Source organism: Mytilus trossulus, chromosome 3 (genome assembly GCF_036588685.1).
Source record: "Mytilus trossulus isolate FHL-02 chromosome 3, PNRI_Mtr1.1.1.hap1, whole genome shotgun sequence".
Classification (NCBI taxonomy): Eukaryota; Metazoa; Mollusca; class Bivalvia; order Mytilida; family Mytilidae; genus Mytilus; species Mytilus trossulus.
The window spans coordinates 56,642,027-56,779,501 of record NC_086375.1 but is presented as its reverse complement, the minus strand read 5'-3'; the positions used below and the strand labels follow the sequence as shown (position 1 = coordinate 56,779,501).

Here is a 137,475-nt window from a genome sequence, read left to right as displayed (position 1 = left end):
CAATATTTTTTGTGTAAAGAAAAATTGTTAATTACCCACAAAATTTTTGGTCTGTACAAAGTCAGGCGATTTGGACAATGTGGTGTTCATTGTTTTTTGTCCTTTTTTGTAAGTCTATTTTTAAGCAAACAAAGGATTGGTTGAAGTGTTTTGTTGTTGTGTCCAATGTTTTATTATTTCTATATGACTGTTTTATGTAGTATTTGCCTGATGGAAGTAAGAACCTTACCTTTTAAGTTGAATTCCATTTTTTTTAGAAGTGAAAGAAATTGAAAGTGGGAATGGTTGGATGAAGCATTTTATCAAGTTCTGCACAATGTTTTTAGCAGTATATAACCTATTTTTTATAGATACCAGGATAAAAATTAGAACATCAGAGGCCCTTTTCCTGTTCAAATCATTATCACTGATGCTAAAAATGGCAAACGAAGTGTGAAGTTGAGCATTTAGGACCTTACATTCCGAAATGTTTTGCCAGATACATCTAATGTATTATATTCGTTGGGTAGAAAACCACAAGTATCTTGATTGTTATGTGTCGTATATGTTGGTCATTTCATAACTACTTATTTATGGTACTCTTATTTTTATTGTCAATATTTTTTTTCAAAAGAAAATAAGAACAACAACTGAAAATTTAAACACTGTAATAACCTATATTTGAATATGAATTACGTCAATACTTAATACCTGGCTACTGAGTGGGTTATATCCTTAGAGACTGATAGTCCACCAGAAGCTGAAGAGCTCCTATAGTAACACAATTTAACTGTTTAATATTGTTTCTGTATGCCAACTCATCTCGTGTTTGAAATGCATATAGGTTGCTTCGAATTATGATTTTGTATCACACATTCTCTTTCAAATGAACTATACAATAAACTCATCATAGATACCAGGATTGGAATTTCATATTTGCGCCAGTTTAGTTGATTTGTTATGTAATTTTGTAATTTTATTAATTACAATGTATACATGAGAGTATCCTTGCTATCTAAGAACAGAAAGACAATGCTTCTTTCTGCCCTTTCTGTTTTCCACATTACCATTTTCTATGTCCACTATGCTCTTTCCGTGCACCCTCTCCATATTATGCTCTCTTCTGTCCTTTACGTCATGCCCTTTGCATATTTGTGTTCTGAGGCAAAATAGATACCTTTCAATGCAAAACAAATCAATTTAACTTCTGCCATTAAATTTAGAGATAGAAGACTTTCAATTCTCTGAAATCCTATACGGCTGGCTTTAAGAAAACTATATCATTGAAACGTTTTAGGAGTGTTACCGTATCACTATCTGTGCTTTACAATTGTATAACTTCCAATAGACACATCAGTGACGCTCGAATAAAAAAAAGTAAAAAGGCCAAATAAAGTACAGAGTTGAAGAGCTTCATAAAATTCCGTACAAACAACGGTATATTGCTGGATCATCTTCATGTTCCACTAAATAATTGTCCATTAGATTGACTAAAATTCTGTCCGCAATTTATGTTGCATTTAGAACCATTTTGCAAACACTCTATTCATTGAAAGTTAAATTACTCTTACTTACAGAGTGGTTTAGTTGTCTCTATGCCGAATTGAAGTTCTTCAAGTACAATCGAAATAAATTAAAAATTGTGGGAATGTTTAGCATCTCAACCAATTTATTTGTATCACTTTTAGTTATTATCATAAATTGAAACCAGGCAAACGAATTCGAAAATTTTAATTTTTCAGTTAAATCTGTTTTGGTTGATGCGTGTGCAAGTATATATATTTTTTTTTATTTGAAGGACACATTATGGATCATTATGAAAGCAATATTGGCATAGAGCTGGTTGGGTTAATGAGGTCTGCTTTGATTATAACTCAAGTAAACCGTTAATGTATCTGATATAAAATTTAGTCCTGGTATCTGTGATGAGTTTATTTAGCACCCCCTAGAGCTATCAGCAATTTGATTTATCTGTAAACATGATATTAAGGTCTCCCTTTGAGACAAATACTGATACAAATTACCGATAAACTTGCAATACTATTCCAATATTATGCCGTATTAGTTACATAATGTTTATATTCATACTATTTCATTTGATTGTTTATCGGAATGAAATAGTACAAACGAAGTAAACCAATAAAGGGCAAACGTTGTATAGTCAATGCTGAGCCAATACAGTATGGATTTATTAAGTATTTAATTAACAATGGACTAAAAGTTAAAATTTCCTTACTGAAATATGAGATAGCAGTTCAATTTAAGGTAGAAGAGGAAGTTCTACCACAAACTGCTTTTTATTTCTTAGTATAAGTAGAAGACAATACATGTTTAACCCCGCTGCATTTTTGTGCCTGTCCCAAGTCAGGAGCCTCTGAATTTTTGTTAGTCTTGTATTATTTTTAATTTTAGTTTCTTGTGTACAATTTGGAGTTTAGTATGGCGTTCATTATCACTGAACTAGTATATATATTTGTTACGGGGCCAGCTGAAGGACGCCTCCGGGTGCGCGAATTTCCCGCTGCATTGAAGACCTTTTGGTGACCTTCTGCTGTTGTCTTATCTATGGGTTGTTGTCTCTCTGACACATTCCCCATTTCCATTCTCAATTTTAAGAATGCCAAAACCGAAAGAAAGGGATATTTAACTGAAAAGTGCCGTGGGAAAAAAAGTATGCCCAGAAAAAGGAAAATAAAAAAAATAAATAAATATAATTATTAAAGAAAGTAAATTTAGAAGAACTTTAATATATACAACACAGGCAGGTTTAGTGTACGTCTTTTCCCAGGATCAAATAAAAATAAAATATCATAGGAGAGTTCATAAACGTTTGTTGTGATTATCTGCAATTTTATCATTGATTTGGTTATATTTATAAATTAACTGTTTACAAAATTTGTAATTAGATGTTTTTGAAATACTAATGCTTTTCTACCTCAGGCATAGATTAGCTTAGCTGTATTTTGGCAAAACTTTAAGGAATTTTGGTCCTCAATGATATCCAACTTCGTACTTTATTTGACCTTTTTAACTTTTTTGGATTCTAGCGTCACTGATGAGTCTTTGGTAGATGAAACGCGCGTCTGGTGTATATTCAAAATTTAGGGCTGGTATATTTGATGATTTTATTTACAACAACTGGGTCGATGCCACTGCTGGTGGAGATTTATTTCTCCGAGGGTATCACAAGCCAAGTAGAATCGCTGAGATATAGCTCAATCAATATTTTTGACATTGTTACTATTGTATACATTGTTATACATTCTATAAGGTGGATTTTTCCCAAAACAAAACTCTGCATGGATCCCAGTGCCGTCACTTGTTAATAACACATTTCACCTCTTTAAAATACATGTAGTATGTTTATCGACAACATGTAGCCTTGTTGTGCTAATGCGGCACAAAGCAACCAACAATCAATACAAAAATGTTAAAATTGATCTGTACTAAATACAATTTACTATTAAAGAATATCCATAATATACAAATAACTTGTTCCAGCTTGGTATTAAACCATTTAGCACTTACAGCAAGACATTGTGTTCCTTAGTTTGTTGTGATATCCTGATGCTGTCTCGTTTACTTTCATTATACATTTATGATATGAGGGACTATTTGTCAATAGTTTCGCGGAGTATTCAGTATATGATCAACAGAATTGTTAATGAGCAATATTGGTCACTGTCTAATGTTTAATGGCATATAAATCATTGTCACGAAATATGATAAATGCTTTATTTTTGTCGATTTTGATAACGACGAATTGAAATTGTCTAGGAAAAAGTGAAATGAAAGAAACTCCAAGGAAAAATGTATTGACTCTCACCTATATATTGACAATGCGGGTTGGTTGGGGAAAAAAATTGTGCCTGAATGAAAATCATTTGATCCAGGTCCTCAACGATATTTGTATACAAACGTAACTTTTCCAATCTTTGATTTAATTATGTTTTGAAAAGAATCTCAAAAGAAGTTATCCCAATAAATAATGGTAACAATAGTTTACCAGTTATTAAAGTCACAGTTACAAACCAAACCCGGGGAAACTATAAGAGAAAAACAAAGGGACAACAGGTACACAGAAGTGCAACACAAACAAACGTCAACACACATATAATCGAACTAATTGATAACAACTGCCATGTTCCTGACTTGGTACCGGACATTTTAAGAATAAAATGATGGGTTGCACCTGGTTTAATGGCATGTTAAACCTACCGCATTATGACAAAGTTAAAAAAAAGAAATCGCCAAAACACTACGTGACAGAAATACGGCACAAACAGATGCAAGATCGTTCATAATAGAGAAACGCACACAAACATTATATAAATAACACATAGCTGAGAGGGTGATAGAGCAGATTGGTACCCCGAGAAAACATTGTCAACTGAGGCGAAGCCAAGGTTGACAATGTCTTTTCGAGGGGTGACAATCTGCTCTATCACCCTCTCAGATATGTGTTATTTAATTTATTATACTGAACGTCCTACCGTTTTTGTCTTTTACAGATTAATTTTATTTCAAAAGGATTTTCTATGACGTCACGTACATAACAACGTTACGAGTATTAGACATAAACAACAAGATGTTTTTTATTTTTTTTTTACAGTTAAATAATAAAATTTGATCCAAAACGTAAAACTTAAGCATTGTATTGAACTACTTGATGTAAATTCAATCCATTGTCCTTTAAATTGTCGATTTTTGATTGGTTTAGACGAGAGGGTAACATTCAAAAAAATTGTCACTCTATCAGCTATGTGATAAATTAAATTGACACCCTCGTCTAAGCCAATCAAAATATGTCATTTTAACGTGAAGTATAATAAAATATATCCTTTTGAAATAAAATTAATCTGTAAAAGACAAAAACGGTAGGACGTTCAGTATAATAAATTAAATAACACATATCTGAGAGGGTGATAGAGCAGATTGTTACCCCTCGAAAAGACATTGTCAACCTTGGCTTCGCCTCAGTTGACAATGTTTTCTCGGGGTACCAGTCTGCTCTATCACCCTCTCAGCTATGTGTTATTTATATATTATTATACTTCACGTTAAAATGCCATATTTTGATTGGCTAATACGAGGGTGCCATTTTACTCTATCACATAGCTGAGAGGGTGACAATTTTTTTGAATGTTACCCTCTCGTCTAATCCAATCAAAAATCGACAATTTAAAGGACAATGGATTGAATTTACATCAAGTAGATGAATACAATGCTTAAGTTTTACGTTTTGGATCAAATTTTATTATTTTAAATAAAACTGTCAAAATAAAAATAAAAAACATCTTGTTGTTTATTTCTAATACTCGTGACGTGACGTCATAGAAAATCCTTTTGATATAAAATTAATCTGTAAAAGACAAAAATGGTAGGACGTTCAGTATAATAAATTAAATAACACATAGCTGAGAGGGTGATAGAGCAGATTGGTACCCCTTGAAAAAGCAATGTCAACCTTGGCTTCGCCGCGGTTGACAATGTTTTCTCGGGGTACCAATCTGCTCTATCACCCTCTCAGCTATGTGTTATTTATATAATAGTCGACGCAACATGCAAACCACAGAACAACAATATAGAAATTAAAAAAAAAAACATAAAAAAGGTAAGTTATTTAATTTAAATTATTTTATTTACCATTAGCAATGCTATTTATGTTCACAAATGCATTTTTGATTGATATATGGTAACACAATCTGTTTTGTTAAACTGCTACACATTCAGGACTAAAACGTTCCATTGCGCATTTTTGTATAATTGTTTTATAGATATAGGAAGATGTGGTGTGAGTGCCAATGAGACAACTCTCCATCCAAATAACAATTTAAAAAGTAAACCATTATAGGTTAAAGTACGGCCTTCAACGCGGAGCCTTGGCTCACACCGAACAACAAGCTATAAAGGGCCCCAAAATTACTAGTGTAAAACCATCCAAACGGGAAAACCAACGGTCTAATCTATATAAACAAAACGAGAAACGAGAAACACGTAAATTACATAAACAAACGACAACTACTGTACATCAGATTCCTGACTTTTATGTCCTACTTAGGGGCATTATGTGCTCAACTTTGTACTTGTTTGGCTTTATAAATATTTTGATATGATCGTCACTGATGAGTCTAATGTAGACGAAACGCGCGTCTGGCGTACTAAATTATAATCATGGTATATTTGATCTGTGCGTTCGTTAGTTTGTTCATTCGTTCGTTCGTCCGTTCGTTCGTGCGTCCGTTCCTTCGAGCGTCCGTTCATTCGTCTGGTGGAAGTTTTTTGTTTATATTTTTTGGTCAAGGTAGTTTTGGATGACGTATCAGTCCAAACAACTTGAAACTTCATGTTCCCAATGGCATGGTCTTTCTAATTTTAATGCAACACTAGGGTTTGGATCCCATTTTCATGGTCCACTGAACATAGAAAACGATAATACCGGTTCATGTTAAAGTTACGGTTAAGGAAATTGAAGTCCAATATACGTGAAACTTAGTACACATGTTCCCTATGATATGACCTTTCTAATTATATGCAAAATTAGAGTTTTGACCCCAATTTCACGGTCCACTGAACATAAGTGTACTATGAACACATTTTTGTTTATATCTAAGACCAATCCATGAAAAAGTTCTTAATGAAAATAAGCTTTTTGTAAATATTCGTTATTCATTTTTATCATTTTTTGTTTCATCGAATAAACTTATTTTTCTGAAAATGAATTAAAAAGTAAAATAACAAAAATACCGAACTAAAACATTCAAAACGGAGAACTCATAAACAACTAGCAAAATCAAAACGAAGCGAAAACAACTGTCATATTCTTGACTTTATATAGGCATTTTCTAATGTTTGAAATTGTTGATTAAACTTGGTTTTATAGCTAGCAAAAACAAAATGAAGATAACACAAATACTATAATGTTATATCTCCTTATTTTGATTTCATGTAATACTAACAAAGAAGATAAACTTAACTTTGATACTAATTTTACACCTTTGCAATCAGTTATGTTTGCTTATTTGTTAGATTTTTTAACATGACAGATGTGTCGTGGATGTAATGTAAAGGATGGAGTATACGCAAAACAAAAAAATGAATATTTTAAGGAATCTTCTGCCGCAATTACTGGAAGCAGTCGTAATTTGTTGCTGTCTTTTTTTATTGCGATTACGTGTAAAGTGTTATGAAACGTAGAATATGTATTTTCTTTGCACTTTTATTGTTCTATGGCTGATAAAGAACTCGTATAATTTCAAAAAGGGTAACACTCAAATAATTATAATTATTAAAGGGAAATACCGAACAACGTTTGACAACATTAATTTAAAAGATATGATATATAAAAAACGAATTATTCTTTAAAATAATGCTATTAAGAAAATGTTATGTGCAAAAAAAATGTCCTTATATTAAGTTGGAATATTCATAAAAGTACTTAAGTGTTTATAAAAGCTCATTCGATGTATTTTCTGTGTATAGCTTTAGTTTTACAAAAACAAATCTCATTCCGTATCTTTTACGCTATCATTTATATTATTTAGAAATTTGATCTATTCTCTGTGAACTTCCACATTTTCTTACGGTTTCACTTCATTGAAATTATATGACATGCCTGTACTAAGGTCTTTCATACAAAAGCAATTAAAGTACTACCAGTCTATTTCGAGGTATACATACAATGAAACTGTAACTTATTTTTTTTCCAGAAATTAGAAATAGTCTCCAAAATTCATATTAGACAATCATTTTTATAAGCAAGATATCAAATAAAAAATTAACATATAAGTTACAATGTTCCTTTCAAAATTGAAATGCAGTGATCAAACTTGAGATTGACAATTTACTAATTTGAAAGTTCTATCAAACCAGAGAACTTTTCAAATATATATAAAAAGGACAACAACGATAAACTTACTATAGAACATTCTACCTAACTCACTTTTTGGCATTGAACATTTGACTTACTTTTGAAAACCATAAATGATATAACCATTCTTTACTGCAAGTAGCTAAATGGTTTTCAAATGATGATCAGGACATTCTTTCCGACCACTTTCATTTTTATTTATTATGCAAAACACCTGCCACTGCTGATGGAAGTTTCTTTCAAGTGGGTATCACGGGCACAGTAGTCTGCACTTCTGTGGTGAAATACATTAATCAGTCATATGGACATACTTATAAATCAACAGTTAATAAAACTTAAATGTTTTTTGAAAAAGTAAAGATTTTCTATCCTATCTATAATACTAAAATTACGAGGTCCAATTTGTCAGCCGTCATCACGTAAAAACGGCGAATCAAAGAATTCAACTGTATATATAACTAATATAGTACAAAGGTGTAGATAAAAAATTACACCACTCCAACCCCTTTTGTTTTCCACGTAACTAATATTGCCAATAATTAAGAAGTTCCGGGTCGAGTCCGATACCGATACCAATAGTATATTCATCTGTTACCTATTACCTTATCTGTACGTTCTGCATTTGACAGGCGCACCACCAAACGGTGTATTCAGGATATGCTATATACACGGGTCATAATCACAGGGTTGACACTACTAAATTGTCAAATTGTTACCTATCGTAGTATTTTAATCAGTAAGACTTTATAAGATTAGCGGGCATGACGTAAAACAGCGAATCAAAGAATTCAACTTTATTTATAACTAATATAGGACAATGCTGTTGATTAAAAAAATACTCCACCCCAGGACCTTTTGTTTTCCAAATAATTAATATTACCAATAATTGATAAGTTCCAGTTAGACGGGTTCAAACAGAAAGATTTGAAAGCAGAAAAAACTGTGATAACTATCTTATAATCTGCACGACTTTATCAGATGACAATACTAATACAAAAATAAGTCTTGCGCATAGTTATATACTTGAATTCAGTTCTGGATCGGACCCGCGATATCACGGGTGTGTTCTAGTAGAGCTAAATTATTTAAGCTGTGTTTGGAAAAACATTTCAGAATTTTGGGTCGTCAACGCTCTTCAGCGTCGTAGATTATTTGGGCCTTTTTATTTTATTTATTCGAGCGTCACTGACGAGTCTTTTGTAGAAAAAACGTGCGTTTAGCTTACAAAATTTTAATCATGGTATCAATGACATTGTGAATTATTGCGTGTTCATTTAGACATTTTTAGAAATTAACCGGATAATATCAACGTCACAAAATAACGCTACTGTTTATGACTTTCATCTATTCATGTAACGTGCAATTTACAATTTTGTATGTAAATAGTGTCCTGGTGTCCTATCGTTAATTCATAGGTTTTATAGATGTTGTAATGTTCAATTGTATTATATATTTATTTCTCTGTACTCAATGTTCATGCCTTTTTGTGTACTGTACTCCTTTCACGTCGTATTGTCTTTAGCGGTGTAACATTGCAATATAAGAGGGAGGTTTGGTAGCTGTTTAATCAGGTCCAACCGACCATTTTTTCTTAAACCGTCATGTTCCAAGTTAGAATATGGCCCTTGTTATCTGCAATCCTTTTTTTATGTTTGTTGTCGGTTGCTTTTGTTGTAGTTCAGTGTTTATATCGTTCTGTTGTTTCCTGTTATAGTTGATGTGTTTCACTCAATTTAAGTTTGTTAACCGGATTTGGAACAGACGCAACGTCAGATATTGCTACCATTTAGTGTAACAGAAAAATGACGTTAAATTGAAAACGCAGTACACTATATAATTCGTCCTGCTTTCCTTTTGTGATACATGCAAAGTATAACACACAAGTGCAAATATTAACAAAAAATATGCAATTTTTTGCTAGTAATATGTTTTTGGAGGAATATTGCTGCATTACATATTTAACCCGAGTACGATTTTATTCAAGCAACAACATACAATAGCTTATAGTTATGATACTGAAGTTTTCTTACTTTTTGATCGTCTTATAGATACGTATTTTTGTAATATGTGCATCATTTCGTTTTGTTCAAAGCAGGACATTTATATTTAGTGGAACAAGGAACAAGCAAATGCAGTTTATGCCATCCCAATAGCTAGCATAACGCCTCTGGCGACGTCAAATGATGATAACGGACAAACTTGCAAGACATTTTCGTTAATCCGTATTTTTTATAGATAAACCTGTAATCTTAATGCTATTTGGTGTACCAACTTCAACTTTAAAAGTACTTTTTATTGGTATGGTTTTCAAAGCCGAAAAATAATCTTCACAAAATCAAATATCTGTTTTTTTGGCCGTAAAAGTTTTGTGAAGACATGAAAGTTTAACTCGGACATTTCCGCAAGACATTGCAAATCTATTGTTTTTAATTGAATATGTAGCTCAATTTATTTTTCAATTCGAATTTTGGAAGATTACACTTAGTACAAAACGATCGTGCTTACAGTTAAATGAATTATCTGTCAAAATTTTATTTTTGAACCGAAAAGTTTCAAGTTTCAAAATTAAATTTCCGATGGGACATTTCCGTACATCATATTCTTTTCAAAATATGTATGCAAATTTTAAATGGAGACAGCCATGTTAACCAATACTGAAATATATCACGTCATAGTATGTTCATGCAAAATTTCGAAGAGTTGCGTGAACATTTCGCGAATTGTTCGAGTTTTATGTCCGGCGTTTGTTACATGGGACAACGCTAAGTAAACGTTTTTTCAGATAATCTGTGTCTTCCTAAGCCTATGAATATTATATTTTTATTCTTTCTCTATTATAATGTGAAAATTTAAGAATCAATCTTTATTTTCATGTATAATTTGAAATATTTATTTCAGCATTTTTATTAAAATTTTCCCTTCAAATATTTACTTAACGCTATTTTTCGTGGTAGTAGCAATATCTAACGTTGCGTCAACAGCAGTATGCAACTGTTGCCTGTATGTACCTAACTACGGAAAATAACCCAAGTTCGCTTGCGAAATGTACACTTTATATGATGATATTCTAAAGGATAATAGGAAAAATACAAATCTGCAAGCCTTTCAAAGTTGTGTTTTACAAATATATCCATTATATGATATAATCTGAAAATCCTGTTACATCATTGTCATTTATAAGTCATTATCTTGCAAAAACCTGTTGAAATCGGCATATCTGACAAATAAGGGCAATTTTAAACAAAGTTTTATAAACAGTAATGCCACTGCTGGTTTACATTTTGCCCCAAAGGTATCACCAGCCCATAACATATCGTTGATATGTTAATTTTTCTGTGAATTTACTGTGTATAAAAGGTTAAATTATCTTAAATACTAACACTTTTCGGACCCAAGGTTAGATTGCAGGAAATGTTGGCATATTTTTTTGGGTCGGTAATTTAATTTTTAATGCTCTTCAATTTTGTATTTGACCTAACCTTCCATCTGATTCATTCGAATGCCATGGAAGAGGTTTATATCGGATAGAGATGCCACGAATAAGTAACATAGACATCTCAGTTCGAGTGGTAACGTGCATAGGTCGGACAATACGCAGGCTATTGAAGAAATGGCTCGATCCCATCATGAATGTGCAATCGTTTTTAGAGTTAACAATCTAAGAAAAGTTCAAATAGAGATTGTAAGTTAACTTCAGTTAACAGTGGTGTTTAATAATCTTTAGTTAGAACAGTAAACTAACATCAGAGAAAGTGGTTAAATGCAAACATAAGGACGATTCTGTCCATATAAGAGAAACCAATTAGTTGAAATAATCTTTTTCATACGAAAGGTGTTTGTTTGTTTTGTACAAAAATATGCTATTTTATTGATGAATTACCCAGTTTAAATTATATTACGCCCCAAACCAACCCTCTATTAAAACGTAACTCAACTGCGTATTTTGTAATTTTTCATACTTTAGAAATTGTGAATGACAAATCAAGATTATGAAAGATATTTGTCATAGTGACCATAACTAATCAATTTTATTCAAATAGCAGCTTCATAAAAATGATAAAATGACAGATTTGAGAAAATCAATACAGTTCGAAAATTTAACATCTTGCACGGAATGAAATGTTCAATCCCCTGCCCACTCATGAGTGCTATAATATGAAAAAAGTAAAATCACAAAAATACTGAAAATCAATTCGGAAAGTCCATAATCACATGGCAAAATCAAATAACAAAACGCATAAAAAACGAATGGTCAAGAACTGTCATATTCCTGACTTGATACAGACATTTTGAAATGTAGAAAATGGTGGATTAAACCTGGTTTTAAAGCGCTAACCCTCTCACTTTGATGACAGTCTCATCAAATTCCGTTATATTTACATTGATGCGTTCACTAAACAGACACAATAAATAGAATAGTCAAAATATGGGTACACCAGTCATCTTCGTATAACAATTTTAAAAGGAACGATTTAATAGAACACAAAAACATCTATCTACAAACACATTCATTGATTTGTGTGTCTGACGTCAGAAAATTGTATACGTCCCATAGATTCGTCGTTCAATGTGCATACAAACAATTTTAAAATTTACATAGGCAATGTTAGCATGAAAATATCATATGTATTGTTTTTGCAGGCTTTTCCCACCATTTTTTTAAATGCCCTGTACCAAGTAAAGAATATGACAGTTGTTATCACACATGACACTTTTATCTTTGTTTTCTCACTATAGTCGACGTGTTTCCCTAGTTTATAACCCGGATTTTTTTCTTATACAAAATAGAAGAAGTGGTATGATCGCCAATGAGACAACTATCTTAAAATGACCAAATGAACCATGACTTTTGAACAACAGTATCCTATTTATTTCGGACATTTGAGCATACGTTTTATTTACGTTTTATTGGCTAGTTATTATGGAGTTATTTTTCAGGTAGTTTGCTAGATGAAAAAATCAGTGGCGTGTAAGATTTTATCTAAACTATCAGTCCTAAACAAAATTATATACGTATGAGTCTTATTATGACAGAATGTTTCATTTTACAATATGTATATGTAAATCTTTTTCAGACATAACCTTAAACCTAAAAACGTTTTACAGATATCGGATATGTTCCTGACGTCGTTACTTCAATCCCCTTCCCTTTTCATGAATGTGACCCATCAAATTATACTATTTAATGGGTTTGTAATAATATGAGCAACAAGACGGGTGCAACATGTGAAGCAGGATCTGCTTACCCTTCCGGAGCAACTGATATCACCCCCAGTTTTTGGTGGGATTCGTGTTGCCTAGTCTTTAGTTTTCTATGTTGTGGCTTGTGTACAATTATTTGTCTGTTTGTCCTTTGCATTTTAAGCCACGGCGTTGTCGATTTATTTCGATCTATAAATTGACTATCCCTATGGTATCTTTCGCCTCTCTTTAAATGTAATATCTTTACCGAAATGTATCTGATTTTATATCTATCCTTGCTTATCACATTATAATGTATAATCGCAACATTGTCAAAAACATCTTTAATAAAGTAATGTAAGTTTCTGAAATGACACGCATGATTATATAACTTTGGATCATGGAAATAACATACAAGCAAGACAATGTTCCAGATAAAAGATACTCCGTGCCTTTCTATGTATACAAATATCAACTAAACACAACGCTATAGAAATATGACCAAAGATATAAATAACAGAAATAAGATTTATATAAATCAGAAGAATTCCTACAAAGATTAACAGATACTCTAGCATCAATTCTATCTTTTTTGTATGGTTTCGTGAGAATTGATAGCTCCTGTTTTGTAAGATATCACACGTCTGAATTAGTTATTATTCAATTACAATAGAACATTTCAGCAAACAAGAAATCGTACAAAATAAAATAAGAACGTATTCTGTTTAACACAATTTTAGCAAAATGAATGTAAGACGCCATTTACAGCCTTTGAAACTTAAAATAAAGCTATATCGGTTAGTCACACGAACACACTGAATGAAGAAAAACAATAATTTGTTTTTCACTTATTGTTTTGTATACAAATCAGGCCAATAGTTTTCTCGTTTGAGTTGTTTTACATTTGTTATTTTGGGTGGGGGGTGGGATGTTTATATAGCGTATTGCTATGCGATATGGGTGTTCTCATTATTATAGGTTGTACAGCGACTCTTAGTTGCCAACCTTCGATGTTATTTGGTCTCTTGTGGTGAACTGTCTCTTCATACTTCATATTCTTATTTTTATACTAAAAAGTAAAATCACAAATATACCGAACTCTTAAGAAAATTCAAAACGGAAAGTCCAAAATCAAATGGCAAAACTTAAAAAAAAAAAAAATGAAAATGGTGGATTAAACCTGGTTGTATAGCTAAGACTTAACCTCTCCCTTGTATGGAAGTTGCATAAAATTCCATTATATTGAAAACAAAGTGTAAACAAAAAGAAACAGAAATGTCAAAATCGGGGTACAAAGTCAACATTGTGTTGCATGCTTAAACATTATAAAAACAAACAAATCTGTAACGAAGAAACTCAAAATGGTATATAAACAAGCATTTAAGCAAAAATGAAAGACAAGAATACAAAAAATTACTATGGCACAATAACACGATAACGGGATGTATAAGTACCGAGACCAATCAAATCAATATCACAAAAAATTTACAAAACAGTAAAAGTTAACTTATAAATAATTTACAAATAAAACAATACTATTACACAATATTAAGATAATAAGAAACGTCAGTAATGAGAATCTAAACTATCGTGCATTATTTGTGAATTTGATACGGGATATTTATAAACACGTTTTTGGTACCTTCCGATTAACTGTTTTTTTAGAAAAGGGACGAGACGTTCTTTAACATACCCCATTGTACTTTCTGCTCAAACACTTGTGACATTTTGCAAAGTCTGAGAAGCAGCTGCAAGCTCCTGAATACCAGATAATGTGCCTAATATTTGTCCCATATCCAGGTGAAATTGATATATTGATACTTGAAAGGGGATTGATAATTTCAAAGTTAAAATCGTCTCGTTTGTCAGAGATTCTGGTACTAAGATGACTGTGTTTGTCAAATTCGAGGTATAAGTCTGAATATGAAGTGAACCGTGTCTGTTGTTTAATTTCTAGTTTTGGGAGTATGTTAATAACCCAATCAGAAACGTTTGAATTATTAATGGAAAGAAAATCATCAATAATCTGAATGTGAAAATAAATGACCTGGTTTATTTGCTCTTTTTGTTTTTGATAAGTGCCCGAAGGAACTCCGACTAAGGAGAGGCGCAGAGTTGGTTCCCATAGGAATGCCGACAACTTGTTGTCTAAGTTTATAAAATCTGAAAAGCTACTAAATCAATATGATGTGTTACGTTTAATACATTAATGGAGCTGTTTGGTTTTTTTTATTATTAAAAAATGAAGTCTTAAGTCTTTATAAAAAAACAATACGTATTACATTTGTTTCAAAGTTCTCCATTTAAAGCAAAACTGCAATAAATTGTACAGTGAATGGCGTTAAGACGTCTGTACCATTTAGATATTAGTCAAGGGCTTTTCAAAAACAGTGATTTGCTACAAAGAAGTTTGTATTTCTGGGATTTGGAATTTACTCATCATTATGATTTAAACAAAGAGTATTTGTAAAATGGGCCGTTTTTGTTGAATTTGCCAATTTACTATGTTTTGACAAGACTGTGACATCACAAATGTATTTCTGCAACACAAATTCCAGATTATATCATAAAATTGATTAATCTATCAAAAATAATTTTTAAAAGGCTTGCAAAAATGTTTTCAATATAGAAATTAAAATTATGAACTGGTGTCGTGTTTCATTCTTTAAAGTTTTGTTTTTACACTGAAAAAAATGGACAAAGTGACTTTCTTTTACGAAACCTAACATTGTTCGGACGTACCAAATTTAAAAAGTGTTATTTCCGTTTTCTAGTTTTAGGTCAATAATGCTGCTGGTCGACAACTAGGGCCTAAGTGAATTATCAGTTCAGTATTCAATGCTTATTTAATATCATGTCGTATATGGGTCCCCGTGTATTCAAGAACTTATACGTCTTGGATTTTAAATTTGTAAGTTTCAGCGATCCTTATTTTGAGAAATCTATAAAAGATTATATTGAAAATAAGGTTTCAACCCCCTCTGGCAAAGTTGGCCGTAGAAGGATTTAGCTATTATTAAAGATACTTAATTACAATCCTGGTACTTTTGATATCTTTTGACAGTGGGTTACTTGTCATTCTAACATGACGTCCTTCAAACGCTTTGACTACACACCCGTGGTAAAATATGAATATATTGCATTGGCTGTTCCGATCGTACTCCCACGTCATATGTTTTTTTATGAATGAAGTACCCGACGTCATAGAATGATGACGTTATAATTTAAGCATTTTACGGGATAATAGATATAGGAAGATGTGGTGTGAGTGCCAATGAGACAACTCTCCATCCAAATAACAATTTAAAAAGTAAACCATTATAGGTTAAAGTACGGCCTTCAACACGGAGCCTTGGCTCACACCGAACAACAAGCTATAAAGGGCCCCAAAATTACTAGTGTAAAACCATCCAAACGGGAAAACCAACGGTCTAATCTATATAAACAAAACGAGAAACGAGAAACACGTAAATTACATAAACAAACGACAACTACTGTACATCAGATTCCTGACTTTTATGTCCTACTTAGGGGCATTATGTGCTCAACTTTGTACTTGTTTGGCTTTATAAATATTTTGATATGATCGTCACTGATGAGTCTAATGTAGACGAAACGCGCGTCTGGCGTACTAAATTATAATCATGGTATATTTGATCTGTGCGTTCGTTAGTTTGTTCATTCGTTCGTTCGTCCGTTCGTTCGTCCGTTCGTTCGTGCGTCCGTTCCTTCGAGCGTCCGTTCATTCGTCTGGTGGAAGTTTTTTGTTTATATTTTTTGGTCAAGGTAGTTTTGGATGACGTATCAGTCCAAACAACTTGAAACTTCATGTTCCCAATGGCATGATCTTTCTAATTTTAATGCAACACTACGGTTTGGATCCCATTTTCATGGTCCACTGAACATAGAAAACGATAATACCGGTTCATGTTAAAGTTACGGTTAAGGAAATTGAAGTCCAATATACGTGAAACTTAGTACACATGTTCCCTATGATATGACCTTTCTAATTATATGCAAAATTAGAGTTTTGACCCCAATTTCACGGTCCACTGAACATCCGTGTACTATGAACACATTTTTGTTTATATCTAAGACCAATCCATGAAAAAGTTCTTAATGAAAATAAGCTTTTTGTAAATATTCGTTATTCATTTTTATCATTTTTTGTTTCCTCGAATAAACTTATTTTTCTGAAAATGAATTAAAAACTAAAATAACAAAAATACCGAACTAAAACATTCAAAACGGAGAACTCATAAACAACAAGCAAAATCAAAACGAAGCGAAAACAACTGTCATATTCTTGACTTTATATAGGCATTTTCTAATGTTTGAAATTGTTGATTAAACTTGGTTTTATAGCTAACTAAAACAAAATGAAGATAACACAAATACTATAATGTTATATCTCCTTATTTTGATTTCATGTAATACTAACAAAGAAGATAAACTTAACTTTGATACTAATTTTACACCTTTGCAATCAGTTATGTTTGCTTATTTAGTAGATTTTTTAGCATGACAGATGTGTCTTGGGTGTAATGTAAAGGATGGAGTATACGCAAAACAACAAAATGAATATTTTAAGGAATCTTCTGCCGCAATTACTGGAAGCAGTCGTAATTTGTTGCTGTCTTTTTTTATTGCGATTACGTGTAAAGTGTTATGAAACGTAGAATATGTATTTTCTATGCACTTTTATTGTCCTATGGCTGATAAAGAACTCGTATAATTTCAAAAAGGGTAACACTCAAATAATTATAATTATTAAAGGGAAATACCGAACAACGTTTGACAACATTAATTTAAAAGATATGATATATAAAAAACGAATTATTCTTTAAAATAATGCTATTAAGAAAATGTTATGTGCAAAAAAAATGTCCTTATATTAAATTGGAATATTCATAAAAGTACTTAAGTGTTTATAAAAGCTCATTCGATGTATTTTCTGTGTATAGCTTTAGTTTTACAAAAACAAATCTCATTCCGTATCTTTTACGCTATCATTTATATTATTTAGAAATTTTATCTATTCTCTGTGAACTTCCACATTTTCTTACGGTTTCACTTCATTGAAATTATATGACATGCCTGTACTAAGGTCTTTCATACAAAAACAATTAAAGTACTACCAGTCTATTTCGAGGTATACATACAATGAAACTGTGACTTATTTTTTTTCCAGAATTTAGAAATAGTCTCCAAAATTCATATTAGACAATCATCTTTATAAGCAAGATATCAAATAAAAAATTAACATATAAGTTACAATGTTCCTTTCAAAATTGAAATGCAGTGATCAAACTTGAGAGTGACAAATTGCTAATTTGAAAGTTCTATCAAACCAGAGAACTTTTCAAATATATATAAAAAGGACAACAACGATAAACTTACTATAGAACATTCTACCTAACTCACTTTTTGGCATTGAACATTTGACTTACTTTTGAAAACCATAAATGATATAACCATTCTTTACTGCAAGTAGCTAAATGGTTTTCAAATGATGATCAGGACATTCTTTCCGACCACTTTCATTTTTATTTATTATGTAAAACACCTGCCACTGCTGATGGAAGTTTCTTTCAAGTGGGTATCACGGGCACAGTAGTCAGCACTTCTGTGGTGAAATACATTAATCAGTAATATGGACATACTTATAAATCAACAGTTAATAAAACTTAAATGTTTTTTGAAAAAGTAAAGATTTTCTATCCTATAGAGCTAAATTATTTAAGCTGTGTTTGGAAAAACATTTCAGAATTTTGGGTCGTCAACGCTCTTCAGCGTCGTAGATTATTTGGGCCTTTTTATTTTATTTATTCGAGCGTCACTGACGAGTCTTTTGTAGAAAAAACGTGCGTTTAGCTTACAAAATTTTAATCATGGTATCAATGACATTGTGAATTATTGCGTGTTCATTTAGACATTTTTAGAAATTAACCGGATAATATCAACGTCACAAAATAACGCCACTTTTTATGACTTTCATCTATTCATGTAACGTGCAATTTACAATTTTGTATGTAAATAGTGTCCTGGTGTCCTATCGTTAATTCATAGGTTTTATAGATGTTGTAATGTTCAATTGTATTATATATTTATTTCTCTGTACTCAATGTTCATGCCTTTTTGTGTACTGTACTCCTTTCACGTCGTATTGTCTTTAGCGGTGTAACATTGCAATATAAGAGGGAGATTTGGTAGCTGTTCAATCAGGTCCAACCGACCATTTTTTCTTAAACCGTCATGTTCCAAGTTAGAATATGGCCCTTGTTATCTGCAATCCTTTTTTTATGTTTGTTGTCGGTTGCTTTTGTTGTAGTTCAGTGTTTATATCGTTCTGTTGTTTCCTGTTATAGTTGATGTGGTTCACTCAGTTTAAGTTTGTTAACCGGATTTGGAACAGCAGTATGCAACTGTTGCCTGTATGTACCTAACTACGGAAAATAACTCAAGTTCGCTTGCGAAATGTACACTTTATATGATGATATCCTAAAGGCCAATAGGAAAAATACAAATCTGCAAGCCTTTCAAAGTTGTGTTTTACAAATATATCCATTATATGATATAATCTGAAAATCCTGTTACATCATTGTCATTTATAAGTCATTATCTTGCAAAAACCTGTTGAAATCGGCATATCTGACAAAGAAGGGCAATTTTAAACGCAGTTTTATAAACAGTAATGTCACTGCTGGTTTACATTTTGCCCCAAAGGTATCACCAGCCCATAACATATCGTTAATATGTTAATTTTTCTGTGAATTTACTGTGTATAAAAGGTTAAATTATTTTAAATACTAACACTTTTCGGACCCAAGGTTAGATTGCAGGAAATGTTGGCATATTTTTTTGGGTCGGTAATTTAATTTTTAATGCTCTTCAATCTTGTATTTGACCTAACCTTCCATCTGATTCATTCGAATGCCATGGAAGAGGTTTATATCGGATAGAGATGCCACGAATAAGTAACATAGACATCTCTCAGAATTATTTTTGGATTGGCAGTTCGAGTGGTAACGTGCATAGGTCGGACAATACGCAGGCTATCGAAGAAATGGCTCGATCCCATCATGAATGTGCAATCGTTTTTAGAGTTAACAATCTAAGAAAAGTTCAAATAGAGATTGTAAGTTAACTTCAGTTAACAGTGGTGTTTAATAATCTTTAGTTAGAACAGTACACTAACATCAGAGAAAGTGGTTAAATGCAAACATAAGGACGATTCTGTCCATATAAGAGAAACCAATTAGTTGAAATAATCTTTTTCATACGAAAGGTGTTTGTTTGTTTTGTACAAAAATATGCTATTTTATTGATGAATTACCCAGTTTAAATTATATTACGCCCCAAACCAACCCTCTATTAAAACTCAACTGCGTATTTTTTAATTTTTCATACTTTAGAAATTGTGAATGACAAATCAAGATTATGAAAGATATTTGTCATAGTGACCATAACTAATCAATTTTATTCAAATAGCAGCTTCATAAAAATGATAAAATGACAGATTTGAGAAAATCAATACAGTTCGAAAATTTAACATCTTGCACGGAATGAAATGTTCAATCCCCTGCCCACTCATGAGTGCTATAATATGAAAAAAGTAAAATCACAAAAATACTGAAAATCAATTCGGAAAGTCCATAATCACATGGCAAAATCAAATAACAAAACGCATAAAAAACGAATGGTCAAGAACTGTCATATTCCTGACTTGATACAGACATTTTGAAATGTAGAAAATGGTGGATTAAACCTGGTTTTAAAGCGCTAACACTCTCACTTTGATGACAGTCTCATCAAATTCCGTTATATTTACATTGATGCGTTCACTAAACAGACACAATAAATAGAATAGTCAAAATACGGGTACACCAGTCATCTTCGTATAACAATTTTAAAAGGAACGATTTAATAGAACACAAAAACATCTATCTACAAACACATTCATTGATTTGTGTGTCTGACGTCAGAAAATTGTATACGTCCCATAGATTCGTCGTTCAATGTGCATACAAACAATTTTAAAATTTACATAGGCAATCACGGTCGGTATGGTTGTCCTGCGAGAGAACGTACTGTGCTGGTGATTCGGTCCTGACGGGTGCTGGTGATCAATGAAAAATTGTAAACAAAGACGAAAATGATGATTTTTGACGTTTTCACTCATAAAAAGTGGAAGAAAACAGTTGAGATTTTTCAATTTCGATTCTTATGGGTTCATATATAAACCATTAAAAAAACGACCCTCTTAACTGTTTCAGTAAGCGTAACACAAACATGCTCATTTTCAGAAAATCTCGAACTGAAAAAATAAAACAAAAATGCTCATAGAGTCCGCTTTCTATACCACAATCCACACGACAAAACAATTTTGTGAAAAAACATTGCAATTTATAAGATTTTAGCATTTTCTCAATTTATTCATGTCCTGATACTGTGCTGGTGGGTCCTGTCATTGTGCTGGTGGTTCCTGATACGGTGCTGGTGATTTTGGATAAGACGTTGGTCATATTTGAAACAAATGTAACAAAATCGATAAAATTAGCCAGATAATTGTTGCCAACAGGATCTATGTCTCCTATTTGAGCTCTTGTGCATCCATTTGGCTGTTTAATATGTGTTTTCAAATGATCTGAACTTGTATTACATAATAACATAAAAGGGCAACATCTTTCGTCCAATATCAGATAACAATGTATAGTACCTAAAATAAGTTAAAAATTCCACAATACTATATAATTCATTTTATGTGTCAACTTGTTCGAAAAAAGTCGAAAAGAAGAGACTTTTTTTAATATCATGATTATATGTCGCTTTCTAGATCTATGCTTAGCATTTATTTCAGATGACATGGACTCCTCACCCTGATGACCCTGCTGCCTTTCATAACTTTATCCGTATACATATATTAATAGATAAACAAAAGGCTGCATGAAACACGTATTTTTGTATTTAAAATTATTCGTTGTAACGAGAATATTTGTGGTGAATGGAAACTGTGTGTGAGGGTCACAATCTTAAATTGCTTATAAATGTTGCTGGAACCAGTTTCGTTATCTGATCTGAATTTTCTGAAATGTGCAAGGTAGATAGACATTTTGATTTGTTTTACTCGGTAATGAACCATTGTGTTGATCCCATGCTAAACATAACAAAAATCTCTGTACAATACAAAGGTCTGTGAATTTTCTACAAAAATAGTGATTTTATTTTCACTAAATTCTCTTTTTCTACTAAATACAATAAAGAACTATAAATAATAATGCTTTGCAAGAAGTTTCCCCTTGATATATGTACAAAATTATATCTCTATTATTCATTGTCTGTGCTGTTTTGATACTATTGCAGTTTGCACATTTCGGAATTGACAGGCCACAGGAGGGGTCATAAACCGTACACGAAAAGATAAAATATTGATATAAGTACTTAATTTGCATCTTTGAACCTTCCCCGGCTTGTTTTTTTAGGAGCCTGGAGTGTCTAAAATGGTCGATTACAGACAGCAGAGTACGCATTTTACTTTCCAGGCGTGTTATTGTTGATTGTTAAAGTCCTGAAAACGGATAAATGGAAACAAAAATGTTTGATATAAATGGCTTTAGATTGAGTTTTTTTAAATATAAATTAAGGCTACTTTTTTTATATAATAATTCTATGAATTCACAATATAAAAAAATGTAGAAAAAAAATGAATGAAGTGAAATATCTTAGTAAGGAGTCATTACTACAGAGATGGTGTGTTTGACACACACAACTTAAAAGCTTAGTGATATTACCAATATTAAAATAAAAGTGTATTTTAGTTGGGTATTTTTTCCATTTACTCATTTTCAATTATAATCAAGGCACATTTTATTTTTATTCATGAAAAATATTTATATATAGAAAAGAAGGACACATTGTTCACTTCCACTCCCGTTATTCTTTATCAAAAATATTTATTTTGAAATGAAAAAAGCTAAGAAATCTTAATTTTATTAGTGTTCTCTAGGTTATCTCGTCTTCATTCTCTGACATATTCTAGCCTGCCCTTTCATAAAATAGTGATTTTTTTTTAGTGTTCTATCGAAAAAAAAAATAAAATTACCTGATAACCGTTTAGACAAAAAAAAATTGTTGGAAAAATCTTATAGCAAGTGATTCTTAATAGCTATAAGATACATTTTTCTTTTACAATACAACTTTTAAATCTTACGGGAAACTATTCCGAGCTTTCACGGTAACCTCGCTCTAACTTATCACCATCCCCCCTCCCCCCCAAAAAAAACCCACACCAAACAAACAAACCCGCAATACCATTGTCATTCTTATAGTCAGCACTCAATTGTTCACAAACAAATGTGTTTTAAGCTGTAAAGGACATGATTCAAACGCTCAGAAAGTCCTTTGTTCTATACACATGGAAAAAAGTATTGCAACACCTTGATTTTTTAAAATTTGAAAAATCAGCCTCTTTTTTTGGATGAAATATAATAAAATATGTGTATAATATTATTGAAACATAGTTTATGATAACATTGGCATTGAAACGAACAAAAACATGTTTGAAAAAAAATAATTTATATAACCACAATTTTAATACCAAAATGGAGTGTTTTTTGTACAAAAATATACATTTTACAACTTTTACTGTAGTCGAACTTTACAATGTCAGACATTTCAAAATTAATCCTTAGATGACTGTTCACATCATGGTTGATCGTTATACGCAAAAGAATTAGTACTTTGTGCGCAGCCTCCTTTCAAACGGATAACCGCATCTTAACGTCTTCTGATTCCTGCCATAAATCGACTAATTTGTTGCTAAGGTAGCAGCAACCATTTCTGATGAAGGGCATTGTTTATTTCATGATGTGTTTGAACTGGGGTGTCCTTTCGCGCACTTTCCGCCCAATAGTGTCCCAAGTATGCTCGATATGGTTGAAATCCTGGCTACGATCGTGCGAAGGAAGATGAACCGAATTCCATTGGAACATTGAATCTTCCTCCACGATGCTAATTTCCAACTTTGGCGAGCTCTGCACTACATTGGATACGGAAAACTGTGTGTCTGTTCGTTAGCAAAGGTCTCCGAAATGGTCTTATTGCACGATCACCAGTAGCGATGAGTCGATCTCGAACAGTTCTTGTAAAAAAGCTCCTTTATGGCCACCACTCTCATTTAAGGATTGTCTTATATGCAATGGGTTTCCTTCTGACCAACCTTCATAATGCTTGATTTTTCTTAGCAAATGGTATAGGGGGTCTTCATTATCTCGGAATGTCTTTAACAGCGTTTATTGCCTGATTTATTCTCAAAACGACTTATAGTGAAATGGTGATGACCAACAATACGTGCAGTTTTTACATCGACATCCCTGCTTCCCTTATGCTGATAATCTGCCATCTGACTGCAGTTAAGAGTTGGCAAGGACCCATTGTAAGGTGTCAATCACATAACTTTAAAAATTTTGTTATTTAAAGGGTTGAAAACAAAGAGGATAAAAACAACTGTTTCGCTGTTTACGGGTACAGTAGCTGCATGTGCAGATAAAAAAATTATCGAGTCGATATTTATTGATTAAACTCAGGTGATACTTAAATAATGTTTAGCTAGTTCTATTTTACCAAATTATATCCCAAAAAAATGAAAAGGGCTTTTTTAATTTCAATTTCATTTTGGTGTTGCAATACGTTTTTCCATGTGTAATATTTTTGCTCTCCATTTTTATGCAAAACCTTTTACATTTTTATTTTATGGGTTTTTGTTGAAGGTCGTACGATGACGTATGGTTGTTAACACATACTTCCTTTGTTTTTTTATGGAAATTTGTCCATTGACAACAAACATACCACATCATCTACTTTATATAAGTATTGTGTAAATTACAACGTATTTTGGTGATCTTGCAAAAGGATCGTAATCCCGAAAATCGTAAACATATTTTCTTATCTTAAAAGGGGGCAAGAAGGGTTCCATTAACAGGCCAATAAATAAGATTACAGTTAGTTTAAAAATAAAATTTAAAAATAGGGGTATTTTTTCTCTCATAATAACAGTAAACAGATTCACAACAATTTCAATTTCAAGAAAGCAGTCAACAGCTAATAAGTCAATAACAGTACAGCATCAATGATCTTGAATATATGCCACTTTTAACTAAAATATAAAAGCACAGAACCAGGACATAGGAGCACAGAACCAGGACCGTTTTTCTTATCACCAGCACAGCGTCAGGACAATTCCGTTTAACGAACTTGCACGACTTTTGCAATATAATATTGTTGTAATATACTTTGCATGGTACTTATGACACATCAGAGGAAAATTAAGCAACAAAACAGTCGTTTTATTGCCGTTCTGATACAATGTAAACAAACCCACCGGCACAGAATCAGGACCCACCAGCACCCGTCAGGACCAAATCACCAGCACAGTACGTTCTCTCGCAGGACAACCATACCCACCGTGCAATGTTAGCATGAAAATATCATATGTATTGTTTTTGCAGGCTTTACCCACCATTTTTTTTTAAATGCCCTGTACCAAGTAAAGAATATGACAGTTGTTATCACACATGACACTTTTATCTTTGTTTTCTCCCTATAGTCGACGTGTTTCCCTAGTTTATAACCCGGATTTTTTTCTCATACAAAATAGAAGAAGTGGTATGATTGCCAATGAGACAACTATCTAAAAATGACCAAATGAACCATGACTTTTGAACAACAGTATCCTATTTATTTTTAACATTTGAGCATACGTTTTATTTACGTTTTATTGGCTAGTTATTATGGAGTTATAATTCAGGTAGTTTGCTAGATGAAAAAATCAGTGGCGTGTAAGATTTTATCTAAACTATCACACTGTGTCTAAACCACACCGGCAGAAATTGATCGGACTCGATGGTATCTAACGTCCGGCACGATGACGGAACATCAATAGACAGAAGAAAGATAGGTTTCTCCTTATTTTCTTTTTTTTTTTATGATATCGAAGAATATATATACATATACAACTATTTTCTATTGTGAGATGCAATATTTTCTACAACCGTTCTATATTAACGGAGAAATAAGTCAAAATGCATGTCAAAATGACGAATTGAGTGAACCTTGCCTCGAAATTGTTTAATTTCTCTTTAAATTGTTCCCATTGTACGGAAAGAAAGGTACGGGAAGATAGATATTGACACGGAGATTGCAAATTTAGTGATTATGAGCATCTCAATAATTGTAACTCTGTGTATGGAACGAAAGAAATGGGTCATGTCAAAATGGAACTGGCCGGTTTCGTCAATGTATACAACCCGGTTTCGTCATAGATTTCCAAATGCATAACCCGGTTTGGTCAAATAAAAAAAATCATAATCGCATTACATTATAATTGATTATTTAATTTCAGAGTTCAAAAGGAGTTTTGTGGGTCGTTCGAAAACAAGTTCGTTCACCAGACAGCGGCTAATTATTTATATGAGTCTCAGATTCAAATAAATAATAAGCAAATTCCTACTCTTATAGAACTCAAATATTTTAATTTTACTTTGCATTCCGAACTTTTTTAACAGCATATTGAGATTAAAGCTCTTTAAATATGCGTTTTCTATATGAGTTATGGGAAAATATGTTGAACATGTTTAAACTTGAAATTAAAGTTTACGGTCTTAAAAATCGAAACACACAATTGATATGTGATTTTCTCGCACAAAAGAATGGACACCTTTATAAGTAATCTAATCATTCCATGTATGTAATCTTTTCTACCATCGTTAAAAATAAATCTTCTTAAGGATAAACGTTGATGATAAGACAAATGTATAGACATAGAATGTAGGATTACAACTACCATGCATTAAAATAAAATTTATTTATCACTAATTGTAACTATACTGCTATGTACAAATTAGTATAATAGTCTCAGGTCATCGATAAAATTCAATAATAATTATTTTGTTAACATTATTAAAAAAAACCGAGTCTGTACTGTCGCCATTGTGTTATGATGATCGTACACTGACGTTGGTCAATATATTTTGACAATATATACGGACAGACGGATTCAGTTTATTTCAAAGTGGGCGTGTTTCGAACAACTTGTACATACCGCCGACAGTAGCGAGTCGAACAATATTTTGATTATTTTTTGCTTTATAAAATCGTTAAATACAGGAATCAATATAGTTTTGGCAACCGAAGGTGGGGTCGGGGCGTGCAACCTATACGTCATCTAGATTCGCCACTTTTCTTATAAAGTGTATAACGAATTAAAATATTGTAAGAAATGAGAAAACAGGGACACCCGGGAAATCGGATTATGTGAGTTGGATTATGTTTATTATAATACTGCCAAATATCAAGTTCTTTTTATCGATTTCTATACATTTTTCTCAAATATATATAAAAGTTATATAGGAAAATGATAAGGCAGACAAATATACAAATAAATCGACTTGGCCGATATCCTAATAAAACTTATTGACCTTAAATTACGATTTTTTTTTCATTTCTTTGCGTTTTTACACGCCCATCCCAATTTTGACAGGACGTATTATTGTATACACCCGTCTGTCCATCCGTCCTTCCATCCGTCCGTTCCTTCATCTATCAGTCATTCGGTCCGTCCGTCCGTCCGTCCGTCTAGCTATCCGTCTATCTTTCTGTCCAGGGTAAACATGTCGCACCGTAACTTGAGAACAGCTTATCTAGTTTTCATGAAACTTAACAAAGTTATTTCTTGAAATGGTCAAACGATTTGTAAACCTTTTAGTGAAAATCAAATTAAATCTTTTTGAGTTACAGAACTTTGTAAGTAAAACAGGAGTGTGTTTTATTTAACATGTCGCGCCATATCTCAAAATGGTTAATCATTATTGCATCAAACTTTACACACTTCTTAGTAATATAAATCTTAACCTCTGCATACTTTAAGGTGATGTTTTAAATTTTGTTTTTTAAGCGTTAATTAGGTTTTCTTTTTAAAAAAAAGGGGGGGGGGGGTCACATACTGCGATGTATCTCAAAACCTATATAAAAAAATATCATAATGTTAATGTTAAAAAAATATTTAGATATCAGTGTTTGCTATTGAGTATTTATATTCCATTTAAAATTAGTTTGAAGATCAGTGAAATAACGGATACGACTTTCATTATGAAAATGTGTAGTACTATAATTACCTATGTAAATAAATGTAAACACGCCAAGTTTACTTTATAATACATATATATTTAAATTCTTTCGAAAGACAATGTTCTGTTCCGTGTTAACGTTGCTTTTCATAAATTGTTGGTTTTAAAAAAATATAAAAAACCGGGTGATATATAGAGACGAAACCGGGTGTTGTGTAGTAAACAACAATGACGAAACCGGTGTATTTTTATTTGACATGACCCATTTCTTTCGTTCCATACACATAAATACAAGTATTGAGATGCTCATAATGACTAGTTTTGCAATCTCTGTGTCAGTATCTATCTTCCCGTACCTTTCTTTCCGTACAATGTGAACAATTTAAAGAGAAATTAAACAATTTCGAGGCAAGGTTCACTCAATTCGTCATTTTGACATGCATTTTGACTTATTTCTCCGTTAATATAGAACGGTTGTAGAAAATATTGCATCTCACAATAGAAAATAGTTGTATATGTATATATATTCTTCGATATCATTAAAAAAATAAGAAAATAAGGAGAAACCTATCTTTCTTCTGTCTATTGATGTTCCGTCATTGTGCCGGACGTTAGATACCATCGAGTCCGATCAAATTCTGCCGGTGTGGTTTAGACACAGTGTATCAGTCCTAAACAAAATTATATACGTATGAGTCTTATTATCACAGAATGTTTCATTTTACAATATGTATATGTAAATATTTTTCAGACATAACCTTAAACCTAAAAACGTTTTACAGATATCAGATATGTTCCTGACGTCGTTACTTCAATCCCCTTCCCTTTTCATGAATGTGACCCATCAAATTATACTATTTAATGGGTTTGTAATAATATGAGCAACAAGACGGGTGCAACATGTGAAGCAGGATCTGCTTACCCTTCCGGAGCAACTGATATCACCCCCAGTTTTTGGTGGGATTCGTGTTGCCTAGTCTTTAGTTTCTATGTTGTGGCTTGTGTACAATTATTTGTCTGTTTGTCCTTTTCATTTTAAGCCACGGCGTTGTCGATTTATTTCGATCTATAAATTGACTGTCCCTATGGTATCTTTCGCCTCTCTTTAAATGTAATATCTTTACCGAAGTGTATCTGATTTTATATCTATCCTTGCTTATCACATTATAATGTATAATCGCAACATTGTCAAAAACATCTTTAATAAAGTAATGTAAGTTTCTGAAATGACACGCATGATTATATAACTTTGGATCATGGAAATAACATACAAGCAAGACAATGTTCCAGATAAAAGATACTCCGTGCCTTTCTATGTATACAAATATCAACTAAACACAACGCTATAGAAATATGACCAAAGATATAAATAACAGAAATAAGATTTATATAAATCAGAAGAATTCCTACAAAGATTAACAGATACTCTAGCATCAATTCTATCTTTTTTGTATGGTTTCGTGAGAATTGATAGCTCCTGTTTTGTAAGATATCACACGTCTGAATTAGTTATTATTCAATTACAATAGAACATTTCAGCAAACAAGAAATCGTACAAAATAAAATAAGAACGTATTCTGTTTAACACAATTTTAGCAAAATGAATGTAAGACGCCATTTACAGCCTTTGAAACTTAAAATAAAGCTATATCGGTTAGTCACACGAACACACTGAATGAAGAAAAACAATAATTTGTTTTTCACTTATTGTTTTGTATACAAATCAGGCCAATAGTTTTCTCGTTTGAGTTGTTTTACATTTGTTATTTTGGGTGGGGGATGGGATGTTTATATAGCGTATTGCTATGCGATATGGGTGTTCTCATTATTATAGGTTGTACAGCGACTCTTAGTTGCCAACCTTCGAGGTTATTTGGTCTCTTGTGGAGAACTGTCTCTTCATACTTCATATTCTTATTTTTATACTAAAAAGTAAAATCACAAATATACCGAACTCTTAAGAAAATTCAAAACGGAAAGTCCAAAATCAAATGGCAAAACTTAAAAAAAAAAAAATAAATGAAAATGGTGGATTAAACCTGGTTGTATAGCTAAGACTAAACCTCTCACTTGTATGGAAGTTGCATAAAATTCCATTATATTGAAAACAAAGTGTAAACAAAAAGAAACAGAAATGTCAAAATCAGGGTACAAAGTCAACATTGTGTTGCATGCTTAAACATTATAAAAACAAACAAATCTGTAACGAAGAAACTCAAAATGGTATATAAACAAGCATTTAAGGAAAAATGAAAGACAAGAATACAAAAAATTACTATGGCACAATAACACGATAACGGGATGTATAAGTACCGAGACCAATCAAATCAATATCACAAAAAATTGACAAAACAGTAAAAGTTAACTTATAAATAAATTACAAATAAAACAATACTATTACACAATATTAAGATAATAAGAAACGTCAGTAATGAGAATCTAAACTATCGTGTATTATTTGTGAAATTGATACGGGATATTTATAAACACGTTTTTGATACCTTCCGATTAACTGTTTTTTAGAAAAGGGACGAGACGTTCTTTAACATACCCCTATGTACTTTCTGCTCAAACACTTGTGACATTTTGCAAAGTCTGAGAAGCAGCTGCAAGCTCCTGAATACCAGATAATGTGCCTAATATTTGTCCCATATCCAGGTGAAATTGGTATATTGATACTTGAAAGGGGATTGATAATTTCAAAGTTAAAATCGTCTCGTTTGTCAGAGATTCTGGTACTAAGATGACTGTGTTTGTCAAATTCGAGGTATAAGTCTGAATATGAAGTGAACCGTGTCTGTTGTTTAATTTCTGGTTTTGGGAGTATGTTAATAGAACCCAATCAGAAACGTTTGAATTATTAATGGAAAGAAAATCATCAATAATCTGAATGTGAAAATAAATGAACCTGGTTTATTTGCTCTTTTTGTTTTTGATAAGTGCCCGAAGGAACTCCGACTAAGGAGAGGCGCAGAGTTCGTTCCCATAGGAATGCCGACAACTTGTTGTCTAAGTTTATAAAATCTGAAAAGCTACTAAATCAATATGATGTGTTACGTTTAATACATTAATGGAGCTGTTTGTTTGGTTTTTTTTTTTTATTAAAAAATGAAGTCTTAAGTCTTTATAAAAAAAAAAATACGTATTACATTTGTTTCAAAGTTCTCCATTTAAAGCAAAACTGCAATAAATTGTACAATGAATGACGTTAAGACGTCTGTACCATTTAGATATTAGTCAAGGGCTTTTCAAAAACAGTGATTTGCTACAAAGAAGTTTGTATATCTGGGATTTGGAATTTACTCATCATTATGATTTAAACAAATTTGTAAAATGGGCCGTTTTTGTTGAATTTGCCAATTTACTATGTTTTGACAAGACTGTGACATCACAAATGTATTTCTGCAACACAAATTCCAGATTATATCATATAATTGATTAATCTATCAAACATAATTTTTAAAAGGCTTGCAAAAATGTTTTCAATATAGAAATTAAAATTATGAACTGGTGTCGTGTTTCATTCTTTAAAGTTTTGTTTTTACACTGAAAATAATGCACAAAGTGACTTTTCTTTACGAAACCTAACATTGTTCGGACGTACCAAATTTAAAAAGTGTTATTTCCGTTTTCTAGTTTTAGGTCAATAATGCTGCTGGTCGACAACTAGGGCCTAAGTGAATTATCAGTTCAGTATTCAATGCTTATTTAATATCATGTCGTATATGGGTCCCCGTGTATTCAAGAACTTATACGTCTTGGATTTTAAATTTGTAAGTTTCAGCGATCCTTATTTTGAGAAATCTATAAAAGATTATATTGAAAATAAGGTTTCAACCCCCTCTGGCAAAGTTGGCCGTAGAAGGATTTAGCTATTATTAAAGATACTTAATTACAATCTTGGTACTTTTGATATCTTTTGACAGTGGGTTACTTGTCATTCTAACATGACGTCCTTCAAACGCTTTGACTACACACCCGTGGTAAAATATGAATATATTGCATTGGCTGTTCCGATCGTACTCCCACGTCATATGTTTTTTTATGAATGAAGTACCCGACGTCATAGAATGATGACGTTATAATTTAAGCATTTTACGGGATAATAGATATAGGAAGATGTGGTGTGAGTGCCAATGAGACAACTCTCCATCCAAATAACAATTTAAAAAGTAAACCATTATAGGTTAAAGTACGGCCTTCAACACGGAGCCTTGGCTCACACCGAACAACAAGCTATAAAGGGCCCCAAAATTACTAGTGTAAAACCATTCAAACGGGAAAACCAACAGTCTAATCTATATAAACAAAACGAGAAACTAGAAACACGTATATATTACATAAACAAACGACAACTACTGTACATCAGATTCCTGACTTAGGACAGGTGCAAACATTTGTAGCGGGATTAAACGTTTTAATGGATTCAAACCTTCTCCCTTTTTCTGAAACAATAGCATAACATCACAACAAAGAAAAACATACGATAAAATATCAATTGGCAGACTTAACTCAATTAAAAAACGTATGATTATAATACACGCTTCTGATACCGAAAATCATCACAACAAGGAAACGTCAACAAACGATGCTAAAATGTGGTATAAGCCCATTTTATTTTATACATAGAAGACATATAAGTTAATTATCATTAAAATTCATCCAAATCTATCTAAATAAGTTTTGTGAATAGTTTGAGCATGTCACTTTTTTGTTTGCTCCGTTCTTTTACGCCAATCTAAAAGTGCGTTATTTTACGAGAACGGCAAATAATGGCCTCCACCTAGAGCGCTTCGATCCAAAACAATTGCCGTATTTGTCCTATTAGAATCGAAATAATTCATGGGGGCTTGAATATATCTAGATTTTACCACGGGTTGTCCCTTTATGCCGATATTTTACCCCTCGCTATCGCTCAGGGTAAAATATTTGCCATAAAGGGCCAACCCGTGGTAAAATAACGATATATTCAAGCCCCCATGAATTATTTCTTAATTAATTTTCATACCCCCTCCAAATTTATTTCTCCATGTTTAATGCCTCAAATGGCAAGTAGGGGGGGGGTGAAATTACACTGTAAAAAAAAATTGGGTCCAGAATTTTAAAGGAAAGAAGTGATTTGGTCCAGCTGGAAAAGGTTTAAAATTAGCACTTCGGAAGCTGTCAAAAGATTTCAAGACGCCCTAAACATAAAATTGTCCATATTTTGAGTAAGAGACGATGAAGTTTTCTATAATCTTGATATAATTTGTCCCAAAAGTAGTACAACACACTGTAATCGTTTCTTTGAGAAAGCGCAGGTGGGATTTTTTTTTATTTTCATTTTTGTTCTAAAAGAAATGCACTACGAAATAATTGTGGTCTCGGACCGTTTCCGTTTTATACATCCTTGGCTCTCAAATATTCGGATTTGAGCCTTCTTGATTAGTTTAAATTTAGAAAAGTGATTCGGACGTATTGTTTTCATTGTACATTTGTTTTTAGATTACTTTAATTAAATCTCTTAGTTAAAACACGTGTAAAATTACAAATGAAGTAAGAAATGTGTATGATGAAGACACAATTAATCAAAATAAAGTAAGGTTTTCGGGAAGTTCTATCGTCCATGATCAATATTTGACATCCATTGCGCTTCCAGTAGTAAAACATGGAAATATGAAAGAGCGTCAAGAACTTTTAAATTGTAGCTCTGTTTGTGACAGTATAAAGTATATTTCAGTTTATTCTCACTTAACCTTCAAATTTGAATTGAAAGTACGTTAACTCTTCTGTTAGAAAGAACAAAGTTTCAAGCATGTTAAAATATTTCAAATCTAATGAAACCGTATAAAAAATTAAAAAGTTCACGAAGAAAATATCTAATTTCTAAATAATATAGATGATAACGTAATAGAGACTTTTTAGAAAATTTTGACTGCATTCAAGGACAGTTTGTGCATAGCATTTCATAAACCAACTTTGTATCTCATTTAAATAAACATTTTCTTAATTTGATATTGAAATCAGAATAATTTATATGCAATATCTTGTTAAATAATGTTGCCAAATGTTGCGCGGAGTTCCTCTTTTTATAATCATTATACTGTTGACATTTTTGACAATAAACGTAGAAAGGAAATTAATTTTTAACGTTTTATAACACTGAACGTGTAAACATGATAAAACAACATCATTACATTACAAATGCTACCAGCAAATGCAGCAGAAGATGCCATGCAACTTTAATTTTGCTATTTCTTGTAAACAAAATAATTATGTTGCACACACAGGCATCTTTATTCTCTTGTAAATTCACATAAAACGAAATGTTGAAAATAGTTCTTTTCTATGTATGTTGCATCGTCGTTCTTTTTATTTGTTGCACTTCAGTGTTTCTGTTGTTTCGTTGTTTTCCTCTTAAAGTTGATGTGTTCCCCTTTGGTTTAGTTTGTAACTTTTTCTCTCAATCGATTTATGATTTTTGAACAGCGTTATATACTACTGTTGCCTTTATTTATTCCTTTTTTCAATGATCAATGATATTGTTTTAAATGTCCATTTTCGTTATTTTAACATTCGAATAATGTTGAATATATGCTTATTAAAAGAGAGGCGAAATATATGTAAGAAACATTTAAACTAATAAGTCGAAAATAAACTGACGACGCCATGGCTAAAATGAAAAGACCAACAGACAAACAACAGTTTGTTTACAAAACACAACATAAGAAATAAAACAAACCTTACCAAAAACTAGGTGTAATATCAGGTGTCACGGATTGGTGAGAATATTCTGCTTCACATGTAACGCTTGTCGTGTTGATCATGTTAGTCGAGAAAGGTCGAGGAAGACAATTTGATTCACTATTCGATGACGACCTTGAGAATAAGGCTTTACCAGTATACGTTTAATAAAGTATCATTTGTTCACAAATTTCATGATCAACATTATAACATTTATTAAACAATTAACACAACATTTCAAGCACCACAATATATTCATTAAAGAGAAATTGAAAACAACTCTATGTCAAAAAATGTCAAGTCTTAAAAATGTCTCGTTCCATGGATGAAGTGTATATCTCACCGTGTAGAACGCCACATGCGGGGTGTCGGCTATGTTTGACACGGGGTGGCAATTTCGAAGCGAAGAAAAACTATCAAAGTAAAAAGTTCAAGTATCAAAATTTCTTTATTTAGAATTCTTAGTACCATATTTAATGTACTGCACGGAAGGAACTGAAACACAATCTATTTCCTGCAAGCAAAATCAGTCGTTTTTAGTGGTCTGTATTCTCAAACACATCTCCCTAGTTTTTCGTGTTGCAGATTTTGAGGTTTCATATGCAAATTTCTGAATAAAAAAACTACTTTAGACGACTTCCCTCTGCAATATTTATATAGAATTGAATTCCAATGATGGAATTTAATCAAATACAAGCTTCATACTTAAAATTGATTGGTTATAAAACTAGTTTTTCATCAAAATATAAAGTGTCGCTCGGGGTGTCAGATTTTGCATCGCAAGGGGTAGAGGCTTTCAATAAAATATGAATAGATTTGCATATGAATCATTAAATCGGTCTTTTCCTGATACTTTTAATTCAAAGACATCTGCTATATGACAATAACATATTAAAAACTAAAAGTACTTTATTTTGTCTGTTTTTTAGTCACATAGGACATGTGCTTTTGATTTCATAAATAGTAAAAAATAACTCAAAATATATTTTTTTACCGCTGGAAAATGATTTCATTTCCTTTTAAGTTACAAGCTTGGTCAGGAAAAAGTCACGAATGTGGTTCAATGCACCGAAACATGGAGGAAAATCACAGAGCAGACCATTATATAAGATTTTGCCGAAGCCACTAACAGTTAAACTCCATCAAAGTTCATCATCAGGCTCCTCCCGAATGCGCTCGTGCAAACCGCAAAAAATACTCACTCAAAACGAATTCGGTTACTCTCGTCAATGAAACACTCACCGGAATCTTTCGCATGAAATGACAATACAGCTCCAGGGAAACGTAAAGACAACGACACTACTATTCTTAACTATTTCAAAACAGCGATTCCAAATCTTGAAAAAAATAATTTGGCTTCTGATTTCCTAACTTTTATCCAAATGGTAAATTTAATAGGTGGACCAAAAAATAATGAACATATTACAGAAAGCTTAGGTTAGCGCAGAATGGCCGAAATAAGTTTTGCAGTTCCAAGTCAAAAGATACTATTACACTTCATCGCCATGGACCTTGATACTTTAATAGTATCCCAAAGTCTGACCTCTGTTTAAGATATATTGGTTCTAACATTAAAACATTTCATAATGTTCCATGAGGCTGACATGGTTTCTTTAATACAAGATGTCTACTGTGCTTTCAATAACATTATGTGATTGTGTTCCAAATATGTCACTGGCACTAGAAAGAACCGAGTTGAAGAAAGGCAATTTCCCCCAAGTTCCATTATATGAAACAATGACGCCTGTAATCCACCGATCACGAACACAGATATCGATTGATGCCAATTGTCAACCGCCATTCCTTCAAGCTTTTAAAGACCAAAATTTTGGCGGATGGCAAGCTCTTTATGACCTTTCATTCGTAGACCTAAAGTTTTAAGACCCTCATGTGCTCTTTTACAAAGAAAAAGTTTCAAAAACTTGTCTATACCCAATAATTGTTTGATTTGTTTTTATTTGGTCTTCTAGTAGGATGTTAAAAAGTTTGTAGCAAGTTTTCCAAAATCTCTTAGTTGTTTCCCGATACCATATTTCCGATGTTATTCTTCTTGTCATGAATCTGACCCTCCCAAAGAAAAGACGAAAAATAATATATTGTCTAACGGAAATTTATTTGCTTTTACTATTCGGACAAAAGATAAAAAATCAACAGCCATAGAAAGTTTTTTAAGATTTTGAATCGCTTTTTGAAATTGTTGAGAATAGTAGTGCCACCGTCTTCAGATCTCCTTGAAGCTGTATTGTCAATTGATGATAAAGATGCCGGTGAGTGTTTTATTTGAGAGAGTTATCGATTTCGTTTCGGAGTGAGTGGGTATTTTTTTTTTGCAGCATGCACACGCGCTTTTGTGAGGAACCTGATGAAGAACTTTGATGCCAATGATAGAGTTTGACTGTTAGTGACTTTGGCAATATCTTATATGGAGATCTGCTCTATGATTTTTCACCATGTTTCGGTGCATTGAGCCACATCAGTGAATTTTAATCTGAGCATGATAGTGACTGTAAAGGAAAAGAAATTATTTTCCAGCTTCACACAAAAACAAATTATGTCATTTTTGATTATTTATGAAATCAAAAGCACATGTCTTATATGACGTTAAAAACAAGAAATTGAAGTACTTTCAATTTTTTATTTGTTATCATAATATAGTAGATGTGTTTGAATTAAAAAAGTATCAGATAAAGACCGATATACATGATTCATATGCAAATCTATTCATTATTTATTGGAAGCCTCTACCTCTTCAGATGCAAAATCTGACACCCCGATCGACACTATATATTTTGATGAAAAACTAGTTTTATAACCAATTAATTTTAAGTATGAAGGTGGTATTTGATTAAATTCTACAATAGGATTTCAATTCTATATAAATGTGCCAGAGGGAAGTCGTCAAAAGTAGTTTTTTATTCAGAAATTTGCATACGAAGCCTCAAAATCTGAAACACGGAAAACTAGGGAGAGGTGTTTGAGAAAACAAAGCACTGAATACGACTGATTTTGCTTGCAGGAAAAATATTGTGTTTCAGTTCCTTCCGTGTATATGGTACCAATAATTCTAAATAAAGAAAGTTTGATACCTAAACTTACTTTGATAGTTCTTCCTCGCTTCGAAATTGCCGCCCCGTATCAAACATAGCCGACACTCCGCATGTGGCGTTCTACACGGTGATATTTGATCTATCTTAATTTAAGTTAGATTTTATAGAAAATGTATATCTTTCCTTTAAATATTTTTATTTTTCAATTTTAAAATTTACTGAATTTGAAATAAATAGACAGAGACTGTTTACTCAGATAAATGTAAATGGGCAATTAAAAAGTTGATACAAGCTTTTTACTCAAGGTTATATATTGACTTGTTTCATTTTTAAATTAACAAATTATCGTATCGCAATACTATTTCATGATCCATTCATTCAAATATAACGCGTCTGTCATCAAGTTCATCCAAAACCGGACTACTTTTTGATGGACTTGTAACCATGTTGTTGAGTTCAAAATTATAATCTCTAGCAATATCAGATAATATAGAATCACTGGGACATTTTCTATCCATCCCCGGAACAGGAGATTCTCTTAGGGTACAATGTTTCAATAATGTCTGTTGAATACTATCTTCGTCACCTTCATTGTCTGTTGTGTCACCTCTAGATTTATTTTTAATATTGTCATTTCCAGTTACTTCAGTCAATATTAGAACATCTGCTAACTTTGTTGTCTCGTATTCTTCTAATATTTCTTCGTCTATAGGGTTTATAACATGTTGTTGTTCGGAATCTTCCAAAAAGATACGCTTCTGAAGAACCCTTGGATTATCGTCGCTCAAAGAACCGTTTGCAGTGTCCGTGAAATTACCATTTAAGCTCGTATCTACAGTTATGTGCCTAGCGCTCTGGTATTTGTATTTTGGATAGCTGTCTCTTCTAGGCGGAGGAAAAAACACAACATACTCACTAGCGCTCCGAATATAAGGAGGAGGAGAACGTAAACGCCTTTCTGTTTGTCCATCGGAAGATTCATTTAGTTCTTTGTCAACTGCTTTGCAATCCGGCAGGCTTATTCGTATAGATGGTTGTTTAACAGTATTGTGGAGAAAAGTTGACGTAGAACAGTTTGATTCACTATTCGATGGCGACCTTGAGAATAAAGGTTTACCTGTAGAAGAAGTACATTTAGTTTTTATTCCATTTCTGTTTGCTAAGCTGTTCCTTGAATTGCTTGTGAAAGTTACTCTGTATCGGTTAGCTCTTTCTGTGCAAATACCGTATTTTCCGAGCAATATGTATAAATCTTTTCGAAATTGCTTCGTTATAATGACATACAAATAAGGATTTGCAAAAGAATTAAGTGGATAGAAAAACACTAATAAAATTTTGGAATTGGTTATGTCAATCAATGGGAGTCCTGCAGACGCGGTAAGACCGAAAAAAGCAATGGGAGCCCAACAAGCAAAGTTTGTAAAGACGAGCATTGCCATACGTTTGGCAATAGAAGCATCGTTGTTACGAACATTTGCATGACTTCCTCTCACCTTGCAATACATGTTAATGTAACAACCAGCGATACATAAGAAAGCAACTCCATTTACTACAAGGAGAGAAACGACATAAGCAATGTCAATAGCGTCCTCAACTTTCATTGGAAGGCAAATGCTTACATGACCGTAACTGCTTATGCCTACTAAAGGTAAGTGCGCCATAAATAAAGCATATAGCCAACCAAATGCCATGAACATCATTGCCTGTCTAATACGCAAACGTTTAGTAAGATGAATAGCGTGACTAATGGCATACCATCTTTCAAGAGTAATTATGGTCAGTGTAAATATTGACAGTTCACATGAAAATACGGTTAGAAATCCTGCTGCTTGGCATCCTCCTTCGTTTTGCCAAATAACGGCATAATTAAAGTACTCATTCAGAGTATGTGCATCAATTGAGGCAAGAAGTAACAAATAGACGCCCATCATTAAATCTGCAAACGCTAAATTACACATCAGAAATTTCGTTACATTGAATTTGCTCCTACTTTTTATCAAGACAATCAGAACAACAGAATTTCCAAATAAAGAAGCAAGAACAATTATCCACACAAATATTCGTAACCAATCATAACCCATTAGATCTTCACAAGGGTTAAATGCATCTGGTTCTGGAGTACAGATGACTTGACGATAATCCTTTACAACTTGCCCGCAGAATGCATGAGGATGGGATACATTAGACGGTATATCATCAAAATATCCGATGTTTCCTTCCGTTTCAAAATGCGACGAATGGTATTTTGATTTATTGACAAAAGCAGGATTGCCAAAACCAAGATTATCATTCCATACCTCGTCATAAGTATCATTATATATGAACCGACTAGAAAACATATCTCTTTTTAATCTTTTTTTGTGCAAAGATTCATACGTAGATGACTCTACAACGCTTTTATCGGACATAACGGGTGTCTCTGTGGAACTGAATGATGGAATTGAACATTCTTGTTGGATACGTCTTTGAAACTCTATGTAAGCTCTCCATTCAGTAGGATTTTGCTTTTCTGGATTTTTGAAGAAGCAGCAATGGTGAGGATAATAGAGTTGTGCTGTTTGAATTCTGCTAAAATGTATAACAGGAGGAAACTGCCTCAACGATTTAGTACCTATCAAACGTAGCTTAACTATACTCGCTAATCCTTTCCTTGGTAAGCTTTCAATAGAAGTCCTTGAAAGATCTCTGTAAATTAAAGAAAAGAAACAAGATTAGTTATCATGAAAAGGTCGTTCAACTCCAATATAGGTATAACGTAAGCAAAGTTAATAAAAAAAAGATTTGCTATATATTTAGTAAAAAGTAAATCATTACATCAGGAAATATTTCATTCGTTTATTAACATTCGATATGAACTTTACTAAATTTCACGCATTCAAAACATGTCATTTCCACATTAAGACAGAAAAAGGCGAAAGAATTTTGTACAGAAATTTCTGAGGGAAATAATATATGCGTTTTGAATGCAACCGAATCTTAGTTTATATGAGAATATATAACTGTTTTATTGAAAAATTAAATTAATAGAAAATATTAATAAAGTACGAATTCGATAACCAACATTACTGTACATGTTTGGAGCCCATTTACACTTTGTACGCAACTATTGTCCTACTCTTTTCCGACGATGACGAGGTTTATGACAACCCTAGCTTGTTAACAGCCCTCGCACGGTCGGTGATATGAGTTGTCTTTTATATATCATTTTTACCTTACTGTAGGTTAATGACCATTTACTGCGATTTTTTACCTTTTTATCATTGATAAGGAATCGTAACATCAGACAACCGCGATTTTCCTACTTTAAACCATAGCATATTACTATTCTTTTTTTTAAATGTTACGTATTTCTTGGTTCTCGATCGTCGCTTTTGAATAATACTTTGCAGGTGCTTGTGATGTGACGTCAGCGATAAATGGGCGCATTCTAATTTCCAAAAGTGTGACATTTAATACTAAGCAATATCTAAGTTTATTAATTAGAATAACAATAATGAAATAACCTAAGTAAGTTGACGTCTGTATTTTGACCTCACACTTACGTGTTGTTGGGATGCAACACCAACGTCTTCATTTATTCATGTAATTTTATTTTCACTGAAATCCCATTCCAATTTTGACAATATTCATTTTATACATAAGTGAATATTGATAATTTAAAGTTATATTATCTTCCTAAAGTCATACATATCAATGAGAAAATATCATCCAAATTAACTTATCTGACAGAATCGTGTTAAATTAATTCAGTTTGACACGTTTTCTTATCTTCTTCTAGCTTTACAAAATGCCTCGCAATAGATTATTCTTTGGTTATATAAGATGGTTAAACATATAATAAAATATAATTACAGATCTTTCGTACTCTTGATTTTAATTTCCTTACATACTTATAGAAAATTCTCGGTTAGTACTACCGGACCACTAGGGTATAAAGATGAAATACAGCAACAATAGAACTTCATTAGCTTAACGTGGCTTATTCTTAAATTTGACTCAGTCAGCTAGTCTTAATTTATAAAGAACAATTTAAAGGCACACATTGTACTCGATTGTTAAGTTTTGTCATTTGCTAGCGATGGATCGATACTGCCAGTAATTTTTCGTCAATGACATAATTAAAAAGATACCTTAACTTTACGTTTATAAATTTTGTAATAATGGTTTCAACTCCGTGAGTAAAAATTGACTTAAGATTCAGCTTTTCTTTTTCTGTAACTTTGGTTATATACATCTTCACTTTTTTAGTATTTACATGACAACGTTTTTACACCCCAATGAAGTTACCAAAAGAAGCATTCAATTTTTCATTAATGAAATAAGTATGTCATGTATAAACCATTAATTTGACATATGACTAATCTATTGAAAATACATATCTATCCCAAAATCGAAATTCTACTGCCGCCAAAACAAGTGCCTTGAATTTAACACAGTTGAAACTTACTGGATAAATGTTGACTTTTGTTGATTTTTTTATTACAAGATGTTCATCGTCGGTTATTATTACCAGTTGTGTTGTGTTTATGAATGTCTTCAACTCTATAGGATTAATAGATGGCTGAAATTGCAGAGGATACTAATACTCCTATCGAACATGGTCACTGTATACAATCTTTAACAATAATATATTGGTATAATTTTACTATACTAATATTATGCGAGAGGACATTGGTATAGCGTTTCACAAATCATTCTTTGATCCATGTGTTGTTTAAAAGACAAATATCTTATCAAAATTTAAAAAGAGTTCATAGTCTGTTTTAAAATTTCTCAATACTTACAAATTTTCCAGGATCTCTATTGAATCGAAAGCGTTTTCTCCAATTTCAGTTAAAGTTGGATTATTTTGTAGTTGTCTGCAATTAAAAAAGATCTATTAAGTCAAATTAACCAGAAAACGGTCCATGTTATCAGATTTAGAAGAATTAACGAAACTCAAAATGTAATGGGTTACAGAATAAAAATTGAGCGGCGGAGCCTAGTAAACACGATATTATACGCCTTCTATCATCAAATCAAAAAAAGCAAAATACAATTTGCATATTGAAAATACAGTTTTCCGCACATGATATAGTGCTTAAAATTATTAGCAGCAATTGTGGTAGTTGTAACAAATCAATAATAAAATCTGAACAGTCTAATGTTTTTTTGGAAAAAGGGCCAAAGTTAAATGCATCTGCTTCAAAAAAAAGTTTGTTGTGCTAGAAAGATATTTTTCAGATGGATTTTAATTTCTATTGACTGGATGAATGAAACGTATATAAATGAAAACAAATATGGCAAAGAAAGATAACATTTGATTTTGAATTCATTACACAAGTGAAACGTTTGTAGAAAAATAGACCTTCGATTTGCCTTGTTTGATTGGAAGTTATATAGATGAAAGTCATAGGAAAGTGACGGACGCATATAGATTCGGATTCAATATATCCAATTTCGATGTCACTCTTACTATCAATTGTTTATTTCGGGAAAAGCTTGTTTACATGAAATGTGAGCTTATTTTTAATGTTTGCCATACCCCACACACCCCTATCCAATTTGTTAACAGAAGATCCTGTATATTAGGACTCAGGGGAAAGTATTGATTTCTGTTTGTATATATTTGACTTTTTGTACTTCCAGTAGCATACAAATCTTTCTTAGTCATGATTTAGAAAATATGAGTCGAGTACCCCATTATGGATGAAGGTGACTGATAGAAAATACTAGTACATGTTTTATATGGTCCGAGTGAAGTGGTGTTTTGATGCAAAAACATATTTAAGCTTTTGTATCGGTTTGCAAATGCATTCGCACATATTGCCTGTTTTTGTTGTAATGTCCTTTTTGGCTATTGTATGCTTTTTTTGTTTGATTTTACCATAACATCATTTTAGGCTAGTATCTTTGATGCAAAAGAGGGACGAAAGATATCAGAAGGACAGTCAAACTCATAAATCGAAAATAAACTGACAACGCCATGGCTAAAAATGAAAAAGACAAACATACACACAATAGTGCACATGACACAACATAGAAAACTTAAGAATAAGCAACCCGTCGTGTTGCTCATGTTATAACAAATCAGGTAAGTAGGTCACATTCATGAAAGGGAAGGGGATTGTAGTTATGACGTAAGGAATATATTCAATATCATCTGTGAAACGGTTCCATAACGGTCAACCAACTCGGGATGGCGTCCGTAAAATTTACGAAGGGATGATTTCAACTGCACCATTCCGAACTCTTGGTTTAAAAGCTTCCTTGTGAGCAGCAACCCTCTATCAAGAAAATCATGATAGGAAATACAAGCACGGGAATATCGTATCAATTGGGAGATATATACCCCGTATGCAGGTGCTGCTGGAATGTTGCTACTTAGAAATTGAAAGTTCACAATTGGAAAGCTAAAATCATCTCTTTTGTCGTAATGTTTTGTTTTCAATCGTCTCATTGTCAATTTCTAGATGTAAGTCAAGATATGAGGCCGATTTAACTGTATCTGTAGTATCCTTTATCTCTAGTTCGATGAGATAGATGCATTCAACATAGTCACCACATATTGAATTAATTAATTTACGGTTACTTGCTAGATGTCTCTGTTGGTGGATGTTTCTTCCTTATATGTTTCTTAAGTCCATTGGTGACCAATATTTGACATGAATATGGGTAATTTTCTCAATTCACTGTTTTATAAAATGATGATAAATTGTGTATGAATTTGCATTTTTTATTATCGAGCGACATTGATGAGTCGTATGTGCATGGACAAAACGCACGTCTGTCGCATCAAATTATATGCTTGTGTACCTTTCGTGAGTTTTATATTCACAATTGCAATAAAAATATTAATTAATGAAGTTGAGAATGGAAATGGGGAACATATCAAAGAGTATAACGCATAACCAGTTAGAGAATGCTTCTGATATTTAGTCCGATAAAGCCTAAAGTTAATAGCTTATTCTTGTCATTTTTGGGGTTAAAACAGTTGTTTGCAAGAAATTCAACAATATGTTTTCCATTCTGTTTCTTAATTGCATTAAGAATAATAAATTAGAAATATTATCTTACTTACAGGGTTTTTACCTGCGATTTAAAGAATGCGCCGTCGTAGATCTTTCTCAACTTGTTGTTATCTAGTGTCCTGCAATCAAGAAGAATAATGATTATGCCATGAAAAAATTAACAAAGTGTTACCTCTAGAAATTGAAAAAAAAGACTATGTATAATTTATAGGTACCAGTTTTGTAGATTACATATATTTGAAATGCATGTGTGAGGTATTAACCGTATTGTTTGATCTTGCTAGCATTTTTGATCATGATAAAGCAGAACTTATCCAAAGCCTTCTTAGAAACAAACATGAACAACGAAAATATCTTTTACATAGTAAAATGTCCTTCGCCCCTTAAATAATTACAGAGTGAACTTTATGAATAGATATTTTTCTTGAAATAGAAATTCGTGTCACAATTATGGCGTTTACGTTATTCAGCAATTGCAATATAACAGAGCAAATATTAACAGCTTAACACCTGAATTCAAGACAAGCGGGATAAATATTTGATTCTCTTAGTCAACTTCCCACTCTCGATTAACAACTTTAAATCTTCAGCAGCAAATTGTATTAACATATCTCAGTAAATACGATATTTAAGAGCAGATTTCGCAAAAATAAAATGTAATTTCAAAAATCTAAAACTACGTCATCAATGCTGTAATTCAGTGGTTGTCAAGTGTTGATATGATATCATCTTTTATTATTTATTTTGAATATTAGACTGTAAGTTTTCTTGATCGATTTTTTTACATTTGTAATTTCGGAACGTTTAAATGTGGACTATGCAGTATGAGCTTTGCTCATTGTTGAAGGCTGTTCGGTTAATTTCTATGTTTTTTTTTATCTGTTGTCGATAGTTGTCTTATTGGCAATCATACCGGATCTTTTTTATTTTATAGGATGCCCAACAAGGACTTATAGTTGTTTGTTCCTCGTCTTTCGACCTCTTTGGCTATCATACCGCATCTTATTGGTGTAGATTAAGATCACATTTATCATTTAATTGAATCGATTCTGGTTCTTATAATAAATTTGCAAGTACGTCCAAGAAGGGCAACTAATAAACAGATTTTTAGTATATAAGTATTGAAAAACAAATCCGATACGAAAATATCAGTAGAGACGTAACTTAGGTCGTCAATTCACACGAATTAATTCCCCAAGGGACATCTTCAAATTATAAGATACATTCGTATAAATAAGAACAAACATATTTACATCTATTTTTGGCAAAAGTGTGACGTTAAGATCCCGTCTACTTAGTATATGATGTACATATTTTATTTTGTATACATTTGTCCATCAATACGCATTAGAGTAACCAGTATAGGGACTTTTTTCCATCCTAGAAACATTATCTGATAATAGCAAATGGTGTTTGTATGGTAAAGGTTTGAGATGATTTGTTTGTTTTCTTTTTATAGGACTTGATTTCGATTTAAGTAGAGTGTGATTCATAATTATAGTGGACACTTTTACAAAGTACTACCAGAACGAACGATTGAAATTCGAAATGGTTAAAGAATGTAAAAATTAAAAAAAAAAGATACTCACAGTATATTCACCTTCACACTCAGAAAAGCATGTTCTTTTATTTCTTCTATTCTATTATTAGACAAGTCACTTAAAAGATAACAAAATAGTTATTTTTTTCTATGGAACACCCATTGAAACAAAAGAAAAAAGTGTAACATCCAATTCTGTCAGACGCATATATTTTGTCACTTGTATTTTCGATGTTTAGAAAATGTAACCAATTGATCAGATGTCCACATCGGTTTTCAACTTAAAACGCAACTGATCATTAAAGTACTCGTGTTTGCCAATTGTTTACATATAAAGTGACATATAACTGTGTAAGAATTTCTTACAAGACTAGGGTGCTTAAATTATGGTCGGTCTAATAAGCAATCGTATCACTACTAATATTTTTTTTTATATAAATGATGACCACGTGAGGTAAAACAGCTACAATGCTTAACCTCACTCATCTTTTGCTGGTCGAAATCTGTCCCTGAATATCATTAATGGCGTTCATTCCAGAGAAACAAAGCAACAATTAGGTATGTTTCTCCTTAATTTACTTACATTTCATCTATTAAACCATTCTGATCTTTATTGACAGTAACAAAATTCTCAAAATTTGGCACACTTGTCAAACCGCTGTGAAGTATGTGTCTAAACAAAAAAGTGCATAATTATACCATCTTTTAACTCTAATATTATGTCAACGTGATCTGTGGTTGTTTTTTTTAATACGAATCTGTCATGATTTAAAACAAACTGGAGTTATAAAGTACAGTACAAATATTGTCGATCTGGGTTTTTTTTAACAAAAATTACGTAATGCGAACAGTATTTTAAATTTTCTATCTAGACGTTGATATAAGTATTGTAATAATCATGCAGTGTTCTTAATGAATGAATCTCGCAAACCGGAAATCCATCCATCTGCCAATGCCATTTTGTGTGTTTGTTAAGTGACAGGAAATGGCATATATTTTTTTTATTAGATAACTATATGAAATAAAGAATGTCCGTGATATTCATGTTTTGTTGCGTTGGCTTAACTTATACAGTATGTTTCTACAACATCTATATTCCAAGAAAGAAATGGACACAAACATTGGTTCGTGTGACGTCAACAAGTTTGACTGTAAATAAATATATTATATATATTAGGGCATAGATGTTGTATTCTTTATGAATATGTTTGGTTTGTCGATTGTGTTATTGGTGATGGTGTTATTGGTGATGGTGTTATTGGTGATGGTGGATGTAATAACTGTGCAGTCGATGAAGTCAAGGCATGATGTTTTACGATACTGTACGTACGTCCTGATAATCTCTTTTTAAAACCAAAATGAATAAAATTGTAATTGTAAAATTATAATTTCATTTTTTATACTTAAACTGCTTACATTCTGTTCAAGACTTGGAATCTGCCAAACACGCCGGGTTCAATTGTATGCAGTCGATGACAACCAGTTATTCCTCTGCAACATGACAAAAACAATTCATAAAATCTACAGTAATTCTCAGTATTTTTTCGAAGATTATGACAGAAACTTTAATCTACCAACACCAGTATAAATGCTTAAAAAACCTGTCTTTGTCCTAAAAAGGAGTTATGAATCTTATGGGGAGAGACCAAAATATGATATCTTTGTTGATGAACATGATTAAAAACAACAACTCATCAGAATTTCAAATCATAGAACATCAACTTGCAATTAAAAATAAAAAAGCGCGATATATTTATAGTTATAGCACATGAAGCTCTGGCAAAGCGGTTGATAGTCTTATGTAACACTTAAAATCAAAGGAAAAATAGAAAAGGATAGTAAGATATCATTAAAATATGATAGTTGTTATTCATTCGTTTGATGTATTTGAGCTTTAGATTTTGCCATTTGATTAGGGATTTCTGTTTTGATTTTTCCTCGGAGTTAAGTATTTTTGTGATTGCACTTTTTATATATACTGGCATGAAATATGCCTAGATGACCAGTTCAATAAAAAGACATTGGAAAACTTTCTAATACAGGAACAACTATAGTTTATTCTTTATGACATCTGGTAGTGTATAGGAAACAACTCGATTGATGTAAAAAAGAAATACGGAGAGTTTTACAATATGGTTCGTAAAAACTTCCCTCGAAGGCTTGTCTTGATATCAAATTGATAAATTGTGACAATACATCCTTTTTTCGATAGTTACAAAGTTGACAAAATGAACTAAAAACTGTACACAGGATACATAGATCTGGAAAGAGACATTATCCACGTTTCAAAAGAGCTATTAGCTGTTTATACATATGTCGCTTTTAATTACATGCTTATAAAAAAAAATATTTATCGAGATTTGACTAGAAATCATATATCGTATAAGGAGCAATTTAACCCAAAAAAAAAATGATTTACAAGGAGAATTTCATACGGAAATCCAATACATTTTCAAAATCAAAAGCTCCAACCATCTAACAAATGGAAGCAACTGTCACATTTCTGACATGGTACAGGCATTTCTGTATGTTGAAAATGGTGGATTAAAACTAGTTTGAAGCTACATAAACCTCTCACTTGTATGACAGTTGCATACAAATTCCATTACCACTAATTTTAAACACTATATAAACAAACAAATATGTCAACAACAAAAATGAAAGGCAAAATGGCTTATAGACAAATCACATAAGCAGAAATTGCAGACACAAATATCAAAATGACCATAGCACAATTACATAATGGCGATATAAGTACCAAGCCAATCAAAACGATATTATCAAAAATGAAATAAACGGTAAAGCTTAATAATTTACAAAGAAACATAGTACTCTATAACACGTTATCAAGATGACAAACAAATCTATATTTGAAGACAATCATGTGACATTTGTGAAGTTGATATGGAATATTTATCAGCAATAGATTGGTATCTTCAAATGAATTTTGTTTTTTCGAAAAAGGTTGAGACGTTCTTTGACATAACATTAGTTCATCGGCCTTCTCCTCAGACACTGGTGACGTTTTTATAGTATGAGTAGCAGATGTAAGCTCTTGAATATCTAATAAGTTTAGTAATGTACATTCCATATGCAGGTTGAAAATGTTCTCGGTATTAATCATTGCAATTAGAAAAATATATTGGATGGGTGTGCTTTAAAATCAAATATATTGGCATAAACATTAGATTTCATTAAAGAAGAAGCCTTAAGTGCTTGATTTTACGTTCTGTTGAACATGTCACATACTTGAATAAACTAATCTTCTTAATGACATTTTATGTAGTCTAGAATATATCTTTTTTCACAAATTTTAGATGTAAAAGATAAGTGAAACGCTAAGATGCAGAAATTAGAACGTATGTTCTAATAGATATGGATTCTATAAAATTTACAAGGACTAAAAATAAATTTACATGTTAATTACTGTATTTCTGTTGTAAATGACATCAATTATGCTAACGGATGTTCTCCAAAAGCAATGCAAATTGACGTATATGATCATCCATTCATAATATAACCTGATTTAATACGGTTATCCATCAATTGAAATTAATAAACTAGAATATCATTCGCCAACAAGAGTCATTATGAAATATTATGAAATAATTTTTAATACATGTAATGCGCCGTCAAACTGTTTAGCATTGAGATTCATATTTTTACATTTTTTTCTGACATTAGTAGCAACATTTTATTTTCTAGGCGTGAATCATTTTGAATACACTGCAGTTAATCCATATAAATGCTTAAGCGTTTCTTAACAACAGCCTATTTTACTTGGATGGGTTCACGCGCCTGATGAGGCTAACTGTAAAAGCTAGATATTGCGTGAATATATAAATTATAACAACTATTTCCATAAAACTTATCATTAGCTTGTTACAATTACATTCGTAGTAATTTATAATATATATATATATCTATATGATCACACATCTACTGGCATATTTATGTACATTAATAACTCTTCGCGTGTTCGGGTACTGATTGATTTTTCCTTTGTTCGAGTTAACACATTCATAATGAAGACAGCCCATGAAATGCAGATCGGACAAACATCATTTATAAAGTGCTACTAAGTATTTCCTTGTTTTATATTCATTATTATAATAAAAGAGATTATTGTTAATTCTTTGGGAATGTTACAATTTAACATAAATGCATTCACAATAAATTCGTAAACAACTAAATAAAATTTAAAGAATCAATCAAATGAGATTTTACGGTTATTTATAACGGGTCCAACTTGTAGTAATACTCATAACATCACAGAAAATTAATTCTAATTTTTGAAAGAGTTAATATTCAGATATGTACTTGAGTATAAAACTAATCGTACTATTTACGTCAGTTCAATTTGAATTAAAGTTTTGAAAAAGCTAGATGAAGTTGACCCTAGATATAAAAATGAATGAACTAAACAATATGAAACTCATGAATTCTAAACTGCTTGCGACAATGTCAAGGTCCGAAGTCCCAGCTAAACGAACATCTACATTTTACAATCATTCCATGCACCAAAACAGTAAACAATTGCTTAAAGTATCTGATAAACCGTATTAAAGCTAATCAAGTTTGAAGGCTAGCCTGTTGTCAAAGTTTCTTGTCCAAGTTGTCTTTGTCAACGATTTTTATAGATATTTGTAAAGTAACAACCGTCAAAGTAAACTTTGATGGAATAGAATCTCGCCCTATTTTTCTTGAAACATAGATGGACTTGGACGGCAATCATGCAATCACAGTGCAGATTTGTCTTTGACAAAGTTTCTGATGAAAAACTTTGATAGTGACAACCCATGTCTGGATCAAGTTCACCTGGAAAAAAAATCACTGATCATCAAAAACCTTGAAAGTGACAGCGAAGGATTTTGATCAAGTTTAAATAGTTATAACAGGACTTTATTATGATAATGAATATCGAGTTGTCCTTGTGCAAATTGAATAACATAAATATCAGAAGGACATGTTTATCTTACTGAGTAACTGTACGAAAAAAATAATATATTTTAACCCCGCCGCATTTTTGCGACTGTCCCAAGTCAGGAGCCTCTGTTCTTTGTTAGTCTTGTATTATTTTAGTTTTAGTTTCTATTGTACTATTTGGAAATTAGTACGGCGTTCATTATCACTGAACTAGTATATATTTGTTTAGGGGCAAGCTGAAGGACGCCTCCGGGTGCGGGAATTTCTCGTTACATTGAAGACCTGTTGCTGACCTACTGCTGTTGTATTTTCTATGGACGGGTTATTGTCTCTTTGATACATTTCACATTTCCATTCTCAATTTTATTGTTTAAAATTTTCCGAAAAAGTAAACCCAAGATGTTGTATCAGGACTGTGAATGAACGCACAAAAAGGTGTGCCCTTCATCGAAAATCATCCACCTTTACCACATGTTTGGCCACAATTATATCCCGGTGGGCCTCTGTCTATGTAATGAGGAAAAGGGATTAGCCGCTATAACATGACACATTTCAAAGCTTCATGATAAAGGATAAGGGCGAGAAATAAAGATGAAATACATGACAAAGTTGCTGATCGAATAAAACGTATCCTAATCTAATCAGATGTCGATTTATGGTACGATGCGATTTAAACTAAAGTCGTAAATGTATCTCATGTTTATCAAATCTGTCCATTAAATAGCATAAGCATGATAGTAATAGGTACATGTTTTGTAAAAATACATGATAATGTATTCAGAATACTAGTATATGAAAAGCGTTACGTTGGATACATAGTCACTCAGCTGTTCATCCCTACTTCGAAAGGGTCGAAGTGAACATGTTATTTCTATTTTATGGGCAGTTTTAATTAGCTTAATCCAATTATTAATTGTCATAATTAAAATATTGGTAAAGTATGCCATTTGAACACAAACTGTCAACTCAAAGATGCAATCTGTATTCATTCTGCCCCAAAATTATCAACACAAAGCAAAACATTCTGACTATTCATACAAAATCTCCTGTCGATATTTAGGTATATTCCAAGATTGCCTAAAATCACTGATACTGCTTCTCGATGAAGAAAACAAGAATATTTACCAATTCAGACATTAAAAATGCATAAAACCACTGCCGTAAATCGTGCTTGTTGCTGAATGAGCTGGATTATGTCACTTTGGAAACTGCCTTTATAAAACAGTCCTTATCAGAATAAAAATGGTAAGGTGTATGTTTTCTGTTACCAAAAAAGATTTTTTTTAAATTAAAATGAAGCGTGTAATGTTTTCTGCATGAACTGCCATTTAGTCGAACAACTCTATAGACAGAGAAAAGTATAAATTATATCTTAATTCAGCTGAAATTGTGCTTTTGTTATTCAAAAGTGAACCCTCAACAACTTAAATGCATTAATTTTACTAAAACGGCACATGCTTCATGAGCAGAACAAACTAACCAGAAATTATTCAAGGTTAAGATTTTAGCTCAGAAATGTATTGTTTTTATTTAAATTCAAGTAACTATTATTGGATTTCTGGTATAAGGTGTGTGTCAATACTTATTCATTTTGCCTCAACATGATGACTCGACACTTTTGTCATCCCTGCATTAGTCTGAAATCAGACAGATATTAATTTGTTTTTATTATACCTCAGTTATAATTTTTTTATATAAAATAAGTACGCAATATCTTCACTATTATTTTCAAATTGCAAGAGTTGAACTATTGGAACGGTCAATAGATTTCAACTTTTGGACTACGCTGAAACTATTTGACCGCAGACGTCATTATAATTTGGGGAATTTCAATTGCAGCTACGGGATAGGATAATGGTGAGAATACTGCGGGAGTTATGACATTGCGTTTAACCTATAATATCAAGGTTTCACCTCATTACAGGACGTAGCATACGACCTGTTGGTGACCTTCTGCTGATGTCTGCTCTATGGTCGGGTTGTTGTCTCTTGAACACATTCCCAATTTCCATTCTCAGTTTTATTAAGAACTCAAAATATATATGAAGTCAACGTGAAACAGTATGGTTGTAGTTCTGCTTTTATAGTACGATATTTGATTAAGCCCTGACATTTTATATTGTTACATTGTCTGTTGTCTCTTATAAAAAGAGTATAATAAAACTCTTACTGACTGAATATTCGTATAATATTAAGTTTATTGGCTGATACAACTATTGCGCCTCGGGGACAATAAACTTACTATTCAACTCATACCCAATCAATAAGTATACAATTGTCTCTTTGACACATTCCCCATTTCCATTCTCAATTTTAATATTCTCTGTAGTATAAAAACACTATTGTCTGTAGTATAGAAACACTATTTCAAGCAACTGCCATACTGTCATACAAGTGAAAGGTTTGACTAGCTAAAAAAACAAGTTTAATTCCCCATTTTCTACATAAGAAAATGTCTATACCAAGTTAGGAATATGACAGTTGTTATCCAGTTGTTTGATGTGTTTGCGCTTTTGATTTTGCCATTTGATTAGGGACTTTCCTTTTTGAATATTTCCGAAGAGTAAAATTGAGAAAAGAAACGAGGAATGTGTCAAAGAGACAACAATCTGACCATAGAACAGACAACAGCAGAAGGTCACCAACAGGTCTTCAATGCAGAAAGAAATTCCCGTACCCGGAGGCGAACTCAGTCAGCTGGTCCCTTAACAAATACATATAATATATATAAAAAAAAATCACAAAAATACTGAACTCAGAGGAAAATCTAATCGAAAAGTCCATAGTCACATGGCAAAATCAAATGACAAAACACATAAAAAAAAATGAATGGACAAGAACTGTCATATTCCTGACTTGGTAGATGCACTATCAAATGAAGAAAATGATGAATTAAACCTGAGTTTATAGCGTTAAACATCTCACTTTGACGACAGTCTCATCAAATTTCGTTATATTTACAATGATGCTTGAACTAAACAGACATAATAATCAAAATAGTCAAAATATGGGTACATCAGTCATCATCGTGTTACAATTTTAAAAAGAACAATTCAACAGAACACAAAAACATCTACCTACAAACACATTCATTGATTTGTTCGTCTGACATCAGAAAACTTTATACGTCACATATATTTGTTTTTCAATGTATATATACAAACAATTTTAAAATTTCACATGGACAATGTTAGCATACAGGGTTGAAAAATCAAAAATATGTAAGAATTAATTTCAGAAATAGACCGAGATTTAAAATAGTAAAAAAAGTTATATAGAATTTATAAGAATCTATAACTAATCAATTCCACTACGCGATTAAATAACTTTGACGTTTGTGGTTCAACGTATTATACTAGTTATACTAGTTTAGTGATAATGAACGCCATACTTAACTCCAAATTGTACATAAGAAACTCAAATTACAAATGATACAAGACTTATAAAGGCTAGAGGCTAGAGGCTCCTGACTTAGGATAGGCGCAATAATCTGACGGGGTTAAACATGTTTATGAGATCTCAACCCTCCCCTCATATCTGTAATTTACATTTTAATGTCCATTGACTGAAGAGCTGAATTTGATGACTTACCACTTAAGTAATTAACCTCAGAATAAACCAGTCATATGTAATAGAAAGCAATTTATTATTCAGTTTTAGAATTTTGAAATCAACTAAATGCATGATAATCATAAATTAGCTGGTTTTTTTTTGCATTCATAGCTACCGTCATTTTAAATCATTTCAATAAAATGTCAGAAGACTTTTTCTAAAAAATCCTATAATATTCCTAATATTATTGTTCGTGAATATGCGAAGGACATTATACTCATACATTGAATCAGAATTCTCTAAAGTTGACATCTTTCATCAGAGAGAATTCTATAAAAAATGAAATCCTACTTTTCCCTGATAGTTTAATTGAGATCTGATCCGAACATTTATTGAGCTTAGTTTGGCAGCGAAAAACCCCTAGAAAATGTCCATCATGATAATAAATTAGCGTTGGTGATATGACGTCTGAACAGTAGCATGTTATCTGTCATTAGATACAAGGACATGTCATGGTAACTATAATAGTCATGCATTATCTCTAAATTTATTCTATGAACGACAGATATTCCATAAATCACGATTAAACTAAATCTATTTCTAGATTTTAACAAATGCGCGTATTTTCAAAATACGAATTATTTTAGGAAGTTTGTAATTTGGTGATATTTCATAACAAATTTATATGTCAAACCTTATTTGAAAATGTCACATATTAATGATCACTCTAATGAACGCCTGCAATTGTCATTAAAAATCAAGATAGCGCATTTTCTGTGGTATGCAACAACAATTATATTTGATATCGTTATCCATTCGAACCAAGTGCAAACATAGTTTGATTTAGAGAAAAAAAAAAGTACCAAAATGTTTATCGCTTTTTTGTGATTTAGACCTACCTTAATTCTTATTAGCTTTAAGGAAAAAATCGAGTACATAAAATATTACAGTTGCGTGTTAACGTTTATGTACGATAACCGACAAACCTTATTAAAAATCTCTTTCCCAAAAATACAAAGAGTATGAATGACCAGAGAGCGACTTTGGCAATATAAAAGACGGTAGACACCCAAAATAAATGAATCGAAGAATCACTATTAAAAGTCTTGGCAAAAACGAAATACGACGAAACAATGAACTTATTTTTTCTCAAAACTACTTATATTTTCTCAAGACTACTGATATTTATCCAAAACTCTACTTAGAAATCTTCAGATTAAGCGACACTGACAGCATCAATAACTGGTGATGAACCTAGGGATTCCGGAAGGGTAAAAATTTCCTGCTCCACATGTGTTAATCGTCGTTTTGCACATCAAACCAATTGATGTCACAATCGGTGTGACTACAAACTACAACTGAAACACAGTTATTCCGTCTTTAAACTTCAAGTCAAAGGGTTGACTCCAACTTCTCACTTAAAGGTGGATTCGGTGGCCGAGTGGTCTAAGTAGTCTAACAACTGTATTGCTTAACAATTCAGTAGTTTTATGTTTTTGAGTTTTGATTTGTCTTTTTATAAGGGACTCCTCGATAAATATCACAATAGTGTTGGTAGTGGCGGCATGAAACACCATCAATCAATCAATACTTGGAAATCAATGATATCAAACATAAAAATACTCTACTTTTTGTTCAAATTGATTTATACAGTGTGTCAAAATATTGAAAATCGGTCTATTCTTCTTTCCTATCTGCTAAAAAATCCAAATCAAAATACATTGTATGCAACAAGATGAGGGAACAACAAGATCTACAATCTTAAATATTTCATTATCAAAGGGAAGGGATATTCCAATGGGATCTTAAAAATATGTCTTAAAAAGTGCACTTTAATAACAATTGATTTCTTTTTCCGGTCACCAACGGCACACTAAAAGAGCTACAAAATGAAAAGGGCGATGCGTTACGCGTCATTAGCCACTGAATTTAAAATTCCAGCATAGACTATTCGTGACTGCATATTCATGCATCCCGCAAAGGCAAAGATTGACGGATGAACCCTTCAGAATAGTGTTACTGTCGATAGGAGAAGCCCGCATGACCATATTTCTTTGTTAAGGTCAACACTTTGGTAATACTTAGTAAAGGCATAGAAATAAACAGAAAGAAATTTGGATATAAATAATTTCAACCAAAAAGACAAAAAAAAAAAATGCTCAACTATAGACAGGCATGTTCACCTTATTGCTCTGAGTACTATTTTACTATCGGTAAAATCAAAATTTGAATATGAACAAATGCTTCTAAGAACTTAAGATTTCCTTATCTGTTTTAATCCATTTTCAATGTCAATGTTCTCTCCTTTGGAATTATTAAAAAGAATAAATATTCCGATGGGAAATAAAAATCTAAATGAATTATTAATAACTGGAGTAAAATTATGCATATTCTTTATATTTTCATGGTAGTTAAATATGACTAACATCTCTCACATAAAGAAAGTTAAAAGAATTGGCATGTATGTGTTTTAACTTAAAAGCGGTACCGTGCCATCTATATAACATTAAATATACAGAATCAATGGTTTACTGTCGCTAAAATTAACAACGTTAGCAGTTATAGTCAACACAAACAACTTCAGTGGTGCATTTACAAATTCTATATGTTACATGAGGATAAAAAATAATGAAACAATTCAAATTAAAATTTTAAAGTATAAATAATACTTACATCACTTTTAGAAAATCTAAATCATCAAAACAAGAAGGTGTTAACTTCTCAAGCACACAAGGGCTCTCGTCCAAATATCTAAAAAATCTGAAAATAGTAAAATAAATTTATAAAAGTACAACGGTATCAAAATCCTTGAATATAAAATGCTTTAAAAAGTTTTAATTCATTCTACGTTGGCTAGATGTATTAGGGGGGTTGAGATCTCAAAATGTTAAACACATCCGCATTGTTGCCTGTCCGAAGCCAGGAAGCTCTGGCATTTGTTAGTCTTGTAGTTTTTTTTATTTTAAATTTTGGTTCATCAATGTTTCGGAGTTTATTGGGATGTTCATTTTTTCTCTTAACTAGTAGACAGTTAGATTTTTGCTGTTTCGAAGACCCATATGTTAACTTGGGCTGTTTTCTTCTCTATAGTCAGCTTCTTGTCTCTTTGACACTTTGCCTGATTCCATTCTAAATTTCATTTGATGATAGAAAATTTGTAAGAACTGTTTTTTTATCCAAGTTTTGTGAAATATACCAAGACAAACAACCTTGACACTGCAAATATCAAAATGACTATTAGTTTAAATTATCGAGTGTTTGTTTTTGATATTTTATAACAAATTAGGAAGTGTCAGGCTCAGTTCTTTTCGGTAAAAAATATAAGCGACATTATCGTAACAATACTACGTTAGAATGTTGAGATAAAGAGAATACTTTAAATGCTAAACGAAAATAGAGACGGTACAAAAATGTTTCATATTATTGGGACATGATAATTATATGAACATTTGAGGTATTTTACTCTCATTAAATACTACATGTATTTAATAAATTTCCTTTAAAAAAAATGAATATCTGATACAACGTGAGAGCTGTATATTGGCTTCACATACTTACATTCTCGAAACCTTAGGAAATGCTTCAAATGCTTTTTCAGGAACTATCCTAATCAATGTGCCACTGAAATATCTAAAATGAAGCAAACAGGAATGTAAATATATGAGAAATGTCGCCAAAGCAGAGGTCGAAGACTCGCCTATCAAATGTTATTTACACTATTTCTCAGTTATAAGCATCATACCTTCATTGATTTTATATAAACTCTAATCAATCAATTGGCAATACATACTGTTAGAAGTCTTGGCAAAATAGAAAACTAGAGGTAATGTACGACCTTTTAATATGAACAAGTACTTGCAAAAATAAAAAAGTATGAAAGGAAACCGAAGAAGGCTATTAGATAAAGGGAACAGAAGTATACCGCTGTTCAAAACTCATAAATCCATGGACAAAAAAAACAAAATCGGGGTATCAAACTCAAACTGAAGAACGCATCAAATGTAAAAGGAGAACAACAACACAACATTAAAATGTAACACACACAGAAACAAGGACATTCAATTTTTGAAAGAAAAAAAAAAACTAAGTTGCAAAAGCTTTGCATTGCCGAAAGTTGATATCCTATATATCAAATAACCTACATAGACTTTGTCCCAAATGACAATTATACCACATTTTCTTATATTTATATTTAGGTTCTGTTGTTTCTCGAGGGGCGTTCAAACATAATCCATTCCTTCATATAAAAATAAGAATATATGGTATGATTACCAGTGAGGTAATTTTAATGCTAAAAATAGTATTCTATTATATAATAAATCCAATATACTTATGCCAGATACTTCAAATTAGTTATGGCGCTTGTCAGGCAAAACAGCGACAAAATCTATACTGATGAGGTTCCTGATTTTGGACAAGGACAAAGACAAACTTGAAATAGATGATATAGTTTTGTGAATACTTGATACCCTGTCTTTAAATGACGATAATAATAAATCGAAATATGATATTTACATCAAGGAGACTGCAATTTCACTGTACATATAACAACAATTTTCTAGAGAGCAACATAAAAAATAAACCTGTATATTTAAAGTTGATTATATGATTATGTATAACAGAATACCAACAAAAAAAGACAATAAAAGAATAAACACAGACCAAACAGATGTACGTGTTAAAATCTGATCAAATTTACAATTCCGCAGAAAATGTGTATCAGTATTTTAGATCTAACTAGGTATATTCTCTATTTTGACTATCTCTATAAATCAGTATCATCGTATTTCTGTTACTCTTTCATCGGACCATTTTCGTTATTTATAGTTTATAATATGCAGTTATAGCATTGATATTTTCTAGATACCAATATATTTAAATTAGTAAAATTCTTTCTTAAATCACAAAAGCAATAAACAATGACAAAATGATATAGTTATTGTATTTTCAGTAGATTACAATAAAGATGCTTTTAATTCCACTGAAATTAATGGTATTCTCTTAACATGTTATACAGCCATGCCTTTCATGCATTACACAAAAAGTTTAATTATCTGAACTACTAAAACGAGAAACAAAAGGAAAGACATTTTTGTGTACTGCAAAAGATTGAAACATAAAATGAAACAAGTAATTAAAACAACTGAATATTTCCAAGAATCTGCCAAAATTTATTGTCATCCATCTTGACTATAATTTTCAAATGCATTTGTCAACGTTATTTTATTCAGGGAAACATCTTGAAATGCCAGCTATGCGAGAATCAGAAAAAAGGCAGCAGCATCCGATCAAAATGACGACGTTGTAATGTTATTATGAATCTATGCAACAATTGTTTTAGGATCCAAGGGAATCCTTTGGCAAATCAAAAATAACTATATTACATACTTTTGTAAATCATGTTACTGTTCTTCAAGCCGGTCAATCCTCTAAACAAAATTGATAATGAAATGTGTAATTCAAAATTTGTTCTCACCCGGAAAATGTATGTAATAATTGCCATTTGGCCACCGATGTTTAGCAAAAATAGCAACCGATCAATCAATCGGACAATCTTCATTGATATAAATTTTAAAACATTGAAGTTTTACAACATTTCTGTCAGTTATAGGAAGTGATTTGATAGCAATTGTTTGACGCCCTGAAATTGCATAAATAGAAAAGTTCTCCAATTTTCAAAGAATTTGTACCAATAACTTTCCGAAGATATTACTATTGCTTATTTCTAAATATTTTTGACAAGATTCCAAAATGAGTTGGTACTGTGATAACGTGCTCGGCTTAAGTTCCGGGAGAGTTGGAGTTCGATTTCAGCCTTGGTCAAACAAAAGACCTTACAAACTAGTATGTTCTGCTCTTTAGCCAATCAATCATGCTTGATGGAGGAATAACCATGGCTGGTCAGCTCGGGATAATGTGTTTGAGGTCGATGCTACTGCTGGTAGGAAAATTATTTCCCCGAGGGTATCACCAGCCCAGTAATCCGCACTTCTGTGTTGACTTGACATAATAATACATTAAATGTTAACAAAGCTTTAAATATTTGAAATGCTAAGGCTTTTCTACCTCCGGCATAGATTACCCTAGAAATATTTGGCGAAACTTTTAGGAATTTTTTGGCCTCAATGCTCTTCAACTTCATACTAAATTTGACTTTTTGATTCGAGTGTCACTGATGAGTCTTTTATAGACGAAACGCACGTCTGGCGTATAAATAAAATTTTAATCCTGGTCTATGACGAGTTTATTGAGTGGGATGATACGCACTATTTTACTTACTTTGTAAACTGGCACGACATCCGACTCAAAGACTTAAAGAACATTAAGATAAAATTCAAATTAGAAATACTGATATCTAACAAATTCCTAGAATTTCATCTAATGCAACTGTCATGCTTTTTAGAGTTATGAAGGGACCAACAAGTCGCGTTGTTTATGCCCTTCAATCCAACAATCTTTGATGTAAGCCTAGCGCATTGTTAAAGAAAGTCATTATTATTTTCAATAGCGCAAATACTGAATCTCGTGACACCTTTGAACTTAATTACTTTTTATCTTGTTTGACACAAATATGATATTGGTTTATGGAATTCTATGAATGAAAATAATGTTTTTGTTCAGTATTTTGATAAATATTATGTAAAGTACCATCATATTTAGATTAGACTTAAACCTTGTCGCATTTTGATAACAATTGTTAGAAACCACAATAGTGATTACAAACATCATGTTGCTTATCAAATGTATGTTACTTTCGTCTATCTATTCGGATATAAAAATAATAGTTGTCGTTATTTACATTATACTACGGCTTATGATTTGTCACAAAAATTAACCCGAAAAGCCCTTTATTTCAAATTGATTATACTTTTTAATGCGTAGGCTAATTGACTGATTGATTGTAATATTCTTGTTCCACAACCAGTGAAAATATGTCATGGAAATAGAGGACAAAACAATAAATAAGATACAACGAAAGGTGGGAAATTTTATACGGTCAGATAAAAAAGTGTTTTTTTAATAGAATTCGAAAGTTGTACCTCAAAGCAAAAAGATTGCAAGGATTCTTAAACGCGAAGATAGCTTAATACGCCTCGAACATTTGGATTATGGACACCGTCTATGTTTTGATATGCTATCGGACTTCTATAAAACAAATACACTTTGGTCAACATCGATTACAAAATAACAGGTTTAAGGTAGTTATTTTCAACATATCTTAATATTGCAATTTGTTTCATGTAGTAAACATAAAATAGAATGCTTGCATAATTTTAAAATAAACTTGGTTTGAAAATTATTCTAGCTTTTGTTTAAGAACACGGCAGCAATATTCTAAATACAGCATATCAAAATCCTACATGATCCTCTTACACTTGCCTTATACAAATATAATGTGATTTTTGTCTGGAAAAACTAGTTCACTATGATTTTAAATAATTTATGGACAATAACGATGACAAGTACAAATCATATTTTCATCAAATTTTACACCTACGATAACATATCTCAACAATATTGGATAAAATAGAAATGTTATGAAAAGTGTTTATTGCAATGCATTCACATCTACGCTTGACAAGCATGATTATACGAAATCCAGAGATCGAAATTGTGTCTTGTGTGGGTGATCATTGTGTATGTGCTAATTAAGATTTTTTGCTTGAATGTATGTATGATCTGTTAGGATTGAATTTTCGAAATACAAAAATTAATTTGACTAATTTAATATCATTTTTTAAATTTGAATAAAAAAAAATTGACAGCATTTTAATGTATAGAATAGAAGTCACATACATACATATTTTTTTAAACATTTTTGTTAGCACATACCATAACAGCTTCAATATTCAAGAAAAGCTCAAAAGATTGGAAAATATAAGTTTACTCACACCTCAACATCATAACTATAGGTGCAGAGGTGTTCATGAAAGGACAAATACCACACAACCACGATATATGGCAGAAACGTTTTGTTCACAGACGATAAGTATTTTACCCGAAACATTTGAATAATCTTATTGTATAGAACGCCAAAGCTGTCTTATGTAGAACTCTGATATTACGTCATGGTGTTTAATATTACTTGATAATATTTTGTCTTTTACATAATATGGGTTTGTCTTTACGTAATGATGTTTTGATAACACTCAATATTCATTACTTAAGGTGAATATTCATTACTTAAGGTGGAATGGGTGTCTTTCTCCATCTTGGATTGTAAAAAACAGAGAACCAAAGGTCCAGATTTTCTATCAAGTTAGCAAAGTTTTTGCAGGAATGAATATTTTAAATGTGAAAGTTTATTTAAAAGAACCAATTTATAAGAATATAACTTATCATTATTAAATATCTTTGCAAATGTTTTTTTTTTAAATTGCCATTTTAAGGGGGAGTAACTCTTAAAAACAGTGCATTTTCTAAAGGATTCTACATGGAATTTTACTATCTTGTTTTTTAGCCGGAAAATACGTACGGTGACCCTATTTTATTCTGAAAGCATTGTTTCAAAGCTATCTTTTCCTTAAGTATTTTACAATTCAATCATTTTGTTTAGTTTCTAATTACATTGTCAAAATGGTGTTTTTCCCTGTATAATCCATACAAAATGTGTCATTTTGTCACGTCCTGTAGCTTGTGAAAATGCACGGTGACCTATCATTTTTATTATATTTTTCAACATATTATATCAATAGATTTTACGTTTTGACAAAGTATGAACAAATTCTATCATTTTTATTTTATATTCCAATACCACTGTAATTATATCATGATATTATTTGATATGGTTTCGTATTAAATTGGTATAGTTTTGTCATTACTTAATATAGTTTTATCATTACTCGATGTGGTTTCACCATTATTCAATGTGTTTGTTTCGTTAAGCAATTTGGTTTTAACATTACTTGATTTGTATGTGACTTAACGTAATGTAGTTGTTTCATTACATGATGTGGTTTTGTTATTTTCTAATGATGATTTGCTAATTATCTATATGGTTTTAACATCACGTAATGATGTTTCAATATTTGACGATTTGACACTACATGATGTGGAATTGATGCGGTCCTTTCATTCCTTGATGTGGTTATTACTTTAGTTGATGAGGTAAAACCACGTGACCTTTTTGTTCTAATTTAAACCGATTTCACTATGTCGTTTGTTTAATTTTCTTTGAATGAGTTTCGCTATCCATTGAGTTCAAGTTTAAATTAAAGTTCGAGTTGTTGTTCAGAGTTATTCGGTATCAAAATGGTCGATACGAAACCATATAATGAAATATCGAAATATCATTAAGCAATGACTATTAAATAAAATTGAGAATGGAAATGGGGAATGTGTCAAAGAGACTATTCCATATTGAGTTACATCAACACATCATTATGTAAAGACAAACATATCATTATTTATTATAAAACAACATAACGTAATACAGCTGTGACGTTCAATATGATTACAGGTGTTCGTTTTTATTGCTCTTAAAAAAATACATCCACACCCTGATTTAAACAAAATGGCGATCTTCATGCACATTTTTGTATCCCACTTATGACCGCAAATCAAGTACAGGTTTACTTGGCATAAAGTGTTAAGTACACACTGACAAAATGGAATGTTTTCTGGACATCGACTCTGTTTTCAGTTAAGCGATTGTCTAGCTGTTTGGGTATTAAAATACAAAGAAGAGTTCGACTGATTTACGAACGTTGAATCCAGAGTCGTTTTTAGGAAAAAAGTAAGCCTTCCGCATTTAAAAATAATCCGTCTGAAATGTTTTGAAAAGGTCGATCTTATTTTTACTCGTTTTTACATTAACTCTGATACTTAATTTTAAGTATGTTCTTGACTTTGCAGTAGTGTGGGGGTTGTAACTCGTAGTTTTAAATACGTTTTTTGTTTGTTTTGCATTTGATAACATTGATTAATTGAAACTGGGCATAAGAATTTCCAAATACAAGACCTAATATTTAACAGCTCCATTCCTAAAAGAGGGACGAAAGATACCAAAGGGACAGTCAAATTCATAAATCCAACGTACGTGGTTGCTTATTTAACAATAATCCAAAGACTGACAGTTTTTAATATATCTAATTTGAGAAGTGCAGATGATTATCGTTCCATACTCTAATCGACTGTCTGTGTTTTAATAGTTTTATTCATTCGTTTACTATTTTGTATGCGATGATGACTGATGTACCCATATTTTGACTATTTTATTAATTGTGACTGTTTATTTAACGCATCATGTAAATATAACGGAATTTGACGTGACTGTTATTAAAAAGAGAGGGTTAGCGCTATAGAACCAGGTTTAATCCACCATTTTCTACATTTGAAAATGCCTGTACCAAGTCAGGAATATGACAGTTCTTGTCTATTCGTTTTTGATGCGTTTTGTTATTTGATTTTGCCATGTGATTATGGACTTTCCGTATTGATTTTCCTCTGAGTTCAGTATTTTTGTGATTTTACTTTTTTCTTTATTCGAACCATTAGTTGTCACAGTGATATTCTTTTCTTGATTTGTATCTTACTTATATTTTTGTCATTTTATAAATTTCCTGTTTACAAAACTTAAAATTTAAAAAAAAACTAAGGATTTTCTTATCCCAGGAATAGATTACCTTAGCCGTATTTGGCACAACATTTTGGATTTTTTTTGGGTCCTGAATGCTCTTCCACTCTGTACTTGTTTGGCTATATACCTATTTTGATCTGAGCGTCACTGATGAGTCTTATGTAGACGAAACGCGCGTCTGGCGTATTAAATTATAATCCTAGTACCTTTGATAACTATTTACACCACTGGGTCGATGCCACTGCTGGTGGACGTGTCGTCCCCGAGGGTATCACCACCCCAGGAGTCAGCACTTCGGTGTTGACATGAATATCAATTGTATGGTCATTTTTATAAATTTCCTGTTTACACAACTTTGAATTATTAAAAAAACTAAGGATTTTCTTATCCCAGGAATAGATTACCTAAGCTTTGTACTTGTTTGGCTTTATAACTATTTTGATTTGAGCGTCACTGATGTGTCTTATGTAGACGAAACGCGAGTATGGCATATTAAATTATAATCCTGGTACCTTTGATAACTATATACTTCAGAGATGCTTCATAAAAATATTGGACTTTTTAAAATCCTCGTGATTGATTAAAAAATTGAAAACAACACGTTTAGTTATTTCTTGCGTCTAAAGCGCTTTTCTAGATTTACCTTCACCAGGAACGCTCAAAGCCTTGCTGAAAGCGTTGGATGAAACACTTCCTTTTCAGAGTAAACCTTTCTTATTATACATATCCAAAATTCGAACGGATGATTCTCTAATGCAAAATTTACTGTCGGGTGGTTTTAAACTAGAGCGTCCAAGTTTGACAAAAGCAAAACTATTGTCGATATCTAAATGAATTCTAGAGAGGTCTGTTTTTCTATTGCAAAATATTTTTGACAAATTTTTTTCTCCCATGAATTATGCAACTGAAAAGGCACTTATGCCATAGTTATTTTGTCTTGTTATAATAGTTGCTGTTAATGATTTGATATTCATCTCGACACGTTTTAGTGCTAAGCAAATTGTCGGTAATGGCTGATATCATTTAAATGTTGATTTAGGATTCAAGGACATTTAACAGGAGGTTTCTGCAAATAGTTTTATTCAAACAAATGCATGTCGCAATGTTCGCCATTTATTATGAATTTTGAGAATTCTTTATGGATAAAAAATTCATATCAAATAGTTTGGACATAACTGTTACTGACTTAAGGACCGGAAGTATCTTTGATCAACTTTAGTCAAATTGCAGTAAACACTACATATACATAGAAATTATTGCATATCTAATACGCTATAATTGAATTTAAGAAGGGGCAAAAAGAATCATCAATGAACACGTATCAATTTGTTCGTGTTTCTTTGTTTAACACATTACAGTGGTTTAACGGCACACTTTATAACAAAATAATTTACCAACAACAAATATGACAGACACGTCCCAGTGACAAATACTAAACTACAGGCTCCTGACTTGGGGAAGTCGCACACAGAATGTGGCGAGGTTAAACATGTTTGAAGGCGCTAGCCCTCACATAACATGAGAACCAGTGACTTACTAACGATTAACAGTTATGTATGAATAGATCATATTTGAAAGAAGCCATCACGAACTTGTTGAGAGGTACTGGACACGTACACAAACTGAATGAATTGTAATTAGTTTGGACTATTTAACGCTAATGTATTCTCGTATCTTTTCTGTCTTTTTTAAGATGATCTTGATATTTTCCTTAATTGAGAAGGATCCTATCCCATATCTCATTTATCTTTTCTAAATATACATCATTATTAGTCCAGAAACATAACGTCATTAACTTTTTAACATTTGTAGTATTGGAATATGACAAAATTTGATAAAAGATATACAGATTGTAAATTGCTTATTCAATATCAAGTCTAATACTGTTTCTTGTCATTGTTAATTGGAGAAAATGTTATTATTTAATTTATTGCTACTTGTGAAAAGCAAATATTCTCAGTTTCAATTTGCAACAATTTAATGAAATGGACAGTCACATGATAAATTGCAATTAATTTAAATGTTAGAAATAAAACAAACCGAAATACAATATTGCTTAATCAAGTTAATGAAATGACAACTGTAAGATTATCGTAACAAATGACTAAAAGTTTCCTAGGCTAAGGAAAGATGATACGTCACACTTTATACAGACGAACATATAAGAAATGAAGAACATAGAATAGTTTACTTTCGAATTTTGGTTCTTTATGCTCTTCAACTTCGTACTTAATTTATCGTTTTGATTTTTATTATTCGAGCGTCACTTATAAGTTTTATAAAGACGAACGCGCAATGCTAATCCTTGTATCTATGGTGAGTATATTTACTGAGAATCTTTATATGTAAATTGTGATAATAATTTTTCGAGATTGTTTCATGATTTGTAAAAAATATTTTTTTAAATCTTATTTAACACTATAAGACAAACATCATAACGAAGATAAAACTGAGAATGGAAATGGGGGATGTAGAAACTGAATTTCATTTTAAATCTTTTATGAAAATATTCTAAATAAGCAAACATACGTGACAGATGCAATTTTTCGTATCAAGGGATGTAACAGTTTTTGCCCAACTAACCTTCCTTAAAGTTCGTAATGATTTCAAATACATTTGTTACCAAAAAAAAATAAAACTGTAATTAATGAGAAATTTCTAAATAGAAAATAATCGATTGTTAAATACTTTTCTAAACATTGTAACCGTTCTTATTGTGTTTAAAAGTACATTTGTCGTAACAATAGATTAACAGATGAACTTTACTTTGAATGTCGAACTTGGAATACTCTCGAACTGATGGAACAATTTAAAGTTGACTGTCACATTTCTGACTTGATAAATTATATAACATCAGAAGTTTTGTTTTCGCTGTTGTTGTATAATCTTTAATTTACTGTTGTGATCTTATTTTTCAATTCATAAAAATACCATTTCTTCAAGAAACATATTCAAATATACAATTACGAGCGATGTTTTAAGATTGTCAAATTATGTAATTGTTTAGGCCCATCTTTTTAAAAAATCAAACCAATAATACATGCACAGCTCTATAAAAATGTATTAACATTGTCTGATGCGGATTTTTTTTTATAAATCCTTCCTTCAATATAAATTTTAATAAATAGCTGTTGCTTCAATTTATTTTACGGTTAATTTCATGAGAGAGAGACAAAACAGGATAACTATCCAGGTTTTTTCTCTTTTATATCATAAATAATTTTATAAATCAAATATACACATATTCGAAATCGCCTCATGTGTATCAAAAATGTCATAAAGATCGGAAACCGCCAAAAGTTAAATCGCCACCATCTTGTGAAAGTGTCAATTTTAACGATTGAAAAAAATGCATGGGTCACTTTGTTCTCTTTTGTGAACGGTTTCATTTGAATACTACACCACTAAGAATTTACCCACGTTTTTTTGGTACATTTCTATCCTCGTACATATCAGTACTGTTAGGAAAGGCTAAAAACTTATATGATGTGTGAAAAGGTACAAATTTCGACACCAAGACCCCGTCATGACAATACGATTGTTATAAAGCAACATATCGAGATAAATTTCTACTGGAAAATGATAACGTTGAATTCATATTTTATTATATCATCAAAAAGGAAAATATTTACGACAATGTCATACATTTGTCATGTATCCGTTTTAATGAAAACACAATTTATAGAAAACATTATATTCCAAGCCGTTATTTATGTTCTGTAGATTTTCATTTACAGTTCTATTTCCAAATTATTAATTGATTGTACTCCTGAAATTGTAAATATCGCTTAACTTATTAAAGTTATATAATGTTTATTTACATATAAGTCATATGACGAAGAAATCTGTCATAAATGGCAGATTTCCATTAGATATCAAAATAAATGTCATTGTCTGGCACCACAAAAATTTTTGCTATACAGAAACGTTAAGCAGCAAAAAGGGCTAGAATAGATTTAAAAACAAGTCAAATTTGGCAAAAATCATCACTTTTAGGAGTCATTGCACTCCACTAAAAGTAAAAACACAAAAATACTAAACTCCGAGGAAAATTCAAAAAGGAAAATCAAAAATCAAAAGTCCAAACACATCAAACGAATGGATAATAACTGTCATATTCCTGACTTGGTACAGGCATTTTCTAATGTAGAAAATGGTGGATTGAACATGGTTTTATAGCTAGCTAAACCTCTCACTTTTATGACAGTCGAATCATATTCCATTACATTGTCAACGATGAATGAACAAAACAAACATACTCAAAGATGTCAAAAATAGGGGTACATCAGTCAATAATGTGTTATCATCTTAATATCACTGTAAAAACAACAAATGTAACGAAGAAGCACAAAAGGGCATACATCAAAGGAGTAGGGGCAATAAGGCCCTTATTTGGCCCAAAAATAACTGCATATTTTAAAGTTATCATACATATTCTTAAATTACTGAAAACATGTCTAAGGTATAAGGTACTAAGAAAAACAAAACAAATTTGACATCGAACAAGTTACCATGGCAACAAATCATAACGTTATTTGCATATTTTGTTAAATTTCATGATTTTCCTTGTTTTTTTCATCAAATATGAAGTATATTATAGACTGAAAAAGTATGTGCGCACCCAAGAAACAACTTTATATTTGGTGAGATTATGCCAATAGTTATAATAAAGCTTTTGTTAAATTATTTTGTTGTTTCTCGGCTGCGCAGGATGTTTCCACAACGGAAATAAAGTCAGAAAACTGCATAAATTCTGTATTTTTCATCGTTTTTGTGAAAACAGTCCATATTATGACGTAATTGTGACGTCATCAGATAAAAATCTTAATGTTTTTCATTATATTTCTTGATTCTATGCATTTCTAAATGTTATGTGCCAATTTGAAATAGTTATCAAACATTTCATTTTCTTGGGCCAAAACTAGGGCTTAATACATAAAACATACCAATTTTGTTTTTCTTATACAACTGAATTTGTGTATGTAAAGTCTTCCCGTAAAGGATAGAAGGTTTTCAGTACTGGTGTAAAATTGCGCGCTAAATTTCTCTACCGATTTGTATTGTCTTGTTTTGGTCTGAAAAAACTTTCGTGTTATTTTCGTGTTGCTTAGTCTTTATATTTCTATGTTTTCTCCTCTGTACTATCATTTGTCTGTTTGTCTTTTAATTTTAAGCTTTTGAGTTGTATGTTTATTTACTATCTTTTGAGTTTGACTCTCCCTCTGGAATCTTTCATCCCTCTTTTAAGATCTTGAAAATAAATTATACGTAGACCGAATCTTTAAATAGCAAATGATCAGCAAGTAAACATTTTGTTTTACTATCTATGAGTTTGACTCTTCCTCTGGTATCTTTCGTCCCTCTTTTTAGATCTTGAAAATAAATTATACGTAGGCCGAATCCTTAAATAGTAAATGATCAGCAAGTAAAAAAATTGTTTTACTATCTATGAGTTTGACTCTTCCTCTTGTATCTTTCGTCCCTCTTTTAAGATCATGAAAATAAATTATACGTAGACCGAATCTTTAAATAGTAAATGATCAGCAAGTAAAATTTTTTTTAACACGATTTCCATCTAACAGAAATATTCTTGCATTGAGGTTTTCTATTTGTATGTGCTTCATAGCTTGACGTTTGAAACATGTGGAAAGAGAAGAGTGAAGAACGAACGGCCCTTTATAGCTTGTTTTTCGGTGTGAGCCAAGGCTCCGTGTTGAAGGCCGTACTTTAACCTATAATGGTTTAATTTTTAAATTGTTATTTGGATGGAGAGTTGTCTCATTGGCATTTACACCACATCTTCCTATATCTGCTTATCTTAAAACATGTTTTAGTCCGTGGCGTTTTCTGTCTTTGATTGATAAAGTTGATGTCGTCTTTGGCTTGTTCTTAAATCAATGATTATAATTGAACATGGTAAAACTTCATATGTCACCTAGTTATGTACTTAGTATTGAGTTATTTACACTCAATTGATCGAAATCACGTTTTGTCTGCAAATTAATTATTTTTAAATGCTTCATTAGAAAATCACATCTGGAAAGCTACTTATTTCACAGAACATCATCCTCTTATATACACCTATAGCTCTTGACACTGATATTAGTTACCCTGACAAGATAATTCTAAATATAGTTTTTCTTGAATTTAAAAAAATACTTACAAATTCATCAAACATATACAGTATAAATGGCAAACCTAATGTATTTTTTGTCCTGTCGCGACTGTTTATATCTTACTAAGCGGAATGTGGTGTGTCCGTTGTTGGAGGCCATACAGTACCCCATAGTAGTTTTCATTCTCTTATTATTATTTCCGAACTCAACTCGCATTGGCAATGGTGTTCTACCTTTCCTTATTTATATAACAGGAATAATTCAAACAAAGAAAATAGCGAACCGAAGATGGATAGGCGCACTGAGGAGACATTATCTATCGAAATCTGCATCTGGTGCAGAAAAAAAAGAGACTCATTGTACAGTTTACTTCCATTGATTTGAAAAAACAACAATAATTTCAACTAGGTATTAGTACGTTTGTTTTATGAAAATGATGCCGACAAATCTAACATGGTCTTACATTTACTTTGTTATAGCTAGTTCTATTTTGAGTTGCGATTATAATTCTTATGATGCCATTTTTATTAATATGAATATAAGGATATGCAATGACCAATATGATATCTCATTGACCTTTCATAATAATCGATATCAACAGATAAAGAACACACCGATTCCCGGCGTCTTTATCAGGGGGATTACAAAAAGTTCAATAGAACATGCTTAATAAAAGCATTTTCCTACATGATTATGATGGGAATGTCAGAATAACAAACATATAGGGAAGTAACAAAGAAAACATTGTGTAAGGACTTATACTCAGTGGTTATCAATAAATATGAGAAAAATGGTCGAACTGTATAACAATGTCCAAGAATATATATGTAGAGTGTTAACTTTATCCATATGCTTAGCTCCCTTGGTATTAACTTTTCTCATCGCTTTGCACCCGTCGTCTGTCATTATCGTTCGTTGTCGTCTGTCATTATCGTTCGTTGTCGTCTGTCATTATCGTTCGTTGTCGTCTGTTAAATTTTAGCAAAAATCTTCTCCCCTAAAACTGCAGGCCACACATCTTTGATGTATCTGGTTAAAAATGCTTAGTCGGTTCTTAAGATCCTCTATTTAAACAAGAATTTGTCCAACTTGTCCGACAAAAACTTTTATAAAAAAAAATCATAACTTACGTGCACTCAAACAAATGAATAATCTGTACACACAATAAGATCAGCTGTCAAAAATACCATCAACCGCATTCCAATGATGTCGTTATGTTTATTCTTCTATAAAGCCGATACTACTTTGAGACAGAACAGTTGCTAATAAGAAAACAGACGCTTTGATCAAAAAGAATTTTCAAAAGAATCAATCTTAGCAAAACACACCAAAGAATGGCACGCTCGCTAAAACATAAAAGATATATTTCAATAGATGACGATCAGTTCAAATTGAAATTGTCACGAATAACTACGTTGTTTTGTTTGACATTTCAATACGTTTTGCTTATCCCGATTCATCTTCATTTTGAATTGAACATTTGGAACATATGATAATCTCGGAGTAAATAACATATAATGATAGATGAACAGTTATCATCGAATATCAAAGATGTCATACATTGAATTTCTATCAAACAAAACAAAACAAAATGAAAATTATTAATTTTATTTGCTTCCAATCATTCACTGTTCTTAAATTGTATTTTTTGTTTCTCTTTGTAGTTACATGACTTTATTTATTTGACAAAATTGCTTTGCAGATAATTCATGTACGATTTTTGAACTGTCGTCTGAACTAAAACAATACGGTATTTGGACAATATCGTTTGAGGCATACATTGCATGCACTGGTTCACAAAGATCAATATGACTTTTGATAGACCAGAGTGAAGGTCAGCTATCAATAGACTGAAACTGAGACGCTGTATATATTTCGAACGCTAGCTGTTTGTTATATGTTCAAAATTTTTCTAAACTCTGTATAATGAGGAACTATGGGATGAAAAGGACAGCTTTATATTATGCGGTAACTGAGCTAAAACAAAACCAAGCTCATAGCAGCAATTGGTGACTAAAATTGATTTCCTGATGCTATCTTTCGGAGCATATGTGAGTCAATGATAAGAGTCGCATTGCCGTTGAAATAGAGTTAAATTTGGTAATTTAACATTTCTCATTTCCGACCAATATCTTTTGGTCTACAGATCAGAATTTTACAAATCTTTGATTTGCCGATATTCACTTATGATTTTTAGTTCATTGGATGAGAGGTAAAGGTCAAAATAGTTTTTGAAAATCTGCAATCATGGCGTGTTTTACATTTCAATGATATATTTTTAACCATACAACCAATCATAATAATGATGATATTTGGGAAAATAAATAACTCCACAGTGATTATAATTTAATTATGATTAGTGATCCTTTGAAAGAGTTTAAAAAAATTGTGCAAGTTTTGTGATCATAGATATACTTCAATGAATAGAATTTTTTTTCAAGAGAAAAATTTGTTGAATGTCTGTGACATCAGCTTTCAACATGTTGGTAAACCGTAAATGTCCAATAGTTATCAAAGGTACCAGGATTATAATTTAGTACGCCAGACGCGCGTTTCGTCTACATAAGACTCATCAGTGACGCTCATATCAAAATATTTATAAAGCCAAACAAGTACGAAGTTGAAGAATATTGAGGATCCAAAATTCCAAAAAGTTGTGCCAAATACGGCTAAGGTAATCTATTCCTGGGATAAGAAAATCCTTAGTTTTTCGAAAAATTCAAAGTTTAATAAACAGTTAATTTATAAAAATGACCACATAATTGATATTCATGTCAACACCGAAGTGCTGACTACTGGGCTGATGATACCCTCGGGGACGAAACGTCCAAAATACTCTTAACAAGCACCAGACACAAAAACACAAACACGAAAACCCCAGGAAAACAAACCAACCTTGAAAAAGTTTCTCCTAAAACACACATGAATCGCAACTAATATACAACTGAGTTAAAAGGTGAACCAGGTGCTTCTTCATATATATACTATAGTAGACAAGTCTTACTTGAATCATAAAAGGAAACCTATTAACTAGATATATACTAAACAATTTCGAAATATACAGTAATATTGCGTCGTTTTCTTCATTAGACGTTTCAAAATACGTTTTATTTGAGATTTAATACACTCTGTGAACATTCAACTTTAAATGCCTCTTCTCATTTGATACTATTAAAACATTTATTGAAGTAATAATGATCTAAGAAAACATTAAATCAATGATATTGAACTATTATTATGATACCGTAACCTGGAAAAGATTTAGCTCAAAGTTTATATGCCAAACCATGTACAGTTGCTTTCTAAATTGTGTTTTCCGATTGATGCAGATTGTAAAGTCATTTCAATGTCTATTGCCTACGTTATTAATGAATATCTCTAGAATCGAGTAGGCATTTATTGCTCTTTTCAATCTAATTAAGCTCCACTAAAATGTTTTCTTCAGCATTCCTTATTACCTAACAGCACTTGCATACCAAATGTGTACTTCCATGATAATATATTACTCTTTAGCCTGATTTGAATTGCTGCTGAGACGGACGGTATGCAATATAAGGTTAAAGTTATATCTATTTACTTCAAACAATTAATGAGTTGAATGATTAGTAGACTGTGTCACAAGTAAAAAATAAAATGATAGAATCAATGAATTAGTACAAGACCTGAATCAGAAAAAAATTGGAGTGATCCTAGGAACATTTTAAAAGGGTTGAGCACCGGTACAAAATGTAATAAAAGGAGTATTACGTTTTTACTGGGACTTAAACATATTTTAAACTTGAATTATTAAAAGTGAATGATTTATAAAACTTTTTATTGTTTATGTTTAATTTTTGTTATATTCCACTTGGTTATTGTGTTACCTTTATCCTCCTATGACTGACTCTTTTTGCAATTCACTCTTATAAACTTAATTTTTTTTTTATAATTAGCACACGAGAAAAAAGAGACACCAACGCACAGAACAATTCATATAACCTAAAAAAAAAGAATACACGAAACTTATTTACACATGATTCTTTGTAAACTTACTCCAGAGGGATAGCAGTCCAATGACATCAGAACTGTTGTAATGACTAATTATACTGTATCAACTGGTTTTATGAAAGCAGTACTTTGATTAAAGTTAATTGTGTTATTAGCTGTTTCGGTGTCATATGACATAACATTTTGTCTAACAAATTTAAAACGCTTCTGTAGGGTATTATTCTATACTGAAGTGTGATTAAAGGCTAAGATTCTCAGGAATGCAAGTTAGATATTACTTTAGTCGTTATTAATGTACCTCTACATTTAGAACGCACAAGGTTACTTGTCAATGTTTTGACATACAACCTTTAAATTGCATATCAGAATTGATTTGGTGATAATATACAAATATTGCAATTTATATATATATATATATTTCAGAAAAGCTATATATATATATATATATATAAACGAGTCTAAATTGAAAACTACGTTCAAACCTATGACTGCGTTGGATAAAAACCGCAATTTTTATACGTGTGCATGTCAAACAAATTTCGTTGTAGAAGGGTCTAAAAACAGCACAAACAACATTTTCCAAAAGACCAAAAGAGTGAAAAAGTATATTTAAACAAAACGCATTTGACTAACAGGTCGAACAACTGATGTTCTTTATCCCTGCTGACTGCCATTGGCGATTGCCAAATAAAATTGATCACAAGATGTAACAAAATGGATCCTAATATAAATTTATATATATATATATAGCTTTTCTGAAAGGAGATAATTTTTACGTGGGGAATGGAAAAAGTATTGAATAGGAAAATTCTTGATAATTTACGATATTCATATTTCCTATAAAAGCCATCGTCAGTAAAAAATATATCTTATAAAGAATAAAGTCTTCTTTGTTATCTCAACTGAAAGTGGGAGCATATATTCGTATACATACAATGAGCATGATATATACAGCAGTTACCAATTAATTTTCTTAGACATACGTCAAATGCTGATAACAGTTACATCAGAATCAAGAATTTCGTAGAATTACTACATGGACAGTTTTAACGCCAAGATACATAATTTTTTATTAGTTATTGGCTTTCATTGTTCGTATGTTGTGCTGTAACACCACTGTCCCAGGTATTGTTTGGGGGGATGGACCTGTGCTCGCTTACATGTTTAACCTCCCCACATTTTGTGTCTGTCCTAAGTATGGAACCTGTAATTCAGTTGTAGTCGTATGTTTTTCGTTCATTTATGTGTACAAAAATTAGGCCGTATCTTTTTTTGTTTGTTTCAAGAATCAAACATTTTTCATTTCGGGACCATGTATAGCTGACTATGCTGTATGGAATTTGCTCATTGTTGAATGCCGTATGCTGACCTATAGTTGATAATGACTTTTTAATTTTGTATGTTGTGGAGAGTTGTCTCATTGGCAATCATACCACATCTACTTTTTTAATATTTGACCTCGTTTCAGTATCTAAATGACTCTAACATTATAATAAGACAAGTGAAAGAGCACTTCTATATTAAAAAGTACAGCATACACTTCCAACATATTATACATTTTGCGTTTCTACTAGTCCTACATTGTCATTTCAATATGTTTATTTATGATTTTTTTTTATAATTGCGCTTTGTTATCTTTATCTTTGGTGCTAGAACAACACCTTGAAAAGTATTGCAAACGAATGTAAAGTGGTTAAGTTATCCAATTGAAATGAACATTGAAAGACCTTCCCGATCTTGCATCCGACCATTAAGCTTCGTGTTTTTCCATCTTTTTGTCATTTTAAAGACTTTCAACATCTGGTTTTAGTTTTGAATTTCCTTGTACAATCTAAAATTTTCTCGAGCATCGTATATCGAAGTATTGTTCGTGGCGATCATATCTAGGACGCTGAAAGCGGAGCATGTGGTGTATTCATTATGTCTCAGAATTAGGGGTTCGAATCCTGCTGACAGAAGAACACAACCAATTTAACATCGTTAGGCAAAAGTAAAATAAAAAAAAATATCCAAACTTCAACACAGAAAGTCCGTTATCAAATGGCAATATCAAAAGCTCAAAAACATCAAAAGAAGGGAAAACATGTGTCATATTCAACGAGAAATGTGTACATAATGGTGTTAGCCCTCTAAGTTTTTTCCATAATAATAATAATAATAATAATAAATTCTTTATTTAAAGAGGGTAAACACAGTTAGTTACAATCACTAATCTTCCCTGAGGCCCTCATATACATGTATGCAATACAAGTAAAAACAAAATGATAATAATAAGAGAAAAAAAGCAATCATACAACATATAAACACAATTGTATAGACATAATAGTTCAATGTACATGTACCATGATTAAAAGATATAAAACAGTTAGCTGTACATATCGCATGTAGTAAATAGACCTAGTATATACAAATCATTAAAATCAAACATTCTAAGAGTAATAGTTGCAATCATTTCAGACTGAATATTGGGACTGTCTCAAGTATTGTTTTATAATTTGTTTAAAAGAATAAGTGTTTTGCACTTTACGCATTTCATAAGGTAGTCCGTTCCATAAAACTGATCCAGAATAAGCAAAAGATTTTTTAAACAGTTCAGTTTTTGGCTTTGGAACTATCAAATTACCTTGAGTAACACCCCTTAAAGCATAAGGATTATTTACAGATATAAGTTGAAACTTTTGAATTAGGTACTGTGGTGCTTCTTTCCGCATACATTTAAATAGCAATAAATATTTGTGGTATTTGATTCTGTTTTCTACTGTCATCCAACCAAGTTTTTTAAATAAGGGGGCTGATGGGGATAATGGGTCTGCATCAAGAATTAATCTTGCTGCTCTTTTTTGAAGTTTTAATATTCTTACTATCCCTTCATTTTTACATTCTCCCCAAATAATACAGCAGTAATCGATGAGAGGCAGAATATACCCATTATAATATGCTTTCCTGGCATTAATATCTAAAAATTTCTTTAATTTAGAAAGAAGGTATATTCTTGATGAAATGCTAGCACAAATTTGATCAATTTGGTTTTTCCAGCTAAGTGTGCTGTCAATTTTAACACCTAATAATTTCTCACATGATGAATTTTGTAGTGTTTCTGAATTTATTACTAAATTTGGTTGAAAAGATTGGGTTGATAACTTCTGACTTGTTCCAGTAACCAAACATTTAGTTTTTTTGGTATTGATGAACATATTATTCATTTTGCACCATTCTTCAACTTTGCATAAATCTTCTTGAACATCGTCATGTAAATTTTCTATACTTTTCCCGGATTTATGGAGAGTAGTATCATCAGCATACAAGTCTGTTTTACAATTTTTAATGCACAGGGGAAGGTCATTTATAAATAAGACAAATAATAGAGGACCTAGTATAGATCCTTGGGGGACACCAAATTTCACATCTTTTTTATCAGAATTAACATTGCAAATGTTTACTTGCTGTGTTCTATTACTTAGATATGACCTGAACAAACCTACTGCAGACTCACTGAATCCATAAATAGCAAGCTTTAAGCAAAGAATGTCATGATCTACAAGATCAAATGCCTTTTTAAAGTCTAACAATATTGCTAAGTTAAGATTACCATCATTCATTTCTTGCAGCCATTTGTCAATGATATCAATAAGTGCAGTTTGACAAGAATGATGTGGCCTAAAACCTGATTGTGTAGGATGTAAAAGTTTAAATTTAGACAAGTACTTATACATGTTATTTGAGACATGCCTTTCTAATACTTTTGATAAAGATGGAAGTACAGAAATTGGCCTGTAATTTGTTGCTAAAACCTTATCACCATCTTTGTAAACTGGTGTTACCTTAGCATTTTTCAGTAATGAGGGATATATACCAGTATCTATCATTCTGTTGAATATATATGTGAGAGGAGAGGCAATACATGGAGCACTTATTTTAAGGATTTGCTTTCCAATATTATCAGTTCCTGATGATTTATTTACATCGAGTTTAATTAACTCATCAAATAGCTCATTTATTTTTATTGGTGGTATGGTAAATTTCTCATGTTTTTGTTGTTTTAATTGATTCTTAATAAATTTGCTTAGATTATTGAAATCTGCCTTGTCAATAGATGTAATGTCCCTTTGCTCTCTTAGTTCTTCAGCACAGGAAGTAAAAAAGGTATTAAAAGTATCTGCTATAGATTTTTTATCTTTTGTTGTTGTATTGTTCTCATCTGTAGCTAACTCATGTGGGGATTTTTTAAACTTTGGATTCAAGCTATGAAGGAATTTCCATAAAGATGTTGAGTCCTTAGAGTCTTTTACCATGTTTTTATAATAGTTCTTTTTTGAATTCTCTGTTATTTGTTTAGTTTTATTTCTCCAAAATCTATATTCACTCCACAATCCAAGTGCATTGTATTTATCCCTCATGTTCCTAGCATATATAATTTCACTATTATACCAATCAGGTTGCCTATCCCTTTTAACTCTCTTTTCAACAACAGGAGCATGTTTATCTAAAACTTTGTTCAACATATCATAAAATAATTGAAGACAAACAGAAGGGTTGTCTTCAAATTCAATTTTATAAAAAGGTGTACTTTGTAGGTCTAAAAGAAATTCATTTTGATCAAATTTTTTGAAATTCCTGTATGTGATTGTACTGTGTGAATTCTTTTTGTCTTTATTAACTTCTTTCCTGGTTAAACAAATAGGATAATGGTCACTAATTGCAAATTTACAGACATGTGATTCCTGTACCTTATCTAGATTACTGACATAGATATGATCAATCAATGTACTGGTATCCTTTGTGACCCATGGAGAAAGTATGTCGTAAAGTTATTACATATGTGTCACATTCCTTAAGATGCATATACAAATTAATATTGATATGACTGCATTTCTCAACTTACTATAGCTGTAGCATATATAGCTTTGTCAGTCGATTGGTCAAGGGGCGCTGGAATCAATGTAGACGATGTTGTCAAAGTATATACATGTACATATAATAGGAAAAACTAAACAGTGTAATATGAAGTGCATGAGTCTCTAGAACGTAACTTGTATTAACCATCCTCAAAATAATAGTACATGTTTACCCATTTGCTTCCAGAATATGTGTGAAAATATCAAGGGTTGTCACTGACAGATAATTGGTAAAACTGATGTACTCTTATTGATGATGCCCTTTTCCAGATCAGTATCCTAAACGTTTAAATGTTATTATAATGACTTATCTATTTAATGAAATTTGAAACTGAAGAAAATATTTGATTTAAGATCTAAGGTAAAGATAACCAAATAAAAAAGCTGACTGCAAGTAAAATGTTAAAGTACAAAGTGCTTATTAGTAGTCATGAATAATTTAGGGGGAGGGAGGGGTTATCTTTCATACAAAATCTTTTGAGCTATAAAATTAATCTTGACCGAGGTTTGCTTGAAGATGCTTATGTCGTAGTCTCATGTAATGTATACAATTTTAACTTAATGTGACAAAGTAATTCATATTATAAAAAGAAAACTCCTGTAATACAACATTTAAACACCTATCGAACATAGCGATTGAAAAATAATCGAACATTTCATACCTGTTGTATCCTCTAAGAATAAATATCATGTACATACTTATTGGCGAAAAATAAATAGTCAGATTATTTGGTAAACTGGTCTGACAAATGGATTACGAATCAAAGGAACACATAAATCTAATTAATTGAGTAGATTAGTTTGATGATGAAACGCTTTAAGTGATGACAGAATTAAATGATTTGACAAAAGTTCAAGTAAGTTCTATATCGCCGATGGAACTGGTTGCTTATATATTAAACGTGGAGCTAGGATTTAAACACTAAACCGAATAAATGCCAGTATCTGTGTGTTTGTTTTGTTAAGGTATGAGGAGGGTCGTAAGAACTTTTTTTATTCCAAATATCAATGTTTATCCGTGCTAAGTTTATTCAAGTGAAGTTTAACAAATTAGTAATGTCCTAAAACATCAAGCCACACCTAGCCCAACATCAACGGCGAGGATGATACAGATATAAAACCAGATAGATATTAATACAAAATTGTAATATATAAATAGATATGTTTAAAAATACAATACTCAAATAGTATGACCACTTACTTTTTTTTCTCTTTTTCTTTTTTTTGCATTTATAGCAAAGATACATGTTATTTTAAATTACACGTTACACACTACTCATCATGTATACCAAGCTAATAATTTATAACGCCAGACGCACATTCCGTCCACATAAGACTCATCAGTAGCGCTCTAATAAAAACAGTTTAACAGGCCAAATTGGAAGACGACATTAAAAAGCATTGAGGAACCAACATCACAAAAGGTTTTGCCAAATACGGCTGAAGTAATCTATTCGTGGGAAAGTAAATCGTAGTGTAAAGAAGAATTCAAAAAAGTTTTGTAAACAGTTAATTTTTAATCATGACCATAATAATTATTTGGATATTTTAATTTCATCAAGTTAGTCTAAAGCTGAAAAAATACAAAAAAATCAGTCAGACATGCGGAACTATAAACCATAAATGGACCAACAATTATCCAAAAAGCATCTACTTGGGAACATTTAGATTTGTTAAATATAGAATTATAAAGGTCATTTAGTGGAATCTGTATCATTTTGATTTAAAGGCTTACAAGTTTTGTGTGTTAATACTAAATTATGCATTTGATTTTTATAACTACTTATCTACAGTCATTGTAGTAAGTAAGAACATTTTGCCTTAGTGGGAAATAACTCGTATTCGATGATCAATATTAAAGCCGAACAAGAAGACACAAGACACATGATGGGCATGGACAGTGATAGCTATGGGACATACGCTTTAATGTTCTGTTTGTATTTTATTAGGTCTTTCAACCTTTCAGGTGAAAGACCTATTGTATTTGTTCTGATTATTATTATTAGGTCTTTCCACCTTTCCGTGGAAAGACCTATTGTATTTGTTCTGATTATTATTAGGTCTTTCCACCTTTCCGTGGAAAGACCTATTGTATTTGTTCTGATTATTATTAGGTCTTTCCACTTTTCCGTGGAAAGACCTATTGAATTTGTTCTGATTATTATTATTATTATTTTTTTTTTTTTTTTTCTTCCGCCTAATTTTTTTGCTTGCGTATTATTGATGTTTCAAAAGATGTCGCTTAGATATTTGGAATATGGTATCGTATAGTTTATACGCTTTAAAAATTTACAACTGCGTAACAAAATACTTTACGTTGTAAGAGTTATCTCCCCAAACACTGTTTTTCTTGTGGCCACTACTCCTTCGCAACCGTTAAAGATTACGACAAATTTATTTTACCAAATTGCTCGTTACATCTTCAGGATTAGGATATTCATTTGGACAGAAGCTTTACGGAGACTCCATATGAGAGTTATTCCCCCTTTTCCATTTAATCAAGTGATATGCATTTCTAAATGGTAAACGATAAGTGATAAAGACATAGGGTCTTTAGATTTGAGGTCCTTGGTCCAAAATGATAAAAATGAGGTCAAGGTCAAAGGTCAAGGTCATATTCTAAATTTTTTATTTTGGCTTATTTTCATTTATTTTCAAATATCTTATGACATATCGACAAATAATTTTTCATAAATTGTTAGTTGGGACATGTCCTTACTTGTATATTTTGGTTGATAGGGTGCGCAGACAATAAATGGGAGTTTTTGACAATCTTACATTTAGAATCACGCGTAAAGTGATATTACTAATAAACCAAACATATTAAAGACCTAGGGTCTTTTGATTTAAGGTCCTTGGTTTGTGAACTTGAAATTGAGGTCAAGGTCATAGGTTAATATGACGTTCTAGATTTTGACCTTTGCTTTAAATTCATATAAATACATCATAAAGCCATAGGAACTAACATTTTCAACTGATTTTTTCATATTTCAATATCAAAATAGATCTTTACTTGTGGAAAGACCTACAATTGTTCTCTGAACAATTGGTTTTTAATTTATTTTTTTTTTCTTCCGCCTAATTTTTTTCTTGCGTAGTATTGAGGTTTCAAAAGATGTCGCTTAGATATTTGAAATATGATATCATATAGTTTATACGCTTTAAAAATTTACAACGACAAAATAAAATACTTTATGTTGTAAGAGTTATCTTCCCTAACACTGTTTTTCTTGTGGCCACTACTCCTTCGCAACCGTAAAAGATTACGACAAATTTATTTTACCAAATTGCTTGTTACATCTTTAGGATTAGGATATTCATTTGGACCGAAGATTTACGGAGACTCCATATGAGAGTTATTCCCCCTTTTTCCATTTAATTAAGTGATATGCATTTCTAAATGGTAAACCATAAGTGATATAGGCCTAGGGTCTTTGGATTTAAGTTCCTTGGTAAAAAAAAATGAAAATAAGGTCAAGGTCAAAGGTCAAGGTCATATTCTAAATTTTTATTTTGGCTTATTTTCACTTATTTTCAATTACCGTATGACATATCGACAAATAATTTTTCATAAATTGTTAGTTGCTACATGTCCTTACTTGTATATTTTGGTTGAAAGGGTGCGCATACAATAAATGGGAGTTTTTGTCCATCTTACATTTACAATTACGCATAAAGTGGTATTACTCATTAACCAAACATATTAAAGACCTAGGGTCTTTTGATTTAAGGTCCTTGGTTTGTGACCTTGAAATTGAGGTCAAGGTCATAGGTTAAGAGGACGTTCTATATTTTGACCTTTGCTTTAAATTCATAATTATACATCACAAAGCCATAGGAACTAACATTTTAAACTGATTTTTCATATTTCAATATCAAAATAGATCTTTACTAGTGGAAAGACCTGCAATTGTTCTCTGAACAATTGGTTTTTAATTTTTTTTTTTTTTCTTCCGCCTAATTTTTTTCTTGCGTAGTATTGAGGTTTCAAAAGATGTCGCTTAGATATTTGAAATATGATATCATATAGTTTATACGCTTTAAAAATTTACAACGACAAAATAAAATACTTTATGTTGTAAGAGTTATCTTCCCTAACACTGTTTTTCTTGTGGCCACTACTCCTTCGCAACCGTAAAAGATTACGACAAATTTATTTTACCAAATTGCTCGTTACATCTTCAGGATTAGGATATTCATTTGGACCGAAGATTTACGGAGACTCCATATGAGAGTTATTCCCCCTTTTCCATTTAATTAAGTGATATGCATTTCTAAATGGTAAACCATAAGTGATACAGGCCTAGGGTCTTTGGATTTAAGTTCCTTGGTAAAAAAAATGAAAATAAGGTCAAGGTCAAAGGTCAAGGTCATATTCTAAATTTTTATTTTGGCTTATTTTCACTTATTTTCAATTACCGTATGACATATCGACAAATAATTTTTCATAAATTGTTAGTTGCTACATGTCCTTACTTGTATATTTTGGTTGAAAGGGTGCGCATACAATAAATGGGAGTTTTTGTCCATCTTACATTTACAATTACGCATAAAGTGGTATTACTCATTAACCAAACATATTAAAGACCTAGGGTCTTTTGATTTAAGGTCCTTGGTTTGTGACCTTGAAATTGAGGTCAAGGTCATAGGTTAAGAGGACGTTCTATATTTTGACCTTTGCTTTAAATTCATAATTATACATCACAAAGCCATAGGAACTAACATTTTAAACTGATTTTTCATATTTCAATATCAAAATAGATCTTTACTAGTGGAAAGACCTGCAATTGTTCTCTGAACAATTGGTTTTTAATTATTATTATTTTTTTTTTTTTTTTTCTTCCGCCTAAATTTTTTTCTTGCGTAGTATTGATGTTTCAAAAATGTCACTTACATATTTGGAATATGATGTCGTATAGTTTATACGCTTTTAAAAATTTACAACTGCGTAACAAAATACTTTATGTTGTAAGAGTTATCTCCCCAAACACTGTTTTTCTTGTGGCCACTACTCCTTCGCAACCGTAAAAGATTACGACAAATTTATTTTACCAAATTGCTTGTTTCATCTTAAGGATAACAATATTCATTTGGACCGAAGCTTTACGGAGACTCCATATTAGAGTTATTCCCCCTTTTCATTTAAATTAAGTGATATACATTTCTAAATGGTAAACCATAAGTGATAGAGACCAAGGGTCTTTAGATTTGAGGTCCTTAGTTAAAAAAAATGAAAATTAGGTCAAGGTCAAAGGTCAAGGTCAAATTCAAAATTTTGATTTTGGCCTATTTTCACTTATTTTCATTCACTTTATAAGATTTCGACATTTTTTTTACTGAATTGTTAGTTGCGACATGTCGTAACTTATGAATTTTGATTGGAAGGGTGCGTAGACAATAAATGGGAGTGTTTGCCCCTCATATATTTAGAATTATGCGTAAAGGGATATTACTCATGAACCATACATAATACAGACCTAGGGTCTTTTGATTAGGGATCCTTGGTTTATGACCTTGAAATTGAGGTCAAGGTCATAGGTTAATTGGACGTTCTAGATTTTGACCTTTGCTCGAAATTCATTTTTTTATATCATAAAGCCATAGCAACTGACATTTTCAACTGAATCTTTATATTTTCATATCAAAATAGATCCTTATTGGTTGAAAGACCTTCAATTGTTCTTTGAACAATTGGTTTTTAATTTTTACAATTTTGGTAAAAAAAATATGATATGGTCTGCAAATTGTCTAAAAATATCATTAGTTTATTAGAGCTACGGTTCCACAGCTATGGCTTTAGATAATACTATCTTATAACAGAATATTGATTGAAAAGTACAAATACTAGAAGCAACGTTAGAAGAAGTAAAAGAACTATTTTCGGCAGACATTGGGATTTTTGAACTCAAATTTGCTAGTCCAAGTTTAATTACATTTTCGGTTAAAAGGTAATATAACAAAAAATATTTTACTATGAGGAAAATTCAAAACGGAAAGTCCATAATCAATTTGCAAAATCAAAAGCTAAAACACATCCAAAGAATGGATTACAACTGTCATATTCCTAATTTGGTACAGGCATTTTCTTATGCAGAAAGTAGTGGATCAAACCTTTCACTAGTATGACAGTCGCATAAGATTCAATTATATTGCCAACGATGAGAAAAAAGCGTGTTAACTGATGCTCTCCTTTTTGAATTATTAGGTGGTTTTCCGACCAATTGTCTTTTCAAGATACGACGAGGCAAATTATTTTTTGGATATTTTGGTGTAAGTTTTCAGTCGAAAAATGTCTTACCACTTGCTTAAATGGAAAACGGAATTATTAACATTAATCTGAATCTTATCATAATCGGATAACGCTAAAAAATCATCATTCATAAAGAACTTTCTAGTCACCAAAAATCCAAGGTTAATCCTAGCTAAATGATGAAAATTAAACTATATTGGCGAGCTTCAGATCACAAAAGTCGCCAAGATCAATTTCAATTTGGAATTGTCATAAACTAGTCTTTAATTTATGTATTCAGACTTAAAAGAATTCCTGAAGAATTTTTGTATCTAGTTGAATTAAGTTGCATATCAATTATTTACTCTTTAATATTTTGAATATTGAATCATCTGACTTTGCAATTTTACACTATCCAAGTCATGTTCTGCGCTTGTGAATTTTGAAATTCGAAAAATAAATCTTATCTTTTTCATTTAAGGCAAACGTGATAATGAACGCTCTGCATTCAGGCATCAGTAAATTGTGTTGATGGGCAAATTAAAATATTTAATGCAAAGTCGAACCACTTTTCGATATGTTTATACTACAGATCTGATGTTTAATACGTTTAATATACATTGGAAATTTATCATTGTAATGGTTATTAATTAGTTGTTTACGAAACTTCGAAATCTTCTAAACGCTAAGGATTGAATTTCTACCCCAGGAATAGACTATTGACAAAATCTTTTGTTTTTGAAGTTCCTCATTACTCTTCAACTTCGTTCTATATTTCGCCGTTTTAACTTGCTTTTATTCGAGCGTCACTCATGTGTCCTTTGTAGACAAAACGCGCGTTTAGTGCAAAATCTTTAACCCTGGTATCTATGATGAGTTTATTTAATAATTTCATTTTCCTGGTGATGACCTCACATTACAGTAACTGTTCCACAAATTATTCACGATCAAGGTATAAAATCAATAATTCATATTGAAAAATAAACATCTTTGTATTTTATCATATTTAACAGTACGGGGAACAAAGTATCACACATTGTTTATCATATGCACATCATTTCAACCATATTAGATTGTCGCACTTATTTCTTGGAAGGAAATATACTACCGACCTGCGATCAGGTCATCTCTTGAATATGTTTCTGAAAAGTTGTTAAAGTTTTTAGTTTTCTACGTATCACATTTTTATTTTTTTCTTGCCATTGCGCTGTCAGTTTGTCTAGACTTATGAGTCTCCAGAATTTGTATCTTCCGGTCGCCTTTTGTTTTACATAAATTTTGTCAGAAAACTCAATACATTAAATGATACATGTGATATTCTTTTGATTGATGAGCATTTCAGCATTAAGATACTCTAATTATTTAGAAGTTATGTAACATATCTTAAACCTCAAAAATGGCTTTTTGATATGGACGAAAGTATCAAATTGATATATTTATAATTGGTTCTTACATAAAGCGATATATAATGAAAATCTTGTTATTCAAAACAATAAAGAATCATAGACTAGAACAAGTTCGATTTGATTCTTTGTACTTATTCAATTAATATAAAAATTCTTTGAGGCTATTTGGTCTAGACAAATGACAGTCTGCTTGCCTACAGACTTGAGCTTTTTACAATACCAACATTATCCGAAAAAGGATATGTGGCATAATTGCCAATGAGACAACCTTCAACGAAAGACAAACTGACAAGGCTGTTAACAACAACGGTTCACCGCCCGGCATTCAACAATAATTTTTTTTATATCATATAGTATAAAGATAAACGTATCCCTATAGTAAGCTAAAAAGGATCTAGAATAACACAATTCAATTAGAATAAAAAGTTTAAAACGGAGCATGCATCAGTAAGACAGAAATACAACAAAACAATAAAAAAAAATGCATAAAATGACTGAAATTTGCCTAAACCATGCTTCTTCATCGGAAGAAAAATTATATGTTCTTCAAAATGTTCGTATATGTGTTATGTTCCTATCTTTATTAATTAGAAATAACTGCGAACCTTTAATATGAAGCACAGTCATGGAGATAAGTGGTGAAATAATCATATATAAGTGATTCAAAAGGAGCTCTCGTATATACTAAATTTAGTCCTGATATCTGTGATGAGTTTATTCGTCATAAATCGTATATTGTTAGAATGAGGTTTCGATATATTACTTAGTTAAAAAATGATTATTTGTGATAATAACGTAATACATGTAGGCAGATCTTCGTATGTTTTTCCTAAATATATTCACAACTTTTGAAGACTATTGCCAATTGAGAGCATGCCATAATGTTCAGAGACATGCCTTGTTGATACTATATGTTGCCTTCTTTGCAGATTAATAAATAATACAAAAAGATCAACAACTTGGCTTTCCTTTCAAATTCTGGATACCAAAGTTGCATAAGTGTAAATACATTCAAGAATATATTGCTTGGTCCGCACAGTGCCACAAAGAACTTCATTTTAATTATGTAGAATATATTCCATCAACAAACACAATTATGTCTTTGGTGTAACTGCTTACTCTGGAAGCAAAGAAATAAAATGTGGTCCATGATATGATAACACAAGCACTGTTAAGGGAATAACAATACAGTTACATGGGAGGTAATGATGTTGCTAACGTAAAATGTTTTTTTCGCGACGTCAAACTGTCACATATCGGGAAAAGATGCTTTTTGTTCGACTGATTTTTATCATTCAAACTAATTAAACTTTAAACAAGTCATGGATCTCTGACATTTGGTTTAAATACGTATGATGATTATTTGTACCAATTTTCATAAAAAAAAAAGTCAATAATGCAATTTCTTTACAATCGATTGATATAAGTAGCAGAAAAATAGTGATTTCTACAAAAAAATGCAAAAATATATAGATTACTTGTAAAGAATTGATATAACAAATAATTTAACAAAAATCAACTTTTTTTTACCTTTTAATACAAAAAAATTATGAAATTCATTCGAACGGAAAAATACGTCAACAAATCCGAATCTTGAACCAATATCTGAAAGTTCATTATGACATTTTACACAAAAAGTAGTAAAACAGATACAGTGAGGAATTCGTGAATACAATTCCAAATAGTGAATTTTTGTAGAGAAACATTCCGACAACACATACTTGCGAAGTATTCATCAACAGAACTATATGCCTTGTGTTTTCTTTCTGGATTTATCTAATGGAAGGTTGGTGCGTCAAAGGAACCAAAACACATGAGCTCATCCCAGTTTTTCTATACTTTTCAGTACTAGGAATAATTGTGAAAAAAAGTATGACGATACAAAGAGTAAGATGATGAAAAATTGACAAAAAAGACAAAGAATGCCAAAATCAAAATGTTCCGTGCAAACACAAATAAAAATCGTAGAACACCAACCAAACTTAAAATAAGATCTATGTAACTTATTTGTTACATTACAGTTACTGATTTATTTTTATACCACTCATCTCTGTTGTCTTCTTTGATCCCGTTTTCAAAAGACTTCCTCGGGATAACAATCTGATATATCCACCTGTTTCTCTTGGTTGGCAATGATTCTCCTGAGATAACAACCTGCTCTATCTCCCTATTCCTCTCGGTTAGCAATGATTACTCCAGGATAACAATCTGCTTTATAAGCCCCTTAGTTATCTGCTATTTAATACAATATCTATGTAAAAAGTTCTCCCTATTCTCGCTTGTCAACTGATAGATTGAGTATAACCTCTGACGCTGATCCCAATGAGAATTTGTTTTCGAGAAGATAGCAGTAAACAGACGGAATTAACATTACACAAAATAAAATATCAGTTTTGAAAAATGACAATATAAATGAATTAGATCGCGGTTATTTTTTCCGAACAGTGTTATTGTTGCACTTGTTTTCAATAACAACAAATCGGAAGGACATATGTAATAATTGTTTCACTCTTTGATTGGAGGTTTTTTTGGAGTAATTGGTCCAAAACAACAAATGTTACATAACAAGATGTTTTCGGATTTTAAAACTGAAAAAAATACTTTTCTATCAATTTATTAATTCAAATGTTTTGCAGTTAGTTTTAAAATACAGGTCTGCATTCATATTTACTTTAATCGGTCAGATTTTCATGTATCACTGAATGATAACATATAAGGATACTTTGCTGAAATCTAAAACCCAAATTTCGAAAACAGAAACACTTTTGTTTCAAAGTAAGAACTTTGATATTGAAATAGTTGGTTCATATATGAATATTGGGCCAAGTGGGACAATAATGGTCAATCAATTTTACAAGTCAACGAGGGTAAAACTTATTATATTGTACTGCAATTCAATGCTTGATGATGTCTTCATCTTACCGGAGTGTTTTTTATATATTATAATATTTTTTCCCTCGATAGGGATGTATTAAAATACACCTTAAAATAAATCCTTTATATTATAGACTGAAAATTGGATATGAATAGACTTGATCAACACAAAATCTCTGAAGTGCAAAATTCCTTGATCAACGGATGTTTTTCAATGTTGATAATCAAACAAAATGGAAATCTCAACGGATAACGAACTGTTTTATTTGACATTTCAATATATTTAATTTAGGAAAATGCATTTTTTTGTGCATGTGTGAACAGATGATAACGATGAAATAACATTAAAATGATAAATGAGGATGTATTCCGACCGTGCAATTTTACTTTTTTAATTCGGATATAATTGCTCCGATAAATCTTCTGCATAGGTATAATTTGCTTCTTTATGTAAGTTGAATATACAGTGCTGGATATTAGATATTTCAACAATTACATGTTTAAAAAACAAGATACCATCTTATTACTGATTTTAAGTGCACATTTTTATAGTACTAATTGTTTTTGTTCGCTCTTTTACAAACATTTTGTAAGTCAGCTGAAAACATTTTATATTATCGTTTGTCCAATGAAAAAGATCCGTAAAAGGACCTTACAAAGTTAATCAGATTATTTTTTAACAGTTTCATACAAAAAACTGTAATATAAGTAGCTATGTTGCAATAAATAATGATTCATCATATTTTTAAGGCAAGTATTATCAATACTATTCAAACTGATTGGGCGGAGCTTACTTTTTAATTTGTATTTAGACAGTCTATTGAAGGAATGGCTGTAATATTTTTTTCTGTCTATGGAGAAATAACATAAAAAAATTTGTGCACACTGAATAACGCGCGTAGCGGGTATAAACATTGTGCACCACATTTTTTTTATGTTATTCCGAATAGACAGAAAAAAATATTACAGTTATTTCTTATAATTTAATTCTAAATTCCATTTTAACCGTAGAAAACTATGAACAAATGTCAATGACGTCACGGTCACATGGCTAAATTATGTATATGGCCTGATAACAAAATAACGTCAGCCAATCAAAGACGCGTTACATCCAAAATTAAATTATTTGAATATGTGTGTGATACGGATGATGGCGGTTATAATTATAATGGATTAATGTCACCAAGTAGATATACACACGAACTCATGATATGGGACGAATAACAGAGAACTTCATTGATGAGTTTATCCCGAAACACCTGAATATAGATGGAGTTGTCTTAAATAAGCGAACCTGTTAAAGTTCACCCCGTCAAGTGAGATAAATCATACGGAAGCGTATTAGCGCCACACATTTTTTTTTTAATTTTTTTTCCTATGTTTGCGTTATAACGCAAACCTTTGCGTTATAACGCAAACCTTTGCGTTATAACGCAAACATTTGCGTTATAACGCAAACCTTTGCGATATAACGCAAACCTTTGCGTTATAACGCAAACCTTTGCGTTGTAACGCAAACCTTTGCGTAATAACGCAAACCTTTGCGATATAACGCAAACCTTTGCATTATTTGTCATGTAAGTATGTGTTCTTAGCGTCACTCACTTTGGCATATATCTCATTTGTAAAAACCGCTTATTGTATAAAATTCACCGGGATGTATAAGATGTAAGCAATCATTGCCATATAAGTTATTTAGTGTCAGAACATCATCAAAATATACTTCCAAAGTAAGCTCTCGTTTGAGAACTGTGTAAAGTAGGTTACATTCAAACAAGCTACCCTTTGGCAATAAATATATAGAATGAAGATGTTTCATTAATAAAATTATGTTCTCTCTATTCAAATTGCTACCCAAGCATCTTAAAAATACTTCATTATATTGAAATGAAAATTCAATGACTTTCTATCAAAGAATCTTGATCATATTCTGAGATTTAAAAAATATGTTTCCTTATTAATAATTCATTTTAAAGCAGAAAGATCATTTTGTCTATTTGACTTGGAGGTTTCACAATTGTATGACATTATTTTTGATCTTTCAATTTTAATATGACTATATACTATATCTATTTTCTTGTTAAATTATATACTTTTCTGATGCACAAATCAGTCTTAATTTATGTATAATTGCACTTCAATTATTCCATTATTCCTATGCATATTTATTATAATGATTTGGCCTTGTATGTATGTTTCTTTTTTTATCTACTAGTAAATCACATCCGAAATGAATGACAGACGGACATATATACAAAACTTAATGAATAATTGAAATAAAGATGTTTGCGTTATAACGCAAAGGTTTGCGTTATATCGCAAAGGTTTGCGTTATAACGCAAAGGTTTGCGTTATAACGCAAATGTTTGCGTTATAACGCAAATGTTTGCGTTATAACGCAAAGGTTTGCGTTATAACGCAAAGGTTTGCGTTATATCGCAAAGGTTTGCGTTATATCGCAAAGGTTTACGTTATAACGCAAAAGGTTTGCGTTATAACGCAAAGGTTTGCGTTATAACGCAAACATAGGAAGAAAATAGAAAAAAAAATTGTGTGGCGCTAATACGCTTCCGTAAATCATGTAATATCTATGTACTTTTATAAGTAGTGATCTTGAAATCAAGGTTGCAAAGTGCAAATTTAAAAAAAAATATAGAAAATGTTTCTATATGACCATTATATATTAGAAAGCTGTATTGAGGTTGTGCAAGCATGTAATTAATAAGTGACTAGTTTTCTTACGTACAGAATGCGTTATATATCAAAAACTTTAAAATAGAGAATCATCTAACAAACAAAAATTTGCCACTATAGAGTTAGACTATTAAACAATATTGAACAAACCTTATTTACATGATTATGTCTCAAAATAGGTAGTCTACATTTAAGTGATATCGTTTTGAATTACTTTAATAATGACGTCTAAAGAGAATGGAGTTCCATTTAGGCTTCCTTCCGCTTTCAAACATTTTTTTTCTAATTTGCTCCGAAGGATATCTGTTCCATTTCTAAGGTTTTCTTTCCAATTCAATCGAAATCAGAAATGTAAGAAGCCAAATATACAAAAATAACAGTCTTGAGGTCGGTCAACAGTTTCAATAATCAATTACGGTCCACACCTTTAAATTAAAAATAAAGTTTTGAATTCTAAATTTGTATACATGCAAAAGATGTCTGTCATTGTGCATACATAAAAAATATAATTACATTAGTTTTGTTGTTCAACTGTGACGAGGAGAAACACACGACCCTCCACTGTATTTTTTTTCTCTTTTTACTCTTTTTTCAACTCCCTGTGGTAACGTTGGCCATAGATTGATTCCGCTATCAACTTTCAGGTCCTTTGTGGGGATATAGCGACTGTTTCAATTCATGTTCATTACTGGCTTTCAAATATTCAGCCTTAGAGCGTTCTCGATGAAATCAAATCCAAAAAAGTTTCCTTTTGCGATATCATTATAGAGCTATGTTTGCAAGAAGAGCACATGTACATATTATTTGAAAATTAGGCCTACAAATCAGTAAATTGATATTGAAATTTATTCTATATCTTATTGTATTTTGACAGAAAATGTCAGAATATAAAGTAAGTAGTTAATTGAAACATTTCTTCACCATTTAACAGTACGAATATGATTTTACTAAAAAAACTTTACTTTTATTAGTACTAGTAACTATCATTCTTTGATATGTAATATCATACCAGTATGAAAACAAATTGAAAACACGTTTAATAATTTTTTGCATCCGAAGCGCTTTTCAGGATTTAACTTCATCAGGAACGCCCAAAGACAAACAATTGAAATCCAAAGATGTATAAGTACCGAGACCGTTGAAGAGCTATATGTCAAAAATACCTAAATTAAATAGCCAAAGTCATCTAAAGCCAACTTTGCCTGAGGGAGTTAAAACCTTAGTATCTTAATAATTCATAAATTTATAAAAAATATGTTTGTTTTTATCGATCAAAAGAAATCTCTAACTAAAAGGTTAATTTTATAAATGTGACGGGTACTAATCTTTTTCAAACATTAAAAGATATTAGCGTATAAGGACATGGAAAATTCCATCTTTAGACTTGTTTTTAATGAACTGAAATATATTTTTGTGACTTGATTTGTATCTTTACTCTTCATTATGTTTCCATAACATAAGTTAAAACATCTATACCGCTATCAATCACCAATGTGATCATTACACTCACAGAACTAGCATTTCATTTGTTATATTTTTTATTCACTTTAATTGTCCACACTTCGTAACTTTTGTAATATATTCACTGAAATATCGTATTAATACTTCACTCAATAGTAATACATGAAGCTCAAATGAGCTACAGGTATTATGTAAACATTTCAATTACGAATCGTTCAGAATTAGTTTGTGAACTATAACTTCCTTATTGGGTTAATCTGCATGTCGTGGGTTGGTTTAATGAATTATGTAAACTATTGTATCATCTTCGAATTTAGTACCTTTCTTCCTACTTCATTAAGTTTTGTACTTTGCTTTAATAGATTTCATTTTTTAATGAGATTACATCTAGTCATTATTTGTCATGTAAGTATGTGTTCTTAGCGTCACTCACTTTGGCATATATCTCATTTGTAAAAACCGCTTATTGTATAAAATTCACCGGGATGTATAAGATGTAAGCAATCATTGCCATATAAGTTATTTAGTGTCAGAACATCATCAAAATATCTGAGAGTGAAATTAAAAACTTTGTAAGATGCTTTTAATTTTTCCTATATAGATATAGGGAGATGTGGTGTGAGTGCCAAAGAGACAACTCTCCATCCAAATAACAAAAGCTATAAAGGGCCCCAAAATTAATAGTGTAAAACCATTCAAACGGGAAAACCAACGGTCTAATCTATATAAAAAACGAGAAACGAGAAACACGTATAAATTACATGATTAAACGACAATTAAGATTGTTCTGTATCAATGCTGGTTCATATATAAAATGTGTATGTGAATACAAAAACAAGTCGGTCAGCAGTGGTGCATAATATGTATCCATTAGAATACCGACTGTCTGATTAAATATCACCAACCCCAACACAAAGTTTAGCATTTTTGCTGATATCATCTTTAGAATATTTGCTATAAAAATCAAATTTCAACTACCGTAACAAGGATCAATTAAAAGAAAAGCAAGTCGCAGGACTAGCATCTGAATAAAGCAAAAATATACAAAATAATTGTTCACAAAACATTACACATATACCGCATATATATCAACACTAACTCCATGTGTTTTTACTAATCAACATTTGTTATTCTACTGATGTTTTTTTAAATGTGATTTTTTGCCAGACAGAAGCAAGTTTTTCACTTTTTTTCTGATTACATCTCCTGATTGCCCTATTGATATCTTTCTCTTGACAAGACTGTCATTTGTTTGAAATCAGCTGACATTTGTATTCATTAATATTTGTATGGCCGTATGTTATTTGTTACAATGCTTACGTAAGTTGCAGATTTATCAACGTTCCGACTGATCATGCTAATTTGTTATATAACTCTTGTGACGCAGACACAGTATTTGCAAGCTTTAACTACTGTAGATGTCATTATATAGTTATGTGACAATATCCAAGTGATTTATAAATATAAAATGTAAAAGGTATAACTTAATACACGAACCATTTACCCATGGCCAATAATTTAAATGCAGTATTGATCATTTTAGTTGAGTCATTCAGGACTTGTAAAAAAAAATCATTTTTTTTTATAAAATGTCCAAACTAATGAAATGTGCTAAAACAGGGACGAACGATACTAGATTCAAACTCATAAATCGAAAATAAACTGACAACGCCATGGCTAAAAATTAAAGAGACAAACAAAAAACAATAATAAACATGACACACGACACAATATAGAACACTAAAGAATACGCAACAGGAACCCCATCAAAAAGTAGGGATGATCTCAGGTGCTCCGGAAGGGTAAGCCCCCTGCTCCACATGTGGCACCCGTCGTGTCACTCATGTTAAAACAAATCCGATAAATAGTCTTCTTTGGTAGTTCACATTCATGAAAAGGAAGGGGATTGTAGTTACGACTTAGAAACTTATACGAAATCATCTGTGAAACGGTTATTCCATAACGGTAAACCAACTCGGGATGGCGTCCGTAAAATTTACGAAGGGATGATTTCAATTCACCATTTGGAACGCTTGATTAAATAGTTTCCTTGTGAGCAGCAACCCTATATCAAGAAAATCATGATAGGAAATACAAGCACGGGAATATCGTATCAATTGGGAAATATATACCCCATGTGCAGGTGCTGCTGGAATGTTGCTACTTAGAAATGGAAACTCCATAATTGGAAAGCTAAAATCATCTTTTTTGTCGTAAAGTTTTGTTTTCAACCGACCACCCTCATTGTCAATTTCTATATGTAACTCTAAAAATAACTAGATAAATTAGCTTCATTTCTCTAATTTTTGTGCTATTTTCACATTTCCTGACCGGTGTGAGAAAAATATTTCTCCTCACTAGTGAAAAATCTGTTCTCGGCAAATGATTAGTCGAAATTTGATTATGACGTCAAAATGTTTTGTTTTCTTCTCAATTTTCCTATTGTGACGTCATGAAAAAAGGCGACCTTGCCTGATGACGTCGCATATAAAGAGCACAATTTTCTGAAAATCTTTGAAAAAGAACGATAAAAAGCATTAGAGAAACAGATTCCAACACTATAACTCGTGTATTACGATATTTCTCCACTCTCGACAGTTAAATTTTATTATTTAAAAGGCTCGGCAAGCCTCGCGCTTTAAATAATAAAATTTAACTGTCTCGAGTGGAGAAATATCGTAATACACTTGTTGCAGTGTAAGAATCTATATTTCTAAAACGATGAATGTTTTGATAGATATTTGCCCCGATGGAAAAAAAGGTGTGCTATATCACGTAATAATTTTTGAAACAATGTGTTTTTAAGCTACGTACCGAATAACGCTTTCGAGAAAATTGTTTGTTATGATTGGTAGTAGCGGATTTATGAATTATTTAACAGGAATACTATTGGTAAATTATTTTGTGTCGTTTAAAACTTCCGACAAGATGACATTGTCCTATTATAGGTTTTCGACACACTTCTTGACGAACGTTATGTTTTGCAATATCAATTATTAGTTGGCCGCGAGCACCATATCCTGAACATCTGGATTTGACTTATTCAGGTTAGTATACAATGACTGGAAGACTTTCGACAAGTGAAGCTAGTTACTTTAACACAAAGAAATCTACGACATTTCTGTTCTCAACTAAATTTTGTTCGAGTTATTTATATCACAAATCGGTTTAAAGGCGATCACGGCTACGTTTCATTTGACTCAGTCATATTTCCGACTTTATGATACCACCAATATAAAACAAAATGTTTCATTGGTAAAACATGCATTGGTCTTTCAAAGCACCTGCATTTTCTCAGTTCTTAACATCGGTTATTTAATGTAACATCTATCATACCAACATTTTTAGTAAGCATTCTACTGCTGTTTGTATGAGGTATAAAAGATTCCAAATATGTTGTTTGAACAAAGTTGCATCGTTGTAAATATAATGGAATTAGATGCGACTGTCATACAAGTGAGAGGTTAAGCGCTATCAAACCAGATTCAATCCACCATTTTTACATTTGAAAATGCCTGTACCAAGTCAGAACAGTTGTTGTTCATTCTTTTGAAGAGTTTTATCATTTGATTTTGCCTTTTGATTAGGGACTGTCCGTTTTAATTTTTTCTGGGAGTTCAGTATTTTTGTGATTTTCCATTTTTCTGCAATGTTTTATTTCCTTCTAAAATTTTAGAACATGATTACTCAATTTCCTTGAATAAAGTCTTCAATGACTTCAATAAAATTTCAGATATCGCTAGTACTAGTTTTGTAATACAAACCTTGATCTATAGTTCTAAGTTCTATGTAATTTCGATATCTGATGGGGATGTCTCATTGACAATCATTTCAAATCTCCTTACTCCTAAATCGCGAACAATTCAAAATCATAATAAGATATTATTTGAAAAAAAAAGAAAGACAGATACTTTTTCAGACAAGTTTTATTGGTTCCAATTATCATTCGATAATATGTTTTATATCTAAATCTATGAGTTTGAATGTCTTATCGCTTGATGTCGCTATTGTTCTTTGTATCAACATCATTAATACGTAACTCGATGAAAAGTAAAATTAAAAAAAACGAACTCCATGGAAAATTCAAAACGAAAAGTAACTTATCAAATTGCAAAATCAAAAGCTCTAGCACATCAAACGAATGGAAAGCAACTGCTATATTCCGGTCTTGACACATGCATTTCCTTATGTAGAAAATTGTGGATCAAACTAGATTAACGGTCGTTTACTATTAAACTGAAATTGAATAACTCGATTTGAAATAAAGCGGTATCGAAATTTCACTCATTATGTAACATTTAATACCCGATATGATTTATGAGATTTCAGCTGCAATTTTGAAAGTAATAACAAATGTTGATGTGATTTATTTCCATTCATTTAATTATATAATTTGTATCATTTTTTTTTGTCAAAAGGAGCGTTATAACCAGATTTGGAAAAGTTTGAAAAAAGTCCACCAGTAAAATTTATTATGATCTTAGACACTTAAATGCTAAACATAACAAGCGAGTCCTTGTTGCACTGAATTTGAATAAAGAAATTGCAGGTTAACACATACATTGACTACACAAAATAAAGAAAACCAGAAAGGGCTAATGTATTCACTGTGTTTCAATACAATACAAACAATTAGTTTCGTGCAATGTTAGAAAATGACTATTCGGGTTATATATCGCTTGCGTTAAATGATCACTGGGTATACATTATCACTCTTTATCTATTGACTTATGTTGAGATATCATTGTAGTTATAGATCAAGAAGTATCTTATATAGAAATAATACAAAATAAAACTGTAACAAAACAAAATGTTTAATCGAAACTTATATATCTAAGATATTTGTTTATAATAACCTCCCAAGGATTATTTCTGATAGAATTGCTATTCAAATGGTAAGCTAATAACATTATTTTACAAACAGTTGATAAATCATTTTATGACTAAAGACGTCCTATCAGTTTTCTGATGAAGAAACCGGACATACATACTATCTCAGTAGTTGACACATAAAAACGATAGACGGCTATCAGCTTGACTCTCAGACATTATTATCAAAATATAAAGAAAATATATTTTGCACTCATACAACGACACAAAATTGAATCCACAAATGGATTCAGCTTTCCATAAGTTTCCTTTCTACTCCAACACAATGCTCGTTTATCATGTGAGAACATATTCTGTACTGGTTAATTTGATGTATTTAAGTCGAGATCTTCCTTTTTTTAAATTATGATTCCTCTTTTTTTTTATAGCTCATATTTAGTTTGAAACAATCATTATCATATCTAAGATGATGGATGAAATTTGAAATACCTCAATCGTAAAGTAAATTGACATTTCAACAATGTATTATTTATCTGCTTTGTCTATATTTTTTACCTTATAAAAGAGATGCTAAAGATACAAAATGGACATATTAAAAGCAAACTAAATATAACTAATAATAAACATATTCTCATTCATGGATCAACAATGTGTCGATACCTGTATCTTGACATTGTACTTCGTTATTTTTGATTTGACTGTTTATGACGTCTTTACACTAAATTCATTGGATGGTGGATGTGAACGGATTGATAATTTAGTCTTAGATGCATGATTTTTTATTAGCTGTCAGTTAACTGCGAGTACTGTCAAATCTGTACCTAGTGTCTTTTTGTTTGTGGGATGTACAAGTTCTCGGCCACATCCACTTGTATTTTTGTCCATCCGATTAATTAAGCCTTTTTCAACATATTTTTATAGTTGGTTCTTATGTTGTATTGTGGTACTACTGTCCCAGGTTGGGGGAAGGGTTTAGATCCCGTTAACATGTTTAACCCCGCAACATTATGTAATAATGTGCCTGTCTCAAGTCAGTAGCCTGTAATTCAGTTGTTGTCGTTTGTTTATGTGTTACATATTTTTTTCCTTCATTTTTTTTGCATAAATAAGGCCGTTAGTTTTTTCGTTTGAATCTTTTTACGTTGTTACTTAGGGACATTTTATAGCTGACCATGTATGGGCTTTGCTCAGCCATATTTTCTAGAATTCTGAAGATTTTTTTTGTTGTTTTATCATTTGAATTTCAACCTTTACTCATTAGTTCGACATAATAAACCAATACTTCGTTAAAAAAAATAATTTCTAACTACAACTGGCTCAAGTGGATGCATTTTAAAAATTCTAATCAGGTACATATCAGGGCCTCTAAATTGGAAACTTAAGCATCATTCGATGTTTTAATAGATTTTATTACTTATAAAAAAACACACAAATTCAGTATGATGTCATCCGTGAGACCACAACAATCATTTCCCTTTTTTTTTTTTATTAATGAGGGGATTTTCTCAAAATTAACTAGTGTGCGAGTTACTGTTATAAATGAACATAGTGATTTTCAGCATTTACAAAAACGTAATAGCTTAAATGCAGTGTTTAAAAAATGAAATGATACAACATTCATTCTTACTTTTAACAAATTATCTGCTGGATGTAATAAAGATTAATTCGTTTGTACGCAAGGCAGAACTTTTCTGTAAAACGTCGTACTACGAACTATCTCTTTACATGCGTCTTGAAATTTACTAAAGATGTCTGCAATATTGCATTCTAAAATCAACTATGCGCACTTTTTATAATCAGACAAACACCAGATTGGTCAACATTTTTTGTCCGTTAGATACATCCTGGTTATGATAATTTTCTCTATTGTAATGTAGCAATAATATTTAAGTACAATCAAGTATGTTAATGTCATTATGTTCGTTTTTTATTCTCTATCCTAATGTTCCTCCAGTAATACCGTGCATAACGTTGACAAGTAAAATGAACGGACTTGCCGGACGAATAGAATTTCCGTTAGGCGACATATATATGTTCAGAAGGAAGTGCCTATAGACATGCAAATGTCAAACTTTTTTTAGGTGATTGAAGATAAGAATATATATACATATGTAAGATTGGTTCTTTCCACGAACATGCAAATGATGAAACCTGATACAATTTATGAGATAGAAAAGCACAGAATTTCTTAACTGAGTTGTCGACTTGTATTATTATGCTAAGTAACTGAAGCAAAAATAAAGTTAATCATCATGTAAATTCGTATGCTCTTAGTATATCATCATCTGATTTAACAATCAATTGGATTTCTGTAGGTCACTGCAGACTTGTTATAAATAACTATCCTTCCTAGTCGTAGTATCATTGTTATTTCTATTGGATATGCACAGCCTGTTGACATTTCGCCCGATATTCACTTAATATGATTCATGAAAATACAACAAGACGCCAATATGTTGTTATTACTTGAAATCCCTATCAGTACGACCGAATATATAAAAAAGAAGATGTGGTATGATTGCCAATGAGACAACTATCCACAAAAGACCAAAATGACACAAACATTAACAACAATAGGTCACCGTACGGCCTTCAACAATGAGCAAAGCCTATACCGCATAGTCAGCTATAAAAGGCCCGATAAAACAATGTAAAACAATTAAAACGAGAAAACTAACGGCCTTATATATTTAGAAAATTAACGAAAAACAAATATGTAACACATAAACAAACGACAACCACTGAATTACAGGCTCCTGACTTGGGACAGGCACATACCTTTTTGTGTTTCTATTGAAAAGTAATGATTTTTACTGCTATCTATGTATGCAAAATTCATAACGCCCAGTCCAATACACTGGATACATGTTTATAGTCCGTTTCTGTGAATGTTGGCGGTTTTTTTTTGGCACATTGCTTCTGTTGCTCCGTTGTTTTCCTCTAATAGTTGATATATATTTCTACCGGATTTATTTTCTCTCAATCGATTTATGACTTTTAAATAGTGATATTTTACTTATGCCTTTATTTACAAAATGAGACAGTAATTGAAGTCATTTACTTAATCGAATCTTGTGTTACTTTTTGTATTATATAAAATAATTTATACCTATAAAAATACATCAACAAAACGACCGAACCTCAAAGTAAAATTACAAAAAAGCCTTCTACCAATTCAATGCAATTTTAGTCTTATCAGTCTAGCATTTTGATATATGCATTTTCAGTTGAAATGGTATAAAAAAAGATTCACGATATCTAAAAGTGATAAATACTGTGCAAATTACGATCCGGGTCTTTGTTTTGTAGTCATGCACAATATTTAAAACCAAAAGTGTTAATGGATCCAAGCGGTTTAATGTTTTACCTTATTGAACAGAAAATGAATTAAGATTACATTTTCGAATGGAGTAAATGTTTTTGCGTCAAAATGCATGATATGAAAAAAAGCACAGTATCAAAACAATTGAAAAAACAAACACCTGTCTTCAAAACACGACACAAAAACAACTTAAGATTGAGCAACACAACCCTGGGTAAGCAATTTATGTACACACTAATTTTTTACTCCTAGTATAATCTGTTGAGGATTCAAAAACGGTGATAATGCATCCCATAATAACGGATTGGTAAATGTCTCTTATCTATCTCTAGTACATTCCCATATCATCAGTATATGTTGATTATCTATCTCAAGTACATTCCCATACCATCAGTATATGTTGATTATCTATCTCTAGTACATTCCCATACCATCATTTTATGTTTGATTATCTTACCCTTGTTCATGACTGATTATAAAATTTGAAAAAGTTTTTTTTCTGCACAAACATGTTAACATTTGCATGTACAATTAAACGATTGGAAAGTTTGAGTCATCAATTTTGTCGTGAAGTTTAATCATCAGAAGTGTTCCCTAACTGTCAATTTCGAGATCTTTGTGAAAATAGCAAGCATACTTGTATGTGTGGTATCTTTTAATTTTGAAAGTTTAATGGATAAATGCGATCAGCCTGGTCGCTATGCTTTAAAGTATCAATTGAGAGGGTATCATCTTTATACTTAAAAATGATATTAATAAAAGTCCCTGTATGATGACATTCGTATGAATGAATCGACAAGTCAACCAGAAAGAGCTCAAATGATTCCCGTAGGAATGACGGCTTTTGTTGAAAATAACATAGCAAAGCAGCTATAAATAAAGGCAACAGTAGTATACCGCTGTTCAAAACTCATAAATCCATGGACAACAACCAAAATCGGGGTAACAAACTAAAACCGACGGAAACGCATTAAATATAAGAGGAGGACAATGACACAACACCGAAACGCAACACACACAGAAACGGACCAAGCATCAGACAAAATCCCATGAGAATAACACATATAACATCTAAACTAAATTCATGAATTTGGGATAAACAAGAACCGTGCCACGTCTTATCTTAATATCTCAAAAATAAGAGAAAACAAACGACACAACATTAAAATGCAACACACACAGAAACGAACAATAATGTAACAATGGCCATCTTCCTGACTTGGTACAGGACATTTTTAAAGGGGAATAAAAATGGTGGGTTGAACCTGGTTTTGTGGCATGCCAAACATCGCGCTTTAATGGCCAAGTTAAATATAACATTGAAATGACAGCATAATATTACAGGACTACAATACAAATAAATAGGAGAACATATTAGACAAAGAAACACATGATTAATAGATAACAAAAAGAATCAGGTTTAAAATTCAATACGTCAAAAACGCGCCTCGTCAACACAAGACTCTCAGTGACGCCCAGATATAAAAGATCGAAAGTGAAAAAAAGTACAAAGTTGTACAGCACTGAAGATCACATTATAACATTATTCTAAAAATCAAACATCTTTATAGTGAGAATCTTTTTTGATTGAATCAGAGAATATATTTCATCGTTTTTTTATTATTAATAATGAATACTATTAATCAAAAATACTTTTTTAGTACAATCAAATTTCTCTTACCACATTAAGGGATTATACGAATTATTATATGACTATGATGATTTTCTTTCTGATGTTATATTGAATAGAGATGTTTGTTATATGACTATATAAAATCCCTTTTCTCAGGATCTTTTTTGAAATAACATTGTATTAATCACGGGAATAATCGTTAGAGGTTTATATAAGATACTGAAGATACGCCAATGACGTATATTTACGACGTCATGCACATTTTTCGTTTTTTTCTTTTCGATGATATTATTTTCTTTGGAACTCATAAAGTATACCTGTTTTTCAACTTAAAAGGGTTACCTACTGGAAAAAGCAGTAAGTTTAAAAACAAGGAGAAGTAAGATATTTTTCATCTGAGCAAATACTAAGATTTTTTTTAAAAACGAACTTGATATACAAACTATGTTAAAAGAAATAAAACGGTAAATGGTAAACTAAAGCACAAGTAATAATTTTAATATACTCATCATAGATATTGATATACAAACTATGTTAAAAGAAATCAAACGGTAAATGGTAAACTAAAACGCAAGTAATCACTTCATTAAACTCATCATAGATATTATTTAAAAACGGCAAAAGAGATTTATTTACTAAACGACATCAAAACGGATAGAATTTAGTATTTACTCTTTTAAGACAAATGATGGACTACCATAAGATCTGCACCTGGAGAAGGAACGTTGCAGTCGAGATGGAGAAAAAAAGGTACAAGTGGCATGATTTATAGAGGCTAGCGAAAAACAGGACAAGGTGGAGAAATATCGTTAATGGCCTATGCTCCACCAAGGGGCAACATGATTAAGCAAGTAAGCATCAGATCTGCAATGGTCCAAAAATAAGACGTCCAAAACTCTAGATTGTTCTTCGGAAAAAGCTTAAAATCAAAATGAAAAAGACTGCACATTTGTTTGAACTATATTCACACATTAGTATAAAGATAATTATAAAAACTGCATATAGCAATACATCAAAGTTAAATAACCAGGGTTGAAATACACAATGAACAAAAACCAAATAGTCTTTCATTTATAATATCAAGATACATACAAACTTAAGAGATGCTACAACATTAAAGTATTCAGAAAGCATATACTTCATTTACTATAGTGACACTGAATGTCTACTCCAGATTGTGCTGTTTTTTTCCAGAATGGAAATGTACTATAACAAAACTATTAATCATAATAAACTCAGCATAGATACCAGGATAAAAAATTTGTTAGCCATATGTGCGTTTTTTTCTAAATTTGAAGAATCTAAGAAACAGCTGCTACCTTTTCAATACCGAATTAGTAGTGGGATGCATGCAAATATGCAAGAAATAAGAAAAAAATGGATTAAAACAATGCTTGAATTTTATGGATCATGTCATTTCGCTTGAAAATATTATTAATTAATAAATATACCATTTTCTTTATATTTTCAAAGTTGTATAAAAAGAAACTAAAGTATGTTTAAAACATCCCTTTTCTACATCAGATGATAAATATTGATTTTCACAAAATCGTTTCAAAGCTTTTAACTTAAACATACCCGTTATCATAATGAAAAAAATAAATAAACTTTAACTTACAGTTTTGTTGTATTTCTTGGCAGTTGTTTCGGAATTTCATGGATATGCGCTCCCATGCATTTAACTATTGTATCTCTAGGGTAAAACTCACATTTACAAAGTCTCCCACAATCGTACAAAGTCTCTTCTGATACGGTAGAAACAAATATAGTACATAGAATAAATACGACTTTCATTCTAAATATGTATTCGTATCTTATAGTCTGTTAGATTCACTATGAGATAAAATGGTAAACACTGTCCATTCCGGCTGTCATCAACTATTTGGTATTCATATAATGCTCAATGCATCTTTATTCACAAATCGTAAAATATTAATCAATAACAACCATACATTGTTTTTAATCATATAAAACTTTATTTTACAAATGAAAAGGTCTTGCCAGTGTTTTTGACTTTATCACAAAGCAAATATCACATTATACTTAATTTCTATACTTCTATATAAGCAGACGTACTCTTTACACTATGTAAAGCGATAACACACACTATGTCTGAAGACTACTGTGCGTTTGATGTAACATATCATTTCTATTTGAGCCAAACAACATCCAACAAAGGCAAACTGCTGTGGAGGTTAGAAGGTGTTTATTCCTTGACAACGTAGAAATCATGTTGACCAATTAGAAAGTTTAATAGTGAGTGACATCAAAAATTGTGATTTATCAGTATCGTATTTGTTCCCAAGTTAAATGAATTGTATATCTTTGTGATGATAAAACGAATCAAAATAAAATCAAGCAGGAAACATAGAGAAGAGATTATATACAATTTATCCGGGGTTATATTGGTTTTAAATTTAGTATTATAAGATTATCGTTTAGACAGACAAAAACAGAAGTCAATTATTGGTCTTAATAGGGAAAATGTACCGTTTGATATTTGTATATTAAGTCATTTGAGGCAATAACAGATGGATTCTCAGGCAATTTGTCTAACATTTACATTGGATTTTATTTCTTATTCTACCAGTTTCTTTTAAATACAGACCATGGGAGTGGGAAGCAGAGCTCGAAGAGGAAATGCAACAAATCTAAACGGATTATTCATGTTCTATAGCTACTTTTCGAAACATGTTAATATTAATTTAGAACTTTGAGAAGTAGTCAGATTATTTTTTTACCACTTCTTTTAAACCAGGGAAAATTGTTTTCATATGATTGAAAGTTGTTCTCTTAATGTTAAGATTACACTATTCAATAAGGGAATGACGATTAATTTCTATATTGTTTTTTAATTTACATTAATTAATTCCGTATTTTAAATAAAACGAAGGATTTATCCGAAAATTAAGGCGTTAATTTGCGCAAAATGTTTTTTATAACCATTTTCATTTTGTTTAAAACTATGCTTACAATTTCTCTTATGTTTAAATGTGTCAATTTCGATATTTTCATAATATCATTGTCACATCATAAGTGATTTTGACAAAAAAAAAATCTTATCAAACCTCTTTATCTTTTCTAAACATATTTTGGGGCATTTTATCTTTAGATACACAGTCTGTAGTCTCTAATAGAAGTGTCTGTCGCTGAAATGAGGATAACTGACCAATTTTTAGCTCATGCTTATTATTTTGAAAACTGTAGTAGATGGACAGAAATCCCAAACATAAAAAAGATATCAGCAGTGATGCTCGTGGCAAAAGATGGCTCTACAGAATTGCTAATGATAAAAGTAAATTATATAAACAATAAAAGAGAACGATATAGAAAGAAACCAGAGAGTAATTGACTGACTCTATAAATTTTCTGTTTACAAAACTTTGAATTTTTCGAAAAACTAAGGATTTTCTCACCCCAGGAGTAGATTACCTTAGCCGTTTTTGGCACAACTTTTGGGAATTTTGGATCCTCAATGCTCTTCAACTTTGTATTTATTTGGCTTTTTAACTATTTCGATCTGAGCGTCACTGATGAGTCTTATGTAGACGAAACGCGCGTCTGGCGTATAAAATTATAATCCTGGTACTTTTGATAACTATCTTAAGTTATCGCTTTAATACTCTTGAATAAAAATTTGGTTAAATTTGTAATTATGATAATATATTTGTTTATAAACTCATCATAGATAACAGGATTAGATTTTGTATTTACACCAGACACGCGTTTCGTCTAAAAAAGACTTATTAGTGACGCTCGAATCTAAAAAAGTTAAACAGACCAAATAAAAAACATAGTTGAAGAGCATTATGAACCAACATTTCTAAACGTTTATGCCAAATACAGTATTTGTATGATATCTTCAAATTATAAAAAAAATGAGACAACTAAACAAAAAGACAAAAAGAAAAATATGTAAACAATTCCAGGTAGCCGTATGACCTTCAACAATGAAAGAACTGATTTCGTATCGTATCGTAGGCTATAATAAGCATAGTATGACACATAGAGAAATTCATATAAAAAAAAAGGATTTCTACTATCATATTGAACCAAGAATATAATATTACGATTACATTTCCTGACTTTGAACCAGCAAATAAAGAATAAAAAGATTGAAAGTTTGTTTGTGAGCTCGCATTCTTCTAACTAAACTGGAGCATTAGTTTAACAAGACAAACACCGATATTTCAGAACAATTAATCAAACCATAATCTTGCGGTGAAAATTGTAAAGCTATGGCTTCCATTTTATCATCAAGAACATTTAATTCAGCCAACCAATGAAATCATAATCAGAAACACAAGCCTTTGAATATTGTTTAAAATTGGAAATATGCTTCAAATGCAGTTGCAAAAATTCAAATAGGTCAATGTAATGGTTATTTCACAAGGAACACTAAATAAGTATAGAAAATACCGAACTTATAGATAAATAAAAAAGAGAAGTACATGATAACTGACAAAATCCAACGTTATCAACCAACGGAACGAGTGAAAAACAACTGGAACAATTCCTGACTTAGTGCAGTTACCGAAGAAAATGATGAATAAATCTGTTTTATAGCTATCTTAACCTTCCACTCGTATGATAGTAGTTTATTTAAGGAATGACTGTAATATTTTTTCTGGAAGAAATAACATAAAAATTGGTGCACACTGAATTAAGTGCGAAGCGGGTTATTTAACAGTGTGCACCACATTTTTATGTTATTTCAATTAGACAGAAAAAATATTACAGTCATTTCTTATGATTCAAATCTTAATTTCATTTTAAATCGTAGAAAACCATGAAAAAACCTTAATGACGTCACGGTCACAGAACTAAATTATGTCTATAGGCTGATAACAAAATAACGTCAGCCAATCCGAAGACGTGTTACATCAAAAATTAAATTATAGTTCTAAAACATTGACAAAATTGAATGATCATACAAAACAGGCATAATACGTTGATGTGACTACTATTCAGATCTAGCAGTACACACTCTGTAACTAAGACTAAGACGCCAACAAAAAAAGATTATTGTAGCTGAAAGAAATTTGGCATTGACGCCAACAAGATGAAAGAGAATATTTCAATTTTCACAAAGGTAAATTGTAATCATTTTTTTTTTAGTTGCAAAAAATAGTCACCACTTTTTGGATTGTTCAGTGAGAGGACTTCAAAAGAGGGACGAAAGGGACAGTGAAACTCATAAATCTAAAACAAAATGACAACACCATGGCTAAAAATGTAAAAGACAAACAGCCAACAATAGTACAAATGACACAACATAGAAAACTAACGAATAAACAACACGAACCCCACCCAAAACTAGGGGTGATCTCAGGTGCTCCGGAAGGGTAAGCAGATCCTGCTCCACATGTGACACCCGTCGTGTTGCTTATGTGATAAAAAATCCGGTAAATAGTCTAATTCGGCAGGTCACATTCATGAAAGGGAAGGGAATTGTAGTTACGACGTAAGGAACATATCCGATATCAATTGTGAAACTGTTATTCCATAACGGTCAACCAACTCGTGATGGCGTCCGTAAAATTTACGAAGGGATGATTTCAACTTCACCATTTGGAACTCTTGGTTTAATAGCTTCCTCACTTATATAAATAGTTAAGTCAAATGATGATAGTGTATTTTTGAGAAGATGCACATAAACATTTCAGAATCTATTAACAGATTTATTTTTTTCATTTTAACGATTTTTTTTAAATATTTAGTGGGTTTTTTTGGGTAGGGGTTTGGATTGGCTTTGAAAACAATGTGAAAGGAAAACTGCAAACAGAAAATTGATCAACAAGCAAATTTAGTTCTACCAATCGTTTAATTTGTCTATAAATATTACAGTGACTGCTTAATTTTCGACTTTTCAGTTAAAAGGAAAAGGGTATTCCGAAAATTGTTTTCATCGGAATTATACATGGATAAATCATGTGAAAATTTCGCTGACGGAAACAATTGTTTCCCTTGAACGCTATCAAAAAGCTGTTTAATTTAAAAAAAAAAGGATTTATTTCCTCAAATCAAAAGTGATTGCTGAAATTTAAAAATTGCATTTTTTGCCAGCCGTCTTAGAATTTTGGAGAAGACATTATTTTTAAAATCAAATCCACGATAAACAATATGGAATATTTAGCAACGATGTTTAGTTATCAGAAAAGCTTAAATGTAAAACGTGCAGTTGATGTCGAGTGATGGTTTGTTTATAAGTAAGAAGTAGAAATATGAACAAGCTTGAAATGAACAATAGAAGTACCGCTTATCATACTCTAGCATTCTTGAAGATTTCTTTTTAATTTCGAATACAACTTACACATAACAAAAAGAAACACTTGTGCTCATTCAGAGAGTTCGCACCCATTATTTCATATGTCTATGCATAGTTGTATCGTGAACATGATTCGGCATTCCTATATTGATTTATAGCAATACAAATTAAGTAATTATCGTGTTAGTAGTTATCAAGTGGTAGTGCCATTTGTCCGAGAAATTATTTCACACAATTGTCATTTCTAAAAGTCTCAATCTGTACTGTAATTTAAATAACTTCAGCTTCCTATCAATGTAATCAACATTTTTCATGTTGGGACATATTACCCGACTATATAGTTAAAGATTTGTTCGTCGTTTAAGGCCATACGGTATATGGCCTAAAATTGCTTACATCCGCTCTGGTGGATGGTTGTGGTTGTGTCATTGACACTCATATCACATCTCCTTATATTTTTTTTAAGGTTTTCTCAGAATTCTTCGGTTTATTCAAGCAAAAAAAAATTCCCGAAATCCTATCTTAATTATAACTCACTAAAGAATTAGGAATAGAGCAATTCGTTGCTTTTACAATAACAATTAAATCAGTTTGTCTCAGATGCCCTTATATGCATTTTTGTTTTACAAAAGAAAATCATTGAATTTGCTATAAAGAATTTACATTTATGGATAAATTTACAAGTTAATGTTGTGCTTAGTATAGTATAATTATCAAAACGTCCGATAAGTTTCCACAACTTTGCACTTGTGACTAATTCGTGGTGTGTGCGCATTGTGTGTCTGTTCAAGTCAGGCTTTGTGGATCATATGTTGAAATTGAGAATGGAAATGGGGAATGTGTCAAAGAGACAACAACCCGACCAAATAAAAAACAACAGAAGAAGGTCACCAACAGGTCTTCAATGTAGCGAGAAATTCCCGCACCCGGAGGCGTCCTTCAGCTGGCCCCTAAACAAATATATACTAGTCCAGTGATAATGAACGCCATACTAATTTCCAAATTGTACACAAGAAACTAAAATTAAAATAATACAAGACTAACAAAGGCCAGAGGCTCCTGACTTTGTTCTTTGTTCTTTGTTGTTGTTCGAAGATCTTTTTTTTTCTTTTAAGGAATTGGTGTATTATCTGTTTTCTGTATCTGTTTAACTAATTATTGTTAACAAGTAATGTTTCTTTCGAACTACACGTACAAACAAATTACTGATATGTGTCGTTTGAGGAACTGCTCTGGATTTACCTTTACCAGGAATAATCAAATCCGAACATTTCAAAACCAGAGATGTATGATTACGTAGAAATGTTAACGGTTTTCACACAAGTGAGAGGTGTAGCTTGCTATAAAACCAGGTTGATCTAGGAAACAAAATACATGTTTTAAGTCAGGAATATGACAGTTGTTATCCATTCGGTTTATGTATTTTGAGTTTTTGCTTTTTTTGTCACTTAATTAGGGAATTTCAGTTAAGAATTTTCCTCTTGGTTCGGTATTTTTGTTATTTTATTTTACTTATATTTTTTTCAAAACAATCCTCCATCTTTAATTCACTTGTTCAAGTAAGACGTCGTCTTATTGATAGTTGTATCTTGCATGTTTCTTATTATGTGTTTTACTTTAACGACATATAGTCTAGGTATGCGTAGGTAGATGTTGTATATATGATGGTTTTAGAACAAATTTAAGTATTTTAGTTTAGTAGATCCATACAAATAATCATATATATTTGGAAATGTTTTTCATTGATTTTTTATTTTGTATCAAATGTGTCTTGAATACAAAAGTCAGATATCTTTTATGAGTTTTTCTAACTAGCTAGCGATACCGATACAACATGATGTCATCCGCTTGTTACTGAAATTGTGCGTTAAAATTATTGAATAGCTAAATAAATAAAATATTATTTATATTTCCAAAAAGCGATAATCTTCACGATAGCGATGAAATATTTTTTTTTAAAATAAGGTGACAGTTTTGTCTACTGTTTATACTCTAATACAACTGGGTATTCTTACATGCGATAACTTGTATCTAAGATAATCTTTACAAAATACATTCGTTTATGAACTTTTTAAAAACAAATTACGATGTCTGTTCAATACAAATGAGGATTTAACTGATATAAACAAAGATCACACTAAGTTTCAAGTCGGTGGTGATTTGGTAAATACTTTAAGCCTTAAGGTCTAAACCAAAATTGATCTCAGCCTTGATCCTTGCAGAACATTTGCAGACACGCAGAGGTTGGTATTTCAAATGGAACGAAAGAGCTACTGCCTATCAAAAACGGGAACATTGAAAAAGGTATGAAAAGATCTCAACTACTCTGGAGTGAGTGTCAATTAAAATAAAGCATATGTGCGACCTTTTTAAACGAATTGACATAAAGTTTGCAATTTCAGCGTATTGTTTTGGCGATGCACTAACATTAGAAAATTTGATGATAGCATGTTTTTTTTAAAATTTTAAATGTGTTATTGTATCAAGCGTTAGAATGTCAAATTGATATGTGAAATATACTTGATAATACATTTAAGGGTCATTAAGGCATGAATTCCAGTGATACTGATATTTGATGATGTTTACCTGATCATTATGTGAAGTCTTATTAAATCAGAACCAGTAATCATCAGAATATTTTCTCGCAAGGTCAAATGTTTTTGGAACTAATATCAAACATAGAACATCTCCTTGGGTCTGGTGATAATACGCTATGGTTCAAGGATTATTTTGACAACTGAAGTTCATTTATAGATCGAAAAGTCGGAAATTAAAATCAAAATATTACATTGAAAGTACTTCAGTGAATTTCACATATGTCTCGCATTCATTAAAAAAATGCCCGATAAGGGTAAAATTTCCCCATCCATAATAAGGTATATAAAGAAAAGATTTCAACGTATTTTTTTCATATCACTTTATATAATTTCATTTTTGAAAATGGGAAGATCAATAGCAACAGAATTCAGCATAGTTAATGAAATCAAAGTTTTCATTATCACATTCATAAGGTGGTATGGGAGTCTAAAATAAAAATTATAGAATTTGTTCATTCTTTGCCAAAACGTAGAATCTATTGATATATGTTGAAAAATATAATAAAAATGATAGGTCACCGCGCATTTTCTCAAGCTACAGGAAGTGACAAAATGACACATTTTGTATGGATTATACAGGATAAAACACCATTTTGTGACTAAAACTAAACAAAATGATAGAATTGTTAAATACTCTAGAAAAAGATAGTTGTCAGACAATTTTTTGAGAATATCAAAAGAAAGGATAGGGTCACAGTGCGTTTTTTCCGGCTAAAATACTAAATAGGAAAATTCCATGTAGAATCCTTCAGAAAATGCACGGTTTTAGAGTTACCTCCCCTTAGAATTCCATTTTTTTTTTAAACAACCAAAAACAATCAACATTTGCAAAAATATTGATATTTATAAGTTATACTCTTATAAATTGGTTCTTTTAAATAAAAATTCACATTAAATATTTGCATTCCTGCATCCAATTTTGCTGACTTGATAAAAAATCTTGCCCTTTGGTTCTCTGTTTCTTACAATCCAAGATGGATGAAGACACCAATACCAACTTAATACTAGTAGCCATTGCAATTTTCTGACCGTCGTATGTTGTATATTTTACATTCACAATTTTGCCCTTTAAAATTGTCATGCTGAACAATTAAATGCGGAATTAAAAAAATATGAAACTGAAAACACCTGATGTTCTGTTATGACGAAACATTTATTGGCAGTTTTAAGAAGCAATATTTCAAATTCATAGAAAACGTGTTATGTGGGATGATGCATTAAATCAAAGTATTGGCATAAAGAGACACCAACGTAATGATGATATTGCGCATATATAGATAAGAAGATGTGGTATGAATGATTGCCAATGAGACAACTCTCAACAAGAATCGAATAAAGTAGAATTATCAACGATAGCTCAATATGTAAACCACACATATCGCATAGAAAGCATTAAAAGCATTACCCCCCCCCCCCCCCCCCCGGAAAAGTGAATGAAACAATTTCAACGATGAAAACTAATGGCCTTAGTATTGCAAAAATTCAAAATTTTGTAAACATATCATTTATAAATATTATTTGTTGTAACAAAATCCGTGACTTAAGAATCTAGCTGTAATACATGGATTCGTTCATTGAAATCCAAAACGTCACTTTCGACACGTCTGTTTCTATTTCATTATCTTTTTGAAGATTGTTGGAGAAATTAGAAATTTGATTAATTACTCTTAACGTGATATGAATCATATGGTTTAATTAAGACCGCAATTAATACGAAGTGCAATTATAATCTAATGAATATCTCTGACGAACTGTACACGAGATGTATTCTATTGTATTGGTTTGTGGTTTCTGAAAGTTACAAAAAGTGAAAGAAAACATCATTTTTTTTTACCCGCATTTCAAAACAAGGAACGTGAAAGCATTAATTAAAATCTCCTGAAGAAGCAGGGTGAATTATTGATATGAATTCTTATGGCGGTTGATGAATGCATAATCTGTCGACGCAAAAAGTCTAGGTCCATTTGGAGTTTGTGTTATTTAAATCCCCTCCCCAACCCCTATCCCGAAATATGAGGCAACGAAAACACTGAAAATATCTTTACCTCAAAAATGAGTTTTTGTACTTGCTGTGCTAAAAAATGAAAAATGTAAGATAAAAATGATACATATGTATGTTTTTACCCCCTAAAAAGGTTTTAAAGTTACTTAAAAGTTCCCCATAAAACAGCAAAATACATATTTCAGATAAAGACATAAATATGAAAAGCAAAAGATTAACATTGTTCGAGGTACAAGAAATGAATGCATACCATTTTAGTGTTTTTTGTGGTATTTGTGTTGCTTTGTCTTTAGTTTTATATGTTGTGTTTTGTATACCGTTGTAATAAAATTGAGAATGGAAATGGGGAATGTGTCAAAGAGACAACAACTCGACCATAGAAAAAACAACAGTTTTCAATGTAGCGAGAAATTCCCGCACCAAAGGCGTCCTTCAACCGGCCCCTAAACAAATATATACTAGTTCAGAGATAATGAACGCCATACTAATTTCCAAATTATACACAAGAAACTAAAATTAAAATAATACATGACTAACAAAGGCCAGAGGCTCCTGACTTAGGACAGGCGCAAAAATGCGGCGGGGTTAAACATGTTTGTTAGATCTCAACCCTCCCCCTATACCTCTAGCCAATGTAGAAAAGTGAACGTAAGTCTATCATTGTTATTTTAGCTAAGGCGTTATCAGTTTGTTTTCCACGGCTGAGATGAATATATCTTTGTTACTTTTTGCCTCTTTTTATACAATCATTATCACGTAATAAAAAGTGCATGCAAACAAAAAAGAAACATGCAACCAACAATAAGCTTTATTTTGTTTGAGCTTATACTGATTCAATCATAACATTAACAACAGTAGTGTGACAAGGACAAGGAATATCAAGAAATTTTACAAAACATCATGAGTTGTTACCCTTTTCACTCGTCAATTGTTACATTTGTCTTCTTTAACTGAAACTCTTTTTCTTACGTCATGTAAGAGCAAATGTCATATTTTTTTTATTGTTATCTTTCAATCTGAAATAATTTTTTTTTAACCAAATATTGACATGATTTTGCGTTTTGAATATTTTGCTGCTTACGAGATGAAATCTGTTCATCCTTATTTTGAAAAAAATATTTGTTACACACTTTCAAGTAAATGAAAATTTCTACATGTTATAGAAAATGGGAGATGATATGTACAGTGTTTAAGATAATCACCAAGTGTAAATGTACTTATACTAATTTTATAGAAGCTTAGGAAATGTTTGATACGGAAGACGTTTAATCATTTATATCTATATGATTTTCATATGATGCTATATATGAAATAAGTCTGTAGACTTTTTTTGCAGTTTGTATACTTTAAAGGATATATGAAATCCCTTGGTACCCCGTAATGATCATAAACACGTGATTAGTGACAGGAATCTAATCATCCTTTTGTCAACAGTAATGTACGGTTAATGAGAAGTCGTCTTTATGTTGACAGTTAAGATGAGGTAAAACATCGTAAGACATTCTTTAAACGGATGTTAACCATTCATTCATTTATTTACCAACTTTGATAAACACAAATAAAGTAGTAAAGAAGGACATAATTGAGTGAATGCTACTGTTATAATTTATATAGGTTATTCTATACACTAGGTGTCTATATAAACGCAGCACATGACTCAATTCCCGTTTTGACCAATTACTTATTTCCAACCAATGGATATTCCTATAAAGAGATGGAATTTGCATCCTAAACATATATGGCAACTTCGATAGCTTTCATATTCTAAAATCATTACATTTAATGTTTACATTTTTATTAAACACACCTGGATGTGTACTCCTTCTGATGGCAAATATTGATAATAATTAATCCTTTTCAAAAATGTGGTGCATTCACATATTTTTTTAATTTGCATACGACCAATTGCTACTTATTCATGTTTCGGATACACTCATTACAAACACATGACTGCAAAAGACGTAGGAAGAAAGCAGACATTTAAATTTACACCCAGCTACCAAACTGTACTTGTATTTAGCTTCACAGGTGAAAAATTGGAGCAGGAATCGCACATTCTTCTATCCATCTCCACATTTTAGAAACTTTGATAATGCTCTGCTGATAATATCTTATCGTAGATGAATGCATGGCCTCATTACAAAATTCAAAATTTCTATTCCTTCCGTTAGATCTGTCAGCTTTTTTAGCTCACCTTTCTCATCACTTGGCGTCCGTCGTCTGTCGTCCGTCGTCGTCGTCCGTCGTTGTCGTTAACATTTTATATTTTGAACTTTTTCTAGAGAACCACTGAATGGAATGAAACCGAACATGGCATGAATGTTCCTTATGAGGTGCTGACCAAGTGTTGTTACTTTGTAGCCGATCCATCATCCAAGATGGCCGCCAGCGGGGGACTTAGTTAAACATAGGACCCTATGGGAAATACATACAAATGACTTTTTCTAGAGAACCACTGAATGGAATGAAACCAAAAATAGCATGAATGTTCCTTATTAGGTGCTGACCAAGTGTTGTTTCTTTGTAGCCGATCCATCATCCAAGATGGCCGCCAGCGGGGGACTTAGTTTAACATAGGACCCTATGGGAAATACATACAAATGACTTCTCCTAGAGAACCACTGAATGGAATGAAACCAAACATAGCATGATTTTTTCTTATGAGGTGCTGATCGTACTTTATAGCCGATCCATCATCCAAGATGGCCGCCAGCGGGGGACTTAGTTTAACATAGGACCCTATGGGAAATACATAAAAATGACTTCATCTAGAAAACCTCTGAATGAAATGAAACCAAACATAGCATGAATGTTCCTTGTGAGGTGCTGACCAAGTGTTGTTACTTTGTAGCCGATCCATCATCCAAGATGGCCGCCAGCGGGGGACTTAGTTTAACATAGGACTTTATGGGAAATGCATAAAAATGACTTCTTTTAGAGAACCACTGAATGGAATGAAACCCAACATTGCATGAATGTTCCTTATGAGGTGCTAACCAAGTGTTGTTACTTTGTTGATCCATCATCCAAGATGGCCGCCAGCTAGGGACTTAGTTTAACATAGGACCCTATGGGAAATGCATACAAAAGTCTTCTTCTAGAGAACCATGGAATTGAATGAAATCAAACATAGCATGAATAGTCCTTTCCTTATGAGGTGCTGGCCAAGTGTTGTTACTTTGTAGCCAAATTTTATATGATTAAAAAAACCCAAGTAGAGTCAGGTGAGCGATACAGGCTCTTGATAGCCTCTTGTTATTTATTGTTCGAGAAACTCTGGTCGCATACGTTCTTGCATTATCTCCGGAACTAAATACAGACCATGCTAGACGTTTTCTGTTCTTTTCTGCTCAATACACAATCTTCTTTTCGCTCTAGTATACTAGTTCTTATAGCTCTGTTTTTCTTTTTATTATAATATCGACTGAAATATTTTTCTAACATTGCATACATTTCGGGGCAGCATGATGCCGCTTTTCGTTTTGTGTTTCTCGGAGCTCTATCTGAGTAGTAAAAACATTCTTCCTTCAATAAATATGATCTTTTAGATACTTTTTCTTTGCTCAATATATAGAGATATGATGTAAAGTTGTTTTTTTCTTCTTTTTTAATTTGACACAATATCGACTTTCAGGTGAATAGGATTTTAGAATTACTGTCTTACTGACAGACTTGCATTTTTTCACCGATAGGGATAAATTTACAAATGCAAGTTACTTAATGACAATATAAGGCATTCCATTGTTGAGTGACTTTGTTCATTAATTGCTCTTCCGGTTTACAAGGCCAATCTTCTTCGTCTGGTGTTCTGTCTATTATCTTAAATTGTCTTTGTAGTTTTGACATTATGTCTGTAAATACATATAGTTAAATATCATTCGAAAGGTGATTGAAATGGAACCTAGGCTTATTCAACAGAAAAACAAATGAAGCTCCAAAATTTGACAATTTCAAGACTGTAACACAGAATTTGAAAAAGAATGAAACGCAAAAGCAGATCTAACTAATTCAAACAGAAAGCCAGAACCCTAAAAACTATTTGGAATAAAACATCAAACGCGTCACTAGATAAAGATCACACAAGAGCCTTATTTTAAGAAGTACAGAATAAAAAGGACGCACTTAGTGCCAAACATGCTGTAGCTTATATAATCTTCAAAGCAGTCTTTTGATTAACTTGTTGTCTTCTGTGGATAAATTGGCTTCCTAATACAGCTCACTTGTGGAAAATTGCATAAATATGCCTGCATACACAGCTAACAGACACCTGCCTAATACTTTTATATCTTTTTGTAATAATGTTATAAGAACGAAAAGAATACGTTTATAGCGTCAATTGCAATTGCGTTTTTCTATATTGCAGGGGTAGCATTCAAATCAACAATTTCGGCAATTCAATCTGTGCTATTGAAGGCATTTATATCCCAAACGACCATCCTTTAAATATCATCATAAATAAATCAATTCAAGGCTTTATTGGAGAAAATTGTTTTATAGTGTCATTTATATTGTATATCTTCGTTAGCAGCTTTCTAATCATCCGTTCGTTCGTTTATATGTCGGTTAATGATAACTTGATTCCTTAATAAGTATGCCTTCATTTTGTTCACATAGTCAAAAGTTTACTAGTGTTTTCAGAAAGAAAAACAATTTTGATGTGTCAATAATCATATTTTTCACTGCCTTAGAATCTTTAATTTTATCATAAATATCAGGTGGATGGTTAGACTATGTCAATCTTCCATTTGTCTTCAGTTTCAGTATACTCAAAAAAACATTTGTGAACAACTGTATTTTGAATCATCATTGGTATGGTCATAATTATAAATTAACTGTCTACACACACTTTGTATTTTTGATATCCTAAGTCTTTTCTACCTCAGAAATATATTACCTTTGTTGTACTTGGTGAAACTTTAAGGAATTTTTTGTCCTCAATTCTCTTCAAATTTCTCGATTCAAGCGTCACTGATGAGTCTTTTATAAATGCAAAATTTCAATCCTGGTATTTATGATAAGTTTTATTATCACGGTTTTCACATCTGTAAAGACAGCCTTAAAATCTCAAAGTCATCAGGTGAATGATATAGTATACAGAGTGTACTTGGTTCCAAACCAACAACGCCTTCATTTTCCTTATTTTCGTTATCTTAAGTACACCCTTCAATGAAATGACAGATATACCGAACTCCGAAAGAAGTTCAGAACGGAAAGTCTCTTATCAAATGACAAAATCAAAAGCTCAAACACATCAAGCGAATGAACTACAACTGTCACATTCCTGACTTTTTTATGTAGAAAAACTGTGGATTAAAACTATTTTATTAAAATTATTTTTGATAAGTTTTATTATCACGGTTTTCACATCTGTAAAGACAGCCTTAAAATCTCAGTCATCAGGTGAATGATATAGTATACAGAGTGTACTTGGTTCCAAACCAACAACGCCTTCATTTTCCTTATTTTCGTTATCTTAAGTACACCCTTCGATGAAATGACAGAAATACCGAACTCCGAAGGAAGTTCAGAATGGAAAGTCTCTTATCAAATGACAAAATCAAAAGCTCAAACACATCAAGCGAATGAACTACAACTGTCACATTCCTGACTTTTTATCTAGAAAAACTGTGGATTAAAACTATTTTGGTTATAGTGACACTATACGTATTTTACTTCTGTAATGAAAACCTTAAAATCTTAATTTGTGATACATGTATCTCATTGGCACTCACACCACAATCTATTGGTAGCGTTTGTTTTAACAGCCTTTTTTTTCTTTCAGTAAATCATGAAAATTTACTTCAATAAAATGAGATAAGATGTAAGATAAAAAAATCCACTTTTCAAGGTAGTATTTGACTTCAACATTGTTTTTCTAAGATTTTTTACTAACACACACGGGTAACAAATATTTCCGAATAAAAAAAAAATGAAAATAAGTACAAACAGTCCTTCGTTAATGATTTAAAGCCATATTGTGGTGTTACGATTTTGATTATTATCCTTATATACAGATGCATCATTACATGCAATGCGAATTGGCATTTAGTCAAAATAACACAAACGGGAATATAACAAAATCGGTTAATTCAGATCAGACAACTTTTCTTTTATCTACAATTTTGACCTGATAGGACATCGTATTGGTGAACCCATTGGGGATGATGATCGCAAAATATTTGTAGTGTTGGATTCAATATTTCTACCTCATTATTCTGTGTTTATAGAAATGCAATCGTCACTGTTAGTTAAGCCGTGACGTGTGAACATTCCTGAGTGAAAACGTGTTAATTGAGAAAGTTTGTGAATGCTATACGATATGCAAAGGATGTGTTACCTTTAAGAGAAGGGGAAAAGGGAGGAGTAGTTATTGAAGAGTTGAAAATTTTGCTTTTATAATAGGATTTCTTTTGAAGTCAGTCATTTGCGTTAATATGGAGACGAATATCAAGAAATAAAGCAGACATCCTTGTTTTAACTACATCCTCTTTCTAAAGCTCACTCAAATATATGAGATGCAAAACAAACACTGCAATACACCAATCTTGAGTTTTTTTTTATGCGTGGGTCACATTGATTGACTCGCGTGCAATCGGTGTAAACAATGTCATTGAACAATGTGTTCTTACTATAAAGTTATAGTTATAGTATAATCATTGTGATAAAGGAAATTTACAGGAAAGAGCACAAATTCTAATTCGAAAGTCGTCAATGTTGGTTATTCAATGACAGTATGTCGTCAATAATAGAACTTCTGACTAAATCCGCCTTAAATTTGTGTTAAAGCTAGTGGGCTAGTAGGGGTGAACAACTAGTACCTATTTGAACACCACCAACCGTCTGTTGAAATATCAATCTACCAATTTCCACAAATACGTTGTCGATCAAAATGTCCCGCGTTTTTATAGTATTGGGTTTTGTTTTATTTATTTTTAGATTCAATGTTGTATTTCACAAAGTAAGATTTTCAGTTTCCCAAATTTTGGCACAGTAAAATACAGATATTTAAATATTATGAATAAGATAAGCAGAACTTTATTAAGGTAAAAAAAAAATGATGGAATCGCATGAACTCCAAAAAGGTCGATACCGGATGCGCCGACAGGGTAAGCGTCCCTGCGACATATGCATCTCCACCATGCAAATCTATGCCTATAAAAATGTCGCCATTTGGGAAAGGTCACCATCCGAGTAATGATAGACCAGACAACTATTCCTGTATTTAAAGATCTATATTTTTTTGGTAAAAATGCTATTTGAAATTAGAATGTGTAGGTATCTAATATAATGAATATTAAAGTCACTTTATAAGACTGAATACAATCCGTTCCATCATAAAACGTTCACAGCATGCTTATTTCATATTTAAAGAGATTCATGTACAATGTCGACAATAAATGTTGACATTTGATTTGTAACTTAAACTTATCCCTCGATGTAATGAAAGCTTCATTTTCCTGGTTCATAACATTCGTTTGTCATATATATATTTTTAGGAGACATTTATCCTGAAATGTCTGTAAATGTTATATTCTTTTGACCTTTCTTCAATGGAAATAGTATTATTTTCATTTAGAAAGAGAAGATGCAGCATTTGAAAAAGTTTATTTATTCGTAACAGAAGTTTGTCTTTACTGCATACTGAATTTTAAACTTTGCAAGAAAAAATCCTTTGGTTGATTGGTATATTGTTGGCGTTTTATGTCATTTCCAGTGCTACTGGTGGTCAATGAATAAACCTGTGTGTCTGTAGAGAACTCTAAAGAACCATTGACAGGAAAACTTGTTCTTTCAACAATAGAATACTAGTTTTCAAAAAGTTAATACAAGTGACATGGTGGAAATAAAACAATACTCATATTAACTTATTTTCTATAATTTTAGACGATACACACGGCTATTAACAATAATTTGTACTCTATGCATACCTTAAATGTCCCTGTTTCGGGGCGTATATGCGCTTACAAAACAAACGTTGTAAACCCTGAAATGTCTGTACCTAGACCTGATGCTCTAATCCAGAAGTTTTCGTTGGCTGGTGTTTTCTAAAAAAAAAAACAATATTTTAAAATATGTTCATAAGTCAGACTGTTAAACTGTCCATTTAAAGCTTACTGTTAAGTATTGGTGTTGTTCATGGTTGACGACCGAACAGTGACCTGTAGTTTAATCCTTACATTAGGTGATTTAGAGGATAGTGGTCATATTGTCAGCTCTACATTGGACGTACAGGAAAATTGCACTTTCACCTGATTAATCGTAATAATGAATTGTTCATTTGTCATTCATTAGAGAGTCACTCTGATTTCCTTCAAATCAGCATTGGATATATATATCAATATGTTTGTTAACTGGTCAAAGACATTATTTGTATCACTGAACAGAACCCGTTGTTTTAAATTTAAAACAAACCAGACGGAAGATACCAAAGGGAGAATAAAAACGTATTAGTCGAAGAGAGGCTGACTAAATCATGGCAAAAATCAAAAAAAAAAAAAAAAAAAAAAACGAAATGACAAACAATTATAGTGTACAAAACACTACAAAACAAAGTTGGTTGTGTGTAAGAACCTAGTACTATATATCAAACGGTATAGGTATTTTTGGGTGTATAATTTACGACTTTAACGTTACTTCAATCTTTGATGTATAACTGTTGATCACCGCCAGTATCAACAATTTTCTAACGAATTTGAATACTAGTCCCAATAAAATTGTGTACGTGTACTTTGTCACTTGTTAGTGAAATTGTATGCTCGAACGACTTTAGTTCATTTTTGTCCGATTTATATAAAAGGTATTTTTGTTCATTGCAGTTTAGAAATGGGTTAAATATGTTTATGGGCAAATAAGAAGTAAGTAGTTCCTTAATGATTGATTAACAACCAATTCATGACTTGGGTACATGGAAGTGTAGTTTTTCAATTGATACATTATAAAAGTACAGGTTTGGTATGATTGTTGTTTAGACAAACAAAGATAACAGAGAAAAAATATTTAACAAACTACATTTCACTGTAAGGCCTTCGAAAAGAAACAAAACCAATACCGTATAACATGCTACTAAAGGTCACGCTACAATTACGATTTCAACAACAACAAAAAAAGAGACAGCTTGATTTAAAATATTATTAATATTGAACGAAATAATGCAGCTCCCTTTTCTTGAAAATTAATTGTAGATTAACTTGTTAATGTCCTTGTGATCAGTTCCCTATTATCCGACCAAGGCGTCAATAACCGTATTCTAATAGAAATTCTATAAGAAAGATAAAACTTTTTTTGGAAGCAACGGGGTTCAATTCCTACATCCGATGATTAACTTTCTGATTATATATTCGGAATGCATATTTTTAATTTCACAAGGTATAAAATATTATTGAATTAGGCATTATGAGTTCTACATTGTTCCGTTTGACAGCTAAAAAAGTAATTGTATGATTGCAGCTCTCATGTAAGACTTCATTTAAAACTAGCTTGTCAACCAGGATTAATCAACCATTTTCTACATAAAATTTGTAAGGGTTCCGCGGAACCCATTGTCTCGCCTACTTTTGCTGTAAATCGCAGGCTCAACAAAAATGAGGCAAAAAATCAATAAAAATATTCCTCTTGATACTATCCTATGATTGTAAGAAGGCTCTGTCCAAGTTTGGTAAAAATCTAGGACAGTTAATGAATCTAATAAATGTTGAAAACTTTAACTGCAGACTGTATGTAATGTTAACTGGAAGAAAGTCAATTTAAAAGTAAAATACAGAAAAAATGGAGTTATCTTTATACAAAATTAACTAACTTATGATCATAAATAAGCTTCTGTCCAAGTTTTGTACAAACCCAGGATAGTTTAAGAAAGTTATTCAAATTTTAAAAACTTTTACCACAGAGTGAATGAATGTTTCCCTGCAGAAAAAACTAAGTCCATTTAAAAGTAAAATACGGAAAAAATGGATTTATTTTTTTACAAAATTTGCTTCTGGTTACTATCTTATGATCATAAACAAGCGTCTGTCCAAGTTTGGTACAAACCAAGGATAGTTTAAGAAAGTTATTAAAATTCTAAAATCTTTAACCACAGAGTGAATGTAATGTTTCCCCGCAGAAAAAACTAAGTCCATTTAAAAGTAAAATACGGAAAAAATGGAATTTTATTTTTACAAAATTTACATCTGGATACTATCTTATGAACATAAACAAGCTTCTGTCCAAGTTTGGTAGAAATCCTGTATAGTTTAAGAAGTTATTAAAATTTCAAAAACTTTAACCACAGAGTGAATATTTGTGGACGCCGCCGACGACGACGACGACGGAATGTAGGATCGCTTAGTCTAAGTCGAAGGCTCGACAAAAATATAGCAGAAATATGATAGCCGTTATCCATTTGTTTGATGTGTTTGTGTTTGAGCTTTTGAATTTGCCATTGTTAATGAATTTTTTTCGGAGTTCAGTATATTTGTGATTTTACTTTTTAATATAATTACAGTGTAATGTTACTGCGAATGTTGACTTCTTTTGACCAAACAAAATAAAAGTGACTGACAACAAACTTGCTTCGATAAAGCAAAAATGAAAATTTCGTGTATGTTACAAGTGAAAAGATGTTCGTTTAAAGGGACACTAGCTGTCAAATTCATGTTCCTCGATTTTAATTAAATTCGTATATATTTGATTTATAACAATGTAAATAAACTCCTCATAGACACCAGAACTAAATTTAGTATATACACCAGACGCGCGTTTCGTTTACAAAAAACACTTCAGTGACGCTCGAATCAAAAAAAGTTAAAAGGCCAATTATAGTACGAAGTTGAAGAGCATTGAGGACCAAAATTCCTAAAGGTTTTGCTAAACACAGCTAAAACATTTATCCAGTCTTTAAAGTATTTAAAGTCTAAAATTAACAATTAAACGTGCAAGGGTATGAAAATACCTAGCTTTGTTTAGTGTGTATTTTAGTCTACACGCCATCTAATTAACTATCGAGAATACCTCTAAAGTCATCCGATGACCATATAAGCGATGTAATCATAAATAAAGATATAATTAGATAAGCAAACTCGAGCTGTTGGAATTTTCTAGTTCTATTTAAATTTATGTTAGAGATGAAAAATAAATGTTTATCATCCTTTTTATCTGTATAAAAATGTTTTTGTGCTAAGAGCGAAGTGTTATTTCACTATTTGCATTTCATTAATGATTGAGCAATAATATAATATATTTGATTGTTTATATATGTCGTAGCAAGTGCCCCTTTAACAGTTTTTAAATTGAGGTGTAATAGTCATCTAATCATATAGAGTTTAGGTTAAACACAATCTACAACAATGTTAAAAATTACCCCTTATTTCAAGCCTTATCAGGAATTAAATGCATTCATGATTTATATCATTTTTTTTTTATTTTGTCTTCTCGTTATCCTTCTTTTTTTTTAAATGCGATATATCGCTACTGGTTGTTTTGATTGCAAAAATGATCCTACGTTTTGATTGATAAAAAGTCAAATGTCGAACGTTTACGATACTCCTTAAGTTATCAAGGAACGCCAACAATGCTATAAATAAGACATTAATGAAAACAATAAGAGAAAAAAAACTAAGACATCATATATACTAGTATATAAGATATATGAAAAAAATGTTTAATGAGACAACAATGCAATTTGTTGGCTTGTATTGACACGAATTATCAATAAAGCGCTGAAAGTGTCTCAGTTATCATATATTTTATGTCAGCAGGTAGAGTTGTATCCTACAAAGACTGCAGAGTATGGTTATTATTGAAAAAAATACGCGCAAGTACAAACCTTAAATTTAAAATTCGTTTCTGAGTGATAAGAAGTTTCTAAATGAAAGGTTAAAAGTTAGATTGTAAAGTAAAATCAGTTTTCAGTTGATTTTTGAAAATGTCTAACTACAGTAATAACAATGGAAAGAAGTCAGATAAATGGTAAAAAGTAAACAAAAACACCAGTCATTAGATTTGTGGCGAAGAAAAAAATCATAGATTGCAATAAAAGACAGCTTAAAAAATAACTAATTCCATAATACAACTAGAAAAACAACCAAAGAATATCTATAGGGTTATTCATAGAAATACAATCGATGAAGTGCATTTATTCATATAAAACGAAGACGACGAAATTACATGTCATAATTATAAAGGAAGTCAGGGACAAACTATTCAAAACTTTTATCCACACCTAAAGCAGATCCAAACCTTGTAATACGATTCCTTTTAAATTATCGAAAGACATAAATGTGACCTGTTCAATTAAAATCATAGCATTACAATCTGCAGACATTGTGTACACATAATCAAAAAGCATGTGGTGAATATTGACCCTATGCTGGTCATGCTGGAGATGTTATTGTTCAAAAACCTGGTTCCACTATATGATATAATTATTGTCTGACGAAAAAATTAGTTGCAAGTGCTGTATAGAAAAAAAAGATGAATGATGAAATACAAGATAATTAAAGAGGAATTTCCGACTTGTCATTTTTTTGGAAACTTTTTTGAACATATCATCCTTAACATAGTTTTATCATAATTAGCTGCAAAGTCGGATTTGCAATTTTATTTCACTAGAGACCTCTTATTAGCAAAGATAGAGATAACAATTTCTGAATCAGACTTTTTATCAGTGAAAAACAAATGTTGATCGTGTTGATAAAGTCATAAAACCATGAGACAAATTATTTCACAAAATATTGTTCATGATAAACAACCATTGTGTAAAGGTCAAATACTGTACATACAAGGATATAGTGACCACCGAGGGAAAATACTATTTCCCTACCTCTATACGCTATACATGAAAGATCTGCCTTAAACGAAATTAATTGTTACATCAACAAATCTGTGCGGACATTATCCGATTATCATTGCGGGAAAGGGGTTCAATTTTGATTGACGTACCAAAGAAAAAAAAATAATCTGATCAACCTGAACCGAATAAATATAATCAATGATCCCAGCAGACGCGCAATACAATATGAGCAACAAATTGTTTGCCTTCCAACGCAATAACAGTTTTTGATACGTTTTGCTATTTGATTTTGCCATGTGATTATGGACTTTCCGAATTCATTTTCCTCTAAGTTCAGTATTTTTTTTATTTTTCTTTTACCAACGCAATGTGAAGATTTTCAGCACGCTCTTGTTTATCTCACTCCCTAAAAAGGTCCACAAGAATGATATTTTACGATATCAATCCTCAGAAAGCCGGATAATCTTTAGAAACTAATGTTTCAGTCCCTCATGATAATTTACCAAAGGTGAATTTTAATATCCGTCTGGTTCATATTACTCCTGAGTGACTGGAGTATTTATACATTCGAGCCTTTCAAAGTTTGGAATTTAAGCGTTCCTGATTAAGGCTAATTCATACAGGAACTTCAGAAGCGCCAAAATTTACAAAGTATTTTAAGTTATTTATTTCTTTTGATTAGTTATATAAAGAGGGAGGGCAATCTGAAAATGGTGAGGAAACTTTCATTTTCAAATTAGAACAGTTGTTTTGACTATAAAAACTGACTCGTAAGTTAATTATCGGTATGATTTTTTTATCAATACACTGGAGAAGCAAAGCAGACATTATGTTATACATCAGAAAAGATTAATTTTTATAGAAATAGACATCATTATTGTTGTTATGCGTTACAAATGGTATTATTCCATATAACTTTTATCCTTAGTTTAACGTCATTAGAAATAATATTTCACAGTCAATTTGGTTGTTCCGGTCTATGCCAGCTGTTCATTTATGTTATCATTTTTATCTAAATGTTGAAGGAGATACTAGAAATGTCTAAACAAACTTATATAGATATCAGCATGGTTCCGAGCTATAAAGAATATATATGTAGACTTATAATATATAAACTTATTATATAGTTCCAAAATATATATTTTAGAATAATAGATGTTCTACTTGGCGTAAATGCATGAATGTTTAGCCAATTGTGTTAAAATATAAAGAAAAAATCAACAGGCCAGATGTTTGGCGCTGTTCCATATTCCATATCAACGCTTCATAACAATTGTATTGCTTACCACATGCAAATCTTAACTTTACCACTTCTTCTAAAGATTAAGAAAACATAACATTTTTTAAAGTAAAATTCATATTAAGGATGTGAATGCTATCAATAGCAGCATTGTTTTTCACAAAAAAAGCCAGTTCTGAAAAAAAATCTTGATTCCTTGATCATGCCAAATCTGAATACTGAACATTACTTAAAGTTCTTACCACTTTCCTTTCTACATTTAAAGAAGGCCATCAGAAGAATTTTGATGAAACTTGTTGTGTCAATCAATAGTGGATTCTAATAATTCTAACAATCTTGTCAAAATCTTTACAATTAGCAGAAATATCATCACTTATCAATTTCTTCGTTTTACATTAATATTACTACCCATATTCAATGGAGTGATGAACATCCCCGTTAAAATTGACTTATTCTACATATTCGGACACTAAGTCCGTCAAATTATTGGACTCCTTTTTTTATTGACAATATACTTAAGATAAATAAACTCATCATAGATACCAGGATGTTTTATATTTGCGCCAGTCGCGCGTTTCCTCTACACAAAAAAATCATCAGTGACGCTCAAATAAAAGTTTAAAAGACCAAATAAAGTATGAAGTTGGAGAGCATTGAGGACAATTATTCTTAAAAGTTGTACCAAATACAGCTTAGGTAAACTATTCCTGCGATAGAAAAGCCTTAGGAGTTTTCAAAAATTCAAAGTTGTTTACAAAGTTAATTTACAAGTAGAAACACATCAATGATGACGCAAGTCAACACAGAAGTGCTGACTACTTGGCTGGGGATACCCTCGGAATAATAAAACTCCACCAGCAGAGGCATCAACCCAGTGGTTATCAATAAACTCATCATATATACCAGGATTGAAATTTTAAATTTGAACCAGACACGCGTGTCGTCTTCAAAAGATATATCAGTGACGCTTGGATAAGTAAGGGTAAAAAGGCCCAAAAAGTACGAAGTTAAGAGCACTGAGGACCAAATATGTTTTAAGTTTTGCCAAATACAGCTAAGGTGAACTATTCCTGAGGTAAAAAAGCCTCAGAATAATTCAAAAATTCAAAGTTTGATAAACAGTTAATTTATCATTATGAACACATCAATGATACCTCAAGTCAACGCAGAAGTGCTGACTACTGGGCTGATGATATCCTCAGGAAATCAAAACTCCACCAGCAGAGGCATCAACCCAGTGGTTATAAATAAACTCATCATAGATACCAGGATTGAACTTTTATATTTGCACTAGACGCACGTTTTGTCTACAAAAGAATCTTTAGTGACGTTACAATAAACTAGAGGCTATAAAGAGCCTGTGTCGCTCACCTTGGTCAATGCGAATATTAAACAAAGGACACAGACGGATTCATGACAAAATTGTGTTTTGGTGATGGTGATGTGTTTTAGATCTTATTTTACTCAATATTCTTGCTGCTGACAATTATCTCTATCTATAATGAACTTGGCCCAGTAGTTTCAGTGGAAAATGTAAGTGAAAATCTACAAATTTTATGAAAATTGTTAAAAATTGACTATGAAGGGCAATAACTCCTTAGGGGCTCAATTGACCATTTTGGTCATGATGACTCATTTTAAGGATTACTATGCTGAACATTATTGGTGTTTACAGTTCATCTCTATCAATAATAATATTCAAGATAATAACCAAAACAGCAAAATTTCCTTAAAATTACCAATTCAGGGACAGCAACCTAACAACGGGTTGTCCGATTCATCTGAAAATTTCAGTGCAGATAGATCTTGACCTAATAAACAATTTTACTCCCACGTCAAATTTGCTCTAAATGCTTTGGTTTTTGAGTTATAAGCCAAAAACTGCATTTAACCCCTGTTCTATTTTTAGCCATGGCGGCCATCTTTGTTGGTTGGCTGAGTTACCGGACACATTTTTTAAACAAGATACCCCAATGATGATTATGGCCAAGTTTGGTTTAATTTGGCCAAGTAGTTTAAGAGAAGGTTTTTCTAAAAGATTACTAAGATTTACTAAAAATGGATAAAAAATAACTATAAAGGGCAATAACTCCTAAAGGGGTCGACTGACCATTTTGGTCATGTTGACTTATTTGTAAATCTTACTTTGCTGAACATTATTGCCGTTTACAGTTGATCTCTATCTATAATAATATTCAAGACAAGAGTGCACACACTAAATTGTCTCGCCTTCTTTACTTCACTTATCATTGATATTGTGTTGATAGTCCTAAGTATAAAGCTTTATTAAAAACTGTCACATCAACTTAACATTAACCAAGATAACTAAACAAAGACCAATGAACCATGAAAATGAGGTCAAGGTCAGATGAACCATGCCAAGCAGACATGTACAGCTAACAATGCTTTCATACAACAAAAATAGTTGACCTATTAATTATAGTTTAAGAAAAATAGACCAAAACACAACAAGTTAACATGTGAAAATGAGGTTGAGGTCAAATTAAACCTGCACGACTGACATATGGATCATAAAATATTTCCATACACCATAGTTGACCTATAGCATATAGTATTAGATAAAAAGATCAAAACTCAAAAACTTAACTCAAACCATTCAACCATGAAAATGAGGTCAAGGTCAGATGACATCTGCCCGCTAGACATGTACACCTTACAATCATTCCAAACAACAAATATAGTAGATCTATTGCATAAAGTATGAGAAAAACAGACCAAAACACAAAAATCTAACTATAACCACTGAACCATGAAAATAAGGTCAAGGGCAGATGACACATGCCAGTTGGACATGTACACCTTACAGTCCTTCTATACACCGAATATACTAGACCTTTTGCTTATAGTATCTCAGATATGAACTTGACCACCAAAATTTAACCTTGTTCACTGATCCATGAAATGAGGTATAGGTCAAGTGAAAACTGTCTGACGGGCATAAGGACATTGCAAGGTACACACATACCAAACATAATTATCCTATAACTTATAATAAAAGAGAATTCAACATTACAAAAAAACTTAAAGTCATAAGAAACCTCAAATCAAAAAAAAATAATGCATATGTTTTTTATAACTCAATGGATAGTTTTCATTGTAAAACTTATGTACATATACTTTTTTCTGAAGAAAATTCTTTAATTTATTCATATTTAGAAGAAGTTTACTTTATTGAATTGCTTCCTTCCAGCAAGCAATTCCCCCAAAATATTTTCCGTATGCAAGGTGACCTCAGTGTGACCCATCTCGTAAAAATCCGGTGACCACAATACGCATGGATGTCCTTAAAATAAACTATTATCTGAATTTACATGTTAAACACGTGCTCAATTTCCATGCTTTTTTGTTAATTTTTCGTCAATTGTTGACAAACAGGTGACAATCGTTAAACTTCGGCTTCAAAACACGAACTTTAATTACCTGCCATATTTTCACAACAATACTGACCGATTGAAAAAAAAAATTGACGATTATACGAAATTTACACGAAAAAAAAAGATAAATTCGAGCACAGAAGACTAAGTTTATGATGTTTGTATGCATTGGTTTAAGAATTGGAAGAACATTATTTTTCACCGGTCACTCGTTTCTTATGACTTAAACATTTTTTCAAGTGGTCACTTACCATAAAAATGAGGTCAAGGACATTTGACATGTGACTGACGGAAACTTCATAACATGAGGCATCTATATACAAAGTATGAAGCATCCAGGTCTTCCACCTTCTAAAATATAAAGCTTTTAAAAGTAAGCTAACGCCTCCGCCGCTGGATCGCTATCGCTATGTCGAGCTTTCTGCAACAAAAGTTGCAGGCTCGACAATAATAACCAAAAACAGCAAAATTTCCTTAAAATCACCAATTCAGGGGCAGCAACCTAACAACGGGTTGTCCGATTCATCTGAAAATTTCAGTGCAGATAGATCTTGACCTAATAAACAAATTTACTCCCACGTCAGATTTGCTCTAAATGCTTTGGTTTTTGAGTTATAAGCCAAAAACTGCATTTAACCCCTGTTCTATTTTTAGCCATGGCGGCCATCTTTGCTGGTTGGCTGAGTTACCGGACACATTTTTTAAACAAGATACCCCAATGATGATTATGGCCAAGTTTGGTTTAATTTGGCCCAGTATGTTTAAGAGAAGGTTTTTCTAAAAGATTACTAAGATTTACTAAAAATGGATAAAAAAAAAACTATAAAGAGCAATAACTCCTAAAGGGGTCGACTGACCATTTTGGTCATGTTGACTTATTTGTAAATCTTGCTTTGCTGAACATTATTGCTGTTTACAGTTGATCTCTATCTATAATAATATTCAAGACAAGAGTGCACACACTAAATTGTCTCGCCTTCTTTACTTTACTTATCATTGATATTATGTTGATAGTCCTAAGTATAAAGCTTTATTAAAAACTGTCACATCAACTTAACATTAACCAAGATAACTAAACAAAGACCAATGCACCATGACAATGAGGTCATTGTCCGATGAACCATGCCAAGCAGACATGTACAGCTAACAATGCTTTCATACAACAAATATAGTTGACCTATTAATTATAAGAAAAATAGACCAAAACACAACAAATTAACACTGAGCAATGAAATGTGAAAATGAGGTTGAGGTCAAATAAAACCTGCACGACTGACATATGGATCATAAAATATTTCCATACACCAAATATAGTTGACCTATAGCATATAGTATTAGATAAAAAGACCAAAACTCAAAAACTTAACTCAAACCATTCAACCATGAAAATGAGGTCAAGGTCAGATGACATCTGCCCGCTAGACATGTACACCTTACAATCATTCCATACAACAAATATAGTAGATCTATTGCATAAAGTATGAGAAAAACAGACCAAAACACAAAAATCAAACTATAACCACTGAACCATGAAAATAAGGTCAAGGGCAGAAGACACCTGCCAGTTGGACATGTACACCTTACAGTCCTTCTATACACCAAATATACTAGACCTATTGCTTATAGTATCTCAGATATGAACTTGACCACCAAAACTTAACCTTGTTCACTGATCAATGAAATGAGGTAGAGGTCAAGTGAAAACTGTCTGACGGGCATGAGGACCTTGCAAGGTACACACATACCAAATATAATTATCCTATTACTTATAATAAAAGAGAATTCAACATTACAAAAAAACTGAACTTTTTTTTCAAGTGGTCACTTATCATGAAAATGAGGTCAAGGACATTTGACATGTGACTGACGGAAACTTCATAACATAAGGCATCTATATACAAAGTATGAAGCATCCAGGTCTTCCACCTTCTAAAATATAAAGCTTTTAAAAGTAAGCTAACGCCGCCGCCGCTGGATCACTATCGCTATGTCGAGCTTTCTGCAACAAAAGTTGCAGGATCGACAATAATAACCAAAAACAGCAAAATTTCCTTAAAATCAACAATTCAGGGGCAGCAACCTAACAACAGGTTGTCCGATTCATCTGAAAATTTCAGGGCAGATAGATCTTGACCTGATAAACATATTTACCCCCATGTCAGATTTGCTCTAAATGCTTTGGTTTTTGAGTTATAAGCCAAAAACTGCATTTAACCCCTGTTCTATTTTTAGCCATGGTGGCCATCTTGGTTTGTTGGCTGAGTTACCGGACACATTTTTTAAACTAGATACCCAAATGATGATTGTGACCAAGTTTGGTTAAATTTGTCCCAGTAGTTTTAGAGGAGAAGATTTTTGTAAAAGTTAACGACGACGGATGACGACAGACGCCAAGTAATGAGAATTGCTCACTTGGCCCTTCAGGCAAGGTGAGCTAAAAAGGGTAAAAATCCAAATAAAGTACGCAGTTGAACAGCACTGAGGATCAATAATAGATTGTCAGTGCAATAGTTGGTATTCCTATGGATATGTATATGGCGCTCGTATTAGCCAGGTTGTTTAGTAAAACAGATTTCATACAGAAACTTCAAAAATTATTGCAAGGTTCTTTCATTTTCCTTTCTGACATGTTCTGATGTTGTCCTGTAACTTAATAATGCATTGTCTCACAAAGTCACCTATGCATAATGTATTCACAAACTAGAACTCCGAGGGAATTCTTAACGGAAAGTCTCTAATCAAATAGAAAAATGTGTAAGGCTTCCGCGGACCCAGCGTCTCGCTGTAAATGACAGGCTCAACAAAAATGAGGAAAAATCTCAATAAAAATATTTTTCTTGATACAATCTTCTGATTGTAAGAAGCTTCTGTCCAAGTTTGGTTAAAATCCAGGATAATTTATGAATCTAATAAATGTTTTAAAAACAACTGAAGACTGTTCATGTATGTATGGTTAACTGAAAGAAAATCTTTCATTTAAAAGTAAAATACGGAAAAAAATTATTTATTTTTTTACAAAATTTACTTCGTTTTACTATTTTAGGATCATAATTAAGCTTCTGTCCAAAGCTGGTACAAACCCAGGATAGTTTAAGAAAGTTATTTAAATTTTAAAAACTTTAACCACAGGGTGAATGTAATGTTTCCCTGCAGAAAAACTAAGTCCATTTAAAAGTAAAATATGGAAAAAATGGATTTATTTTTTTACAAAATTTACTTCTGGATACTATCTTATGACCATAAACAAGCTTCTGTCCAAGGATATTTTAAGAAAGTTATTTAAAAATTCTAAAAACTTTAACCACAGAGTGAATGTAATGTTTCCCCGTAGAAAAACAAAGTCCATTTATAAGTAAAATTCAGAAAAAATGGAATTTTATTTTTACAAAATTTACTTCTGGATACTATCTTATGATCATAAAAAAGCTTCTGTCGAAATTTGGTAGAAATCCAGTATAGTTAAAGAAAGTAATTAAAATTTCAAAAACTTTAACCACAGGGGGAATATTTGTGGACGCCGCCGTCGACGACGGAACGTAGGATCGCTTAGTCTCGCTTTTTCGACTAAAGTCGAAGGCTCGACAAAAATCAAAAGCTAAACCACATAAAACGAATGGACAACTGTCATATTCTGACTTAATAAAGGCATTTTCTGATACACAAAATGGTGAATTTAACCTGATTTTACCTCTAGCTAATCATCGGACTTGTATTATAAAATTGAGAATTTGTTTTCAAGTTCTAATTTTATGAATTATTATATATATCAAGGAATATACATAAGGATTATCTCCCTTACCACGTTCTCATAACTCGCAACACCTGGACGATTTCAAACATCTATCTAACATTGATCATCCGGGTGAATGCCTCCTCAGTTTATCGGCGGGAACAAAGTATTCCCTTTACCGAAAATTATTTATAACTGGGGAAGTGGTGGAAGCCTTGACTGGTAAGTAAAAATAATTCATAAAATAAGAACTTGAAAACAAATTCTCAATTTTATATCATATATATTTTTACTTACCAGTAATATACATAAGGATTACTACTGATTTCAAAGCAGTCTGAACCTGAGGAGGAGTGTTATAAATAAATTATCTCACCTGAAGAGACTTTCTACAACACATGTACACATCTAATAACAGAAAACTTCTCTGTGATTCTTTGTCATTTCAAACTTCATCATAAGTTCAAATGTAGTTCATGTTTATATTTAAAACATATA

At 31.6% G+C, this 137,475-nt stretch overlaps 1 protein-coding gene across 1 annotated transcript; it reads right to left on the bottom strand.

The window, feature by feature from the left end:
* Positions 1–38,227: 38,227 nt before the first annotated feature.
* On the bottom strand, positions 38,228–107,107 carry LOC134710895 (lutropin-choriogonadotropic hormone receptor-like). The gene is made up of 9 exons (XM_063571304.1): positions 106,595–107,107; positions 58,509–58,580; positions 57,624–57,710; positions 47,889–47,963; positions 47,056–47,145; positions 46,522–46,590; positions 44,983–45,051; positions 42,707–42,781; positions 38,228–40,607 (listed from the first exon to the last, which is right to left on the bottom strand). The coding sequence occupies exons 1-9, from the start codon at positions 106,768–106,770 to the stop codon at positions 38,297–38,299; spliced, it is 3,024 nt and encodes a 1,007-aa protein (XP_063427374.1). The 5' UTR covers positions 106,771–107,107; the 3' UTR covers positions 38,228–38,296.
* Positions 107,108–137,475: the final 30,368 nt, after the last annotated feature.

What these genes read in the sequence shown, in the direction of transcription:
- LOC134710895 (XM_063571304.1), bottom strand. Translation starts at nt 106,770, where the DNA reads ATGAAAGTCGTATTTATTCTATGTACTATATTTGTTTCTACCGTATCA. An exon ending in TTAGATTTTCTAAAAGTGAT is followed by an intron (nt 47,964 to 57,623) that starts GTAAGTATTATT and finishes GTCATGTTGCAG; the next exon opens with AGGAATAACTGGTTGTCATC. An exon ending in AGTGTGAAGGTGAATATACT is followed by an intron (nt 45,052 to 46,521) that starts GTGAGTATCTTT and finishes TCTTGATTGCAG; the next exon opens with GACACTAGATAACAACAAGT.